This window comes from Erigeron canadensis, chromosome 4 (assembly GCF_010389155.1).
Source record: "Erigeron canadensis isolate Cc75 chromosome 4, C_canadensis_v1, whole genome shotgun sequence".
Taxonomy (NCBI): domain Eukaryota; kingdom Viridiplantae; phylum Streptophyta; class Magnoliopsida; order Asterales; family Asteraceae; genus Erigeron; species Erigeron canadensis.
This window is the reverse complement of record NC_057764.1, coordinates 8330585-8474763: the sequence shown is the minus strand read 5'-3', so window position 1 is coordinate 8474763 and position 144179 is coordinate 8330585. Positions and strand designations below refer to the sequence as shown.

At 35.2% G+C, this 144179-nt stretch overlaps 7 protein-coding genes and 1 pseudogene across 12 annotated transcripts; 6 read left to right on the top strand and 2 right to left on the bottom strand.

Annotated features, from left to right (window-relative positions):
- The first annotated feature begins 18936 nt into the window (after positions 1-18936).
- On the top strand, positions 18937-24247 carry LOC122596483 (glutamate receptor 3.2-like). 2 transcript variants are annotated; one of them, XM_043769064.1, is made up of 6 exons: positions 18937-19198; positions 19643-20985; positions 21405-21682; positions 22516-22547; positions 23038-23432; positions 23643-24247. In XM_043769064.1, exons 1-6 carry the CDS (start codon positions 18949-18951, stop codon positions 24093-24095), a joined length of 2751 nt encoding a protein of 916 aa, XP_043624999.1. In that variant the 5' UTR covers positions 18937-18948; the 3' UTR covers positions 24096-24247. The 2 variants fall into 2 exon arrangements, with proteins under 2 accessions (XP_043624999.1, XP_043625000.1); XM_043769065.1 differs by having other exon boundaries at positions 23038-23422; positions 23643-23820.
- A 9856-nt stretch (positions 24248-34103) lies between these two features.
- LOC122598010 (calcium-dependent protein kinase 26-like) lies at positions 34104-40138 on the top strand. The gene is made up of 9 exons (XM_043770615.1): positions 34104-34217; positions 35076-35894; positions 37532-37675; positions 37753-37905; positions 37985-38100; positions 38763-38930; positions 39352-39576; positions 39672-39801; positions 39883-40138. The coding sequence occupies exons 2-8, from the start codon at positions 35147-35149 to the stop codon at positions 39783-39785; spliced, it is 1668 nt and encodes a 555-aa protein (XP_043626550.1). The 5' UTR covers positions 34104-34217; positions 35076-35146; the 3' UTR covers positions 39786-39801; positions 39883-40138.
- A 2798-nt stretch (positions 40139-42936) lies between these two features.
- On the top strand, positions 42937-49961 carry LOC122596938. The gene is made up of 11 exons (XM_043769581.1): positions 42937-42957; positions 43068-43341; positions 43442-43511; positions 43848-43975; positions 44056-44140; positions 44241-44373; positions 44444-44661; positions 44756-45065; positions 45173-45250; positions 45349-45525; positions 49908-49961. Exons 1-11 carry the CDS (start codon positions 42937-42939, stop codon positions 49959-49961), a joined length of 1548 nt encoding a protein of 515 aa, XP_043625516.1.
- Positions 49962-50546: 585 nt separating this feature from the next.
- On the top strand, positions 50547-58437 carry LOC122596937. The gene is made up of 6 exons (XM_043769580.1): positions 50547-50917; positions 51005-51945; positions 52054-52624; positions 52717-53378; positions 57446-57748; positions 58310-58437. The coding sequence occupies exons 1-6, from the start codon at positions 50547-50549 to the stop codon at positions 58435-58437; spliced, it is 2976 nt and encodes a 991-aa protein (XP_043625515.1).
- An 8154-nt stretch (positions 58438-66591) lies between these two features.
- On the top strand, positions 66592-73422 carry LOC122598508 (pre-mRNA-splicing factor ATP-dependent RNA helicase DEAH10). Of its 2 annotated transcripts, none has more exons than XM_043771103.1 (13): positions 66592-66822; positions 66979-67025; positions 67822-67902; positions 67996-68212; positions 68787-69201; positions 69276-69479; positions 69619-69779; positions 69939-70124; positions 70437-70668; positions 71195-71337; positions 71927-72061; positions 72758-72955; positions 73041-73422. In XM_043771103.1, the coding sequence occupies exons 1-12, from the start codon at positions 66674-66676 to the stop codon at positions 72939-72941; spliced, it is 2154 nt and encodes a 717-aa protein (XP_043627038.1). In that variant the 5' UTR covers positions 66592-66673; the 3' UTR covers positions 72942-72955; positions 73041-73422. The 2 variants fall into 2 exon arrangements, with proteins under 2 accessions (XP_043627038.1, XP_043627037.1); XM_043771102.1 differs by having other exon boundaries at positions 71195-71394.
- Positions 73423-73526: 104 nt separating this feature from the next.
- Positions 73527-76398, bottom strand: LOC122596736. The gene is made up of 2 exons (XM_043769361.1): positions 75987-76398; positions 73527-74175 (listed from the first exon to the last, which is right to left on the bottom strand). The coding sequence occupies exons 1-2, from the start codon at positions 76164-76166 to the stop codon at positions 74002-74004; spliced, it is 354 nt and encodes a 117-aa protein (XP_043625296.1). The 5' UTR covers positions 76167-76398; the 3' UTR covers positions 73527-74001.
- Positions 76399-80184: 3786 nt separating this feature from the next.
- LOC122597900 (protein THYLAKOID ASSEMBLY 8-like, chloroplastic) lies at positions 80185-83568 on the bottom strand. Of its 4 annotated transcripts, none has more exons than XR_006323491.1 (4): positions 83369-83568; positions 82047-82447; positions 80979-81492; positions 80185-80577 (listed from the first exon to the last, which is right to left on the bottom strand). XR_006323491.1 is itself a non-coding variant. In XM_043770486.1 (4 exons), the coding sequence occupies exons 3-4, from the start codon at positions 82425-82427 to the stop codon at positions 81091-81093; spliced, it is 783 nt and encodes a 260-aa protein (XP_043626421.1). In that variant the 5' UTR covers positions 82428-82447; positions 82601-82647; positions 83369-83568; the 3' UTR covers positions 80185-81090. The 4 variants fall into 4 exon arrangements, 2 of the variants coding, with proteins under 2 accessions (XP_043626421.1, XP_043626420.1); XR_006323492.1 differs by having other exon boundaries at positions 80185-80573; XM_043770486.1 differs by adding an exon at positions 82601-82647 and having other exon boundaries at positions 80185-81492.
- Positions 83569-130803: 47235 nt separating this feature from the next.
- LOC122596936 lies at positions 130804-132779 on the top strand (annotated as a pseudogene).
- Positions 132780-144179: the final 11400 nt, after the last annotated feature.

Genomic DNA, 144179 nt, shown 5'->3' with positions numbered 1-144179 from the left:
TTAACTGCCAGTCGACCAGATATAATGTTTGCAACATGTCTATGTGCCAGATTTCAGGCTAATCCAAAAGAATCACATTTGCATGCTGTTAAACGCATTTTCAGGTACCTAAAAGGGTGCCTTAGCCTTGGTCTTTGGTATCCCAAAGGCTCAGGGTTAGATCTAATGGGTTATTCAAATTCAGATCATGCAGGTTGTAAGATTGATAGAAAGTCTACAACTGGTGGTTGTCACTTCCTGGGGGGAAAACTGGTGAGTTGGACCAGTAAGAAGCAGACTTCGGTCTCAATGTCAACTGCTGAGGCAGAATAAATTTCTGCGGCCAGTTGCTGTGCCCAGATTCTCTGGATCAAAAACCAGTTACTTGATTATGGTATGAAATACACAAGAACCCCAATCTTTTGTGACAACACCAGTACAATTGCTATATCTCACAACCCAGTGATGCACTCGAAGACAAAGCATATTGACATCATGTATCACTTCATTCGTTATCATGTTATGAAAGGAGACATTGAAATACATTTCATCCCCACTGATAAACAGTTAGCTGATATTTTTACAAAACCTCTTGATGAGAAAACTTTTAAACATCTCATCAGTGAACTGGGTATGTTAAATCCTCATTAAATTGGAGAGGCCCTCCAGTTGAGGATGGTCCAGGTGATCCTTGATTGGTTGGAGATTGAACGCCTTGATGTACTCAAAGACTAGTCATGGATCAAATGGATCACATTTTTAGGGGGAAAAGACTCAAAATATTTTTCCAATTAAAATTCGTTTTATTTTGAAAAATGCAACTGGTGAATCTATCAGTTGAAACTGGTATTGGGAAAATCTCTCCAGTATGCTAGTTTGGTCTTGTCTTAAACTGGTGGTCAACCAGATTTCATAACGTTATGTTTTACTTGGTGAATACTTGTGACACATGATGATACTCGAGTGTTTGTATCGCACTCACAAACGTCACCTGACATGTCTTATGTGTCAAGACTTTTTGCTGAAAATTATTGCACTTTTTATGGGAATTGTTGAAGTTAATGGGTGAGTGGGAATACCAGCCGTCATAGCATTAAATGCTTGATGGGAGGTATTAAATGTTTTTGAATTCTCAAAATTACTGAAATTTAATTTTTACAAACAATTTCAAAATTTGGGGATTAAAATATCTTTTCGTATATATTTTGGTAATATTTTATTACCTATATATACCCCCACTAAATACTTTTCTCATTTACTTCGCACAAAATTCCTTTCATTTACTCTTCCAATCATTCACAATTCGAGATCCCTTTCTCTCTTTCTTCTTTAAGTCCAAAACCCTAAATCCAAAATCTTAAATGGCTCCTAAATCATCATCTTCTTCATCTCGCTCTCGTGATGTGAATTTACTCACTGTCGAGTATACTCCATCCGAAAATGTTTCTCATGCTGTTGGTGCCCCCATAAGTTCAAAATTGATAAAATTAAATCCAAACAATCCAATGGCATCTCTTCAGGGGCATCAGGCCGCTGATTCTCTCATTGGGAAAATCCAATCCTTTTTTCGGATTTCTCCCCTCAGCGATGCCTTTTCTCTGAACCCAAACAAGTTGTTTCATGACTACTTGTGCGAGTTATGGTACACGGCTTCCAATTCTGATGACTGCTCATCCATCTCCTTCACTTTAAAGGATGGGTCAGTCCCGTGTACCATCACCACTGAGACATTGAGGGAGGCCCTTAACGTCAATTACTGGAGACAAGATGAGAGTCCAGTGGTGATTTCTCCTAATATCAACTTCCGTCAGGTCTTTCTTGACATGAGGAATAAAGAAGTTTTGGAGGGGGGTGTACTGAAGACCAAAGGATCAATCACTATGAGAGGGCTTTCACCATCCTGGAAGTACTTCATGGTCCATTTGGTCGAAAGTTTAGGTGGGAGTTCTGGTGGTTTGGACCAGATAAACTCTTTCCAGGCAGAGATGGCATACTGCCTATGGAATGGACTAAGAGTGGATTTCGCAAACATCCTGTTTAAAAGCCTAGTGTTTAAGTTAAAAGGCAACAGGGGTCCTTGTATCCCATTCTCGCGATTTCTATCCCTTTGTTTCATACTAATTCTGGGCAGAGAAGAATACAACAACATGCAATCTTTATACTCTGTGCCAGAATTATTAAGAAATCTGGACAACCTTGTATCGACATCTGATGAAGTTTAGATTTCTCCAAGAATGCTACTGGCATTCTCTAGAACTGATGCACCACCACCAGGTGAGTCAGAAAGACCACTGGGCGGGCCTCAAAATAATGAGGGACCCACTAGTTCGTCTGCAGATGCTGTGACTGTTGCAGAACCTGGAGATCTCCCCTCAGGTATCCAGGCAGTTCCAAAGGCAAGAAGATCTACCAAAAGTAGAAGAAGATCTAGATCAGGACTTGCTATATCTGACCAGTCACAGCCTGTGATCGTGGTCCCTGAATCACTAGCCCATGATACTGCAACTGAGGAAAGAACAGTTGTAGTTCAGGCTCCAGTTACCTCTTTTTAGGCAGAAGATGGTTCGGCAACGGATCCTATAACTGATGAAACCATTGAGGAAACTCAAACTGGTCATCAGGAGTCTGAACAACCTGTTCAGCCACCCCTAACATTTATGGATCTTGGCATAACTGAGGGTGAGTTTCAGCTTGAATCTTCAGATTCATCTGAAACTGAATCTGACCAGGAGATGGCTGATGCAACTGTACTTGATCAGCTCCCATCTCTCCTTGGTCAACCCCAAGAATCACAAGTTTCAGTTTCACCACTTGACTTCTCCTCCTTACAAGAAATCCCAACATTCGCCTCTTGACAACTACTTTCATCCAGGAATGTGCCTAGAAATAGACACATTCTTACACCACCGTCGCTGACGTTCACACCTGAGCATTCTCAGCATGAACGTCACATTGAATCTCTTCCCCTTCCTTCTTCAACAACTTCTATTCCTTCAGCTGGTGCAACAACAATTGGAGAACCTTCACTTTATGTACCTCCTCCAGTTGTATCTGTTGCATTGGACAGCCAGTTCGTGTCTTTCCAAACCGATTTCTCAAACCTTTTGACAAGGGTGGAGGATATTCAGAAGACACTAGACAAGAATACCAAGTCCCTCTCCAAATACCACAAGGATCACATCACTAATGTAAGGGTGGTTGATTTGGGGATTAACAAGTTCTCTGGCAATGAGGACTTGGTATTTAGGAAGCTCAACGAGTTGGTCATCAGCTGCAACTTCACTGGCTACTTCTTTAAAAGAAGCTTTTGACCTAACTCAATCAAAGGTGCACACATCCATCACCAACCTGCTGAATAACACTGTCAGATCATCAGAGGTTGAGTTGAATGAATTGGAAAGATAGGTCAAATTACTTGTTGAAAAACCTAGTCTGGATGTTGTTGAGCTTGGCAACCAGTTGGCCACCTCAGTTGGTCAGAAAATTGAAAATACCTTGGCTGAACGGGAGAATAATTTGATAGAAAGGGTGATATCTGAGATCACCAAGACTGCAGCGCCCCAGGTTGATCTCAACCCCATAACATCTGAGATCAATCAGTTGAGGTGCAGTCTGGATACATTAGCCAGCAAGGTATCTGATCACACTACTGCAATTGAAAAACTGACCACTGAAGCTGGCAAAGAAAAGGAAGAACATGGAAAGGAGGCATCATCAACTGGGCTCTCCCTAGATGATTTAAATATACTTCAAGCGATTCAAAAGAGTCAAGACACCACTTGTGGAAATGTCATGACTCAATCTCAAGAGATTAATCATCTATGGAGGACAGTTCGCATGTTATGTGGAGTCTTCAAAGAGTGCAAGAACATGCAATCATGGCAGCCTCTAGATCGCTTGCCCTCCAGTCATGCCGATTTTGAAGCTATTAGGCAAGGACTAGACGTTGTCAAGGGGGAAAGGTCTGTTCGTGCCCCTCGCACTCTTGTTGAAGCTTCAGGTTCAGGGAAGGAGATGGTTGTTGCTACCAGTACTGAGGCTGGTGAGCTGGTAATTGAATCTTTTGATGATGTGGTTAGGGGGAATGTGGATAAAGGAAAGGCCATTGCAACTAATGACTCTAAGGAACCTGTCGCCAATGCACCCATTTTGGAAACTGGCAATATTGATCAATTGCCTCCAGTTACTGAAAGCGAAAGTCAGAAATTAGCAAGGGTTGGGTACCTGGTCAAGGAGAGGAAGAAACAAATGAAGGCCAATCAGTTTGAATCAAGGAAAAATCTTCCAACCCCTCTTATTGATGTAACTGACGCACAACTCCTTGGCTTGACACTGTTGGAATACAAGAAAATAAAAGAAGATCCAAGGATTGTCAATGCCCTGAAGGAAATGCTTGAAGTTGAACTGGACAAACACTACCAAGATGATGAAGCTGGTCTTGATGCCAAATGTTTGAATGTATCGGTGGAAAAGGCCAAAGAGATAAGGTCAGAAGGGATTCTCAAAAGGATTGAACAAGTTAAGAAGGTGGTCATTACCTCCACCCAAGTCCAAAGGAAGAAAACAGAAAGCCTTATCAAGAGATGCAAATCTGAGGACTTGGGTAGAACCATCCGAACCCACAACTGATGATATTCGAGCTGCTACTCACAAACTGAGCACGAGTAAGATCAAACTGACCAATGAATCAGAGGCTCGCACTTACTTATCTGATGTACAGCGTTGAAGGTACAATAAAGGTAAGATCACTGATGTAAAAGTATCGATCAACCTGGTGCCAAACATTTTGTTGTAGAGGTTCAATACTTTGGTGGACCCAAAAGAACAACTGAGAACCCTGATGTCCATCAGTATGGTCATTCAGAGCATGTGGAAATGTTGAGCTTGCTGGAGGGTAGGCAGCGAAAGAACAAGGTTGAAAAAGGCTGGGAATATGTATTGCAAAATCTGATCAAGTTCAAGGAAAATATTGACAGAAAGATTAGGCCTTGATCTTGAAGACAAACAGCCAATTTCGTCAGTTGCCAAAAGAAGGAAAACTGGAGAAGGGCCATCTGTTTAAGTTTTCCTTCTATCTATCTGCTTGTAATTTTATTTACTTTCTTGTAACTTCATTGTAAAATAGTGTATATACAAGTTGCCAGATTGTAATTCACAAGTTAGATAACTGATAAGATCTACAAACAATTAAAACTAAACCCAAGGCATTTGATGATCTATAAAAATGTCTTGGAAACTTAATAGGTTTTATCAAATTCAAGTATTTCAAACTTACACTTGTATAGAAACAAGTTTGAAAATACTTGACAATATTTCAGGACAATTAGGGGGAATTTGTTAGGTCCAGTTTTAGCTATAAACTGGAGCTCTCCAGCTGCATCTGGAGAGAATGAAGAATTGTCCGAAATATTAGAAGTCCAGTTGCATTGTACAGTTTAAGCAACTGATGACTTCCTCCAGTTAAGATCTGAAGACACAAATCTGAAGACCTTCTAGTTGAAGTCGAAGACAACAAGTGGAAGAAAGGAAATGGCAATGGCAGCGAAGCCCAGTTGACATTTCACCAGATCAATCAACTGGAGATCCTTCAGTGTAAATGCCTTTACAAAGCTTTACACTGATTACGAGGAGGACCTTTTACACTACATCCTATTAACCGGACAATAATCTTGTCTGTGGATAAAAGTGCAAAGATGTAGAGTGGTTGAATAAAGTAACATTTTGTCTTACTTTATTTAGCACACACAAAGGATTATTTACTAATACTTTTGTGTGTTGTCAACCATATTTGTACTTCGAAGTTGAGATCCCAATGCTCATACTTCGACTATAAATAGAGGTCCTTGCCCAAGCATTTCAACAACTTTACAAACACATACATTCTGCAATATTGGTGAACTTGTGCAATATTCTCTCAATCGCAAAAAGGAACATTTCACAACTTTAAATGTTTCGATTGTTAGGAGAATTTCCAAGTATAGATCAATTGTATTTCATAGGTTGTTAGGATATTTACATCTTTGTGTTATCTTGGTTCCACAACAACCTTGTATTTTATTTAACAATCAATAAATAAAATACACTTGAAAAATACATATTGTCTCATCGATATAAATACTTGTCACTTATATCTATTGCATTGTATTTACTTATTTACATTGTCACCTTAATAAGTAAATCTCCAGATTACCTGGTACACAACCACTCTAAACTGGTCACGTCCAGATTAAGTGATTGTGTTGCAAAGTACACTCACCATTGACATAGAGGTGTCTTCAGCACCCATCTAGTAATAGTTGGGACTTACAAACACACACATAGCAAGCTCACTATAATTCTCTGAATCAATATCCTATCCCTGTGTTTCATTTATCTTTCATGCAAGTGTTTAAGTCCGGAAGTACTCTGTTTCGAGCTGGTGTACCCTAGGAATAGACGACGAATCTGTTTAAAGGAATTGTGTCAAACACAAGTCCAGTTCCTTTTACGGTTATTGTTTCTGTTTTGTTATCTTTCGCAGGATTCGAACCTGTTGTTGCTCATATTCGGTTTCACATCATATTCTTTTTATGGTTCATTTATTTTGCATATTTAATTTAATTGTATTGTAATTAGTAAAACAATGACAAGTGTTTTATTCAGAATTTCCAAGAGTATTAACCTGCTAAATAGCCCTTCATATTGGTTCATACTCGTCACTTGATGATGATGAAGATGATGAACTTGACATTAGTGGTTGTGTTTGTATGAAATGGGTTGAAAATGTATGAAAGTAAAAATGGTTGTGAGTTGAAAAAGTTGTGCTTAATATGCTTAATATGTTAGTACATGATCACGTAAAATGAACGTATGTCCGGAAATGATTTAAGCCTACGGAGTCACACGAAATGACACGGTAACTCTATATTATTAATTAATATATTAAAGTAATATACTAACTAGTTTAATCACGAAATGATTAATTTAAATAAGTTAAAGGGTTAATTGTATTTAGATTAATTAAAGATGAGGATTAAATGTGAAAATAGGAAATTAGTGTTGGACCCTAATTATCCTATGGGTTGGGCAGTTCTATCAAGGGCTTTTTAAGCCTTGATTTAACTTGTTTTCCAAGCTAATTAAACCCTAATTATTCCCTATATATAGAGAGCTTAATTCAAGGGTTTTAATTCAATACACACAAGTAAAAATCCTCCTCTCCTCTCTTCTTTGGTTTCGGCCGAACACCCTCAAAAGGGTTTCGGTTTTGAGCCGTTTGAAAATCATATGAAACACATATATATAATTAATGCTAATACTAGCATTTATTATGGGGTCTTGTTATTAGATAAGTCGACTACTATTGTTTTGGTTCATGGGTTTTTCGATTAAGGGGTTATATAAACAAAGGGTTGTTTGGTTCGTGATCGGGGTACTAGCATACGATATAAGAGGTGTCTAGTGTGCAATCGTAGAGAGATTTACTTCAAATCCTTTTAAAGTTCTTCACTTTATCATCTACATTACGAGGTAATCCTTAATCCTATTTCAAAGTTAATTATTTGATTACATGGTTTTATTTGCTTCCGTTGTGTACTCGTGAATAATGATATTTAGTTATACATTCCAACAGTGGTATCACGAGCCACCCATGTGATTTTTAATTACCTAAAATCAAAATTTGAAGGGGATTAGTGTTTCATATTTTTCGAGAATTTTATATAATTATCTTGGTTATTTTATTAGTTAATTGATTTAATTGTAATAAAATAATAATATAAAAAAATATAAAATTATTGTTTTAAAAACCCTAATTTCGATATCTGGAAATAAAAAAAATTGTTTTTTGGAAACCCTAATTGCAAGTTTTGATTTATTGCATGATTAATGCGTTAATTGCATGCATTTATGGATTACCTTTATTTTAATTGTTAAATAGAAGTAATAATCATGAGTTTTTACATGCAATTAGTTCATGATTATTACTTAGTTATAATGATAAAATTACTTGATTACAAGGTCTATTTAGGTGGTTAATTAAAATAATTAATTGTTTGACAAATGTGATAATTATTTGTTAACGTTGCTGCTTGACACCAGTCCACTAAAACAACCATAACTTTTAATACGTGAGGAATTAGAAGTCGTACTTTGAACTGTAGATACTAGGCTCATAGGGCTACAACTTTGTAGTTCTGAGCTAAGCCTAGTTCGGCCATCTTCTAGGGCTAAATGGGTCGTGAAGCTGCTGGAATTTTCCAATCAGCACATTATGTGTTTATGTGATAAATTTGTTATTAAATTTTGGCTTATGCAATCAAGTTTACTTGATGTATGTGGTCCTTTTCCTTAAGAAAGGGGAGCCAATCTTAAACCATAGTGGCCTAACCTAGGATGGATACCTAATTGTTACGTGTTTATATTTAGTAAGTTTAGTTTTGCCCTTTAAGAAAATTGTGTGCCAAATTGTTTTTGGAAAATTAAACTTGACTAAATTATATTGAAATAATGCTTTTGTTTATAAAATTGGTGCCCTAAAATCAAAAGATACAACGGCTCACCCATTTGAACAAACTCTAAGAGAGGTATAAGTCGGAGTGCGCTAGCCTTTTAAAAGGGCGGGTTTTTAATTGTGTCCATCGCAAACCTTTTCCCTTGCGCTTCTTTGTAAGTTCAAATGGAGCTACCGAGCTCTTTTGTATTTGAAGGCAATAAAAATGAGTTTTATAAACATATTATGTTTAGAAGATATGCATGAATCTTCAAACATAACTTTTTGATCACACATCAAATTGATTGACCCAATAAACTTAAGTCATTTGCCATCCAACTCATAAAGGACACTTATGGCTGTTGTTATACTCACTGGTACACAGTGGTGAAATGGAAGTTGCAAGGTGAATCCCACTCACTGGTACACAGTGGTGGACAAATTTGCGTGTTCTTGGTTGGGCAACTTAAAGCGAGTTAAGCGGTGACACCTTGACTCGTGGCAAAAGATGGGACAAAACATGACTACAAATCACTTGATGAATCAAGTTTCATTTGAAGGTCCCATACTTACTAGGAATTGCACATGTAATGCAATTACTGCTCGTCACTTACCTTTTGAGTGCAATCATTTCTAGCAGATCAACTGATGAAATGATTGTATGTCAATTGGATCCTAGCCTTAATGAAATTAATTGTTAATATATAAACATTGGGTAATTCATTTCTTAAGGATTAATTATCGAAAATACCGATAATTGAACTTGAATCTGTTTTATAAAAAGCAACAAATCCTTCACAAAACATACACCAATCGGCTTTTAGGTCGATGCTAGAAAGGGAAAACTTTCTAAAACCAATTTCAATGGCTGTTTTGTCAATAGAAAATTGTTCTAAAAGTTGATGTCATTGAAACTCAGATATCGTTATTCCTGATGCGAGTCCCACTGCTTTGCATTTGGAAGCATAACATACTTTGTACAATAGACATATTGAGGTTGCTTATTTGATGCTAGAAGCATGTCTCCTGAGCTTCAAAAAGCAATTGGATTTCAAAACCCGTGTGATATGATCAAATAACTCAAATCTATGTACGGAAAACAAGTTGGAGTTAAATTACTTGAGTTGACTGAGTCACTCCATAACTTGAACACGAGTTTGGGAAACCGGTAAATGCTCATGTACTCAAGATGAAGAGTCACTTTGAGCATTATGGAAAGGTTAAAACCATGAGTATCTTCTGCCGATTGTTATAAGCATAAGAGACAATTACAAATTTGCATAGCATAGTTTGACTTCATATCAAGTTGATTGAGTATGAAGAAAACCTTTCAAGAAATCTGAGATACCCCAAGTTCTTATGATCAAGGGGGGAATGGTTTAGAAAGCAAAAAAACCGTAAAGCTAAAGGCAAGAACTTTGGTAAGAGAAAACAAAGTGTTTAGTCTCAAAAACTTAAAAGACCCCTTGGAAAAAGGAGCATACGGCTAAAGACCAGTCTTGTCATCGTTATGCTAAAGTGAGACACTGAAAAAGGAATTGTCCTAAGTATCTAGCTGAGTTGAACAAGAAGAAGAAGCAAGTTGGTTTAACCAATTCTTCAACTATCTTCTTAACTGAATTATAAATGTTGATGAGATTCAAATGATAATTCAATAAAAGTCAAGTTAACTTGGACTCTATCTATCTTTGACATTGTCATCTTGTTTAATTTTCGTCAAGAAACGCATTTAAAGACTTCAATGTGAAAATGTCTTACAAATCGAATGATGAATCATTTGATAAATGTGTGTCTTTGGAATTGTCGTTAGCAAGAAAAGCATTGAAAGACTTCAACGTGAAGGGATCTTACAATCAAATGATGAATCATTTGACAAATGCATGATTGTGTTTTCGGCAAGATGACAAGAATACCTTTTCCGCATAAAATCGGAAAAGGCTAAGGAACTACTTCGACTGATACATTCAAATGTACGTAGCCGATTTAGACATAAGTCAAGGAAAGATGCTAACTACTTTATCATTTTTATGAATGATTTCAGTCGTTATGGTTATGTTTACTTGCTTAAACATAAACAAGAAGTGTTTGAAACATTCAAAGAGTTTAAAAATGAAGTAGAAAATCAACTCGGCAAAACCATCAAGATTCTTCGTTCGGATCAAGGTGGTGAATACTTAAGCCAAGAGTTTAAGGATTATCTAAAATCATGTGCAGTTGTCTAACAGCTTACTCCTCCATACACTCCTCAACATAATGGAGTGTTTGAAAGGAGAAATCGAACCTTGCTAGACATGGTGAGATCTATGATGACCCTTACGACTCTCCCATTTTCGTTTTGGGATTATGCTCTAGAGATTGCTGTATGCATTCTCAATATGGTTCCAACCAAGAAGGTTGACAAGACACCATATGAATTATGTCATTGGGATGTCCCTAATCTGTCTTACTTAAGAGTCTGGGATGTGAGGCACTTGTGAAGCGTGATATGCCTGACAAACTTGAACCTAGAACTACTAAGTGCATCTTTGTCGAATACCCTAAGGTTACGATAGGTTACGACTTCTATGATCCCGTCAAAAACACTATTTGCATTGCTCGATATGCCAAATTCAATGACAAGAAATTAGCTCAAAGAGAACAATGGGAGGGTTGTAGAGCTTGATGAGACTCAAGAGGAAGATGTGTCACCTTCTGAAGCTCCTAGCAATCATCAACTTAGGGGGGAAATGTTCAAAGTGATGAACCTCAAGTCGATGATAATGAAGTGATTCCACTTCGTAGGTCCGAAAGGACAAGATGTCCTACTGACATATTATGTCTGATGGTAGAAGAAAACGTTTTAGGAGATCTCGATGAGCCTCCGAATTTCAAAGCTGCATTATCAGATCCAGAATCTGACAAATGGCTTGATGCTACGAAGGTGGAAATGAAATCCATGAAAGATAATCAAGTATGGAGCTTGGTTGATCTTCCACAAAATGCTCAAACTGTTGGGTGTAAGTGAATCTTCAAGAAGAATACGAACATGGATGGAAATGTACACACCTATAAAGCTCGTCTCGTGGCAAAAGGTTATACTCAATGTTTCAGTGTTGATTATGATGAGACCTTTTCTCCAGTTGCGTACATTAAAGCTATTAGGATTCTTTTAGCCATAATTGCGTACTATGACTTTGAGATATGGCAAATGGATGTTAAGACTGCCTTCTTAAATGGTTACTTGGATGAAGAAGTCTATATGGATCAACCTGAAGGTTTTATTGATCCAAAAACATCCCAACAAAGTATGCAAGCTTCAAAGGTCCATTTATGGACTAAAGCAAACATCAAGAAGTTGGAACAAGCGATTTGATGAAGAAATCAAAAGGTTTGTTTTTGTTCAAAATCCCGATGAGCCATGTGTATATCGCAAAGCTAGTGGCAGTAATTAAGGGTGGCATAACAGGTCACACGAAACCTGTTAAGACACGAACCTGTTAAGGGTGTACACGAACACGACCTGTTTAGATTTCGTGTCATTTTTCTTAGACACAGACACGACACGAAACTTAACAGGTGCACCTGTTAAGGACCTGTTAAGAACCTATTAACACTAATCCTGCATAATTCACTAAAAAGTAAAAACAGGTAAAAGTTTCTGTTATAAAATTCATTATTTTGAGAGTCAATTTCAAAATCCATCTATAATATGTTCATTAAAAAATTAAAAATATGTAAACGATAAGTTTTTTAAGGGAGTCAACAATTAAATGATATATAAATGATTAATAACATATAAACTGAAACAAAAAAAAAATAAAGAATTCAATTGATGAATAAAGTAACAGAATTAATCTGAGTAGCGGAATTAATAATTAAAAAAAGGCAAGTAAAAAATCAAGAAGTTATCATTAGATCGAGATGAAGATGAGTTGATGATTGAGTTGAAGGTTGAAGGTTTTTTGTTTCAGTTCAAGATGAAGATTGATGATGGATTGATAAAGATCGGTTGTAGATTGATGATGGATTAATGATTGAATCAATTGTGGATCTGTGGATTGATGTGGAACTTTGATGAATTAAGAAAATGTAAAGGAGAGGGAGGGGTGGGAGCAGGGAGGCGTACTATATTATTATTATTAGGAAATAAAATGTATTTAGGGTTCCATAGTTTTAACATGGTGTATATATATGTATTGCTTAACATGTCTTTAACAGGTCTAACAGGTCTGGACCTGTTAAGACACGAAAACATTTCGTGTCTTAACAGTTCCGGATCTGTTAAGACACGAAACATGTTAAGCATAAACACAAAACCTGTTAAGAACAGGTCGTGTCGTGTCGTGTTAACAGGTTTCGTGTCAAAATTGCCAGCCTTAGCAGTAATGTTACTTTCCTTGTCTTATATGTTCAAAACACATTCCAATGTTGCAAGATGTTAAATCCCATCTTGGAAAGTGTTTTGCCATGAAAGATTTAGGAGAAGCGGCATTTATTTATGGAATCAAGATCTACCGAGATAGATCAAAGCGGTTGTTTAGATTAGATCAAAATTCTTATATTGATAAGGATCTTGAAGTGTTTCAAGATAGAGAATTCTAAGTGTGGGTTTACACTTATGCAAGAAAGACTTAACTTATCTAGCAAGAACAGTGCTTCTACACCTAATGAGGTGGAGCGTATGCGAAAAATCCCTTATGCTTCAGTTGTGGGATCTATTATGTATGTGGTAAGATGCACCAGACCTGGTATTGCGTTCGCGCAAAATATAGTTAGCCACTATCGGCAAAAACCTGGATAGGATCATTGAATTGCTGTAAAGAATATTCTTAAGTACATGTGTGCTACTAAAGAATTATTCTTGGTGTATGGAAGAAAACCTGATCCAGAATTCAAAGTGAATAGATACTGTGATGTTGGATTTCAGACTGATAAAGATGATTCAAAATATCAGTCGGGATACGTCTTCATTATTTAAATCAAGGCACGGTGGAATGCTATGAGCTAAAAGCAAACCACAGTTGCCATGTCTGCAACAGAGTCTAAGTACATTGCCGCCCCAGATGCCGCAATGGAAGCAGTCTGGATAAGGAAGTTCATTAGCGGGCTTGACGTGATCCACTCGAATGACTTACCCAATGATATGTACTGTGATAACACTAGTGCATTAATCATTGCCAACGAGCCCGGAGCTCAGAAAGGTGCCAGACATTATGCTAGAAGATATCACTATGTTCGTGAGCAGATTGAACTAGGAGAGATCAAATTACTCAAAGTTCACACAGATTTTAACTTAACTTATCCTTTCACAAAAGCTTTGGCTAGGCCCAAGCTTGAAAGGCATGCCGAGGACATAGGACTTAAATTAGTTATTTATTTCATGTAAATCTGTTGTTTCGGTATTTGGATAAGGGATGTTAAACAATTTATATTTTTCATAATGAAATAAAGTACTTGATACGTTTGATTTCATTTAATATTAATTGTGTCCTATATTTGCATGTTTAATCCTTGAATAGTTATTAAATATTCTAAATCGTCAATTGTCGATTAATTATATGGAATATAATTAAACTAAGACAAATCTGAGTGATTGGTTGTATTCTTTGAATACATAATGGCCGGCCCCACCAAACTCACATGGTATACATATGATGCATATCAGACTATCCCACTAACAAATTATCACTTTATGGATCGGCGTCATTAAGTGAAATTCGTAAATGGTTACTTTATTGATCATTTGACTTGAGATACAAGCAAGTCAGCATGTATGGATTGCACTTACTTGATATAGTTCTAACTCTCCTGAATAAGGGAGTACATAAAGGGCTATTTTCAGAAAGTGTAGTGAAGTATGATGACTGACACGTGTAGTCAATACAGGATTTCTTCCTCCAACTGATAGTTGTAGAATGATACCACTAGGCCCCTCTTTGGGACTATTTAAGATGTTTACAAGGCCATGTCCAAATGAATCCAGACGTGTCTCGATTATATTTGGTAATCTTTAGTGATAAAATGAGAAACAGAATCGTTAAATCATGAAATGACATTGATCCATATTCATGTTGTAACATCCCAAACTTTTTAATTAACGGTTGACTTGAGTCGTTAAGTCAACATTACGTGTCCGTTAAGTCTCTAGGAGATTTAATGCTTAGATGTGTTTAATGTGCTATAGGTGTGAGGCTTCAATGCCTTAATGATTGATGTACTAATGTGTTTAAGGTATATTTATATGCCTTTAGATTTGCTTAATGTGTTGTAAGTATTCCCTATAGGTGATTTTAGCCTAATTTGAGCCATAAGGAAGTCTAGGGACTAGTTTTGACTTATGGGAAAACTAAAAAACGGGATTAAGGGTTAATTAAGCCCTAATTACAATCAAAAACAGTTTCATCTTCATTCTTATCAAACCCTAACCGCCCCCTCCCTTCCTTGAGCAATTCTTGGGTGATTCTTCCGATTAAAGGTGATTCGATCAAGTTTATGGCTAGATATTTCATCCCCATAATCATCTACAGGTATATATATATAACATTTTCCTTTTGATTTAATATTCTTTTTATCTTATTATGTTAATCATTTCTAGTCAAAAGGTTTCGGCTTGGATTCAATTATGTTGTGAGTTGATTTTGGTTAAATTGGGTGTCATTTCCGTTGTAAAATGTGTTTAATGAATCCGTGAATCAATATATGATTTCTCGTGTCAATTGAATCATATTTTGGGGGTACATGAACTGTAGGTGTCATGGTTAATTTCCATGGATGTTTGATAGCCAAGATCTTTTGAAAATCAAAGAGTTTATAAGCTTGAATATTCAGTCATATTGCAAAAATCGTATCTCCTTTACAATAATGAGTTAGGAAATGAATCTTATATTTTTGAAAAGTCCTTTGAGTCTCCTACATTTGTTAAGAACTGAGTTTTCTATCATTTGGTCGTCTTGTATGCCAAAAGTAGTCTACAAAACTGAATTTATTGGTTTGGACTTTTAAACGTTTATTCCGCTTTCTTTGACACCGTAAGATGAAAATTTTTGGAAATCCTTGTTTTTAAATGATGCGTGTTACAAGTTAAAGCATACATCGCTGGCATACAAGGGGATCCTGGCTATAAATGACATCATTGGTCTTACACAACAGAACGCGTTTTGGGCGTATTGGCTGTGGATGAAAGAAAAACTTCACAGTTAAGCGTGCTCAGGTGGCAGTAATGCCTTATGGGTGACCCTACTGGGAATTTTACCCAAGCAAGCAGAAACAAAGCCGTGAGCCTGCGGGCAAAGCGGACAATATTATGTTGTGGTAAGGCGGGGTGTTACAAGTGGTATCAGAGCAACCCTTGAGATTGTCGGGAGTATATGGCGCGCTTGGATGACATGACTCAACGAGGACGTTGAGTTGTGTTGAAGGGGTGTGAAAGCATACATCGCTGGCATACAAGGGGGATCCTGGCTATAAATGACATCATTGGTCTTACATAACACAACGCGTTTTGGGCAAATTGACTGTGGATGAGAGAAGAACTCCACAGTTAAGCGTGCTCGGGCGATAGTAATGCCTTATGGGTGACCCTTCTAGGAAGTTTACCCGAGCAACCAGAAACAAAGCCGTGAGGCTACGGGCAAAGCGGACAATGTTGTGTTATGGTAAGGCGGGCTGTTACACATGTTTAACACGGTATCTGAACAAAGGGATAATAAATGCCTCAACCATTTAAAGATACTTTAAGAAACTATACTTAAATATTTCTGTAAGCATTGGCGTATTGCTAGACGCTAACCAATGTCATTACCTTCATTTGTTACGAGCTCAAGTGGGAGTTGTTAGTATATGATCACGTAAAATGAACGTATGTCCGGAAATGATTTAAGCCTACGGGGTCACACGAAATGACACGGTAACTCTATATTATTAATTAATATATTAAAGGAATATAGTAATTAGTTTAATCACAAAATGATTAATTTAAATAAGTTAAAGGGTTAATTGTATTTAAATTAATTAAAGATGGGGATTAAATGTGAAAATAGGAAATTAGTGTTGTACCCTAATTATCCTATGGGTTGGGCCGGATCTATCAAGGGCTTTTTAAGCCTTGTTTTAACTCATTTTCCAAGCTAATTAAACCCTAATTATTCCCTATATATAGATGGCTTAATTCAAGGGTTTTAATTCAATACACGCAAATAAAAATCCTCCTCTCCTCTCTTCTTTGGTTTCGGCCTAACACCCTCAAAAGGGTTTCGGTTTTGAGCCGTTTGAAAATCATACGAAACACATATATATAATTAATGCTAATACTAGCATTTATTATGGGGTCTTGTTATTAGATAAGTCGACTACTATTGTTTTGGTTCATGGGGTTTTCGATTGAGGGGTTATATAAACAAAGGGTTGTTTGGTTCGTGATCGGGGTACTAGCATACGATATAAGAGGTGTCTAGTGTGCAATCGTAGAGGGATTTACTTCAAATCCTTTTAAAGTTCTTCACTTTATCATCTACATTACGAGGTAATCCTTAATCCTATTTCAAAGTTAATTATTTGATTACATGGTTTTATTTGCTTCCGTTGTGTACTCGTGAATAATGATATTTAGTTATACATTCCAACACAATAGGAGTGGGAAAAAAAAAGAAAAACAAAAAACTAAAACTAGCTGTTGCCTTTTCAAATTGTGGAATAAAACTATGTTTTTTATTGTGATTAACGGTCAAGTTCGGGCCCCACTTACCTCCACTTCCCTCTAGACGTTGCGTCCATTCTTGATACAAACCAACTGACGCCAGCCTTGGACGCCGCTATGCTATTAACGTTGGACACACGGTCGGTGTTGGACGTGCGTTAGAAGTAATTATTAGGAGAGGCCTTACATGTAACAAATCAGATGTCGTAGAACAAGAAAACATGAGATGATTCGTTGATTCGACTTGGACAATTAATGCATATATCGGACATAGGCTATGATAGAGTTAGTTATTTTATTCCATTCTTCAAATAGACAACTTCAAGCTAGGTAGGCTAAGGTACAATACAACGTTCACTTTAATCGGCATTGCATTTACCCATTTGTTGTAGTTTAGTTGGATTAGTAAGTGCGGGTAAACTTTAATGTATTTGTCGATGTAAATTACCAACCGAAACAAAACATAAGTCTCCACTCCTGTTAACGACCACATCCATCCATCTTGTGCGCATTGGTAATGTAACAATTCTAACTCTATATTTCTTGATCACACTTAGCACGTACGTACCTCTCCCCTCGGTAAACCAAATTTAAGGTACCAGATTTCTGGTCGAGTTTTTATTTATTTATTTTTTGATAAGGATATCAACTTAATTATTTGTTTCGAAAGCATAGATATACTCTGGGGTATATTAATGACTCCAAATGGCTTTAATTTGATTTCATCTTTACACGCAAATGTATCCTATGTAAAAGTGTTTCATCCTAGATCTCTCCTATCCCCGTACATGAGCTCACCCCATTTATTATTATTATTATTATTGTTATTATTATTATTATTATTACTAATGTATTTCGTGTCCAAGCACGCTAAGTAATTAGTACCTTCAATCAACGCATCCACCCATATATACCCGTTCATCGTTAACTTGGAATGATATATAATTGAGATGCTTGAATCAAAATGTAAAAAAACCCAGTAATATTTCCTACATGCATGGTCCCTAAAGAGTTACGAGAAGCTTAGATTCGATCCTTAGACATAAGTATTTTTTAGAGTTGAAATTGTTTAGAAAATAGAGTAGAAAAACTATTTTTTAAAAATATTTTGAGGTCAGAAATCAAGTTTCTGAAAAATAAAATTATAATTTGATTAAAAAAAATAAAGCAAAAAAGATTCTTAATTTTTTCTTAGTGACAAAGAATAAGGAAAAAGTAATCTTAAATTGGGACATGATATGATGTTTATTGGCCATACATCACTTTTTAAGATGACATTTAGATTAAAATATTTCATTAAAGCGTTAACAAACATTCTCCTTTCAAAGTAAGAAAAAAAAAAGTAGAATTGAGCCTCTCCAACTCCTCCACTGTCATATTAATATAAGTAATATTTATATTTATTATTTATTAATAATATTTATATATGTAGTGGGAAACCATTCAACAACACTTGAAAGAATTCTTGAAAGTATCATCTTTACCCCCACTCATTTGTGTTTTTCTCCTTCATTTGAAGCTGCCTCTATTTTTTATTTTTATTTTTGTTTAATTCTCATGTTACCCACACACAACTATTTGCAATACCTTTACTTCCACTTCTTCTAGCATACACAGACCCTTGTCTCTGTATTCTTAACATGAACAGGTAAAGAAATGCAAAAGATGCTAACTTTCTTTCATGGGTTTCTCCTTTTCAGTTTCACCATCTCCTTATATTAATCTTGATCATGATGATGGTATTTTTCATTACTATTTACTATTTGATCTCATTTCATTTTCTATTAAGTTTTGTTTGAAAAAAAAATGGCACTAGATTAATACAATGAGGAGTCTAGTGATGTTGTTATATGTGTTGGTTGTTGGAACATTTACATTTGTGGATTCAAAAACCGATGTGATTGTGAATATTGGAGCTATTTTGACATCTAAAAGCATAAATGGAAGGGTGTCAACTATTGCCATGAAGGCTGCTGTTGATGATGTCAATTCTGATCCCAACATTTTGCCCGGAAAACGATTGAGTCTTTCGATTCATGATGCAAACTACAGTGGTTTTCTCAGCATTGTTGGTGGTAAAACACTTTCTCCTTTTTCAATTCTAAATTTGACATATTTTGAGACTAGTTGACATATTTTGACATATTTCAATTCAATTCTAAGATTTAGAAACTCGGTGTCTAGTGCTTGTCAAACATACTAGTTATTCACTATAAGTCCCCATGTCTCGTTAACTATGTGATTTACCTTCTCTCATGTTGGTCGTGAGACTAGTTGGCAGGGGACCTTTAATGGATTGGTTATTCAGAATAAACATAATTACCATTTACCATTTATAAATGTTTTTTCACGAAAGTAATTTCTAGGAGTCTGTGTTACAAAATAAGGCTAACATTGTCCTGTTGTACAATGCAAAAATTAACCCCCCCTCTTAAGCACCAAGAAGTAGGATCTTAGTTATCTTGAATAAGTATGATAACGTGTAGATCTTTATTTGTTTTGTAACTGATGTTTTTCAGCATTAAAGTATATGGAGGATGATATCGTGGCTGTTATCGGTCCACAAAGTTCTGTAATGGCTCATGTACTTTCAAATCTTGCAAATGAACTACACGTCCCGTTTTTGTCATTCACAGCCTTAGACCCGTCACTTTCCCCACTTCAATACCCATATTTCATCCAAACAGCCCCTAATGACCTGTATCAAATGACTGCCATTGCTGAAATGATAAGTTATTTTGGTTATAGAGAAGTATCTGCCATATTCACTGACGATGACCAATTTAGAAATAGTATATATACGTTAGGTGATGTACTTTCAGAAAGGCGTTGCAAGCTCTCTTATAAAGCACCATTACCACCCGACGCAAGTTTATCTCCACAAGATATTCATGATGCATTGGTGAATGTAAGGTCAATGGAATCTCGGGTCATTGTTGTACATACTTACTCTAATACAGGTCTATCTATTTTCAATACTGCCAAGACTCTTGGCATGATGAAAAAGGGATATATTTGGATTGCTACCACTTGGTTATCAACTGTTTTGGATTCTACTGGTATTCCTCCCAACAATGTATCATCTATACAAGGGGTTCTGTCCCTTCGGCCGCACACTAGAGATTCATATCAAAAGAATGATTTTTTAAACAGATGGAAGATTTTGAGTAATGGGTCAGTTGGGTTGAACCCATATGGTTTATATGCTTATGATACAGTTTGGATGATTGCACGTGCAATTGACAAGTTTTTCAATGAAGGGGGCAGTATCTCATTCTCAAATGATTCTCGTTTGGTTGATTTAAAAGGAACAAAAGGTTTAAATCTTGGAGCACTTAGCTTTTTTGATGGTGGAAAACAATTGCTTAGCAATTTATTGGAGACAAATATGACTGGTTTGACTGGAGATGTTTGGTTCAATCCTGACCAGTCCTTGGTGCACCCTGCTTTCGATATAATCAACATGGTTGGGAACCAGGGTTTGGTTCTTGGATACTGGTCGAACTACTCTGGGCTATCAGTTCAGTCTCCAGAGATTCTTTATGCAAAACCAGCCAATCGCTCTTCTTCTAATCAACGTTTGAGAGGTGTTATATGGCCCGGGAACACAAAAGAGAAGCCTCGTGGATGGGAATTTTCAAATAATGGGAGACCGTTACGGATTGGAGTCCCACTAAGAGTTAGCTTTAAAGAAACTGTTACACAAGTCAACGGTTCACATGAAATCCGAGGATTTAGTATAGATGTTTTTCGTGCTGCAGTAAAGTTAATTTTATATCCAGTTCCATATGAGTTTATCATGTTTGGAGACGGTCTCAAGAACCCAAGCTACACCGAGCTTGTGAATAAAGTTGCATACAATGTAAGTGTAATTAGCACCTGATCATCTTTAGAGGTGTTTGGATCTGCCTTATGGGATTGATCATCTAGCTTTTCATGTTTGGATAAATATATTTTGTGTCTAATTGTTTAGTGGTCAATAATCAGCTTCATACCAGCTGCAACCACCGATTGTATGATTGTTGATATAAAGTTTCGTGCTTTCTCTCTTAACCTACTTTAAGAAAACTTCTCATAATTTACAATTTTCAAGAGGAGAAGCACATATAAACACTAACTTCTATATCTTGTTGGCTACATTTGAGTATCTGATTCTGATGACCAAATCACATAATCACTTTCAAAACACACATCCAAACACCCCCTTATATTATGAAACTTAATTACATTTAGCATGCTATAAACCCTATAGTGATGGTAATATATAATGTTTTTTTCCAGGTGTTTGATGCTGCTGTTGGTGATATTGCGATTGTCACTAACCGTACAAAGGCCGTAGACTTCACACAGCCGTATATAGAGTCTGGTTTAGTTGTGGTCGTCCCCATCAAGAAAATAGACTCGAGTGCTTGGGCTTTCTTGCGTCCTTTTACTCCACTGATGTGGGTTGTCACCTTAGCTTTCTTCATTGTTGTTGGGGCTGTGGTGTGGATACTGGAACATAGATTGAATGATGAATTCAGAGGCCCACCCAAGAAACAGTTGGTCACAATCGTGTGGTGAGTAGTTTATATCATGGCATTGCTTTATTCGCTAGTTTTCTGCATGGATGGCAGAATGTTCAGGTTCAATAACGGATGAAAGTGCCAAAAATCTAAATGGGTCGGTTCTAGTGAATCTGCAGATACTGTTTCTAATTTCTTGAGTTTAATTAACACTTAATGTCTCAAATATGATTAAAAACTTACGCTGCTTTACTTACTTTTATAGTTTATACATTTTGCATACACTTTTGCGATTTTCAACCTGCTACACCCATTTTTATCTTAGATAACTAGCTAATATTTAACAATTTACCGATTTGTAACATTTGTGTCAATTGTCAAAGTAAAAATTGATCAGACCTGCTGGCCAAAATTGCCACCTCTACTTTCCGGTTTGAGTTATTATTCTTCCTGAAGTAAAGTCGCTTTAGCCACAAAGTTGATATAATTAGATATCTTTTTTTCGGGTATAAGAATGAGTCATTTTTTTAGACTTCTGCTGTTTATCTAGACTTCTGCAGTTTTTCTAGAATTTTGTTAATTTTCGCTGGTTAAGGCCATAGCTTAATTATGCTCCAAGTACAATAAACACCTATATAGTAGGTGATTGACTCAAACTTCGTATATCATAGTCAATGAAAATGAAAAGGGAAAAAAGATAAAAATGAAAAGCAGATACTTTGTTTGCAGACCCGTAATAGCATGCAGAATACCTTTTACACCTTTTTATTGTTGATTTATTTGTTCTATGTGCCTCTCGCATCCTATCCTAATGTTCAATATATGCATTCACAATTGTGTTATTTTCTCCACATCTTACCATAAGACTTGTTCTTCTTGTTTTGCAGGTTTACCTTGTCAACTATGTTTTTCTCACATAGTAAGTATCAGACCTCTGAACCTCTAATTATCTTTATATCCCATTCTACTTATAAATGTATCATTCTAACTATGTTATATTTATTATTAGTCGAAGAATAAAAGAAATAATAATAATTAATAATATAATAATAGATAAAATAAGCATAGTATTTTCGTTATGTGAAATTTCAAAGGTAGATAACTAAATAAAATAAGCATAGAATTTTCATTATGTGAATTGTCGAAGGTAGATGATAACTAAATTCTTATTATCCAAATCTACCTTGTTTGTTAAAATTCTTATATGTACGCAAAAAGTGTTATGAGTCCACACAACACGTACACAGATACCTTTTTTAACTCGTTGCATGTTTTACCTCGTCTAATATATTATAATAGCTTTTTATGTTGAATGGCAAAGACTCACACACCTATAAGACACACACAAATATCAACATCTATTGTAATATCTTATCATGTTTACTTGGTGATCAAACTGGAATTGTCAGGAGAAAACACGCTGAGCACACTTGGTAGGATGGTTCTCTTCATCTGGCTTTTTGTAGTTCTGATTATTAACTCAAGTTACACCGCTAGCCTTACATCAATTTTAACTGTGCAACAACTTTCATCACCCATTAGGGGAATCGAATCACTGATAACGACCAATGAACGTATTGGGTTTCAAGTAGGCTCATTTGCAGAAAATTATTTGATGGAAGAACTTAACATACCAAAGTCAAGACTTATTCCTCTTGGTTCCCCACAAGAATATGCTGAGAAACTTGAGCAAGGATTTGTGGCTGCCATTGTTGATGAAAGGCCCTACATTGATCTTTTCCTTGCAAACCATTGCAGTTTCCAAGTTGTTGGACAAGAGTTCACGAAAAGCGGGTGGGGCTTTGTAAGTATCTTGTTTTACATATTATTACTACTACTGATCATATAGCTGTTGCTTTTAGCATTATAAGTTGAATATAACTAGATAGAAGATTTTGATTATAACGATAGAATGTTAGTTTGTCTCAAAGATGTAGCAAGTTCAATCTGGGTTTGAATTGGAAATGAGACTAGTTAGACCTTTAAAGTCAAAGTTTTATGCTTTTTTTCTCAGGCATTTCAAAAGGACTCCCCATTAGCGGTTGACATGTCTACTGCTATACTAACATTATCTGAGAATGGCGAGCTTCAAAAGATACACGACTATTGGCTCAAGAGAAAAACATGCAGCCCGCAGAACGCAGACTCGGACCAACTTCAACTATCAAGCTTTTGGGGACTCTTTGTAATCTTTGGAGTCGCTTGTGGTGTTGCTCTTCTTATACACTTTTGTATGATGGTTCGGGAGTTTGGGAAACATCATTCGGAAGTCCCAGACCCACCTACAAAAAAGATGTCTCGTTCTGTGAGATTGCGAAGGTTTATATCATTTGTGGATGAGAAAGAAGAGGTGTCGAAGGACAGACTGAAGAGAAAAAGGGAGATGTCAACAGTCAATGGTAGAGAAGTTGACTCAAGAAACAGGTCAAACCGAATCCAAGCAGAGGTTGATAATGATCAAATGTGAATACTTGATTGAAACAAAAAAGACTAACTTGTATGTTGCAAAAGAAATATGTAGTAGTTAGCAATTTAGCATATTAGGCGAGTTAAAAATATGTAATATGATTTACATGTAACATAGACATTTGATAAATTGCATAAATGATAAGTTAACAACATCATGCCAACAACAATATATATACATACATATTAGTAGATCATGAAAGTATTTGTGTATTGCTGATGTGGTTGTTTTGAACATCTAATAATGTCTATAAACTCAATGTCAAACAATAGTTTTTTAATCAGTATTTGATTACCCTGAGAAGCCAACTAAAATATAACATTATTGGTTATGATATCCATACTCTTTTTTTTTTGAACGGCTATAATTATGGTTATAATATCCATAATTATAATATCCATAGTTAACAATATACATAATTACACACGGAGAGTGTACAAATTATCCAAAATGAAGCACGTTCGGTGAGTTAGAAGTCAAACTAATGTACAGTATTCTTAAAACTAAGAATTTACAATATTATTATTTACTCGATTTAATATTTCCATATATCCATACTATAGAAAAAAAAAAAAAAAAACAATGGCTGGTAAGGTCCATTGTAAGTACTTGCGCGTTGCGGTGGTGAGATGGTGAGATGATAGCCAGGTCATAAAGTGTGATATGTCATAGAGTGTAATATGTCATAGGAGTTGATATGTCATAGAGTATGATAGTCAAATGTCTTAGTCATACGGGCTCCATCAGATTTAAAAAAAATCGTCGAAAGTATATCAAATGACATCTCTAATGAAAAAGCATGAAGTTTTAAGAACACCCATATAATTTTTATAACTTATCGATGTACGGTTTTTGAAATAAAAGATTTTGAATGAATTGGAATAATAAATTATTTATGCAGGAGAGGAAAAAAATGATTGGTTGAGATTTGAGGAGAGAGAAAAAGTATTATAGTTATTTTAAGTATAAATATAGAATAGATAGGAGTAACATTTTAGAAAAGTACTTAAAATTTATATTGAAAATTTAAGTTTAATGTTGAAAATATAAAGACTTTGGCTTTATAATATAGTATAGATATAGATTTATGTGTGCAATGCAAATAGTTTAAGCACGAACAAGTGGAAACTTAAATTTAGACTCATAACATTGTTTTATATTAACCATTTCATTTTAGTTGTACACATTTAACATAAAAACATGTACTCGTACCTTTTTTTTCCGTTCAAAAAAATTACGTACCTTTAGTTTGGCTCTAATATCCACCTCATGCATAAAGTAATAGAACTTTTATATTTTATTTTCCGTCGACAACTTTAAACAAAACTCAAACCAATTCCTAATGAACTTCAACTAGTGTTATACTCGACCGTTGGTCGGAGATTACAAATGAATATAGACTAGAATACGAACCGCTACCATCAAACAAAAAAAAGCGCCATCTGTAAATCTTAAAACACAACTTTGACAACGGAATAAAATAATTACAAACTTCTATGGAAGATAAAAATAGAAAATTAAAAACTTTGATGCTAAAATTAAAAAGATTAAAACTATAGCACCATAAATCTTGAAACATAAAACTTAAATGAAAAAATAAAGTGAACTAAAACGTTGCCCCCTTAAAAAAAATGATATAATATAAATTATTAAAAAATAAAAAACCCGTGAAATAAGTTGACATCTACACAACACGCTAACTAAAAAACAAAAATGAAAAAGCCAAGTAACCAACAACTGTTATGCGAATTAGGATATTCCTGTTTTTTTTTTCTTAAGTGAATTAAAAGTTTAAAACTCATGTAATCCAAATTAACTATTTCATTCTTTCGAAGAGAAGTAACAGTAATAATTAGACCATTATACAGTCAAAATCCCGTTGTTTAGGGTACGTATAAGGCTTCACCATTATACGGTGAGGTTTCTCTGATGTCACATACCGACTGAATGTTCGGAAAAAAAAGTAATAATTAGAACATTTCTTCTTTAGTAGTCCAAATAATGAAATAATTTAAAATAGCCTAGATAAAAGTCCATAAAATCCCATGTTTTGAAACAAAAAAAATGTAAATACAAACAACCTCAAGCTGTGATTTACTATATTTAGTAATACCTCTTTTGATTATAAATACATGTTTTAAGAGCTAAAAAGGGACAATTAAACACAAGCCAGGTCAATAGTTACTGTTAACATGAATTTATTTTAAATAGTATAAAATTACTCATTTTATCAAGATTTATCCTTTAGGTCGGTCGTTATACTTACTTCTAGGGGGCGTTCGACGTTGTCCGACGCCTACATGGCGGAGGACGGTATTAGCACCACCAACGTCTATGGGGTGTCCGGTTTGTTTCTTCCAAGCTTAGACGCGGGTTTATGGTTGCTAGTGGGTTCTGTTCGTTTGAATTGTGCAACAATTAAAAAAAAAGCCTTTTTTTAACTAGCAATTGGCTACCATCGCTCTCCTTTTTGTTTTTTTTCTTTTATTTAAACCTCTACCATTTCTTCACATTTCACTACCCTTTTCCAAAATTTTACTCAAAAACCATATTTTTCTCAACAATTTATCCACCATGCCTAGAAGAATCAACAAAACCAAAACCATAACCATAACCAAAACCAAACCCAAAACCAAAACACAAACCAAAACCAATACCAAAACACTATCGATCAAGATTTTGACGCATTGCTTCTGGGGGGATATTGTAAGATCCTAAATATTTTATGTTGACCTTCCGTTAGTCAAACGTTAACCGTTTGTTGTGTCGTTAATTTCTTTAAGCGTTAAGTAGTATTTGTGTTGTTAGGGGATGATTAATGGGCCTATATGTGATTATGTTATTGAGTTATGAGATGTTGATATGGTGTGTCGGTTCACCATTATGTGCCTAAGACGTTAATTGGTCATCCATTAGTGTATATATTAGCTTCGGGCCTTAGTTTTTAGGCTAATATGACTTTTTGGGCTTGTTTGTGTGGACTTTAGCCAAGCCCAATCCTTATGGACGAAAATTAGACATTAAATCTGCTTCATTAGGTTTTCAAGTCTTGTAACCTCCATATTTAAGTTACCATAAACTCACAATTAACATATATCACAATTATAAAATCCCTTACGTGAGTTTTTGCTATTTCTTCCTTATCTCTTCACCTTTTTCCATCAAAATTCGTGGCTATATTCTAGATTAAGAGTAAGTATGTTTTTCTTTCAATACATGATTTATTACAATTATCTTTACTTGTGTCTAGAGATTTTCATACCGAAAATTAACGTTTTCGAGCATAATTTGAGATCTCAATGATGACTTTCATACAAGTAGAGATTAGTTCTGTAAAACAGTTTATTATTGATGTATATTAACGTTGTGTAATTATTTGGAAGTATCTTGATTCACACGCATCAATTTCGTTAGGATCCGTAAAGCTTTCAATACGTTTTTCATGAAATCTGGTGATAGCAGTGATTTGAACGAAATTTATTTTCTGTAGTATATTTGCTTCTGAAAATAATGAATTTTGCAAAAAGAATCACCTGATTTGGTTGAATAACGAATCCGGAATCTCATTTTAAAGATCTATACATGTATCTTAACGTTTCTGTCGTTTTATCATTATACAGAGAATTTAAATAAAATCTGTTCCGGAGTTATATTCTTTGTTGAAAAAAGAATATTTTTCAAAAAGAATCAGTTAAATCCGTTCATTAACGAAGTAGAAATCATGTTTCTAAATATCGTATGTATATAGCTTTTGATGAAAGAAAATTAAAAAAAAAAGAAACAGCAGCAGGTGAAGTTTTTTGCAAAGCCCCGTCAAGAACCAAAGTCCCATCAGCGCTGACATCATCTGATGTCATCGTGCTGATGTAAGCATAATTACACTTTTAGTCCCTGTAGTTTCAAAGTTAACGTTTTCAGTCCCTATTTTTTCAGAAAATACATTTTGGGTCCCTGATGTTTCGGTACTTGCCATTTCTGGTCCCCGAAGTTTTAAAAATAACATTTTTGGTCCCTGACGTTTCAAAACTTGTCGTTGTTGGTCCTTATAGTTTCGAATCTGACAGTTATGGTCCCTACAGTTTCAGATTTTACAGTTCTGGTCCTTATAGTTTAAAAATCAGAACTTTCATTTTGTTCCTTATAGTTTAATATATGATAAAACTATTATATTGTACTTTTATCTTCTAAAACTATTGTAGCATGAATTATAGTTGTACTTTGAAGTTATAAGATGTATTAATAAGGCATGATCTTGAGTTTTCATTAAGAGGGCAATGATTGTGAGTATTTGTTATTAGAAATTTAATTAAGCAGAAGTTAATTAGGTTCCTTTATATATCGTAGGTTTTGGAGGTATGAACATTCATTGTTGCGTGTTGACGAGAGTTTGTTTTGCGTGCTTATTGAGGTAAGATAACTATCTTTTGACATGAGGGACACAATGAAAACTTAGCTTTCATAATAAATGTTTGTTAAAGCCCTTTCATACGTATGTTGGGTATGAGAACTCACGGGAGGTTACTTGGGTGTTGTTAATGCATGCTAATGATCTTATATTTCTCGTTATATTTGATATGCATGCTTAGATGTTGGATATGATTGAGATTGATGTTTTGTTGGATACATGTTGGTTTGTACATCTAGTACACTAGAATTGGTAGGATTGCCATGTCACGAGCACGTTAAGGGCCCTAAAAGTTGTATTGTTGTTTTGTTGTTGTTGATGATGATACTCGAGTATAATTATTGTCGAAAGTGTTAAGCTTAACCCATGCTAGCCTTGGCTAGTATGCTATCGTCGCTGTCGATTGGGGTAATCATGATAACCCTCATTCGATTCAGTCTGTTGTTGGGGTTTGCCGGATGGCGTGGGCTGGCCATTGTTGTTGATGCCGGTTTTCCCGTGGATTGGTTATGCCATCTGTAACGACGCCGATGGACCACCGAATGGTCTACCCATCATGTCGGGTGTGAGGCTTCCTAAAGGTCAATTGACCGCCTTCACACATTTTATATTGTCGATAACAAGTGACATAAGTTACTTGGCTTTGTTGTGGCATAACCTGATGTTGATTTGTTGAGATGTTTATTGTCGATCGGTGAGGTTGTTAGGCACATTTAGGGATATGATATTCCTAATGCTTATTGTTGTTGTTGTTGTTGTTGTTGTTTATTACTTAACATGCGTATGATAGTTTTAAAAGATGTTTGAACTGGCAACCGTTTTATACAACCTGTGGTTATCTTACTCAGCTTTAAAAGCTGACACTTGTTTGTTGAAAATGTTGTGTTTCCTTAGGTTGGTCGTTGAAGATTGCTTAGAGTGAGGCATGGGTAGATGGCTGCTTTTATGAAGACTTTATGTTGCCATAGCTTTGCCTCATTTATTTAGACTTTTAATAATTATGTCGTTGGATATTTAGTTTGGTTGTTTGGTTGTTTGAATGTGGATTTCTTGGATTGTCGTTATGATGCAATAAGTAACACCAAAACCTTTATCGACATTTCCGTTAAGAAATGGTTAAGTTTTTAATGGGACGTTTCCGCATTTAACGGTTGTTTTATTTAAAAGAATTTTGAAATCCATATTTCTAAAAGTCGGGTGTTACAAGTTGGTATCAGAGCCAGGTTTAAGTGAACCATTTTTCGCATTTCTTGAATTCGCCCGTGTTTAATGAACAGTTTCAGCAGTCCATGTTAATGCAACAATTTCAGCAATTTCAAGCTGCGAATCAAACTTACCAGAGGCCAGTATGTGAGATTTCTTTTCAACCGACACGAACTAGTGTCGCCTCTGCAGAGTAAGAAGTGGAAGAAGTTCCTGCACCACCCAAACGGTTGACAAAAAAAAGGGTTGTTGTAGCGGATAAGGCGAAGTGGTCAATGTAGGAGGCGGTTTTGTTGGCTGAGCGTGAACACATGCTTTACAGGACTCGGTTGTGGGGATTAGCCAAGATGAGACAAAGTTTTGGGCTAAAGTGATCGAAGGGTTCAACAACAACTGCCCAGCGGGAGAGCGCAACAAGGGTCAACTACAAGGGAAATGGAACAAGATCAAGAAAACTGTCAAACAGTTTGGAGCAATCTTGAAGAGACATCAAGATCAAGGATGACAGAGTGGTGCATACGACAAATAAGTATATAATGCCGCTCATGAGCTCTATATAAAGGTTCATGGTCTGACCCGATTTCAGTATGAGGCGTGTTACGATGTGCTGAAAGATTGTCTCGCCTTTTGGCAAGACCATAGAATTGTCAAACAAAGCGTAGCTAATTTTGTTTAAATTGTATTTGTAGTTTAATGTGTTTTAATTCCTAGGTTTAATTTGTAAGTTAATGGGTTTTTAGGATGTAATGTTTTATTTCTATGTATTGTAATGTTTTTGTTTAATAATAAAATGTGTTTGTTTAATTTTGTGAAAAAGAAAAATGAAATAATAAAATAATGGAGGAATAGTGGAAGAAGTAGGGAAAAAGCGAGTAGTATAAGGAGTGGGTGTTCTAAGAGAGAGAAAAACTAATGAATAGTGGAAGAAGTGGGAAAGAACTTGGTAGTATAAGGAGAGACATTAGGCCTCTGCCAACCCTACAGCTCTTCCTGGCTCTTCCTCACTGTCACATCAGCTTTTCTCTCTCCTTAAATCACCTCTTCATGCTCACTACCAACCCTACCTCTTCCTCATCTTTTCCTCGACTTTTATATAAAATAAAACATTACACATTAATAAAATTTACATAAAATATTAAATTAGATAAACTTCATAAAATAAAATATAATAAACATAAAACATTAAAACTTAAATTAAAAAAATTAAATAAGAAAGCAAGTAAAACCCAAACACACACACAAATACACGGCCATCTAATAGAAAGAATAAAAAAAAAACACTTAAATTTTCATCTTCTTCTCCTCCACACAAATACACACACATATACATACTCTATATATATAATTGTATAAATCTGGAAAAAAACACTTTTATTTTGTTTACTTTACACTCGGCCCCACTTGGATCCCACTTGGACTCATCTTCACTCGGCGCTGGGAGGAAGGGGCGGAAAGAAAAAGGGTGCACGCCGAGCTAGTGCCAACCCATGAAGAGAAGAAGAGGGTTTACGCTGAGCTTTTTGGACGGGGTTGGCACCGGCCTTATAAGCATATCTTTGATAGCATGTTTAATGGTTCCTACTCAACACATTGTATATCATTTATCAACACTTACCAAAATACTTGGTTTTTCTATGCATGCATAATAATATTCTAGCGTCATTTACGTATTTTATGAAACTTAAAGATTATAAATGGATACTTAAACCATCATCGGTGTTTGTGAGTGATCTTGATGACCCAAAATCTCACCAAACCCCCCTGATTTTCAGAAAAATCAAATTGTGAAATTGGATGTCAAAAGAATATATAGTCTCAATTCTGTTTTTCAAAATATTTGAGAATGTGTTCATCTCAGATTAAGTTGTAAGCATTGGAGAAGGATAAGAAGATGGCTCGATATAGTGCAAGTCATCATTACTTAGGATTAAAATTCAGGTCCACTACAAAAAGTTTTTCAAAAAGGATTATTGGGTCAAAAATTATTACTGCAAGAAAATTAAAACAAAATAAAATAATGATTATTATGATCTAATCTAACTTAAGTTAATCATAATCTTTACTTGTTTATGAAAATTCCACCCCTCACATGCTAATTTTTTTAACCATAAAATACATGGAGGGCCAATTATTTATTAATTATATATTAAATAGTAAAAAAATTAGTATGTAAGGGGGATTTCACCCAAGTTGGGTGCATAACAGCACCACCTTCACTTTTTCTTATATATATTATGTGTATATATTGTTGTAGGTTTAGTTTTAAAAAGGAAATTGAAAAGAAGAAAGGTTGAAGATGAAGACGCATGAGTTTGTGTGGTTTTCAAGATTTATTATGGTTTTTTTATTTTTGTTTTTCTTTTACAATCTTTTACTTTTTGAAAACTTTAATAGTATAACTTTTTATTTTTAAGATTTCAATTATTACATGACACAAACAAAGTTATTTACGGTCAAAGTTGGTCAACATGACGACTGAAATGGGACGGAAGGAATATTTTCTTTTTTTAATTAGTGTTATAGTTTTGATATTAATATAAAGTTTTTATTTAATAAAAGGAAGTTTATTTTATTTTTGAATAAATATAAAATATAAATAAATAAGAGGTGAGAAAGGGGTAAGGTTGGTATTGAGTGAGGAAAAGGTGATTTAAGAGAAAAACTGATGTAACAGTGAGGAAGAGAAGGATGATGTCGACGGTTGGCAGAGACCTTATTGTCGTTTTGGAAAATGTTACAAGATAACTAGTTTAGATCTAACCTAATTGCTCTTAATGAACCCTTCTTATGCAAAGTTATTATGAATTACTCAATTTGTCCTTAATGAACTAATTTACATCTTAAACTCTTATATTACAAATAAACCTTCATCTCCTAAAACATTTTCACAATTTTATACTATCACTTTTAAATCAGTTACATTTACATCCGCTTGCACTATTGACAGCGACACCAACACTATTTGTTGCAACCATCATCATCCGTCATTGTCACCATCAGACCTCATCCTCCGGCATCGCATTTCGCGGGTACGTTAAGGTTTTTATGGAATATAATAAATAGTAAATTAATTTTAGAGAAATTTACATTTTCGTCCTTAAACTTGACACGTTTTGCATTTTTCGTTCTTAAAGTGAAAAAATAGCAAAAGAAACCCTAAACTTGACATTTTTTTTTTCACTTTTCGTCCCCGCGATAACGGTGTTAGTTTTTCTTCCTTAAGGTTGCCAACATTCGTTATTTTTTGTTCACTTTTCGTCCTTCCCATTTTTTTTTTTCACTTTTTCTCATATTGATAATTTCATAACTGCCCAATGGTGTATAAACCGTTATTAAAAGTAGAGTAAGAAACATATTACAATTTATGTTTATATTTATACTTATCAAATATATTTATTGAAATTTATAATACACAATATACTAAACAAAAGCATTATAGGATAACCGTGGATTGGTTTGACGATTTGTAAAGTTCAATAATCGAAAATGTTAAAAAGAATAATTTACCTATATATGTTTAATTTTAATAATACAAAAAGTATAAATATTTATTGTTTATTAATGCTATCTTAAAAGAATTTTTTTAAAAATTAAGTATAGCCTAAAAAAGACATGCGGCGCTTTAATATATGTTGAATCACCATTTAGCAGGGCTATTAGGGCTTGGGTCCCTTTCATGCGTCACTTAAAGAAAAACATCAGTCGCATTTTAGTACATTAGTAGAGATGACATATAATGTTTTTGATTTTATTTATTCATGGTGTTAATTATATCTGTATGTATTTGTCTCGTTCAATAAATTGTCATATGTTCATAGATATTAGTGTTTTCTTTGTATTATTTGAGACTGACTCTACTCATTCAATAGTATCTTTTATGATTCATTGCTTACTGCTTTACGGTTTTTACATCATTAGGCAGTTTTGACATTTTTAAAAATAAAAAAAAGTGAAAAAATGAAAGACTAAAAGTGAACAAAAAAACTAACGAATGTTGGCAACCTTAATGAAGAAAAACTAACAACGTGATCGCGGGGACGAAAAGTGATAAAAGTGGCAAATTTAAGTGTTTTTTTTTTTTTCATTTTAGAGACGAAAAATGCAAAACGTGCTAAATTAAAAGACGAAAAATGTAACTTTCTCTTAATTTTAATGGAAAGTGTTATTCGTACTACGGGTTGTGATAAATCTACCACACATACATATTTATAACTTATATAGAGTGTTTAGAAAGTTGTACTGTATCAAAATTTGTGGTATAAATACATTACCCAATTTTAATTGATATTTATGCCCCATTCCGAAATCTTTATTGGCAATAAACACGGGGGAAAGATCCGAAATTTTCATAGAATATAGACATCAAATCAAAATACAAATAAAAAAAAAGCCCAATTGCTGGTTTAAATCAAAATATACAGGCCCCCCCACCAGGTATCCCATCATCCCATAACTTAAAAATCATCATCATTCTATGACGTGATCGCGGTTTTCATATTCAATCAACCTTCCTGGTACTTTTACTTATCTTTAATTTTTACATATGATCTTCTTCAAGAAATGCTTTATTATTATTATTATTATTATTATTATTATTCAAATGGGTTTTATAATAATTTACAAATATTGTTATTATGTTAAGATTGTTGACCATTGACCAAGAATAAAATTTCTCAAATGTGTAAATCATCACTCTCCTATGATTTTTGGGTAAGGAATGAGTTTGTTAACTTTATCTTTGTATATATAGGTTTTGTTATAATGATATCACCCCCATCTTAGTTTCTAGATAATTTTTCTTCTTGTTAATTTGTTATTATTAGTCAAGAATCATTTTCTTTTTCATTCCTATATGGGTTTCTATCTCAGTTTAAGCAATCTTATGCTTAATGTGCTTGATGACTACCGTAATAAATTGACATATGATGACTACCTTAAAGAAACTAACTACCGACAACTAACATTTTCCGTTAAAAAAACCCCACCATGTGGTTTTAAGTTAACTCCAATGGAGTTATATATGCATACGAGTAATTAATGATACCCGCCTGCCATATGGATAATTTCAAGATTATTAGTAATGAAACACTATTTCATATCAAGTTTGTCTAAATAATATTAATTTGATTCCTGTTGAAATGGTTTTGCTTGCTTAGTTAAGATATTATGTAAGAGATGATATTTTCGTTTGGCTACAAATATATAATATGGTATGTTACATGTATTTTATGCTTTTAACAGAGAGTGTTTGTCTTCATTATGCCTATGATATATGTTCTTAAGATGATAAAAATAGGGAAAAGCATGTCTTTTAATTTTTTGTCGTTAACATGGTTCTTTATGCTAATCGGTAGGAAGTTATGTTGTTGCAGTTAGTTTGATGAAAATAGCATGGGCTCAACAAAAGGCTGAAACTTTTGTCAAGGATTCTTGATTGTTTTTTATGGGCAATACGTGTCGTGGATCTTTTGCAGTAAAAATCAGTCAAGGCTCTAATCCGCCCCAACACAAATCAAGTTCCAAACGATATAACAACTCCTCAAGCTTTTCATCTACGCCTGTGAACCCTCAAAAACGTGTGTCTGAAAAAATTCCCCCAAAAAATACAAATTCCCATTCAAATCCCAGCCCGAAAACCCCACCTAAAGAAGTGGCCATGAACGGACACAATGCAAATCAGGCTTATTATGTTCTCGGCCACAAGACCGCTAACATTCGTGATCTTTACACGTTGGGTCAAAAACTTGGTCAAGGTCAATTTGGTACAACCTATCTATGTACCGATAATGCAACAGGTATAAACTATGCATGCAAGTCTATTTCAAAGAGGAAGTTGATTTCAAAAGAAGATGTTGAGGATGTAAGGAGGGAGATACAGATAATGCATCATTTGGCCGGACACAAGAATATCGTAACGATCAAGGGTGCATATGAAGATCTTTTGTATGTTCATATCGTTATGGAGCTTTGTAATGGTGGGGAATTGTTTGATAGGATCATTGAAAGAGGGCAGTATAGTGAGAGGAAAGCAGCTGAGTTGACAAAGATCATTGTGGGTGTTGTTGAGGCATGTCATTCTCTTGGAGTTATGCATAGAGATTTGAAGCCGGAGAATTTTTTGTTGATAAACAAGGATGATGATTTCTCACTCAAGGCCATTGATTTTGGACTCTCAGTTTTCTTCAAGCCAGGTGAACTTAAAAGCAATGATTGATTTCAGTAGTTAATTATAACTTTACTAATTGAGGAGCCCACATGTGTACCTTAGAGGGCAAGACTTTATAAAATCTAGTTTTACTTTGAGTGCCATTAAGTATACTATAGGTGAATGCGCTCAAGGCTCTAGTACAACAAATTCATAAATTGATTATTCAACCCCTCATCTAAGTAGTTAAGGACCAAAATTTCGGTGTTTCGGTCAAGCAATGGTATTTGAAATATCGGTTATTTCAGTGGTATTTCAGTGGTATTTCGGTGATCTTAATATTATGAAAAATATTATACATAATTATATATATACCAAAAAGATTGCAATTATACACACAAATAGGAATTATATTAAGTAAATACTCGATCTAAGTATCAAGTTCAAGCTTAAAAGTGTCAATCTTCGATAGATTAGTGTTAATACTTCAAAATTTTACTATTTCTTATGTTGTTTTTTAGTTTGGAAAAAAATAGTCTAATAAAAAAAAAAAAAAAAAAAAAAATGAAAAACTAGTATACCACCGAAATACCACCGAAATTTGGACCGAAATTTGACCGATTTCGGTAAATTTCACCGAAAATCTCGGTACCGAAATTTTGGACAAATCTATACCGGTATACCAGTGGAGGACTGAAAACTGATATACCACCGAAATTGACTACATAGCCCCTCATACTAGTATTGTTAAATCAGATTTAGTTATTGTCTTGATTATTGATGACAATGAGTTGTAGATTTTGTCCAAAAGTAGCACTTGTGAGATTAATACTTTTTAATTTAGTGGTTATTATTGATCTTGAGCATTTTGAGGGTGGATTGACTTTTACTTAATTAAATGCACCTGTTTACGTAATGTGAAGTGGTATACTGGTATCAAGTCACAATATTCCGTTTTAAATGTTTGACAATATTGATTATGATTATTTAGGTTCAAATCGATCACATAAGTAACCATAGTTGATTATTGAGATAAAAGAACAGTGTGAAATTACCTAATTATCTTCACTTTTTTTAAGACATATTTAAGTTTTATCAAGAATTAGTTTTCACTTTGAAAATGTGTATCTGATTCCTACTATTAATAAACACTTTATCTTTAACAAAGTTGTAAATAACGTTTCGCGTTCACTCGGCGGGCGACTACCTTTAAGGTTAAATCTCATTTCGCGGAGTTATAACGGCGTTATAACGGAGACTATACAATATAAAGGATCTTATATAAAAAATATACATATTAGCAATTTTCTAACAAAATTAGTCAAAAAGGATGTCTTTTGACCGTTATTTGACCATTAAGCTCCATTAAACTCCGTTATATCCGTTATTTGACCATTAAATCCCGTTATAACGGCCGTTAAGGCCATTAAATCCATTATTTGACCTTTATTCACTCATCTCAGACCTTGAAATTTACCCTCCAACCCCCTTAACGTAACGGTGGACCTCCGTTACCGTTATAACGGCACCGCTATTTACAACACTGATCTTTAAATGATTATTCAAGTCACAGTATTCAGTTTGAAAATGCACATTTAAGCATCCTGTTTTGCTGTCCAACTATGTAACATCTAGCTTGTCACATCATCTGGAATATTAATGTGTAGCGGGATTGTGCTACAGGTCAAGTTTTCACTGATGTTGTTGGAAGCCCGTATTATGTTGCCCCAGAGGTGCTTTTGAAGCATTATGGTCCTGAAGCAGATGTCTGGACTGCAGGGGTGATACTTTATATACTTCTAAGTGGTGTTCCTCCATTTTGGGCTGGTATGTAGCAACACTCTTATGTTTTATGGCTATGGTGTTGATGTTCCTGAATGCTTGTTTGACTTCTCTTTTTGTAGAAACACAACAAGGGATATTTGATGCAGTTTTGAAGGCCAATATAGACTTTGAGTCGGACCCATGGCCTCTTATATCTGATAGTGGGAAGGATCTTATCGAGAAGATGTTATGCTCTCAACCTTCAAGTCGTTTAACTGCTCATCAAGTTCTCTGTATGTACTGGTATTATTGTACTCCGTAAATCTTACTTGCGATATTGTATGTATATATGTGTTAACGAATTTATTACAGGTCATCCATGGATATGTGAAAACGGTGTTGCTCCTGATAGGGCACTTGATCCCGCTGTTCTTTCTCGTTTGAAGCAATTCTCTGCAATGAACAAATTAAAGAAAATGGCTTTGCGGGTATGTGGATTTTATTTACATCATTTCATGTCACTCTACTCTTTTTATACAAATGCACCATTATATCTTATCCATTATTCTTGTTTAGGTTATTAGATGCGAGATAGGGTTCATCACAAGTGTACTTCCTTTATCTTTAAATGCAACCCTACTTGCTGATTGCAATTTTATTGTCATTTTTTTATTATTATTATTAGAAGCAGCTAGACATGTTGCCAGGAAACTTTGATATGTACAGCTTCATAAACATTATAATCTTTGGTGTTACACGTCCTCCATCCATAAATAATAATGGTCTTTTACTTTAGTTTGTATGAACGGTGTTATTAATCAGTTGTAATTGTTTAGTGAATCAGTTTCTTTTTTTCTGCTGAGCTAAATTATCACATTATAAGAAGTTATATGTTGTTGGAAGTTAGAACAAATATTTTTCCGGGCACATCTAAATTACTTAATTAACTCCCATTCTGTTTTTTTAACATCTCATTAATCATCATTAACTCGCATCCAAAGACATACCTGTATGTGCTTTTCTCATCAAGTTTTTGCAAGAGGCCAATATAAAGTTGAAATTAAAAAGGAATACAAAGTATGTCGGTGAGACCATTGCTACGTTAATAGTGCAATGGCAGATAATCGTTTTCAATCTTATTTGGCAACAGGTAATAGCTGAAAGCTTGTCTGAAGAAGAGATCGCCGGTCTGAAAGAAATGTTCAAATCAATGGATACAGATAACAGTGGTGCAATTACGTTTGATGAACTCAAAGCTGGTTTAAAAAGGTTCGGTTCGACGTTAAAAGATACAGAGATTCGTGATCTTATGGATGCGGTAGGACAGTTTTTACTAGATGGTTTCCTCCTGTTAAATTGAACACTTGAAGAGGCACTATGAATTGGTTGCTTTGGGTTTATGTTTCATCTCTACATAAAACGGGTAAAATAAATTAGGGAAGATAGCTAAAAACCTTCTCTAAAGCGGCAAGAAATATGATAAAAACCTTCTATTATAGAAGGTTATTAATTGAATAATATATTTTTTGGTAATCATATTTTACCCACTATGATAATTAATATGATTTGTCAAAAAATGTTTCAGAGCAACATTTCGTTGGCTGCTGTCCTTGGATTATTTGGCCACCTCTACTAATGATGTTGGCTGCTGTCCTTGGATTGTTTGGCCATTTGTACTAAATTTTATAGGTTTGTGAAGATTTTTTTCTGTCAACTAATCTAATATGTAATCAATTTAGGCAGATGTGGATAACAGTGGCACAATCGACTATGGAGAATTTGTAGCTGCTACCATGCACCTGAACAAGCTGGACCGTGAGGAGCATCTTGTTTCTGCTTTCCGGTATTTTGATAAGGACGGAAGTGGTTATATTACAGTTGATGAGCTTCAACAAGCATGTACAGATCACAATATGACTGATTTTTATGTGGAGGATATCATTAAGGAAGTCGATCAAGATAATGTAAGTCATTCAATATCAAATTATCAAGAAAAGTCATTGTAATTTATTTATTTTAATAATGCAGTAGTATACCCGTTTTCTTATGTTTCTCTCAGGACGGGAGAATCGATTATGGGGAATTTGTAGCTATGATGACTAAAGGAAATGCAGGTATTGGAAGGCGAACAATGAGAAAAAGTCTTAACATCAGCAAGCGTGAGGAATGCTAGCATCTCAATAATACAGGTTTCTAAATGTAATTATTTATAGTGAGGTTTGAGAATTGTATACAAAATTACTGATTACAAATGTTATGCTGGATGACAGCGGCATGTCACAGTTATACGATTGAGATTGAAAAGAAACCGGCTTCATTCACTACTTTAGTTATAGTCTGGCAAGACTTTGGATGTTTAGAAATTCTTTATCTAACCTTTGTAATATGGGACTTGTACATTTTATAAGTTTTGTTCATAGTACGTGATACTAAAGTTGTTCTGTTTAAGAACAACTTTGAAACTTGTATAATTTCAATGTAATTTTAATCTATTATGGGTTCGATCTTTCGGGAATTTTGTGATAACCCCCTATAGAGTATTGTTTTTAGATTCAAACTCGAGTAGCGTTCCAACTTTCATTAACATTGAGTGGTATTGCTATTTGCTAGTCATTCTCTTAAATTACTTGACATGTCTTATTTGATTTTGTAACAGAACCAAAACTAACAAAATGAAAACACAGACTCGTACTAAAGATCTCTATCTCTATATACAGGGTTAGGTAATGTAAAATAAGTATTAAAGTAAAACAAATAAAATAAGAACTTAACCTTTAAATCATGCTAAAATTGATGGACAAAGATTCACGAAGCAATTGATCGACGATCACGGTGATTTCAGTTAAGAAATATATATGTTGTTTTATTTGTTTTACATTAATACTTATTTTATTTTACCTAAAATATATATATATATATATAACGGGGTGGGTTATTTTAGGATCAATTAGGACATGTATTTTTTGCAACTTACACACCATTATCATCTACTACGATAAACAAGACTTTTTTGTAAAAACACTAAGACTTTCCGGTAACGCGGTGGCCGGAAAATCATGGTGGTGGTAGGAGATGATCATGGTGGTGCGTAAGTTACAAAAACTCATGTCCTATAATTGGTCCTAAAATAACTTGCATCTATAACTATAATATATATATATATATATATATATATATATATATATATATATATATATATATATATATATATATATGTAGGGGATGAGAATATAAGGTTGTCGGGTATCTAAGCTTAGGTGTGAAACACTCATATATTGTTTTTATAATCCATAAAAATCATGGAGGCCCATACATTTATACATTAAATAAGAAATAATAAAATACGAGTATGTGAAGGGTTCCACACCTAAGCTTAGGTGTCGGAGAACCTTATATTCCCTTTTTCCCATATATATATATATATATATAAGGGAAGAGAATATGAGGCTGTTAGGTATCTAAGTTGGATGAAAAACCCCTCACATACCTTTTTTTAAACTATAAAAATCACGGGGGCCCAAACATTGATTCAAAATATTAAAATATTGGTATGTGATGGGTTTTTCATCCAAGTTTGGTGCATAACAGCCCCATACTCACTTTTCTCTCTCTCTCTCTACTCTCTCTCTATATATATATATACTCTCTCCGTTCCATTTTAATTGTCCAGATTTGACTTGTCAAGTCTTCTGCCTTCAATTTTAACCGTAAATATTTTTGTTTGTATTTTATAACACTTGATAAAAACTATATAGATGAATTGAGTTTTAAACATATCTTTCATTGATATAAATTGCATCAACTACTGTAATATATATCACAAGCAAAGATATTTACGGTCAAAGTTTGAGGAAAAAGACTTGAAAAGTCAAATTATGACATTTAAAATGGGACGTAGGGAGTACTATTTATTCCAAATGATTATGTTATTAAAGATTGTTAAACATTTCGATATCCTATTAGTACGGTACCCGCGCAATGCGACGGTAGTCATGGTGGCGAGGTTGTCGTGAGTGAGGCGACTGCTGGTGGTGGAGGCGATTGTTGGGGGTGGAGGCGACGATGAGTGTTGTAGACAATTGACGTAAAAGTAATTGATGTAAAGGGTTAATAGAGATAACTTAAGCATTAAGGATATTTTAGACAACTTCCCATATGTAACTATAAACATGGGGGCTATTTCTTTTATAATATAGTACGAGCATGGTACCCACGCAATGCGGCGGCAGTAGTAGGGAAGGCGGTCTGTTTTATTAGGGATTTTGGGTAGTTACGTAAAGAAAAACAAAAAAGTTCAAGGGCAAATAAGATATTTCAAAGACAGAAATATTTAATAGGAGAGATTTGCTTTATTAGGGAGTAGAGATAGAAATATAAATATAGATATATGAATTCAATTTTTCCTTTTTCATTATAATTATTTTCTTTAATTGTACAAATGGATTAATTTATTTTTATCCCTCTTTACATACTAAAGGAGGGTTGCTCCAGTTTTACCCCAAGCTTACTTGTCATGCAGAGAGCTTCGCATCATTGGATATATGACGCAATGGGTGATATTTTTTGTGTTTTTAACGGTGTATAATTGTGTGTATATGTATATATGTATTGAACGGTGTATAAACAAATCATACATGTGTATATATATTAGTTAATTAGTTATGGTACGCTTTTATTTGAAATTGTGTTTTTGGGCGGGATTGTAGTTGCAGGGGTTGCAGGAGGTGGCTACTTGCAGGCATCGAAACTCATCTACTAATGTAGGCGCCAATTTTTGAATTTGGTGTGAGTGTGTAAGGTGTTTGTGTTTGAATTTAGGATGGATAATACAATGGGCGGGAAGGTGTTTGTGTTTGTTTTGATTAATTAATTAAAGGAGCATAATTAGTTAATAATTAAAAAGAAATAGGATGGAGGTACGGTTTGGTGATTATGGTGGTTGTCTCTGAAGCATTAAATGTTATGTATGTTTTCCCATATTTTAGCCGCCTCCTATCTTCATAATCTATATACCTACATACACATATACACATATATATGTATACGAAAAGTACACCAAAGAGTTGTTAATCTGAATAGGGATTTGACACCACTATTCATAATCTTGAGATCTACAATTGACCTAATCAAGAAAGAGAAAACCATAAACATAATCCACAAAGCAATTTCCATACACAAAAACATAATCCATATTGTTCTGAATATCACTTCTGATGGCCACCAACAAAATAACTCTTGTGGAGCAACTAGATGCATCAAAGGATTTCATAAACATGAAAGTTAAGATAATCCGTTGATGGATTAATCAAATTCAAAGGCTTGAGATGGTGTTGGTTGATGAAAAGGTAAGTTATATTTATGTGTTGTCTTTATATAAGAAGTATAATCTACCATATCATCTTATTGGGTTGCATACATCTATATCTAAGTCGTATTTTTTGTGTTTTTTTGTTAGGGTGCAAAGATTCAATGTACTGTCAAGAAGGAGTTGGTTCCTATGTTTGATGAACTGATCAAGGAGGATACTTCTGTGATTATCAAGAGATTTGGTGTTGGTAAAAACGATGACCCCTTCCCTATCGTCCAACATAAGCTAAAGTGTAACTTTTACAAAACTACTGAAGTACAACATGGTGTGCCTTTTACATACAGTGGGTATGGGTTCTCATTCTTGCCTTTCAATGAGATCACTGTCACTAAGGCTAGAGATAAAGATACCCTCAACATTGGTTAGTAACCATAATTTTGTAATATATATTTATAACTGAAAGCATACAAATATAGTAGTGTGAACAATTTACTGAAAGTTTTTTTATTCGATTTCCATAGATGTTATTGGTTGTGTAAGCTGGTGTGGAAATCTTGAGGTGTTCAAGTCTGCAACTCAAACACGCAAGAGGTTCAACATGGAGTTGAAAGATTTGGATTAAGTTTAGTTCAATCTGGAGGGATTCTCTACCTTATAGTAGAATTCTTTTTATGGAACTGTTTATGTTAGATTTGGAATTCTTTTTATGGAACTGTTTATGTTAGAATTTCTTTTTATGGAACTGTGTTTTAGGTGCATATACATCTGTTATTCAATGTGTAAGTTGTTATAAATGATGAAAAAATCATAACTTTATTATAATGCAACATAGGATGTTAGTGAATGTCCCTGTACCTGTCATATACATTTATATACTATCATTGATAATATTTAATGAATTAGTTAATTTAGTTAATATTTTTACAGTGGTAGAACCCCGCGTTGCACTTTGTGGAATGATTATGCAGTTCAGTTTAATGCCTTTCTGGAGCAGAACAAATCTGAAGAGCATGTCATTGCCATCATGCAACATGCTCTCATTAATGAATGGAAGGGTAAGCTGAAATTATCTAAGTATACTATTTCTATTTACATGAATAGAAAGTCATTAATTTTGATGGTGTTGGTCATTCAGAAAACTTGATAGTTCAAACTGATAAATTTGGTACAAGAATTTTTATAAATGAAGATATCCAAGAGGCTAATGACTTTAGGAGGAGGTATGACAATGTTCCTACATATATATTCGTATAGATGTTTAAGGAAGGAATTAAAATACATTTGATAATTTTGTTATTTTTTTTCTTCAAACATGCATAGGTTGATACTTAAGGAAGGAGTTAATGAAGTTTCCCATACAACTTTAGCTTCACAGACTGTTTACCCAATTCGCTTAGAGTTTATCCTAAATACCGATAAGAAACAGTTGGATGAAGTGAGAGATTCTGAAGAGGTAAGAAACAGTTGGTAATAACATATAACCATATTCCATATTATTGTATAGATAATACTTTACTTCACAGACTGGAGACTTTGTGGTGGTGGCCACAATCGCTATGCTTGAGCAAGAGTTTGGATGGTTTTTTATTGGTTGCCGCAAAGATGGTAAGAAAGTGATTACCAAGATGGAGTACTTGGAAGTTGCAAATGAAAATGAACTCACTGATGAGCTGATTAGTGCTCCAGCTGACAGTCTATGGTGTCGAAAAGAAAAAGCAATTGCAACAGAAGTTGTACCCAAGTAATACTGCTCAAACACTGAGATTGTCATAATTTTATCAAATATTTATTAACAATCTGACATGGAGTTTATATGTGAATTATACCAACTTTAGGTTCAGAGTTACCATGAGAGTCCAAGACAGCACCGGCAGTGCATCCTTTGTTATGTGGGATAGAGATGTCCAAAAGTTGCTTGGGTTAAGTGCAAATGATATTCATCAAAGGCAATTGAACAACAATGATGATGAGTCTTACCCTCATGAACTTGAAGGCCTCTTAAATGTGAAAGTGGCATGTAAGATCAAGATTGACAAATACAATCTGAAACACAAGGGCAGTGCTTATACTGTTATCAAGATGTGTGATGATCATGATATCATTGCTGAATTAGAAGAACCAGCAGAACCAGAAAACAACAGTGAGGTACTCAATATATAATATCGTAATACAAGTCACATATATAGACCTAAATTTCATTAGCATCATCTTATTAGTATCAGTATATACTAACATGCCTTTTTCATGTTTAGGTCCAGGGAGAGCCTTCAATGCCTCAACTAGCAACTGTTAAACTTGGTGAGGAGTCGCAAGGTGCACCGGATTCAAAGGTAATTTGATGTATAGTTCATTTGGTTGGGTGGTTTGTTTCCATATTTTGAATATAATAGGCTAATATGTGGATAGTTCTTATGTGGTGTGTTTGCAGGATGCATTCTCAGTTACTGGCGATTCTTTGGCCACCGAGATTGAGAAAGATAGTGAGACCACTCCGTTGCAGAAAAGAGATAATGAAACTCCCGGTGTTGAATCAACAAACAAGGTTGGGAAAAGGATGCGCAGACCCAAAATTTACTATGAACAAAGAAGAATGATTTGGATGCAGGTAATTGTCTTTTGAACAAACAAGGTTGAAAGTCTTTTGAAAGTGTGAATGCAGTTAATTGTTTTTTGAAAGAAGAATCTACTACTATATCAATTTGTTGTTTTTTTATTCCAAATGTCGGATTGTGAAGTTGTGTTGGTTAAATTATGTAATGTGTTAAACTTATGTCATGTGTTAAACTTATGTTATGTTAAGTCATGATTTGTCTCATGTTGTTTTGGACTTAACTTCAAACATGTATTTGTTTAACCTTTAACAGAAAGGTTAAGTGTCAAATCTAAAAGAACATAAACATTTGTGTTTGGTTGTTGTTTGGCAGTGTTAAATCCAAATTAAAATTTAGTTTTTTCTTCTCTATATTTGTGTTCACCAAAACATGTATATGTTAAAAGTTTATCAAAAAGATATACTTATAAAATACCTCATCCAAATGATTTTCTGGACCACCATTTGAATTACTTATTAACTGAGAAGAAAAAAACTAAATTCTAATTTGGATGTTGGATCATTATCTACACATACCAAGTACTACATATACAAGGATTTAACTTAGTCGATTCATCACATACCATTCATTACATCCACATACAACCTAATTAAACTATTCCAGACTATGAAATACCACTCCCTGGTGTACACATGCTATATATATATATATATATATATATATATTATACAGTACCAAAATCAGCATGGATTCATATGAAGTTTAGTAGTAACCAAAAGAAAGTCCCCCCTAGGACACTAATGACTTGGATGATACATAAACTCCCTTATCGACGGCTTGAACACACATGGAATTCCACACTGGGCCCATCAGGTTCATGCACCACATTTAATTCAAATCGGAGTTCATTACCCCCCACTTCTTGGAAACCTTCGACCAGTCTGTGATTAGAACAACATGACTTTGATCTCCATCCTTGCGACAATCATACATGATATCCAACCTAGCTTTGAACTTCAAGTTTCCCACATAAATAGTTGTCTTTGTATAGCTATCCAGTTGATGTTGACGAACAAAATGATTAGGCACCGTCTACAAACCACATTGTATATCTTAATGAGACACACATATATATACCAACAAAGTTTGGGACATATATATAATATCAATAAATGAAAATATTATATTTTACCAGCAGTTTAGTAGTAAAAGAGTGCTCAGTCAGATTCTTGAAGAAGCATGGCCTGTCCTCCCTGTGTTGGTGCCCAACAATCTGGCAGTGGTGACGTTTACTTTCGACATCTTCGCCGTCGCTCTCAGTCATATAATCTGCTGACAAAATTGGTTGAACACTCTGTGGTGCGACCTTGGCTGTATTAATCAAATTCTCTAAACATGTAAACCTTAAACTTTGATAAGTACCAAAAGACAATAAGTAAAGTACACTTCAAATTACTTACATACTGTAGTAGCTGCAGCTGATCCAATGCCAAGCTCATTAAAGTAATCAAACAAATATCTCCCTGAACCTAGATTGGTTAACATGATGTGACCATCCATGCTAACGTCATGCTCATAGCAAAGATTCATCCACTTCGAACCAGTAAATCCTACCGTACGCCAAGTTCTTTGCTCTACTACATCTTCTTCAAGCTTCACATTAGGATCAATATCAACAGGATACCATTGATGGTATGAATAATTTCATCTTCATATATGACCTCCACGTCTTCAATTTGGTTTGATCCAAAGATTGTAGCAGTCTTGTCAGTATCCCGATGAAAGCGGACATTCAGGTCATCAAGAAAAAACAATGGTAGATACTGGACAGATCACAATTTGCAAGTCATAAACATATAAATAAATCCTATTGATACAAAATCACAAATGAGTTAAAGAATTTCAAACGAGACGCACTATGTATGATTGAAATAAATCCTATCATAAACATATAAATAAATCCTATGGATACAGGTATGATTGAAATCACGCCAAGCACCACCAGTCAGCATTATTTTGGTATTTGAAAACACAACGAGACACACTATGTATGAACGGTTGTTGCAATCCACCAGTCTAACTGACTTGCATCTAGGTGGCAGTTTGTTCTTAACAACTTTTGGGAGGACCTAAGTTAACAATTAACGCTTTTATACATGTACTCATATATAACTGATGATCAAAATTGAATGTCAAAAAAAAGTATTGTTTAATATGTAAAAAGTGCACTATATTTTTTAATAAAACTTACCAACAATTTTGACAAGGTATCCTTATTGGAAACATCAACTAGAACTTGGAAAATTATCTATAGACAAAGAGTTTGGTTGGGTTCCCACATTCAATAAACCAAAAATATGTTAGTTCAGAATTTCTTCAAGTCTCACTTTCAATAAACAAAAAACAGATTAGTTCATATATTTTATTCCAACCCCACTTGTGGCACTAAACCTAAAAATTATGTAGCTATCAACACATAACAAACAATATACTCATCTGGAAACTGAAATCTGTAAGGTGCCCTATCGTTGCGTGGATCGTAATAAGATATGATTCGTTATGTCAAGAGTGCGGAATCCTCTTGAGATAACTAGATTGCTATTGCCTTTTGTTAATTATAAGTAATTAATCAACCCAAGGAGATGCACAAGGCTTGTGGTTCGTGTAGAAGAACACACGAAGGAACAAATAACCTTAGCTCGTAAATTCGTGAATAACTATCAAGAATTCGTAAATCATTAACCTAATTTCGTAGATTAGGTCTTGTATTTATACTAGTTAAGTATTGGATCGTGTGGGCTTAGGCCTTAATCGCAGATTAGGCCCGAAACAATAAGTCAATCGACTTACCTCGTGCTGACGTCAGCACGAGGTTGTTCCTACATGCTGATGACGTCAGCACGAGGGACGACCCTTGACTCTTTGTTTTGCTTCGTTTAGCTCGTACATAACATCCAATCATCGTTCAAGTGTTCTACGACACTTATAAAACCTTGATTCTATGTTCTTGTACCTGCAAAACAATATATAACACACAAACACAATACAAAACATAAACAGATATAATATTGAAGTTCAACTGTAATCATTAAATATCAACACAAGTTCTTATTTTAAATGATTACAAATATAGTTCCTAAAACATAAACGATAATCAAATCTATGTTGCGATTGTCACAACGAATCTGCATCTACAAAATCAATAAAAACTACCCTACAAGAAAGTTAAATTTAACTTAATGCATGTGTAGTATATATACATATAAAAAACCTAACCAAAGAGCTCACCGGATCTAATTTAATATAAACAAAATCACAAACCCTAACTGATTAACTAATTTATAGTATACATATATATATACCTATATATATATCTATATATATACATCTTCTGTAACATGCATAAACAGAAATCTTCTCTAAAAACAAATCAAGACAAAGATGTAACATATAGTGTAGTCTATATTACCCACAAAAATAAATGTACACAAACTGAATGAAAGTAAAATAAATCTTTGATTGAATATATGTATTAGATCTTGCTTGATTCGCCATTTTTGACAGTTGTAGAAGACGTTACAAATTAGATAAGAAAATGAGAGGTGAATGTTTGTATAAGTGGTTGTGGTAAATAACTTAGTGAGTGTCGATATTTTTACATTAACTGATTTATATATAATTTAATTTTTTTAATTCCTCTAACTAAATAGTAACCATACTTATACATGCAGGAACTAAATAGTGATTCAGTTTCTTCATAGGGACATGCAATTAACTTGACATCCACTTGCATCTTTAGTCAACAATTAAAACAAAAGAAGTACATAACTACACAAATAGAAAACACACCTACTCACAAACCATATTAAATCTGGCGGCAATTTTAAAAATTCTCAAAATTTCAAACACTTTTTATATAACTAAATTTCCCAAACTAAAGCTTTTACATATGAAAGTATGAAAATAATACCCTCATTTAACAATATACTTTCCTAAAATAACAACACCAACAATTTCGAAAATTGGAAATTAGAGATGTATGAATCTCAAGCTTCAATAAATCGGAAGAAACGGAAGAATTTATTGGATGATCGTAAAAACAATGTTGTTAATCGTCCTTCTCCTACACAAAACCACCCACTTACAACAACTCCTTTATCCAATATAACCAATGGTATGTTTTAATTCTACACAGTCTGTTAAAATGTGTTACACCTTCTAGCATTTGAATTTTTTGAATGTCTTTTTAACCCCACTTTCTTTTGGGAATCCAACCAGTTCAAAGTAGGTGTATTGCATCTACCAGGAATAAGTACTTAATCTTCGAAAATACAATGAAAGCTCTCGACAATGGTAAGCTATTTTGTTGCAAATTAAATGTCCATTGAAAATGTCATGCATCAGTATTTGAATTTTAATTGTAACTATTTTATAGGTTCAGGAATCACTTCAACTTTTGACATTGGTAGTTCCAGCAATAGCAACGTAACAAGTCGTTCCGTAAAACCCATATCATTAAGTAAAAATGGATTATCAATGTGTTATTCCAGAAGTAATTTGCAATCCACAATTGATCCTCTAGGTAAAGTTGATATAGGAACATTACCTCATTATGTGTACACATGAATTGCTATTTGTGATTTACTTGACATTTTTTATTATATATTTGACATGAAAGGAACTTCAACATCAAAAAGAACAAAATCTGTTGTACCTAAATCATGTAATAACAATGGAAAGCAGAATTGTCACGAATCATATAAACGACCCCAGAGAGTTGTAAGAAAAGTAGACAACAATCACAAAACAAAAAGCTCAAATTTTGAATAATATTCAGATTCCAAGAATAGATTTGGAGATTAATGATGATATGGTGGATGATTCATATGTCAAAAGGAAAGGTCTTTCATTAGGCAAGTATCATTGTAGTATATCAATCAAATTAATATTTTCATTCCAATTAATTCCCTCTAAATAATATCGGAATTTGTCAATATTTATTTCAGCTTACAAAGATCATGGAGATCAAATATATGAATGCTCAAAGTGTCATGCACCGCTATGGAAAGCATAAATGTTAAGGGGTAATCCGAAGGGCAAGAACACTGTGTATACTTTCTGTTGCAAAGGTGGTGATGTGGAGCTACCACCAGTTGTCAAACCTCCTCCTGTGTTGTACAATTTGTTTACGAGCAAAAATCCTATTGCCAATAATTTCATGAAACATATACGAGCATATAACATGATGTTTTCATTCACATCTATGGGAGGTAAAGTAAATCAAGGTTCTTTAAACGGAAGAGGACCTTATGTCTTTAGATTACAAGGTCAAAATTTTCACCGAATGGGTAGTCTGCTACCTGTACAAGGTGATCAACCCAAGTTCTCACAACTTTATATATTTGACTCTGAAAATGAAGAGGCTAATAGAGAAAGAGCTGTCAGGTAAAAACACGTTTACCATTCTTATGCCTTTAACTTATAAATTATTGCACATTAAGTTTGTTAAAATAAATATTCATTTATTTACAGTTCTGGTACTAAAAGTTCAAGACCTGGCAAAAATGAACTGAAACGTGATACAATCAACATACTAAAGATAATGTTAGATGGTTGCAACCCTCTTGTGAAATCCTTCAGGATGGTAAAAGATTGTGTTAAAGACAATGAATGGCAAGATGTAAGTCTAAAACTTATTGCCAACAGAAATAAAGATGGTCGAATTTACAACTTGCCAACAACTTCTAAAGTAGCTGGATTAATAATTGGAGACATAGATTCAGTACTTGATTCACGGGACATTATATTGAGAAAGCAGTCTGGTTGTCTTCAAAGGATAAGTGAATTACATCCTTCTTATCTGGCTCTTCAATATCCACTCATCTTTCCATTTGGAGAAGATGGTTATCCGCTAGGAATCAAGCACAGAGGTATTGCACAAGATTCAAAGAAACCAAGAACAAAACTTACTATGAGGGAATTCTTTTGTTACACAATACAAGACAGGCCTGTGGAGTATTCACTTTTACTTCATGCACATAAACTTTTTCAGCAGTTTGTTGTTGACGGTTACACAATGGTAGAGGCTGATCGATTGTCATACGTTAAAGGTAACCAGAAAAAGCTCAGAACTAATACTTTCCAGAATTCGACGACAGATGTCGAGAATGGAACCACAGATGCCTCATCAACTGGTAAACATATATTACTTCCTTCATCTTTTACCGGTGGGAGCAGGTACATGATGCAAAAGTACTTGGATGCAATGGCTATATGCAAGTCAGTGGGCTATCCAGATTTGTTCATTACTGTTACTTGTAATCCCAATTGGCCAGAGATTTACCGTTGTTTGGTTGATAAAAATCTCACTCCCGAAGACAGGCCGGATATAATTTCTAGAATGTTCAAGATAAAATTGGATGAAATCATAAACGATTTTGTGAAGGAGAAATTCTTTGGCGAAGTACAAGCAGGTATTAATATAGATATATAATTGTTTGGTATTCTAAATTTAAAGTTAATTTTTTCCAATTACCAATATAAAAGTTTATATTTAATAATGGATTTATCAAAATTTGCAGTTATTTACACGGTGGAATTTCAAAAAAAGGGTCTTCCTCATGCTCATCTTTGTTTGTTCTTAGCTGCCGCAAACAAGTTTCCACGTGCAACCAATGTAGATAAATACATTAGTGCTGAAATACCAAACGAAAAAGAAGACCCAGAATTGTATGCACTTGTCAAACAATTCATGATGCATGGACCTTGTGGAGATGATAATCCCAACTGTCCATGTATGGTTAGAGGAAAATGTACAAAGAATTTCCCAAAGAAATGGAAGGATGAAACTGCTGTGGATTCAGAAGGGTATCCTGTATATAGACGTCGACATACTGGGAATACCATTGAAAAAAATGGGGTCCTTCTTGATAATGGCATGGTTGTCCCCTATAATGCTACACTTCTGCGAAGATACCAGTGCCACATTAATGTCGAATGGTGCAACCAATCAGGATCAATTAAGTATTTGTTCAAATATATAAACAAAGGTCCTGATCGAGTTACAGCAAATGTGTATCAAACCAATACAGATGGAACAACAACTGATAACAACAAACCCAAAGATGAGGTTAAGAATTACTTGGATTGCAGGTAATTCTCATCATTTTTATTATGTTTGCCTAACCAAATTGCCTAACCAAATTCTACATAACTGACATTAGTTTCACATAATGTAAATTAAGGTACGTTTCTGCTTCCGAAGCATGTTGGCGAATATTCGCCTTTGATATTCATTATAGACATCCTCCAGTGGAAATCTTGCCATTTCACAAAGAAAATGAACAAAGCATAGTTTATGATGATCAAGCACAATTATGTGATGTGGTTTCGAATCCAACAGTGAAACATTCAATGTTCCTGGAATGGATGAAATTAAATGCGGAGGATAGCTTTGCCAGAACATTGAAATATGTGCAAATACCTGAGTTTTATGTTTGGATACGTAAGACTAGGAAATGGCAACGAAGAACTGTGGAAGGACATGGTTCTATAGGGAGGATATCATATGTCCCTCCGTCCCTTGGTGATGTATATTATTTGAGAATCTTGCTGAATCATGCTGTTGGCCCCAAATCTTTTGAGCAACTACTTACAGTGAATGGACGTAAATGTAAAAGTTACAAAGAAGCATGTTTCAAGATGGGCCTTTTAGATGATGATAAAGAATATGTTGATGCAATTTTGGAAGCATCTCATTGGGCAACTGCATCGTATCTTAGAACTTTCTTTGTCCAATTACTACTTTCAACCTCTGTAGCCCGGCCCGATGATTTATGGAACAAAACATGCAAAGTTCTAAGTGAAGATATTTTACACATGCAAAGGAGAATCTTAAACTACCCAGGTAATTACATTAACTCTTTACATACGTGTTTCAATATATGCATTTCCATTTAATTAAGCATAAATAAATGTGTAACAACCGTACTTTTAATATTATATATGTGCTAGTTAGGTTGTTTACGTTCCCGCAAGCCCTAGTTATACTTGAAGCTAGTAGGTAATGCCCCAAGTTAGTAATCTAAAGCTAATGATATGTAAAAGAATTTCCTAATGAAAGTACCTCGGAACAAAAATTTTTAGAGGTGATCAATCGGTGCGATAATAATAACTTAAGGCTCGCAAATTGAGATACCAATCAAAATTCCTATGGATTGCCCAACAAATCAAAAATAAAACCAAATCAAGAGGATATGATCATGATAAATAAAATTTTCAACTAAAAATATAATTGGACGTATTATGTACGTAAAAGCGTCGAAAACTTAATAAGTAAGCATATAAGCTTAAAAATTAATACAAATTTACAACCAATGACCTATGTAACCAACTAAAAATACAAAAAATACATCCACACACATAAACATACATGACTTATACACACATATACATATTCCTAACTAAAACAACCAATTACTTATATTTTACTAACAAAACACTTACAAATTAAATCCACACTTAACATATACCTACACTTATACTTATACAACAAAATTTTATATAAAAAAAAAAGAGTAAAACCCCTCCAAATCCCCCCCGTGAGGCCGCCCCCCCCCCCCCCCCCCTTCACACACATACATCCCTCCATTTCAAATTTTGCATGCCTTAAGTCTTGGAACTCACCACTCCAACACACACTACACTCCCATTTCACACACACTAATCAATTCTCTCTCAAAAACACTCTTCTTCTCTCCCTTTTCTCTCTCTTTTTCGGTAGCCAAGAAACAAGAAGAAAACCAACAACAATCAACCTTAATACTTGATAATAATAAGGGTTGTAGGTTAGATAAACAAAGGGTTGATTCAAGAATAGTTTAAGGGTTGTTTCAAGTGTTGAATAAGGGTATTCTTGGAGATATAGGCCACGAAAATCTGCCATTTTTCATCATCTAGAAGTGATCTTCAAGGGTATATATCTTCATCTCTTTATTAGATTAATCTTGTTCTTGTTTATATTAAAAAGGTTTTATCAAAAGATTGTGTTTTCTTCATGTTTTCTTTTGAAAATACACTTGATGAGGGCAAAGTTGATAGGATCTTTCTTTCCATGCTCATGCATGTTGAATCCATGAAGAAAGATCCAAGGATTCAACTAGTTTAAGACCCAAAAGTGTGGATATAAGTTTAATAGTCATTGATGTGATTTTTCCTTTGAAAGATGGCTATATTCATACATATTATGAAAGTAATATTTCTGGAAATATTTATAAAAATATAGATTTTATTGATAAAGTGTTGGATCTATAAAAGCTAGCATCAAAAGGGTGGATATGTGTTGATAGATTGTAAAGTAACTTTTTATATAAAAAGATGAACATGACGTATAAATATTTGTATATATATTTCTGGAATATTTCATGAAAAATATATTTTTTTATGATGATGGATTTTTGATAGTTAAAGCTTTATGTTAAAAAGTATTGATTTAAGTGCATATATGCTAGATTTAAGAAGGTTGGATTATTGTTTGGATTATGAGATGAAGCTAGGCTTGTCATAAGTGAAAAATGTGTTAAAATCAAAGTTAATATTCTGGAAAAATTATAGTAATAACAAAAATATGATTATGGAACCAAACAAGGCAAAATAGGCTTGAAATCGAAAACCGAAAACTTGTTAAAATGCATTTTGAGCACACACATGCACCATAACTATATGACCATGAAAATGTGATGAACATACTGGAAATATGACATATTAAAAGTATAAAACTCAAGTCATTTGATGCATGGCAAAAATAAGCTCAAAAATAGTCTTTTCGGGTCAGATAATCACCAACCGAAAGCACAAAATTGCACATAGCACACCACCACCACAATCACGACTTAGGTCATCAAAATATGATGGACATTCTGGACGAAATGAAATAAGAACAAAAATCCCTTTTGAAGCATTTAAATTGGTTGAGAAATGAGGCAAAAATCACTATTTCGGTAAACGATTTTATGTTTAAAAGTCCTCAAATTATAAGAACACAAGAGATATTGAATGGTTACAAATTTTATTTGATAAAAGTTGCCTAAAAAGGGGCTGGGATTTTAGACAAAAGCTCTTGTGATGATTTCTAAGTGTTTTTATAATTTAGTGAATTTAAAAGAGATTTTAAGGAATAAATAAATCAATAATAGATTATATAAATCATGAACTTGGACAAAATCACATAAATAGGATTAAAATAACTTAAACCTACTGGAGAAAAGTAATTTCAAGGAAAGAACCAAGTTTTACATAATTTAAGAATAACTAACTAAGTTAAAAATCACTAATTAATCACTATTATTAAATAAATAAGTAATAAAGCTTAAATAAATAAATAAATAAATAATGTTACAAGTTTAAAAGCATAATACTCAGTAGATAATCAAAATATAATTATCTATAAATTTTAAAGGTAATTTAAGAACCTAAGAATAATTATAAGGAATTATTTAATTGATTAATGAATAAATGGAATAAATAATTAATTAAAATAATAATAAATCAAGGAAATTAATATAGATCAGAAAATATATTTAAAATCCAAAATACTACTGTACCAATATCAAATAATAGTACAAAGCAAAGTGTGCAAAAGAAATCTCGCGAATCAAAGCCGAATTACCGAAATTCCAACAAACGCGCAAAAACGCTTAACGCAAAAACTACTCTTACCATCAATTCCAATTTAACCAAACATCTTGAACATCATAATACACTTTGATTCCATAATGAAGTAACAACCAAAGATAGGCAAGCCTACTAGCATAAATCTCATGATCTAGTTCACTAGTTCATGTAACACGCACTTACGTTGTGTATATTTGAATACCATGGTTTAGGCTTGCTTGGGGAACGACATCACTAGGCACACATCTCGTATTTGATCAGCCCCCATTACTCTCAAATCAAGTGAGTCATAGCCCCCTTTCAAACTCTTTTATGTCTTTTACTTTCGGGGTGAAAAGCATGATAAATGAAACTACTTTCTATATATGCAATGTTTCTTGAAAGAGAGTTTGTTATATGAAATGATTCTTGATATATGAGTATGAAATGATAATAAAGGATTTATGTGATGAGCTTGAGTTCTATCAAACCGCGGCGTTCGGTACACTACTATTTACTTCGAAAGTGGAGGCCTGTAGTTAGTTAGTTGCGCAACTAGGTTTCGTCCGCCCACCCAAAGCGTATCGTTGGAAGGTTGGTTGCCTTCGTGACAACCTCCACTTCTAGTCTGGCCCCCGGGTGTTCTAACTACCTTAAGATAATCGGGCGTCTCCATGGCACGACCCATTATCATCATTGTTATTAATGTTACGGCACTTGATTGACAGCTTGTGCTATGAATTGAATTATTGAATTGTAATCGGACTTGAATAAAATGGTAGTAGTGGCTCAAGTATATACTCATCTAAGATAATGGAATTAGACCCTTGTGGTCATATGACAATGATTTATTTACATGGGTTAAAAGTGAGTTGAACAAACGTTTATCAAAGGATGAATTGGAAATGTTCATGGAAATTGGTGATTCCTAATTTATTTCGTGATGATGTGTATATATGCTTATTGTATTAGTTAAAAACCTATGAACTCACTCAACTCTCGTAGTTGACACTTTTTCTTCATGCTTTTCAGGTTTAGAGCAGTAGGTTTGCCTATGGACCGCTTTTGGACATTGTGTTTGCATGGTGAACGAAGACTTGTAATGCAAACAAGTTTATCTTTTATTTCGGATTTGGACTTATGTTATGATTTTTAATAATTTACTTTGAACTATGTAATCGTTTAATTTGGAATGGTTTTAAGACTTTAATTGAGACGTTTTCCATTTAATCTTTTGTACCATGTCGTTCTGTGGCATCTCGTGTTTCCGCCGTAGTCGGGGTGTTACAAAATGTATTTCTAATACGCATTTCAAAATGAAAGGTTTGGAGCTTCCAGAAGAAGTTATTCTAAATTTGTGCCTTTCACGTATAGAACAATTGTTAACTAACAATGGCAGTTCACTCAGAAACTTCCCAGATATGCCTTTCCCGAATACTAATTATATTTCATCACTCAATAACCGTTTAATTGCCAATGAGATACTATATGATAAAAGGGCTCTGACTATTGAACATCAGCAGTTATTATCATGCTTAACTGTTGAACAAAAAACCCTTTATGATACGGTTATTAATGCAGTTAGTAAAAACGAAGGAGGAGTTTACTTTGTTTATGGATATGGAGGTACGGGCAAAACTTATCTTTGGAAGACTTTGACAGCTTCCTTACGGTCAAAAGGTCAAATTGTGTTCAATCTCCTATCATATAGCAACTCGTAACTAACAAAACAACTCCTTAACTAAATTTAGGCTGACATATTCTATTCGGGTACTTACATCTTTTAAACCAATGCTCTGATACCACCTATAACACCCTGCCCTTTTTTTTCCTTTGAAAACAATTATTATGTCTAATTTAAAATCTCATTTCATTTTATTTTAAATCTTTCCAAAAACATTTATTGCTTCCTTAAACAATAATTTGCGTATCTCAAAATATTCTCATTTTAATAATTTGTAATGACTTCCATTTAATAACCTCAACAAAATATTTTTCACGGGCACCCAGAGCTTGATTTAAAAGAAATATTACCACGGGTTGGTCTCGTGCAAAATACTTCTTTTTCTGCTTTCCATAACTTCGCTTCATTTCCCTTAGGCCTTTCCATTGCTTGTTTTTTTTTCCGTCTTACAAAATATTAATCACTAAAAAGTAAGCTAACGCTTAATGAGTTTTAATCTACAGGCATAACCGTTCACGTGCTCCTAGCACTTCATGTGTCCCCGACACTTTATGTGGCCCTGCTACTTCATGTACCCCGGTACTTTTATGTGCTCCCAGCACTTCTTGTGCCCCGCCACTTCATGTACTAGTACTTTTATGTTATGTGAGCCCGCCACTTATCACACTCTTGTACCCCCGGCACTTATCATTTTATTCTTGTACCCCCGGCACTTATCATTTTATTATTGTACCCCGACACTTTACAATTATACTTGTAAAATAGAACTCACCTGACAACGAGTTATCCAGTCTAGCGATTATAATTTCCTTGCGCCACATTACCTACCATCAAATTTATAATCACATTTTGATCAATAATCAATCCTCCATCTTTGAGATTTGCTAAGCTTAATTCCAATGCTTTATTGTCACTAACCCTTTCAAATTTTATCTTTAATATATATCATTATTTAACTTTTAACTAATACAAGTTAACTCAATTTGCTAACAATATTTAACAACTCAAGATTGTACCGTCATCATATATCATTATTTATAACAAATTCCATTTCAATCATTATATAAATTTATCATTTTGTTAATGACAACAACATTAACATATATAACCTTACGAAATTTAGGCTAAGTCGTTAAACTTATCTTATTTAATTAACTAGTAATTATCTCAAATAAATTCTAGTTAGTCTTTTCATTCTATGTGTGAACTTTTAACCAAAACTAGATACCATAACTAATAATTTCTTGACTAAAACCTTATTTATTGTTATTATACTATCACCAATAAAGGCTTATTTCACAATCCAAATGATCAACTTACTCATCACTTTTCTTTCAATAATTTTACAATAATTGACTAGTCAAGTATAATCCTTCTCAAATATCATCATCATCGTCATCACTAACAAAACTAACCCATTTTAAAATAATATCAATGTTATCACATACTACATTTAGTTTATTTTCTTAAAATTCTCTAGTAAAAATAATAAAACAAACTAAAATACACAATGATTTATAGTTACAAATTAAACTTATATTGCAACTTACATACTTTTATTTCCTCAATTGAAATCTATGTACTCAAGAATTTGGCAATTGCTTTTTCTTCCTTCTTCTGCATTTTCGCAGCATGTACGCACGCCGACAACTTCTTACTAAATTCTTTAAATTATGCCTACTTTCTTAGCTAAATAACACTCAACTCATTATTTAATATTACTATGTATGGTTACTAGTTGTGTTCAGGGAGCTGAAACTAATATTTTTAAATGTGAGTTTTGACATGATAAATACATTAAGTCGGTCTTTCTTCGGTTAAATACATAAAGTCGGTTTCTCTTTATCTTTGTAATTAAGCAATTATTCTTCCATTGCCACGTATCCTATTGATTATCATTTACATTACACAATTTATTTACTACTAGGTTTTGGACTCGTAACGTAAATTTTTAACGAATAATTCAATAACATATGAATATAATTCATTGAAAGACAAAGATATATCATTGTGAAATTCAAGTAAATGTCATCAAAGTACAAAGTAATAAACACCATTCCTCACTCTTTCCTATTTTTTCATCCCCCTTCATCCCCTCCCCGCAAGTAAGGAATGTTTCACCATTCTCTCCCCATCTCTCTACATTTAAAAGAAAACAAAAAAATCAAGAAAAAAATTAAACAAATTATAAGGTGAGAGTGTGAAGAAGAAATCAGACACTACTATCACCACTTTGCTCCTCATCCCATAAGTACCTATAGAGCAGGGAGTTGTTTCACCTGGTCACCACCTTACTCTCATACGTACGTACTCCTTCCACCCTCAGATAACTAAATATAAAGTATATAAAAACATATATCAACTTAAATTAAGACAACATTTTTCGTGATGACTTGTTATGTAACAAAAATAAACAACTGATAGTCATAGTGATTAAAAATTTACAAGCCAAAAGAGAGATACATTACAAATTACATGTTTTGTATACATTTAGAAACGATTTTAACCATCCCACTCTTTTATATAGTAAAGTTGTTTGGGAGAACCACTCGTTTAATGGCGCAGTGGCCACCTGCCTCCTCACAAAAACCCCATGTGGGCGCATATCCTGGGTTCGATCCCAACACAAGGAGTTTGGAGATTTCACCGCCAAGTTTGCTTTGCTAGGGTAGCGGCTTGAGAGAATTATTCTCTATGCGATTAAGTGGTGCCCAGGCAAATACCAATTTTTTTAAAGTTGTTTGGGAGGTTACACAACTTTATGTATCTATTCCTATAACTTTCTATTTTAGATAATCAATTTTTTTTATATAACGTGTAATAACTTGAATCAGATGGTAATGAAGACGATAACCACAGAAAAAACAATAAAAAGAGCAACAACTATCATCTTGATTATCTACACATAATAACATGTTTTACTAAAAAATGTTGGAATGAAAGAGGCAATATGTAATTGAGGATTATGAGTGGATTCTCTAAACGGAGTCTGTTAAAACAACGTATTTATCGAATTTGGTCACTCATTATTGAAAGTTTTATACCTTCCCTTTTCTCTTTTTTATCTTCCAAGTTATCTAAAGTTTATCTTTTTGCAATAAATTTATATTAAAAAGTAAAAGTTAAATATAAATATGAAATTTTATATCTCAAAACATTTAAAAAAGATATTAAGAGCCATGATTATTTTTTAGTGAGAATTAGATAAAATCCTTTTAAGTACAAAAATTTAATGATTTTGGAATATATAATTATTATTAATCGATTTACATAGTATATATTAACATTATATTTTTTTATACATATCTTTTTTATATATTGGAAAAGTGAATATGAGGTTATTACACATCCAACTTTTGTGAACACTTTTCACATATCAATTTTTTAATATTTTGAATAATTAATTGGGCCCATATGTTTTTTTATGTATTATAAATTGATATGTCGGAGTTTTTTCCACAAAACTTGGGTGCCTAACCGTCCCATATTCATTTCTAATATTGATAAAATTGTATGTTCCGTGTATTGGACACGACCTAAAATCTATTATATACATAATAAAATAATATAATATAATGTATAGTCATTCTTAATTTATTGATATAATTTTTTTTTCTATAACAATAATACTTGTATCTTAATTGATTGTGTATCTTAAAATAATTTGTTTAAAGTTCTCGTATATTGCACTTTCAAAAAGAGTACTCATAATTATATATCACTTGGGATGGGAATGTTTATTTATTGTATGTTTATTTGTACTCTATTTATGGTATATTTCAAATAAGACATTTAATAAGATTTTAACGATTTACAAATCTCTTCACAAAATTGTTACATGATATATTTGAAGTTGGTATATACTGGTTTGTTTGTAACAATATCTATTTAATTTTTTAAAAAGTAAACAAATATCAATTTGGATGAAGTGGTTTGTGCCTCACATTAAAAGCGAATGTCTATGTGGACGATGATTTGTCAAGTTCTCGTAGAGAATCAACGTATGAGTGCCACGTAGGAAAAAGATGACGTGGCGAGTAAAGAGGTACGCCTAGAGAATTATATATATATATAGAGAGAGAGAGAGATTTTTTAATTTAAGTGTGTAAAGACCTTTTATAAGCTTTCACATTGATATAAATTTTGACTTCAAATTATATTATCGTCATTATAAGCTCGTATGTTTCTTTTTTTATTATTATTTTTTTTTCATAGATCGTTTTATTAAAATATTATATTAAGATTTTTGAGATATTACAATGAAGTTACCATGTTTCATGTTCACGTCACTTTTTTTAATGGGATGCGGCATTTAACGGGTGATTAACAACAAAAACTAACGACATTACCTTTATTGAGAATTTTTTAGAAATGAAATCCTTTTAATAGTTAGAAACCTAAATATATATATATATATACTCACAAAAATTATAAAATCAAATTGATTTATAACCGAAAAGATCGTCATTAAAAAAAACTTCTAGAAATATAAATCATACGTAAAATAAAAATATATAATTACCAAAGTCTTTTTGTTTTTTTTTTTTTATATATATACTCCGTATTAATTTACGCCAATGTATAAGTGTTACATTCTATATGTTGATGGTATATATAGAAATTGTCCATTTTTCTAATGGGTGTTCGATTATATAGTATTTGTGTTAAATTGATATTGTTTATCGGTTGTTCAATCTAGCAAAAAGATAAGTTTTTGTTTGGTTTACGTTCTTATTTCTGCCTTATAATTTTAACTAAATTTGTTGTTCTTTTAGTCGTTTTTGATTTTTACATTTTATTATACAAATTTAATATGGTATCCACATTCATTTGTCTTTTATTTTCTACAACGATTTGTATGGTATTTTTCATTTCTTTTTGTGTTTCAAATATATTAGTATAATTTACTCAAGTTGGTTCCTTTTTTTCCCGTTTTGTTACAATTTCATTTGTTTTTTAATTTTTGCAATTAATCATATATAGTTGTTACAGGATTAACATTCGGTTTTTTATTCCTTCAACTATTCATGCACTTGATCATGTAAATGATTGTTATATGTTATTGTTGGGTCGACAATCGACCAAGTATAATTTGTTCAGAAATAGTTGAGGTTTAGTGAAGAATATTTGTACAGGATTCTGATCCATTTTAGAATCACTTCACTGAAGCTTCACTTCAGCTTTAATCAGCCCAAAACTGAATTCATTCTGAAGTCGAAGATTGAAGAAAGAGATTATCTTAGAAGCAGAGCCCAGAGAAGATTCTACCTGATCGAAGACTGAAGCATCCAAGTGTAAAAGTACTTACAACACTTTTACACTATTTTTGAGAAAGCCTTTTTGACTTTATCTATCTTTACCCGGTTAATTACATTGTACCTGGTAAAGTAATAGATTAAGTAAAGGGTTGAGAATAAAGTGTGAAATGTCACATTAAATGACTTTCACACTTAACCTTAAAATACACATTTTAAGGAATCAATTTGAATCCCTTAAATGTTTCCCAAGATTATTTATGTACGGACATTGTCCACATCATCATGGACTTTGCCTATAAATACAATGCATCTCATAACTTGCAAAATGCTTGAAATTTTGACATTGCAACTTGTGAGATATACTCTAAGTAATTCTTATGAGTATTTCCAAGTTAATTAGATAACTTGTATTTCAAGGTTGTTTAGATATTTTCACCTTGGTGATTATTTTTGTTCCTCAATAACCTTTGTATTTTGTTTATATTAATGAATAAAATTAATTGAAAAATACATCGTGTCTTAATGTCGCATACTTGACATATATATATTATTTATATAGTTTCAACACTTTTGTTTCTTGCAATTTACTTTCAGTACTTTACTATATTGTCATTCCAGATCAGAATGGCTTGCCAGTCGGGTTTAACCATCTTATTTGGGACTTACACTTATGTTTGTACACGACAATACATTTTCAAACACGTTAAATAAGAAACAAACAAATGTGTCTCCCGCTTGTAAAAGATTCCTGAAAGCAACATTATGTCTATCAGGACAATGCCCTGGTGACATAACTAGTTATAACCTATATAAAAAGATTTCATGTGAATACTGAAGCTAGCTAGCTGGAAGCTGGCTTAGCAGTATGCCTGTTTGCTTTTTTTTTTCTTTGTTGATTATCATGTTGTGTAGTTGCCATCCTACCTTCTTATAATTTTAATGCTTTACATTTAAACCGTTAAATCTTTAAGGTATTTTTTTACGACGAAAGTTTTTATGTTTGTGGGATTATTTTTTTCATGATTTGTAATTCCATAGTTTTTTTTCACCATCAAAGTTTTTAACTTCTTATTTTTATCTTTTAAAAAAGTTTACAATTTGATATATCGTCACCAAAAACTTGTATTTAAGATTTACGGTGTGTTTTTTAACTCGACTTTTTTCCTTAATCTGATAATAACAATTAACATGTTAAAAATTAATGGTTTAACATTAAATTTTTTATTCATTCACAACGATAACTACATCAAACAATTGTACTATGTAAGTGTTTAATGCAAATTTTGTTGAGATTGGATAAAATAAATTATGAGTTTATTGATTATCTCCCACTTTTTTACATGTACAAATAAAAAATAAGGTTTAACTATACATGTTTTAATTTATTTTCCTATGTGTCATTAGGGTGATAGCCTAGTAGTTAAAGAGTTTTCTACTTTATGGTTTTTTCTTAGGGGTCATGGGTTCAAATCTTGTCAAATGCAAATATGGTGAGGGACCTTAGCAATGTTATACTCTACACATGGGAGAGCAAACCCTTTAGGGTATTGCCATGATTCGAACCCGACATAGGCACATCAAAGTTGGGGGCTGCTCTGCCTTTCATTTTTTTTTTACTTTCCTATCTAATACGAGTATATGACATAACTAGACAGATGCTCGAGCAATGTCGCGGTGATGGTGGTAGCAATGGAGGTGTGACGACGACGACAATGGTGACAGCGGTGACGGTGGTGGTGACGTGGTGGTGAATTGCGCGATGCCACGGTGACGGTGGTAGCAATGGAGGTGTGACGACGACGAAAATGGTGACAGCGGTGACGATGGTGGTGAATGTAAATTAATTGATGTAAGAGAGGTTAATATGATTCTTTAATGATATTATAGGTAAATATGTGAGGATATTTAAATTAGTGAATAAAGAAGAAGGGTAATATGATCATTTCAAAATCTTAATGTTTTAAAGGGGTGTGGATAATCTCTATATATAACTAAGAGATGATAATTTTTTGATTAGGTGACAATTATGAAATAATGCCATATAGGATTTTTTCTAATGTATCATACCTACATTAATTTCCTACTTTTAAGCATTCTTTTAAAAATTATTCTTCATCCTAATCATCGTTAATTAATAATAAAAAAATTAAAAACCAAAAAAAATAAAATTACAAGTCGCCTAACAAAATAACATGTCGGCTAACAAGTCTTATTTATATGAAATTAAATAATTCAAATCTAGAGTTTCAATGAAAATATCATGCGTAATACAAATATAGTGTTATCGTAAAAGTTGTATTTTTTAAATAAAAATTGTGATTTGACATTCATATAAACTTAAATCTAAATATTTGAATATATCCATATACTTCTTTTTAAAAATCAAAAATTTCAATCTTATTAAACATTCATACAAATCATTAGCATTATATATATATATATATACATATATACACGTTGATGTTTAATTTGACTTTATAATAATATAATGATTTTAAATTATCATTTATCATTTTTATTTTTTTAAAGTTACACTAGAATTAAGGTAATCTCATGTTTTTTCCATTTCTCATAAACAACTTAAAATCAAGGGGTTAGTTATTGTAAAACAATTATTAAAGTAAAACAAATAAGATAAGATCTTGACCCTTAGATCATGATAAAATTGATGCACGGAGATTCACATATATATTAATACACGATGATTTGAATGATGCACAATGATTGTTAATGAAGAAAAATCTATTGTTTTATTTATTTTACTTTAATACTTGTTTTATTTTACCTAAAACCTAAAATCAAAGCTTCTCTTTTGCATAAGTTAATAAATACATGTTGTATTAATCATGTTTTAACATATTTGACATTTCTCGATATAACTAATAGATGATATTTTTAAACTTAGTCGACATTATTAGTTGATTGTCGCATAAGATATTAGTTTAGTTGTTCAATTTATCCTAAATTTTAGTTGTTCATTCATATTATTATTATAATTATTATTATTTGATCACGATAATAATTCATTGATTTTTACCATATCCTTCTAAGTTGTTAAATACACGGTAGTCTAACAAAACATTGCATTTACATATGATAGATATATGATAGTTTAAATTAATTCTAATGGTTACTATTGGATACATAAAAAATAATAACCAATTTGTTTAAGCTTGATGCATTTAAATTAGTTCTGTTTATTTTTATCTATTAATAACTACATTTTATATAAAATGATTACTATTTTAATACGTAATTATACATATGTATTTATCGTCTTTGATGATATAATATATTGTTATGTCATTCTTTAAATTTGATGGATATTTTTTTTTTTTTTTATATAATGTGAATTATAACTAATTGTTATGAATGAGTTTAACCTAATTTCTTTTATAAAGTACTATAGATATAAATAGATAGATTGCGAAATTAACTAGGGCAGCTGATATCCTGACAACTTTTTTAGTGTAGTGATTATCGCAAATAGTAGTGTAGTGGTACTTAAAAAACTTGGTATGAATCTCTTTAACAAGGCATAAAACCCTCTTTCTTTGTGGTCCTAATAAACAAAAACCCTTTCCTTTTGTTGTTGGTTGGGGTTCTTCAATGGCTAACAATAACCACAGAGGAGGAAGAAGATCAAACTTCAACAACAACAACAGAAGAAATCACTCCAACTTCAATCCCAGCAACAGAAGAAATCACCAACCTAAACTCCCTCTTCATTCCAATCAAAATTCAGACTTACTCACCGGGTAGTTTCCATATTCATTCGCATACCCAATCATTCTTTCTTTCTTTTTTTTTTTTAAATATAAAACTATTTAGTATTACTAATTTACCTCTTTCATTATTATAACTAACCCTATAATTTATACATATTTAAATTTGATATTACTTCAAAATCTCAGGAAACACAAACTTGACTTACAAAGAAGATCCTTACCTATTGCTTCAGGTACAACCACCACAACAACTAATGTATCTTTATTTTATTTTTTGTGACGGATCGAAAATAACCCGTAGCATAAGTTTTTTAGTATTAATTTCGTATTCGTGCAAAGTATTGATAAGGACAAATTTGTATGGTTTCTAGCAGTTTATAAGGGTTTTTTTTGCCCATTTTATAACGGTTTTAGAGACTGTTTTGCACTTTGGCAGTTTTCATTTTCGATTGAGCTGCATAAATATGAGATTATAGTTTTCTTTGCTAGGAAAATCTTTCTAAATTTTAGAGTTAGCTACATTGACAACCCAGGCTTTTTATATAGTTCCGCCCTTGGTGTTTTATATATTACGAGAGTAAGTACCCGTGCGTTGCGGCGGTGAGATGGTGGGGGTGATAGGTCATAAAGTGTGATAGCCAAATGCCTTAACCGTACGGGTTCCAACATCGGATTTAAAAATTCGTCAAAAGTATATCAAATGACATCTCTAATGAAAGAGCATAAAATTTTAAGAACACCCATATAATTTTTATAATTTATCGATGTATGGTTTTTGAGATAAAAGATTTTGAATGAATTGGAGGAATAAATGATTTATGGAAGAGAGAAAAAAAAATGATTGGTTAAGATTTGAGGAGAAAGAAAGAATAATATAGTTATTTTAGATAAATATATAATTGATAGGGGGCATTTTGGAAAAGTAAATGTTGAAACTTAAAATTTAGACAGAGACCTTTTTGCTTTATAATATAGTATAGATTATAAATAAATGTTATACTTTTTAACAATTTGCATGTAATTGTCTAGTTGAGACAAGGCTTGTCGAAGAAGTCCGAAAAAATGATACCTTGATTATTGTTGGTGAAACCGGTAGTGGCAAGACCACACGTAAGTTTCTTGCTTTCACTATGTTTTTACTACACTACGCTACTCTAAAAGTTGTATTCTTAACATATGTAATCACTTTATATATTGATACAGAGTTACCCCAGTATTTGTACAAAGGAGGATTTTGTAACAATGGGGGAATAATTGGAATAACTCAACCAAGACGTGTTGCTGCAGTAACCGTTGCAAAACGTGTTGCTGAAGAATTTGGTGATAAGTTGGGCCAAAAAGTTGGTTACTCCATTAGGTTTGAAGATGTCACATCCATCTCCACACGGATTAAGTACATGACTGATGGACTCCTATTAAGGTCGATTAATAACATTAACATTTACATATCTATATATGATCTGCATATTTTGGTACTTTTTCAGATAAGAAAGCAAAAATTATCTTATATAGGGGTGCACCAAAAGGTGTCAACTTGTCACGTTTTGTTATTGTGTATGCAACTTCCAATTTTTCGATTACGTGGTGACGCTTTTGATTACGTGGCAACATCCATGGTTGTGACGTCAGCTAAGAAAACTAGTTATCTAATGGGTACAATAGCAATGACTTAAAAGTTCGATGGATACATTAGAGGGTTTTGAATTTGCATACCACAATAAGAAAGCATGACTAGTTGGATACATTTTGGTGCATACAATACTTCTATGTTATATATTTAAAGTTTGAAGCGGATACAGTATAACCATTTAGGATAGATATACTATATGATAATTCGATGAACTTATCTTTAGATGAATGCTTAATGACAAACAGCCACTTGTTGTAGTCTTGTGTTTGTATATGATGTAACACGCATATAATTTTCAGAACCGCATAGGTTGTTACTGCATGATTGTTAACATTCAATTGATAAATGCTGCACATGCCCACAGGGAAGCACTTTTGGACCCGTATCTCTCAAGGTACTCGGTAATAGTCGTTGATGAAGCTCATGAAAGGACGGTGCAGACTGATGTGTTGCTAGGTTTGCTGAAAGATGTACAAAAGAAGAGATCTCAAAGTTTTAATGGATCTAATAGTGATATTGTGAAGGCCGACGATGGTACACCACTAAAGGAAGAAAATAATGGTCAAACTAGCAGTGTTATTAAGCCACGTCAAGTTGGAAAGTTAAATCCGTTGAAGTTAGTAATCATGTCTGCTAGTTTAGATGCTCGGGGGTTTTCCGAGTATTTTGGGGGCGCAAAAGCTGTTCATGTTCAAGGGCGACAGTTTCCTGTGGATATTCTGTACACAGCCCAACCTGAGACAGACTGTTTGGATGCAGCATTAGTTACCATATTTCAGGTTTTTCCTTGACCTATTTTCAGTTGCTGTTGGCAATTCTTTTGTCAGCTTTTGACAACTTTTTGTCTTGTTAGATACATTTGGAAGAAGGACCTGGTGATATACTTGTATTTCTGTCTGGTCAAGAAGAGATTGAATCTATCGAGGGTCTTGTGCGTGAAAATCTTAAGAAGTTACCTGAAGCCAGTCAAAAACTTGTAATCTTACCGTTGTTCTCTTCTCTTCCATCAGAGAAGCAAATGAAAGTTTTTGCACCAGCTGCGGTTGGATTCAGAAAGGTAGAGCTCTTATTAGAATTGTAATGAGCGACATATTGCATTTTGTTATTACAAGGCTATATGTGGCACATGTGCTTCTTGTTTTATCAAATCTATCGGTCTTGTTTCAGAAAGTTGATTTACTGTGTTTTACTGTTAGGTAGTACTTGCAACTAACATTGCTGAAACATCAGTGACGATACCCGGAATCAAGTATGTTATTGATCCTGGATTGGTGAAAGTGCGTAGTTACTCTCCTGACAGTGGCATCGAGTCTCTGATTGTTGTTAAAACTTCAAAAGCTCAGGCTCTTCAGAGGAGGTAAGCACATTGATTCCCATACTTCTGGCATCTAAAATATTTGAAATTAGACAATATCTGGTTAAACTATGTGATGACGTTAAAGGTTGCACTTTATTTGGGACAGAAGGATTATATGGAGTTGGGATTGTGATTGAAGTTTGATTTCTAATCTTGCAGTGGACGTGCAGGGCGTGAAGGACCTGGGAAATGCTTTCGTCTTTATCCAGAGAGCCGATTTGAAAAACTTGACGATTCCACAGTCCCAGAGATCAAACGATGCAACCTTTCAAATGTTATTTTGCAGCTTAGTGCTCTTGGTATTGATGATATACTTGGGTTTGACTTCATGGATAAGCCTGATCGGTAATTGTCATTCTATCATTACGCAAGACTGTAGGCAAAATCTTAAACATTGTATAAATAGTCATGATAAGTGGTGAAAGACTATAATGCGGCACTTAAAATACTTAAGGGGGTATTTGTGATTGTATCTTGGTGAGATGATCTGATTATCTACGTTTTACTAGATAGAAAGCACAGTTTTGAGAAATAAGGCTAAGACATGTTTTTTAAAATGCTTTTTAAAAATGCAAAGTCCGTTTGAATACGCAATCTTAAACACCCCTTAGATATGGGCCATTGATTTGTAACAGACTTAATGTTTTGTGGATGCAGGATGGCTGTCATTAGATCACTGGAATCGTTGTACTTACTAGGGGCTTTGACGGACGAAAAAAAGCTATCAGATCCAATTGGACACCAAATGGCGCGTCTTCCATTAGAGCCAAATGATTCGAAGGCCCTTATTTTAGCTAGCCAGTTCGATTGCTTGGAAGAAATGTTAATCATTGTAGCAATGCTATCAGTGGAATCAATATTTTATGCTCCTCGTGAGAAGTTAGAAGAGGTATTAACTAACTTTCCACTTTCTAATGTGTTGTTTTATGGTAGTGATGTAATCTTTGAAGATGGCAAGCATCTTTGTCGACCTAAGTTGGCAAAGTGGGCGAATGGTAAAATTTTAGCCAGGTTGAAACTTGGTGGGTCAGGTTAGGTTAGTCAACAATACCGTTCTGTAATCGTTAATTTTTGTGTCAAAGTTTAACTAAAGCAGTTTTGCATTAAAAGTATACTTAAGTAGAATTTTGACCCATTTTAGCTGTGTCATGCTTAGCTTAATTTTTCCCATTACCTGTTCGAGACAAAATGTAACCTAATTGACCCATCAAGAAGTAAATGCCGAAATTGACATGTTTATTTACCTGATCAATACGCAACATTGTTGGAATAAGTTCAACTGTAACATAGGCTAAATGTTTGTAGAATGTAGCATGGATGTATTAATTATCAGTTCAGTTTACATGGTGGTGCATCATTTTGTTAGATTATCAATAAGTTGGAAGGTTTAATCAACTTTTTTTGTTCTTTGCCAGTCAAAAACTGTTATGAAATCTTTCTCAAGCCCAGAGGGAGACCATCTCACATTGCTTAATGTCTATCGTGCCTCTCTTGAGTTTTTGGAGAAGAACAAGACCGAGAATGGTGATGACAATGCTGAAAAGAATTTAAAGAAATGGTGCAAGGATAACTTTATTAACAGTCGTTCCTTAAAGCATGCTCGCAACATTTACAAGTTCGTTAATTCTGATCTCTACGCTGATATTGAAAATTTAAAATGGAAGGGATCCACTGGATACGGCAATGCGACTCATTTTACTAATAAATGGATCTGTGGATATGATGGGTTAAACGGTTTAAAAGTCATCCAAAGTGTACTTAAATTCATTACTTCTATATAAAGTTCAAGAAAATGGATTAAGATGTTTTTGACAGTTGACTGAACAGTTACTCTAATTTACCAATATTATTTCTTTATATAGTTCAAGAAAATGGATAAAAAATAAGTTTGCGAGCTGACAGACCCTATAACCGATTTGATCATTTATGAGGCGTCCCACTCGCTTTCTCACCTCTAGGAATCAGATGTGCACTCTCTTTTGGCATTTGGAACTATTTACTTGAAAAAATGTTATGATATGACATTATTTTTGACACATATGTACATTGAAATTTTGTTTTTGTGTTGTTTTTTTTACTGTTTTTCACATTTGTGCTGTTTTTTTACGAGTTTGTCAACATTCATGATTACTTTTTGCTTTCTGCAGTCAAATCCGGGAGAATGTTGAACGAATGGATCTTAAGATTTGTTCATGTGGAGATGATATGCTTCAGCTTCGCAGGTGTCTTGCTGCTTCCTATTTCCTGAATGCCGCCCTGAAGCAACCTGATGGTACATACAGGTGACGAGTCTAAACCATTTTGGCAACTGTCCTAGCAGTGGGTGCTCTCCCATTTAACGTTAAAATGCTGAAACCAACTCGAGAATAGTCTAACTAAAGTATTTTTGCAAGTAGTCAAAGCACAACAATGTGCTTCTATGAACCAAAATCAGGGTGTTAATATGAACCAAAATTAACTAAACGGTTTAGAAGAAATCAGTTTTGAGTTTTGGTCTAGGCTTGTTAGTTCTTCGTTTTGGAAAAAGCAGACAAATTTATCGTTAACATTACTGATTTGTACATACAACTAGTGACACCATACCTTATTACCCTAACAATAGTGTTAATCAGTTGAAAAGAAATCAGTCCTTCCCCCTACATATAAATCCTTTTCATCTAGATCTTTAACTGCAGAAAATGAGAATTTTTGAACTGCAGAAAATAAGATTTATAAGTTTTATGTTATCAATATATGTACTAAAATGTACGCACTCTTTCAACATGTTGATTTGTATTTTGTTTTGGAACAAACCATAAAGAGAAGTGGTGAAGTTCATAAAATTTCCTGAAAATGTAAGAAAAAAGGTGTTTTTGAATTTGGATTGGATTGGAGCATTTATAATTATGCAGTTTGCTAAACGTAGCATAGCCCTTAGGGAGAATTATATAATGCTGAGGTTAGTTCTAAGATATTTAATCTGCCTTTATCATTGACAGGGTTATGGCAAATGGTCAGATTGCTGAGATTCACCCAACTTCTGTTCTAAGACGTACAAAATCGGAGTGCATAATATTCTACAATTTAGTTCAAACTACACGTAATTATGTGCGCAATGTTACTAGAGTTGATTATTTGTGGCTAGCAGAGCTGGCCCCACAATATTATACCTTGAAGGATTAGTCACATGGGAGGAGGTAAAACCATCTCACTTTTATAAAAGGAGAGGTTAACTTGGGTCATATGTACCTGGCTCACTAATCTGTGATTTTTATAATGTAGGCTTATTTCTGGCTGAAATTCAATTAAAGCTCGGTAAAGGGTCTTCGTGGGTATACTTCTAAACGGAAAATAGATGCTGTTGGTGAATTCACATGACAGATTGCTTCCATATGTTGGATCCCAATGGCTCATGTTGGCTTCCTTTGTGATTTTTGCTTTTGTTCATTATGATGAAAAAGATGGCGGTGCATTTTTGACGACATGAGTAGATGTAGTTAGAGCTGGGATTAGAGATCATTTGAGTATCACAGTCATTCAATTCATTAAAGCAAATGACTTGAATTCTACATTGCGTTTTGTAATTATTGTCTGCTCAAACTGTGAAGAACATAACTGTGGTTACAATTATTGTTTTGAATGTTAAGAAATATGCATGTCTAAAGGTGTTTCAATCGAAATTTGATAGTGGGATTTGAAACTTAAATGAACAGAAGCAGCTAATGGTATTAAACCATGTAAATAAAATAAAGTAGTTTAGAAATGAAATTTATATTGCTTTGTAATTGAGGGTTGTGGGGATTTGCATTGTGTTGCAGCAGTTCCTCGTAAACTACATAGTAGAATCAAGATCTATAATGACAATAACAGTGAAACCGAATGTTTGATGAAATAACAAAAAGATGATACCTAAGAACCCCAGCAAATAAAATTAATCAGCTCTTTACAATGTACCCTATCGACAACGAAAAAAATGCAATGACCAACAATACGAATCAAGATGCATACATATGAAACCCTGCAAATATAGAACCCCAATCCATTATCATATGCAAAACAATATATGAAGAATCCTTGGATTACTTCCCCCATGTTTTGGACTTTCACATGTTCCAACGAGAACCCCATTAGCATATTAAATGTGAATAAAGAATCTTTCACGTCAGTGATGAGTTGGTTCAACCAATCAAATTTCTACATACAAATGACCAATGAGCCAACATACATTAAATTTTCCCTATGGTCATTTTTTGGCCTTTGAGAACCTGAGACATCGGTACTTCTCACCGCTTACGGTAATTTCAAGGGCCCCGTCTTGATTATCTTGGTTGGACGCAGTTCCCATGAGCACACTCTTCTCTTTCTCAAGGTTTTCTCTTTCCATTTTCAGTCTTGCTTCTTGTCTAGCAATTTCTGCCTGAAACAGCATGTTAATTTTGTGTTCATTAGTAGATTATAATACAACCTAACTTGCTCTTACAGCAGCATATCCATCGAACAAAAAAACCATATAAAAGAAAACTGCATACAACAGTACACTGTTGGTGGAAAAACATGTTATAGTGCAAATTCCAACAGTATAAAATTTCTAGGTAGAGCGTCCAAAAACCTAAATTTGGCATTAGTTAAAGGTAGAGGGTTGGTACTTGGTAGTGCATCATAGATGAACTGCATACAATAATCACTCATCGCATCTATAGTTCTTTCACCATATACATTTGCCTCGTCTAGGACGCTTGTTAGAGTTTAACATAAGGCAAAATTGCATAATAAGGGTAATGTGCCACAGGGCAAGGTTTATTTGGTGGCATATACTTCACTTTTCCCAACTAAGGGAGGCTACCTCACCTCTAAACATGGTAGAAAAAATGGTTAATTTGACCCAAAAAAGGTAATGTACCTTTAAAAGGGTAACATACTTGTGCCAAAATAACCTTAGTCTAACATTCATAAAGTTTGTTATCATTTAACGGACCAAATAGTAGCACACGAATCCAAGTAGACATTGAGTTACGATCTGTGATGTGAGTTCCAAGTGTTGGTGACCTCAAAATCAAAACAAAAGAGATACCCATAATTAACAATTCTTAATCTTAATAGCCCTACTAGTATCTATCTCATGTTCTCATATCAATTTAAATAACGCCCAAGGCCATATGGTCATAGAAGCAGTCAGTTCCGTCGTGTTATAATTGCATATAGGTCCTGCTTTGTCACACCAACAGTCACATGACACGTTATGCATCTTGTTGATTGGAGACTAGTGTGTCCATACCAAGTACAGTATGGATGTAAATATTAACAGTTACATACACGTTGAAGCAGACAGAAACAAAACAATTGCACTTCGTGCAACAAACATTCCCTATCTCCTTCCATGAAATCGAGCTCTGAACGCATAGGTTAGTAATGAGAGTTACAGTACTTTTTGGCACTAGACAGGTTCGAGGCAGGAAGAGGTGAGCTAGTTCCCCGCTTTTCAATTTCTATAGCTAACAGAGCTAAGGAATACATCTCAAATGCTATTTTGTCAATTTTCCCATAAAAAGGTAGTAACATTAGTGTTATGTTGTGGTCGAACAGGTAGATTTAATTTGGACAAGGCCTAGTCCACGGGCAGGAACCAAGATCTGTTACCATGTAAGTGTGTTCACAAGTAGTACAAAATACATTTAAATCAAGGAAACCTAGCTACAAATAATTATTTATACAATAAGGCCAGACCCTAAAATTGGAAGAAAAAAAAAACCCCTGAAAAGTATGCCAAGCCAAAGGGGATAAAGTGGTTAAGGTGGTATGGCTTTCTCCTTAGTTCGGGTGCCGGTTTAAAGATCCATCGCAATGGAAGGAATGAAGGTTAAGGAAATGAAGTCAGATTGATTTGAGAAAACCATTTTTGGGTGTGTGATTCCGATTCTCTGGGACAGGTATGATTTTCAAAACATTTCTCATTTTCCGTCTTGCATTCCCTTATGGCCAGAGGTCCCTATGGAAGCAGTCTCTCTACCTTTGTGTAGAGGTAAGACTGTCTACAGCTTACCTCCGCCATACCCCGCGTAGGGATTGGGTCCTATTGTTGTTGTTGATTTTTGGGTGTGTCTGAGAGAGAGAGAGAGAGAGACTGACTTATAAGTTACAACTACTATCCCCTATATCATCATCTATATTTCAAGCACAACAATAACTACAAGATGTTATTATATGAATAAAATAAGAAGAGAAGGAGACCTCGCGACGAGAGAGTTCGGCTTTCCAGGCGGCCTCGCGTTCAGCGACTTCACGTTCGCGTTCTTCGATATAACTCTGCATCTCTCTTTCTTTCATAATTCTGTCTTGTATATCTGCATCCAACGCCTCTTTCAATTCCTCTACAAATTTATCCACCACCGCCTTTATCCTCATCGACATCCTCTTCTCTTCTCTCCTCTCCTCTTCTGCTACTTCAATTCCTTTCTTTTCGTCTCTCTCTCTTCGCTTTTAATTTGATTGATTATTTAATTAATTAATTAATGGCAGGGGCGGATGTCTACAAGGTTGGCATATACTGCAAGTTAGCAATTTGGAGGACTCGAGAACTGCCAAAAAGAACAAGGGTAGGGTAGGGAGGGGGTTTCATCTTTTACACTTTACCACCCTCAACATTACATCATTCTTCCTGTTTCTCTTCACAAAAAAACTAGGTCCAGCCGAGTCGGAGCTCCATTTTGAGCTCGGTAAAAGATCGACCCCTTTTTCAGTTAGTGTTTCATTTATTGCAAGAGTTACAATTAAATATACAAACAGAAGCTCATTTAAACTCGTGAGCTTGACCGATTTATATATTCAAAGTTTTAGCTTGGGATTGATTAGTAACCGAGTCAAAAGTTAAGTTGACTTTGGACTGGTTTAAGCTTGGTTCGTAATTATATTTTTACCAAATCGATTTCAAATAGTTCGTGAGTAACTTGACCTCTAATAAAAATCAATAAAGTTTTACATGGTACGTCTAAAGATTTATAGAATCATTTTCAAACGTACTGCTGGGTGGAGCCCTTGTCTTTGGAGATAGAAGCCAAAGGTTCGATCTTTATGCCAGCAAAGTTGGAGGTACTGTTTTACCTTTGCTAGGGCCCGGAAACAGATTCTCTACTTAGTTAATGGTAAGATTGTCTACATCTCAACCTCCTTCACATACTATCGAAGACGGTAACCAAAACCCGTGAAAGACGACATTGCTGTTACTTTAGTTTCAAACATACTAGTAATGTTCAACTTGTGACGAGAAGTATTGGAAATTCTAAGAGTTCGGTTTTTGATAGCTATTGCGTAGCAGCTAAGCTCACTAATGCCGCCATTCACAATGATGCAACTACCGCAATGGCGAAGTGGATAGCTTCATTATTTATGGTATTTGTTATTTAGGTCTTTGGTTTTTATAGGACTTTTAAGGTATTCTTCTTCAAATTGATGATAACCTTCGTATTATAGCATGTAATATTATTCTAATATTCATATAATTTCATAAGTTAACCAAAGGAATTCTTCTTCTGCTAAAGAAAACATCGCATAAACTTGATCTATATGAAAACCATCCTCCAAAATGTATCATTAGTATGGTACATGCGGTTCAGCTAATTGTATAATATAAAGCTCAACTACTCTTCATATATTCTAAGGTTTTAACCACCAATAGACAAAAACAAAGATAGGGCTCCTCTTAATCGTGACGAGATCATTTGCTCGGCATGTTTTGCCACAGTGGCGGATCTAGGATTTTTGTATATTGGGGGCACGATTACAAACGTGATAACACGAATGTGATTACTTATGGACAAGACTGGTCTTTTGATTTTTTCTGTTTAGGATGAAACGCTTTGATAATACCCCTATGAAATTTTTGTAACGTAACAACACACTTAATTTTAGAGGTTTAGAACCATGTTAAGCTATAAATAAAGGTCATCTTTATGTTGATTTCTAATTACAATATAAATATATTTTTGAGACTTCAACAGATAACTTCGATGATAAGTAAGTAAGTAAGTAAGTAAGTAACTCCCAATGCCGTCTTTCACGGGTTTTGGGTCCTAATACCGTCTTAGACGGTGTATGGGGTAGGTTGAGATGTAGACAGCCTTACCCCTACTTAAGATAGAGAGGCTGCTTCCATGTTCTACCATAGGTAGAAAAGGCCCTCCAGTCTTGTTGGGCATGAGGATCGAACCCTTGACCTCTGTCTCCAGAGGCAAGGGCTCTAACCACTGATCCAACCCAGCTGGTTTTAGATAACTTCGATGATAAGATCAATATAAATTATATATATATATACTTAATATAATAATATAATAAAGAATTAACTTTTGACAAATTTATAAACAAAAGTTATATGTTTGGTAATGAGTTTAAAGTAAAAGAGAAGTCATTTTATAGTGTTTAGATATAATTTAGGAGGTTATTAAATTCAACTTTAAACATTTTTGTTTAGAGTTTTTTTAATGCATAAACGAAACCTAGTCTAGAAATTAATTATTTAATTAATTTTTGTTACTCGTATCATATATAATATGTTTATCTAAATAAGAGTGGTAAATGTAAGTTACTTTGTGTGTAACACGGTAACAAATCTTTGATTATCGTATGAAGAAAATGTGAGGAAAGAATAATGCTAGGCTTTAATTTTCCCACATAGTCTGATCTAAGTTTTTTCATATCTTATGATCTTATCTACTATAAATCCCACATCGAATTTCATTGACATGATAGACTACAGAAGTTAATACTAAACAATCAGACTAACTTTCCTATTTTTTGTTTATGACACAGAGGGTAAACCGAGGGCATGTTTGATATATTGTATATAAAAATATTTTTAGCAAGTATTTATTGGATAAGTCAATGAATACATCCACCCCTGTTTTGCCACATCAACGCGACGCCAGTACTTCTAAACTGACATATCCCTACCAACAACACCTCATAACTTACTTTTCTATTATAAACTGACCATAAGAAGACCAAAAAATATGGATTAAAGGGGGGAACCGGCACAGAAAACCTACATGATGGTGCCAATGGTGCCTGACTTTAGCAAGACCAGGACCAGGACAAACCAGGACAGGAAGAGGGAAAGGGAAAATAAGTTGAAAATGAGGATAGACAAGGAACATATTAGCCTGACTTTAGCAGGGCCCAAATGACATATAGATCAAAAAACATATGTTTTACTTTCAAGGCCTGACTTTAGTAAGGGCCCAAATGACATATTAGCCTCTCAATTTTCTTGCTAACTATTGCACTTTTTCCTTTTCTTTCTTCCATCATTTTAGTAAAGAGAAAATAGCATCAGTACCCAAATATGGATACAACTATATCAATTTACCCAACAATTTTTGAATTTTCACAAAATACCCATAAGAATCGCAATAAGATTCAGAAGATCGCAACGAGATTCATAAGATCACAACGAGATTTACTATAATCGCAATGAGAGAATGATAATCGCAAGATCTTTATGTGATTATATAATCTTTATGCGATTATATGTTCTTTATGAGATTTTAGGTTCTTTACGAGATCATAGGTTCTTTATGAGATCTTAGGTTCTTTACGAGATCATAGGTTCTTTATGAGATCACAGGTTCTTTATGTGATCATAGGTTCTTTATGCGATCCTTGGTTCTTTATGCGATTCTTAGTTCTCATTGCGATTCTTCTTTCTTATTATGATTATTTATCTTTATTGCGATCTTATCCAATTAGACAACCTCTAAGATGCCCCATAAACCATGTCCATGAATCAGATGTTTCTAATTTTCCAACCCTGTTTCACAATTGAAGAGGTTGGATATGAGTTGTATGTGTTTGAAAATGTGGTGGAACGAAGAATTGTTGGTGATTTAATTGTGAAGGAATCATGAAATTTTGATGCATTTAATAGGTATCTTGTTGTACATTGTGATCTCCATAAACGGGGGTGATGAACTGACTTGATTACTTCCGATTCCTAATTGGATAAGATCGCAATAAAGACAAATAATCGCAATAAGAAAGAAGAATCGCAATGAGAACGGAGAATCGCAATGAGAACCAAGGATCGCATAAAGAACCTATGATCGCATAAAGAACTTGTGATCTCATAAAGAACCTATGATCTCGTAAAGAACCTAAGATCTCGTAAAGAACATATAATCGCATAAAGATCTTGCGATTATGATAATCTCATTGCGATTATCATTCTCTCATTGCGATTATAGCAAATCTCGTTGTGATCTTATGAATCTTATTGCGATCTTCTGAATCTTATTGCGATTATCTCAGATTATTGCGATTCTTATGGGTATTTTGTGAAAATTCAAAAATTGTTGGGTAAATTGATATAATGTTATCCATATTTGGGTATTGAGGCTAGTTTCTCTTTAGTAAATCATATATCAAGAACACACAAAAATAAAGCTGAAACTACATTTTATTTTGTACACACAGATATTGAACAATACCAAATGTTTATACATACAAAAGGAACGATGAAAAACATCAAATACAAAACGCAAAATAACTGAAAACCTCATTTTGTTTCAAGCCATTTTAATTTGAATATGCCAATGTAGAATCAGGTTTGCAACCAATGTCATAGTGGTTTGCTAGTGCAAGCAACACAAGATGAACTACCTGCAAAAGGTTGGTTCGACAGGCAATCTTTGCCCAGAGTTCCACATTGGGACCAATGTGACCCTTTCCAAAACCACACCTAGGCAATGAGTAACTGCTGACTTTGTTGACTAGCAAGGAGTGAAGATGAATTCGAAGCCGTGACCTATTTTGCAAAATCCTCCACCCCTGGCTTCACAAGGCATTTGCGTTGGGGTATAATAACACCAAGATAAATTATTACTGAGATCAATCAATTTTAGACCAATTTAAATGTTTAATAATTAGTACAACGATTTAATCGAGGTTTTATTTTATCATTAACATGTCAAGGGGTAATGATACATTCTTGCATCACCATAGGAAAAATGCAAGTGTAATTTACTGATTTATGCCGTTTACTAATATGACGAATTGGTTAATGGTCAAGTCCCTTAAGTGCACAGGAAAGAAGATTAGTTAGCATCAGGTGACCAACACATAAGAAGAAAGAGTGTTTGGAAATATGAGAAATCATCTACTTAGCTAATTGAGAACGGATTGCTGAATGCGATAGTTATGTAATTTATAATTATCTCAATAATAACTCTTTACCTGTTCTTCCCAATGTGATTCTTCTCTATCCTATATAATCAGAATCAGAGGTGGATTTAGGTACGACAGATTAGTAAGATCCAGAGAATGAGCTAGGTTGACATTATGGAGATTAGCTCTTTGCCATCTCTTCTTGCTCATCTACAAACTCGATAGAATCACCATAATATCTATGAGCTTCTTGCCTCATACTTTCTGAAAGGATGACTTCTCCTTTTGATTCTAAATTGTGGACTAATAACTTGAATGTTGACCTATCTGGATCACATCCCACCTCCTTCATCAACTCATAGCAATTAATGGCAAGCCTAATCTTGTTGTAACTCATCAACGTTTCCAACAACACATTAAACTCCTCCGCCTTAGCTCCTAATCTACCCTTTTCATTTTTCAAGTCAACAAAAATGATATTGACATCATCATGTAAGCCATTCCTTGCCAAGACCATGATTATTTCAGCATATAATGATACCTGAGGTTTATACCAATGTTCCTTTTGTATCTCCTCAAACACCTACAAGAAATAGTTAATTTAGATTCAGGTACCATGAGTGTTAACTAAAGTTAAACATAAAACCTTGTGATGATATGCTTATAAGATACAGTTTCTAATCAGAAAGGTAAACCAAATAAACTGTGGTTTGGCATGACTATTTTTCTCTTAAGGGAAATTACAATCAATCGCAACATACGTCCACATGATATGTAATTCCGACATTTAAACATAATACGTTGATTTGGGTTATGCATTATCTCTACGTGGGTCAAATGGGCCAAGGCTATCAACAGATTAAAAATCATCTTAAGTCTACTGAAATGCATAAATCTTTTTGTAATCACTTAAATTACATAAAAATAAAAAAACTACTATTGTAACAAACATATAGCTTTTTGGTCTTTAATGATCATAATAAACACATTAACTATCTGGATAATAAATAAATATTTGTGGGTTAGCCCAACCCTGCCTGTCCCTTTTTAACAGCACTTAAAACTTTAAAAGCTACCCATCTTGTCCAGAATTGTAATGAACAATCATTACCCAATCCACTTAGTTTGCAACCTTACCATAAGAGCCAGCAGGGAATGGTCTTGGCGTAGTAGTTCACGGAGGATGGCCATCATATCAAACTTCAATAATCTACTAAACTTGGAATGAATTACTTCTTGTTGTTTGTCTGAAGATTTGGATGCGCGTTTGAGGGCTTGAACTGTTTGAATGGCCTCGATGCTTAGATTTCGACCTTTCTGCAAGGGTTTCCTGTTCTTGCTTCTGTCCCTCATTGTTACTCTCATCCGAGCCCCATTAAAGGAGCTTCCTTGGCCCTTCTTCTCAAATTCAAGCGATGAGCAGTTTAAAAGTTCCAAATTTTGTGTGAAAGTAGAAGACATTCTTGTTTGTATGGAAACAGTGGCATACCCACCAAAATTCATACTCCTGATTGCCATGGGATGTCTTCAAATTTTGACTGAAATTCATATTACTTTTTTTCAGATGCAGTGCACACTAAGAAATAAATAAATATATTTATGTCCAAATTTAGTGGTGGAAAACGGATGGGTCGGTTGGACTACATGTCAAAATGGGGTATTGGCTTAAGGCTTAAGCGGATGAGGCTCACCTGCTAATACCCTTTTAGTCCAATTTGGAATCCCTTTCATTAATTACCTATAGAATGAAGTTAAGAGCAGTATTATATACTACAATCTAGTTATATATAAAAAGAGAGCCCAAAACAACATATTACACAAATACTTATGCATAAAGAGGGGGTTTAAACAAAAGAGTTAATATCATTAGTCTAACACGAAAGTAATGTTGGATAATGATGTCAACAAAAAACACATATCCATGTTAATAAAACTAACTATTAACAACTAACATTTGTCGTTCAAAAGTGTCAAATGAATTATTGGTCAAGTGGTACAAGGTGGAGTGGGAGGCTTTGCCTCTTTGAAAATTCTGGGCTTACATCCGGGCATTGGAGTTCAATTACTATAACTTGAGTAAAACTAACTTCTAACAACTAAAAATGTAGACATGCATACATACATAAACGATTAAACATGATACAACATTTGATAGTCTCAGAGGCATAACAACAAACAGTTGGTGTGCTTCTAAGTAAATACTACTATGATTTTTCATGAGTAACAGTTTGAACACGAGGGTTTTACGTTATAACATTAAAAAGCTTCAAATCCATAATATTTATTTTCGTCTACAAAAACAAAGTATCAAAAATGTAGAATGACAACTTGTTATCCATGCAAACAAAATACTGGAAGCCGGAGAGATATATGAGAAAACTAGAATAAAACAAAACCAATGAATACATACATAAATATTCAACGAGTATTACATGGTATATATTAAAGCTGTTGCTTACCTGATTCAAGAGTTATCAATTCTTTATTTGAAAGTCAACTTCGTCCAGTTATCGACATAGGCAGATTTACTGTTTCGACTTTCGAGCTCGAGTTAAGCTCATTAGCTCAAGCCGAGTTAGACTACACTGTATTGAGGATATTTTTTTAAAGAATAAGAAAAGGGAAGATTGTATAGAGAAAAAAAGAAAAAAGTTGTATATTAAAAAAAGGTATTTTCGAGTTACTTGGAAAACTAATGAAAAGAAGAGAAAATATAAAGTTAATAGCATTTTTGAGTTAGAAAGAAAAGAAAAGAAAAGGAAAAAAGTTATAACTTTACAATTATGTCATTTCATCCTTAAGGTTGTCTTTAGGTAATAAGGATAAATTGGTAATTATACACTTAGGTTAAAAGTTTTCCATCCAAATCCTTCCAAAAATGGGAGGAAAGTTTTTACATCCAAAACACCTTTGTTTTATTTTCTTCCCCTTTATTTTCTCTTAGAAAAAAACTGATCAAGAATGCAAAATGAGGGAATTTTCTAATCTTTTCTTTTCCTATCCTTTATAAAAAAACTCAAGAATGAAGTGTAAGAGAAGTGAGGTCTTAAAGGGGAACCTCTCCTTGGGGCATTCGATGACTAAGCAACGGGTATTATTATATTTAAATTAAATTAGCACGGTGCCCGCGCGATGCGGCGGCCGTAACGGCGACGGTGTGATGGTTAGGCGACTTTTGGTGGTGGAGCGGCGTTGAGTTGTGTATATAATTGATGTAAAAGGTTAATGGACATATTTTAAGTGATAAAAGGATTGATAGTGTAATTTAATCATTAATGTTAAGGGGATTGTATATGTGAAAACATTTTAAAGGGTGCTAAGTGAAAATATTACATATTTTCAACATTACCAAAAGTAAAGAGGGCTATCTTAATCTTAATCTTAATATATACTATAAGACAGTTGAACTAATGACTTATTAACCAATCAAATCGTTTAATTTCATCAAATTGACTTTCGCTTATGTCATCAATTAGATTATTATAAATTAAAAATCCTAATAATCATTATCCAAATCTATTATTATATTAGTATTTGTATTAATTTGTAGAAAAAGTTCCATTAATTTACACTTTTTTGTTTTCCATCAATAATTTACGTTTTTTAGCCCTAAATACTTAATTTGTATTTATTTTTAGCCATCAACTTGAGATGATTCTTTTAAAAATTTTATAAAAATTTACAAATATTATTTATATTTAATTTTTTAAAGTTCAATTGTCACTCAAATCAAAAGTTTTAATTGTAATCAAAAAAATATGAAAACATTCTTAATTGTTATTTAATTATCATATGACAAGTGATTGAAAATAAACCTAATCATGTTATGGACCTGCATCATGATCAAATACATATACTTGAATGTTAAGTACAAGATCACAAATATGTTTATATTTTAATTCTTAATTATCTTTCACAATAATATCACATTATGAGTATAACTGGTTAAAAAAGTTTTATAATAGAGAAATTATTATAGCATATGCCTTTTAGAATGATTACAGCAAACAATTTCATTAATATGTCTTAGCTAATAATGACAGTGACGAACTTGTGATTATTGTACTACAACTTGCAAATTATAACACTTAGAACCGTATATTTTCAAAATTGTAAGCTTTTATGAATTAAATGTATGAAGATCTAATATTAATAATATCGTAAACCCGTGTCCAATGTTGGACACGGGTCTAAAATCTAGTTCATTTTATAATATAGTATAGATAGTAATAAACTAAATAAAACATAATGTCATTACTTTTTTAATCGTATTACATGAAAATAACACTAAAAACCACATCCATATATATATATATATATACCTACTTATAAAAAGAATAATCCTTCTAAAAATGTTCTTGAAAGCCTACCGACGTATTATTTTTCGTTTTTTGCGGTTCCGAGTACAGTCATTGAGGGTCTTGAAGCGATTATTAGAAGGTTTTTGTGGGGAGGTTCAAATGATTATCGTAAAATACATTGGGTAGCATGGGACACGGTGGCTACTCCTATCAAGGTGGGTGGTTTAGGCATTTCCAAATTGAAGGATTCGAATGTGGCTCTCCTAGCCAAATGGATTTGGCGTTACAGAACAGAACCTGGGGATCTTTGGCGTAGGGTTATTGATGCGTTTCATGGCTCCTGTAGAGGATGGAAATCGGTACCTGTCAACCTTCCCTTTCTAAGAAGTGTAAAGAGGAGAAAGATATGTGGGTATGGCTAGGCGATTCTCAAAGTATATTTTCGGTTAAGAGTGTTAAGAAGTTTATTAGAAGTGGCGTAGACTATGGTGGAAGATACAACTTCAAATGGGTTTCGAGTGTTCCTAAGAAGTGTAATATTTTTATGTGGCGGGCCGCTCTCGATCGACTTCCTACTTATATGGCGCTTCAGGTACAAAATTGTAACTTTGGCTCAACTCTATGCGGATTATGTGACTGTTGGGATGTAGTGGCGGTTTTAGGTTTTAAGTTCACGGGGGTCCTTGAAACCATGTAACTTGGTTGACACACAAAAAAAAATCTGATCGGGTCAGGTTGGGTCAGGTCCTATATATATATATACATATACTCGATTGTCCAGTTAAAGAGTAAAAAAATGTTTCAACTATTATTATTTGATGAGATTTAAAGTTGTTTCTAAACTCTTTACATTTTCTACTATTTCTTCTGGCCATAGGTCCTTATGGAAACAACCTCTTTACTTTTGGGTAGAGGTAAGATTGTCTACAACCCACCTTCCCCATACCCTGCTTAAGGATTGGGTCATGTTATTATTGTTGTATTTCATTGAAGTTGTTTATAAATTACTAATATCACATAATCACCGTTCGGAATTATATGTGAGTAGTTATTTAGATTATAGGTTAATATATGATTTTTGTTCTTCAATTAATAACTTTTTAAAGTCAATGGGTAGAAACTGAACTTATAACAATCATGAGGGACACATGTAAAAGGGCTGTCAATGGGTTCAGGTTCGGGTTCGGATTGGCGGGATGGAAGACTCTGACCCTAACCCAACCCACTAAAAATTTTAGGTCAGAAATTTCAACCCTGACCCATGACCTGTCAACCCGAACCCAACCCACCAACCTGAAAAAAATCGGGTTGGCGGGTCGAGTTTCGGGTTGGCGGGACAAATGGGTTGATGGGTTGGCGGGTTGATTTTAGGTCAATCAGGTCATATAGGTCATGGGTTGGTGGGTAAATTTCAGGTCAAATAGGTCATAGGTTGGCGGGTCAAATGGGTTGGTGGGTCGACCTATTAAAAAAATTATATCAATTTAAGTTCTTATCAGGTTGGCGGGTCGACCTGTTAATCTAATGGGTCAACCCGAACCCAACCTAAAAAAAATCAGGTTAGTGGGTTAGCGGGTTGACGGGTCGAGATTTCACAACCCTAACCTGCTTTGTTTTTGGTTGGGTTTGGATTGAGTTTCGGGTTGGGTCGAGATTGAACAACACTAACCTACATGTAATTATATAGTGGTTTTTCTTCTCCAATAAAGGACGACCTGCAAGTCACGTAACTCAAAAGGGGATTCTCTATTTCCCATTTTACTGAGTATACTATAATTTTATAACAACTGTTCTCTGCAATTAAACCATCAAATCGTAAATTTAAAACTTAAATAGGTTCGTATTATTTGTTAAAAGTTTAAAGGGGTTCCAAGCTCAAATTCAAGGAGGTTCATATAGAATCTTTAATGGTCTCTTTAAGATATATTAGTTTCTAAGGGTGGTCCATTGAACCCCCTTAACACACTATAGAACCGCCACTGTTGGGATGAATCTATCGATCACTTATTGTGCTATTGCTCATTCTCTATGGGATCGAATCGGAGGAGGGTGCAAAGTTGGTAGTCTAATGTTTTCTTCTCTAAGGGAGATAATAGAGTGTCATGGCAAGCTGGGATTGGGGAAGAATGAAAGAAACGTGTTCAAGTGTATCGTTTTTGTCGCTTGTTGGTGCATTTGGAAGGATAGGAATGACAAGATTTTTCAACAAGTCTCTCTTTGTAATGATAAGGTGTTTTCAGATATTAGATGTACAGGTTTTTGGTGGTATAGAAGTAGACTAAAAAAAGGTACTCTAAGTTGGGAAGATTGAATTAGCTTCAATGTAACCAATCTTTCTTTGTAATTTTTGCTATCCCGTAATTGCGGGATAGTGTATATTAATGTAAATGATACTTACTTTTCAAAAAAAAAAAAAAAAATATAAATATTCTATTTTTCTAAATCATCATCTTCTTTATTCACTATTTTAAGTATCTCCAGTACTATACCTAAAATACCTTTAATGAAATAAATTACACCATCGGTCCCTCAACTCTTAAAATAACTACACTAACCGTTATATTGATTACATTTACATTAATAGTCTACACTACTCGTGAGACCACCATTAGTTGCCGCCGCCACCACCGCCGCATTGAGCGGGCACCATGCTAGTCTTATAAAATATAAAAAAAGTACATCATACTTATAAATAAAAATAAAAACCAAACTAGTCTTCATTCTCACTAACGTAATCCCTGAATTCTCAAACGGATCGTCCACGGGCTCAAAGTCATGTGGTGTGAACGACCATAAATGGTCAACGAAGTCCGCCATTAGCATGTTGTGGCCTGTGGGTTTCTCGACTTTTGACTGCATGAAGATTTTAAAGCCGTTGTTCTATTGGAGTTTGTTGATCCCAATAAGTTAAGTCTAGAGTAAGATCTTCCAGGTTGAAGTCTTGACAAATAGCCTTTCTCACTGTCCCAATATTGTGTCAAATATTTGATAACTTTTCATCGCCTTTTTAGAACACTGAATTCCCTCTCGATACTTTCGTGTTGACTCCTTCTTTTTCTTAAAATGCTTTCTTGGTCGGTAAAAGTCTTTACGAAAGTACTAGCATATTCCGGGTATATGTCGTTGCCCAAATAGTATCCCTTTCAATAAAAGTTCCCATTTGCATAAAAATAGGCTACAAGTAAAAAATAAACATATAAGTAGAAGAGTAACAAATAAATAGAAAATAAACATATAAGTAAAAATTAAACATATAAAGTAATATTATACCTATGTGTGTCAAACCCAAGATAATTTTTTCAAAAATAGGCGATGATTCGAACACGTTTATGTCGTTATGCAACCCTTGTTGTCCAAAATACGCATTCCAAATCCATAAATCATACGACGCAACCGTCTGAAGTACCTCGCCACGCCGTGGGGTACATGTCCCATGCCAATGCATGTAATCCATGCTACCACCTATGCTGGGAAAACCAAGAACTTGTTCATGCACATCGTATATACATTGATGATCACTCCAAGTTGGTCTATATAGGTAGATAGATTATACAATTCACATATACCTAAAAATAAGAACTCTAACTTATATGTGTACATTAAAAGGGAAAAGAATCTGCGTGTGTATGTAACTTGTGTTCAGCTACTATTGTAGGAAATAAACTTTGTTTTGGTTCATTGTATGTAAGTTTGTCTCAAAACTGAACAAATTGTGTAAGAAATCGGCTGGATACTAACGTGGTACCATCGTTCAGTTTAACAGGTTACTTACATACAATATATGAACCAAAACAAAGTTTATATCCTACAATAGTAGTTAAAGACAAGTTACATACACACAAATTATTTTCCCACATTAAAATTAACGTATACCTAAAAATAACAAATGTAACAATTGTATCTATATATATGTACATTAAAAAATATGTGTAACTTATTAGATAACAATTAACGTAGATACATTAATATAAATAATTAATATATATATATATACACATTAAAAATAGGTATTTTTAAGGTTCTTAAAGAAATATCTTTACAAAAATGTTGAAGTACCTCCCTTGAAGTCCTTTCCGCCATATGTAAGTACTCTTCAAGCAAGTCATTGTTCACATCGTACGCTAGTTGTCGAATTGCGACCGTACACTTATGAAACGTGGTAATACCTAGATTCCTGACACCGTCATATATTTGTTGAAAATACATACACTCCGTCTCCAAGTCACTACATATCTTTAAAAACAAATACTTATGCATACGAAAACGGTGTCTAAATTGACTCGGGTTGTAAGTTGGTTCGTACGCAAAGTAGTAACGCTTTAATCCCTTTTGTGCCTCTACACGACAACGTACAAGTACTACCCTGCTTCTAAATCCCTTCCTTAGTCGTGACCCGCATTGCTAGATAACGGCCATAGAAACAACACACTCAACGACATCATCATACTCGTTCGAGCCCAAAGAATTGATAGAGGATGATGATGATGACGATGAATCGGAAATATCCATATAGTGTATGTGGTTGAATGTTGATGTGCAAAATCGAGCTTTAAATTTATAAAACTAAAACTACCTAAAAACTCACTACTACGCACTCACGGGCAGTGGACCCAATTGTTTGTAATATAGTTAAGAGATAAGTCTGAGTTCGTTCTCAGGGATTGGAAATGATTAGTTGCTTATGAAATGGTTTGGAAAACGGGTGTTGCTTCGAAAATCCTCTTGACACTGAAAATAAATTGGTTTGCAAAATAATTGCATAAATTGAAAAGACTTCAGACAATATAATTAAAAGTCATCCACCTTGACTTCCCTCAACTTCAAATGTGATTGCATTTAATGAAGAACAAATTCTCTAGAGTTTAAAGATAATCGTGACAAGATTAAGATACTCACGTGGTACCACCAACCGTGAACAAAATATCGAATCACCTAACTGCCAGTTAAATTACCCAAGCCGGTACCACCAAAACTAAGGCAATTCTCCTAACAATGAGTTTTATTGACTATCAAATTATCAATTGAACCTATGTGACAATAGCGTGGTACCACCAACCGATATCAATCACGTTGACAAAATTAATCTTTTCTTAAAATGATATTCACTATCATACCGTGAACTAGTGATAATTACTTATAGACAAGTAATCGTTTTAAAATCACATACACATTCAACTGGTACCACCAATGAAGAATCATATGCAACCAATATCAAAATTAATTAATGAAAAGAATTAACATCATCAAGATCACAGAACAACGATAATTAAATAACCCTTTTTGAATTAAAAATATTGCAATCACATTTTTTCCGTCTCGTTTCATCAAGGTGGATGATTAAACGCTTAGCCACTCATGATCAATCCACAGTAATAAATAAAATAGAAGAGAAACATGATGTACCAATCGTTTGATGAAAAGTAAATTGTAAGACAATAAGTAGATACGATCTAGATGGGTGCCCGTGAATCTTCAACGAGTCCGCCTAAGAAATAATCTTGATTGGAGGAAGAAGAACCCTTGTAGAACAGCTCCTAGAAAGATTTTTGATACCTGATTTTCGACCTAGGGTTTGCTATATATACTCCTCCAAAATCTGATGCAAAAACAAGGCAAGTCTGGTTCTCCCGTGCACCCACTGCGGTGCAGTGGGGTTGAGCCTTCCCTCACTGCGGCGCAGTGAGGTGTTGTTGACTTTGACTTCAGGGGGGCTGCGGCGCAGTACGAATCCACGGCTTCGTTCCTTCCTTCCCTGACTGCGGCGCAGTCATACTAGAGCGACCCTACTGCCGCGCAGTGGGGTGTTTTCCATTTTTTTTTTCCGTGGATTAGGACTGCGGCGCAGTGGGCTAATGCAACCCCACTGCGGCGCAGTCAATGCTTGTACATAACCAATCTTCCTTCGATCTTGATTACTTGCCAAACTCTGCCGTCTCTTCCACTCAAATCAACTCTCATCATCATAACGCACTTCTGGGCCAATAATCATCCGAAAATGTACCAAATAAACGCGTATCCTGTTTAGAGCCTGTAAACACTAACAAACACCATAAACGCGCCAAATGCATACAAAAACGACTTAAAAAATATAGTAATATGGCCAATAACGATGCGGGTAATGGGTATAAATTAGTCACATCAAATCCCTCTACACTTGAGCATTGCTTGTCCTCAAGCAAATCCGGAATTTAAGAAAAAGTAATCCTTGACAACGAAACTATCAAACAAATGACAAGTATGAAAAAGAAACCACACCAAGCATGTAAAATGACAAAGAGCGGGTGAAGCAGTTATAATCTTAAATGAAAACTCGAAATGTTTGACAATACCTAAACAATCCGCAAGCCACGATAATCAACTAAGCATAAATGAAAACAAACGATCCTATCAACATCATTCTACTCCAACAAACTTACTTTCAGGGTTGAATATATGAAGAATCACTCATAGCTCAGTCGTGATGTATACTCTTTTACCATAAGCTTGAACCAGGATCGTCACTCCACCATTAAGGCGCAAGGATCAAGTACATCGTCAAAATAGGCATTAAGGGTGGTTGTTTAGTTAAACTTAGGCTATGTATAATGAAATGTACAATAGGATAAGGGAAATTTATCGGTTAAAAGTGAAAGGTAAGAATTTATAGTATAAGTTATATTGAATATGAACAAAATTGTCTAATCAACCCATACCATTGATTGCCAACAAACCACTAACCCATAAGATGTTATCCCGAGAACACCTCCAAAGTACCAAGCAAGCCCAACACCATTGTGGTGTATCAACTTCAAACAACTTATAATCAACCAAATCTTCCAAAATTAATGATACAGCAACTTTCTAGACATTTTAAACAAGAGAAATACCTACTAGTAGCCCAAGTTCGTTCTTTTCTGTCTTTTTCTTATTTTTCTGTTTTTCAATTCTTTTTATTCTTTTTGAACCATTTTTACTCTACTAGTAGATACCCTCTTACAATGATAAACATGCCTATAACACTTCACTTCCTTTATTTGAACAATCCAAGACAATCTTCAATAACTTAACCCATTTACATATTCTCACAGACAAGAATATCTCACAAATCAACCCATTGAAACTCTCCCAAACCATCCAAACAAGCCAATGACAATCAAAGGCCCCCCAGATTAGACTAGCGGTATAATTAGGTGAAGTTTACAAGAATAGGTGGATTTATACAATGGAAAGGTAAGTTATAGTGATGTATATGTGTATATATTGATAAGGTATAAAAGAAAAGACAATTATGTGAATATAGACAAGTATATGTATAAGGTTGTATACTAGGGATATGGATATACAAAAGAAAAATGAAAAGAAGGAAATAAAAAGTATGGTCAAGCCTAAATGCCAATTCGTCATCCAATGTACTCGTCACGATCACCAGGCCAAGTTCTAGAATCAACACATCACCGGTATACTCTTATCAAGAAAAGAACCCGGAAATGGCTTAGAAGTACCTCAAACACGCACATCTTAGTGCAGGGCATCAAATGAAAACCCTTACTCCTGAATAAATCCAAGAGCCTAAGAGAGAGACGTATTTATGAGGCAAACAAACCAAAACCGTCACCTGACACACTATATATGAAATGATGAAATCTCACAATTTGGTGTTTTGGATATATATGAGTATGCAAGTAATGTTATCAATCCCGAAGGACTAGCCAAATAACCGTTCAGGACACACTTCGCCAATTAAAATTTTTTGTCAAGGAAACATTTTGTAGTAAAATTGCTTAATAAGTAATCAATTAAGTGTCAAAAGCAATTTACCACAAGGACAAGTTCAACTCAAGTTTTAAAAATCATATCAACTTCTGCTATTCCGCCAAATTAATATCACCAGTTTTAAACATGCACATCACAGTTAAGAGTTCAAAATAGAAACTCATACCCCTAGATAGAATCCAAAGGCCTACGAGAGGGACACATCAACAAAACTGATAAAAATCTCAATGGGAAAACAACAAAAATGATAAACCCGGTACTTAAACCTATTTGCCAGCCCCCACACTTAAGATGGACAATGCCCTCAATGTCCATATTCGGTCAAACAAAAGTAAATAGGGGTAAGCGACATAGAAAAATAAAAGCGCATACCGGAATAAGGACACATTCCGTTTTGAAACAAGTTATCGACCCCGTGTCACAAATGGCACTTCCGAAATAGGAAGGACACTTTGGTTGGCGGGATAAACAACGTGTGCAAAAATAGAAGGTGTGAGCGTTGTGTGTGCATCAAACATAGCAATACAAATATGGCGCTGAACTTACTGCCAGCATACGCACACCATCACACAATCAACACACTGATGCCATAGAATAGATGAGAAGAGAATCCAAGGGGTTCCCCCCACACTTGAGTTGTGCTACAACCATCAAATGTAATAACCTGCTCAAATTTCATCAAAGCAACCCAAAATAGATCAAAGGAATACGTATACCTACTGTTCATGCAACAATTAAAAGAAAAAGAAAAAGAAAAAGAAACAAATACAATGTTTCATCACCCCGAAGGGCAGATACCAACACAAATAAAGAAAAAGGATAAGAAACAATGTATCAAATACAGTAATCCATCAATCAGCATGAATGAATATCAATCAACATATGACCCCATCCCACGGTACCGGATGGAGGTCATCTTTATCATCACTGCTGCTGCCCATGATAGCCATATGGAGCACTGGGTGGGCCAAAGAGATCATCAACCCAGCTGGTCGCCTGCTCTGGTGTGCCTCCTGAACCTGAACCGCCATAGCTGCCACCCGGCTGATCATCTGCCTGTCCAGAACCACCAGCGGCAAATCCTCCCGAGCCTTCAGCAAAATCAGCAAATCCAGAGCTGGCACCTGCAAAGAAACTAGGCATGGAGGAGGAAATCCCAGCATCACCACCTGTGTATCGACCAAACTGAACTAGCCCTCGGGGAGATCCTCCCAAGTCATGGGGCCGTGGGGACATCTGGGATGGCGTGAAGAAGTAAGAATCGCCATCTTGTTGATACGGTGGAGCACGGATAGGTGGAGGGCTGAAGGGTGGAATCGGGTCAGGCCTCACGAACTCAGTCCCCGTATACTGGGACTGTCACATCGGCTGGTAATAGTCAAGAGTGTAGTTAGTATGGGCCTGCTGTGACCCTAACCATGTCACCTCCTGATCCATACGCCGCTGATAGTCATCAAAAGCCTGGCGGCTGGCCTGCTGCCCCTCGTAGATCTGCTGGAGCTGGGTGCTCAAAGGGGTCAAATCTATACCAGTAGGAGCCCGCCTCCTAGGCTACTCCTGTGGAGCATCCCTCATCTCCACATCCTCAGCTTCCTCCACAATAGGAGGCGGTGCAATAAACCCAATGTCATCCAGCAGTCTAGAGTTCTCCGTTTGTGTCATCTTCTTCACAATCTTGGCCCTAACCAACTCGGCCTTAGTCAGTGTCTCCTGAAAAATAGGGGGAGAAAGATCGGTCTGGCACTCGTCTGTATCAAAGATGCCCATACGCCGATAAATCATCGTAACAAAATGCCCCAATACCAACTCCGAGTCGGAGTGGTTCCGCATCCTATCCAAAACAACAATGGGGGCCAAAGCAAACCTCCTAGGCGCCCCCTCAGCAAACAACTTCATCAACCAAAGATCAGCCTGGTACGCTTTGTCCCAGTGAGTGGACCGCTGTACCAGAAACGTGACAATCATACGATGGAGCATCCTCAACTGCACACTCCTGATCTTGGAAACACTACCCGACCCCCCAGACGGCCAAGCCTCACCACCAGTAATACGAGTCCAATACTGCGGAATGGACTCACCATCAAAAGCTTGCTTCACATACAGTCCCTGCCTCAACAAACTCCTAAACTCGCTACTCTTCAACTGGTCCAAAGTGTACATACCAGTATAATAGCTGAACTGGGCTATAGAAATCTTTCTCACAACACCCCCACAGTAGAAGGTTACACATCGCTCCTCAAAAATATCCTTCACTTTATTCAACTCTTTTGTGACCTTCAGAGTTGAATAGAACTCCAAACACAGCTCCATATACACTGGCTCCCGGTTATTGAACACATTATGCCACATGTCGCTAACAACCAACCTATCACCAACTGGAGCTTCTATCATGAACCATCCATTAATATCGGCTTGAATGCCGAAATGCTGAGCAGCAGTAGGGGCAAGATACCTGGGTGGGGAAACCACCTCCTTGTGGATGGAGTACAACTCATTAAGGATGTTGTTCTTGTGGGGTTGTTTCACCCTGCTGAACTCCAACCACGTGTGTTTCTCGTTTAATTGCCCTGGCCAGAACTTTAGTGTAGGCGCTTTAACCGCCTCCAGTGTTGCTTTGGCTTGCTTTTGGGCCGACCCGCTTCCTTGGCCCTCTTCAACCTGCTTCCTCTTGTCAGTTCCTGAGGCATCCTACAATCACAAATCATTAGACAAACAAACATGTTAAACGCGGAATACAAACCAGGAACCGTATTGAAAACGAAAAAAATCTAGGCATGAAAGTGCCCCACTGCGGCGCAGTGGGCATCAACACCCCTCATTGTGGCGCAGTGAGGCAAAGTTAATGTGGGTCGAGGTTTACCACTGCGGCGCAGTGGTCTGAAGCAACCCTCACTGCGGCACAGTGGGGTTCTAAACATGTGCAGGTCACGAGCCCTTGGACTGCGGCGGAGTTGATCAAACCCACCACCACTGCGACGCAGTTTCTTGAAGTTTTGGGCAAGTTTTTGTTGTTCATCAAGAATTTCCAGATAAAGGGGGTGCATTAAACCAAGTAAATAGCAATCTTTCAACAATTTAACACTACAAATTCTTCCATAACTTCCCCCACACTTGTTCATCAAAAAGCCCCAATTTTTTTCAAAACCCTAGGTTTGATTTAGACTCAAATCCGGATGAACAAGTGTTAGATTCGTGAAATTGAACACTACATTATTATCTATACCCCTTAATTGACAAAACCCACCAACAAATTTAACAATTACACCCTAAAAATCAAAAAAATCAAAATTAGAACATTAAAAGGAAAATAAACAAGAAAACTTACATTCTTTCCCATGGTAGTTAAGGATAATTGATAATCTAAGAAGAGAAAGAATAAGAATGCAAGAATTTGGTGGATAAGGGGGTGATTTTCGGAGTCAAAGGTGTTCTTGGGGGTGATTTTTGTTTTTTGCCTTTTAGAGAAAAAGATAAGAAGTTTGAGATTTGAGTATGTGGTAAAAACAACCTCTTCTTTCCTTTTTTACTTAAAACACCCGATCCCCTTTGACCAGTCAACACGCCCACTGCGGCGCAGTGGGCTAAGGCCTTCCTCACTGCGGCGCAGTGGGGCTTAGAGCAACTGGTGCCGAGCTTTTGGACTGCGGCGCAGTGGGGTGATGGTCAATATAGGCCGTGGGATTAGACTGCGGCGCAGTCAAGGTGTCCACCTCCACTGCGGCGCAGTGGGGGACTTTTCCAGAAAAACTTTTCGGTTTTTAAGCACAACTTACCTCCATCCGCTTCACACCACATTTGAACCTGCACATTCTTGACAAAACAAATTACAACTATCTAACAAAATGAAAATCAAACTTGACAAAACAAATTAAACACGGGTTGCCTCCCGAAAAGTGCTTAATTTATTTACGAGTCGTGAGCTAGACTCGATCATCATATTCAAGTTTGTGAATCAAAAATGGGGATTTCTTCAACCATCCCCTCCTCCTGCTCTTTTTCCAAATACAACTTTAATCTATGACCATTGACAATGAAAGACCCATTTCCATCCCTTTTAAAAAGTTTAACATAACTCGACGGATACACATGTTTAATCACAAAAGGACCTATCCACCTAGAAGTTAACTTTGGTTGTTTAATTTTAAATTTCGATTAAAATAGCAAAACTTTTGCTCCAACCTTAAACTCCTTCCTACGGATCCTTTTGTCATGGTAAACTTTGGTTTTCTCTTTATAAAGTCTTGAGTTTTCATATGCACCTAACCCAAGCTCATCAAGCTCATGAAGTTGCAATAACCTAAGTTCACCGGCCTCCATCATGTCTAGGTTCAAATTTCTCAACGCCCAATACGCCTTATGCTCTAATTCAATCGGTAAATGACAAGTCTTACCATAGAGCAACTTGTATGGCGTAGTGCCAATAGGCGTCTTAAAGGCGGTCCTAAACGCCCACAAGGCATCATCCAACTTATATGGCTTAGCCTCAGGTGTCATGGCCGGTTTCGGTGGAGTAACCGGAGTCTTCACAGTTGGTTGATCTTCCATCACAATCTCCTCATCAACATCTTCAGCTTCTTCATTTCCTGTATCCTGCACATCTGAAACAAAATCATTAGGATTAGGAGGAGGGGCATAGGATCTACCTGTACGAGTAGTAATGGCCTTCGCTTGCTCCTGACGAACAGGCGGTGGAGTGTACTTCTGACCATTGTTAGACCATTGATTCTGCTTTAGATTCTGCTGAGTGTTACTAGGCAAAACACCCTGGGGCCTAGTGATAGCAGCCATCCTACTTTCAAGATCCTTAAAATTAATATCCTGATTTTTGGCTTTCATCTCCACCTTACCATTAATCCTATCTAGCCTCTCACTCAACTCCCTAGTATCCTCCCTTATATTCTGGATACTTGTGTTTGTCTCCATCTGATTGCTCATCATCTGCTTCATCATTTCCCTCAACTCGGCATTAGGATCGGTAGTAGAAGAAGTTGAGCCCGATCCTTGGCTTTGTTGAGTTTCCTGCTGCTGTGGCTGGCTTTGATAATTGCTCCTTTGCCACCTGTTACCAGAAAAAAGAGAAGTATTAGTAGGAAAATAAGAGTTATAAGAATTGTTACCTGATGACCGGTTCTGAAAACTGGTGTTTCTCTGAAAACCTCCTTGCTGATTTTGCACAAAACTAACATCTTCAGGTCCCTGGTTGGGACACTCTTCGGAATAGTGTGTCTCTCCACAGTGATCACACGCATCAGCAAGCACCTTCATATCACGTTCAAGATATCCAAACCGTGATTCTTGATTAGCAAAACCTTTATCCATTCTTGCCGACAAAGCTTGTATCTCATCAATGACACTAGAACTGTTGCTTCCATCTGCTCTTGCAACCTTACTTTGCTTAAATCGGCTCTCATTCTTCAAAAATCTTTTATCATCCATGGCCGCATTATCTTTCACCATACTCTCCAAAATGTCATAACCTTCATTTGGAGTGATCTTGCTAAAACTTCCACCGAAAGCATACCCCATCTCTCTTTTGGAACCCTTATTCAAACCAACAAAGAATAGCTCAACATACTTCTCCTTAGTCAACTCATGTCACGGACAATTTCTTAACATCTCCTTGAATCGGATCCATGCATCAACAACATCTTCCCCGTCTTCTTGCACAAAGGACCTTATGTTAGGTCCAGATTTACTGGACTCGCTCCAGACGTAACTACTGGAGCCCTCTGAAGATTTGTCCAAAAATTATGTGAAGATCAGTGAACAACTTACTTGTATAGGAATCTGGATTCCACCAGATTTGTTCACTGGACTTCACTCCAGTCAAGATCTCTCCACTGAAGAACATTCTCACTAAAGTCGAAGACTGAAGTCTGAAGAAAGAAGTCTGACAAATAGCGGAGCTCACTGGAAGACTTACCAGATCTCTTGACTGGAGTCCTTGTCAGTGTTCTAGACCTTACAAGTCTGAACACTGATTACGAGGAATTGACTTTATGCCTTTACATGCCTTTATCTGGACAATCCATTTGTCTTTTGTTAAAAGCCTTACACGCATGTAAAGGTGGTTGGTTAATTAGAAGACAAGTCACTGTCATGTGACTTTATTCTTGTACTTTAATCAATGCTTTTAAGGAATTAATGTAATTTCCTTAAATGCATGTAACCATATTTGTAAGGCAAAAAGAATATTATATTTATTCTTTTTGCCTATAAATACCAAGTCACTTCCTCGTCCAAACAACATACTTTTGCAATTTGGTGCCTTTGCTCAAATACTCTCGATCTAAACAGTCATACTTCACAACTTTAAGTATCTCGATCAAAGAGTTTATTTAGCAAAGATTAGATCACTTGTAATTCATAGGTTGTTTAGATACTTATTTTGTAATATCTTGTTCCGCAACAACCTTGTATTTTATTTAACATCAATAAATAAAATACATTTGAAAATTACATTGTGTCTCACCATTTACTTATTTGTTTATCTTTATATTGCTTAAGTACGTATTACGTTATATATATTCTTGCATTTATATTAACCGTAATACTAGTCCAATCTAGTGCTTACTTGACATTTAATACTAGTCATCTCTAGTGATTACTTGACTTGTTATTCTACACTTGTGGGTTAAACCATCGAGTGAGGGACTTCACACCTTATCAAGTTCTCCAATTGTCTTTGAGTTCTAACCGAATAAAACTCTCCAATAAAAGCTTCTTTGAGTTGATCCCAAGTAGTGATTGAATTCTCGGGAAGATCATTGAACCAATCTTTGGCATCTCCGGTGAGAGTGATAGGAAAGGTTTCAAGTTTAACGACACTCATTTGGTTTTGGCCATAATGATAAAGCCTTGCTAACTTCTTAAACCTCTCCAAGTGCTTATAAGGATCCCATTTCTTCTTACCATCAAATTTTTGCTCTTCAATGCTTTTGAGATGGTTGGGCTTCAAGTTGAAATTTTGATCAATACCCGGTGGTCTAATAGCGGAACCACGAGTCGTAGGAATGGTTCGGGTTCGGTCACCATACTGGATGTCGTTTGGGTCTCTTGGTGGATTGTCACCCATTTCTTCCTTCACAAGTGCAAGCTCAAAGAATTCCTCTAGATAGAAGCCTTCTTCGTCCGAATCTGGTGGTGCTGTGAAGTTGATCCTTCCTCATGCGTGATGTGCAAAATTGAGCTTTAAATTTATAAAACTAAAACTACCTAAAAACTCACTACTACGCACTCACGGGCAGTGGACCCGATCGTTTGTAATATAGTTAAGAGATAAGTTTGAGTTCGTTCTCAGGGATTGGAAATGATTAGTTGCTTATGACATGGTTTGGAAAACGGGTGTTGCTTCGAAAATCCTCTTGACACTTAAAGTAAATTGGTTTGCAAAATAATTGCATAAATTGAAAAGACTTCAGACAATATAATTAAAAGTCATCCACCTGGACTTCCCTCAACTTCAAATGTGATTGCATTTAATGAAGAACAAATTCTCCAGGGTTTAAAGATAATCGTGACAAGATTAAGATACTTATGGGGTACCACCAACCGTGAAAAAAATATCGAATCACCTAACTGCCAGTTAAATTACCCAAGCCGGTACCACCAAAACTAAGACAATTCTCCTAACAATGAGTTTTATTGACTATCAAGTTATCAATTGAACCTATGTGACAATAGCATGGTACCACCAACCGATATCAATCACGTTGACAAAATTAAGCTTTTCTTAAAATTATATTCACTATCATACCATGAACTAGTGATAATTACTTATAGATAAGTAACCGTTTTAAAATCACATACACATTCAACTGGTACCACCAACGAAGAATCATATGCAACCAATATCAAAATTAATTAATGAAAAGAATTAACATCATCAAGATCACAGAACAACGATAATTAAATGACCTTTTTGAATTAAAAATACTGCAATCACATTATCCGTCTCGTTTCATCAAGGTAGATGATTAAACGCTTAGCTACTCATGATCAATCCACAATAATAAATAAAATAGAAGAGAAACATGATGTATCAATCGTTTGATGAAAGGTAAATTGCAAGACAATAAGTAGATACGATCTAGATGGGTGCCCGTGAATCTTCAACGAGTCCACCTAAGAAATAATCTTGATTGGAGGAAGAAGAACCCTTGTAGAACAGCTCCTAGAAAGATTTTTGATACCCGATTTTCGACCTAGGGTTTGCTATATATACTCCTCCAAAATCTGATGCAAAAATAAGGCAAGTCTGGTTCTCCCGTGCACCCACTGCGGTGCAGTGGGGTTGAGCCTTCCCTCACTGCGGCGCAGTGAGGTGTTGTTGACTTTGACTTCAGGGGGGCTGCGGCGCAGTGGATTGTGTGATCACCACTGCGGCGCAGTACGAATCCACGGCTTTGTTCCTTCCTTCCCTGACTGCGGCGCAGTCATACTAGAGCAACCCCACTGCGGCTTAGTGGGGTGTTTTCCATTTTTTTCCGTGGACCAGAACTGCGGCGCAGTGGGCTAATGCAACCCCACTGAGGCGCAGTCAATTCTTGTACATAACCAATCTTCTTTCGATCTCGATTACTTGCCAAACTCTGCTGTCTCATCCACTCAAATTAACTCTCATCATCATAACGCACTTCCGGGCCAATAATCATCCGAAAATGTACCAAATGAACGCGTATCCTGTTTAGAGCATGTAAACACTAACAAACACCATAAACGCGCCAAATACATATAAAAACGACTTAAAACATATAGTAAAATGGCCAATAACCATGTGGGTAATGGGTATAAATTAGTCACATCAAATGTGTTTGTATGTATTTGATATATGTATCAGATTTGTATGTGTTTGATGTAAATATGTATGGTGTTATATAGTAAAAGGAAAAATAGACAAAGGAAAAGAAAAGGGGTGATAGCCGTTGCTAAAGACTAGTTGGCATGGGAAAGAGGAACGAGAAGGGCGTGCCAATTCTGATGACGACGAATCAAAAATATCCCTATAGTGTGTGTGTTTGAATGTGTTTGATATATGTATTAGATTTGTATGTGTTGGCTGTAAATATGTATGGTGTTATATAGTAAAAGGAATAATAGAAAAAAAATAAAAGATAAAAAAAAATAGTCGTGGATCAAGAATAGATGGCATGGGAAAGAGGTATAAGAAGGACGTGCCAATTATGACGAAGATGAAAATTTTTGAGCAGCACGCCCCTATGGGCGGTGTGGAGGTTGTGTAATGCTTAATCTCCCCATTATTAATATTACCTTTGTAACACCCCAACTAAGGCGGAACAATGAGATGTACAGAAAGTCGAGTATTCAAAACAAAGGATGATAGATAAACATTCACCGTAGCTTTATTTGATAAAAGAGTTTAGAAATGCACAAGCATGTTAACCCATCCCCAAGTACCATGCGTCCACCGTACTTGGTTATTAAGTCCACGAAACATATAACAAATATATGAAATGATATACTACAATGGTCAAGGCGGATTCCATTGCCCATCACAAGGTTTAGTCTTTGACTCCAAAGTCCAATGCAAACAATCATGATGTATATAATTCCTCATAGCTTATGCTAAATCCTGAAAAGCATGAAGAAAAAGTGTTGTTTGATCAAATAATCGCACTATGGCTCAACCGGAGGTGTGGGTGGGGTTATTGGTGTTTATCGGCGATCCCCTTACGGTCAGAAGGTCCGAGAGACTGCTTTACACTGGATGGTTTTGCTGTGTCTAAGTTGATTCTTCCGACTTAGGGTTTAAGGGTTTTGTTTAGGGTTTATTTGGAGGTCGAATAAACTTGGTGTGTGGATTTATGATTATTGCGTATTGCGTATGTCATGATGTGCCATGAGGCTTTCTCCTCTATTTATATAGAGGGTAAATAACTTGGAGAGTAGGGTAAGAGAATTAGGGTAAATCTTTTCCTGTTTTGTGAATATCTTGTTTCCTTCTTGAGGAGATTTGTGGTAATCTTGTTACCTAATTATGTCCGAGTATATCGGAGCTTAGGTATGTTTAATAAAATAATTATGGGAAAGATCTTTAGACGGAGGTTAAGCTCCATTATGGGTTTACCTGTACGAAGATGACTTCGTTTTCTGCTTCGAATACGGAGCTAGAGCTCCGTATGGGTATATCATCAAGCCCCCCAGTTTGATGGGAAATTTTATCTGTAAAATATCGCATTATACTTAACAAATCGAATAACAAAATAAATGTCATACCTTCGAGGTTAAAATGAACGTTCTTCGCTGCTCCGACGCTTCGCTAATCCATAAGCCATAATGACTTTTTATCCTTTAGTAGCAACTTGTTGGCACATCTCTCAGGGTTATTTATCACCGGGTAGTTACCAATTATTATGACCCGTTTAAATACTAGTTTATTACCACGAAATAAGGATTTTTTTGTATTTCTTTCTTTGACTCTGCTCTTCGTTTTTTCTTCCCTGTCTTGCGATTCACCAGGCGCTAACCAGGTATATTATCTTCCTCCTTCTTCCTCCCTTTACTTTAATCATCATGTCGAAACGAGGAATAGAAAATATTACCAATGCTTTGAGCCGCTCTGCCTATCAGAGTTTCGTTAATACTTATTTTTCTCAAAACCCTAATCTAGTTCGTTACCCAGAAAGGGGACAATCCATATGTGTGGGTTTTGTGGGTGTGTACGTGAAAGCGTTTTCTCTTGGCAATCTTAGGATCCCCTTTTCAGACTTCTTTCTTGCGGTCATAGACTACTACCACTGCCATACATCTACTATGCATCCGACTGGTATTGCAAAAATCATTGCTTTCCTAGTTATTTGCTATGCGAACCATATATTACCATCTGTTGCCTTGTTTAATTTCTTTTATAAATTGAAAGAATCTGGCGATTGGGTCACTGTGTCAAAAAATGGTGATCATGAGCTTATTATTGTTGGTGGTGTTGAGGTTAGGGATTGGAAAAATTTGTTTGTTTTTGTTGATCGGTCGTTGATTCCTCCTGCTCATAGTGGTTTGTTAGATAGGGATAGGTTGAAGTATGAGTCGATAGGTGTTCCGAGTGTATCTGGTGTAAGGCAAGTGGATGTAGATTGCCTGTCTTCTTATAGGTTAAAGTTGTGTGTGTATCCAGAGGCTGTGTTGTTTAAGTCTCGGGTTGCAAATTGTTGGGAGTATGGTACTTTGGATGTTGCAATTGAGTTTGATGGTCAGGGTAGGTTGATTCTTCAGCATTTCTTCTTCTTTTTCATTCTACTACAAAATAGGATAGATACTGATCCAAATTACTCTTGCAGAGATGTCTTTTAAGCAACTCATTGATAGGCAACCTGTGTTGTCTGGTGTTGTCTTTAGTCCAATGGCTCTGGCTCCTCCACCTGTCGAGCCAACTGTACCTTTGGACCCCGAACATGTTCATCCGACTGTAGCTCAGGAGAGGCCTGTGCCTGATGAATTTCCTGAGGCATCTACCCCTACAGTCCGTGAGCCAGTGGAGGCCATTATTGATGTTTCAGATGACAATGGCGAGGATGTGGCCGGGGAAGCGGAAACTCAAGGGAACACTGTTGGTAGTCGTGTAAGGAAGAGGAAGAGTATGTCGAAGATACCTGGTAGTCATCGACTGTAGAATATTAGGGCGAAGGTCAATAGGGTTCCTCCTCAGTCATCATGTAAGTCTTTGTCATTTGCTTTCCTCCATTTAATTGTGCTTAATTGACACTTGATTTTATTTGTGCAGCCTTCGACCCCCTTGAAGAGGTTCTGGATGCTTCCACCTGTCACCGTGATTTGCAAAGCATTGCTCCTTCAGGATGGATAAATGGTTTGATGAATATGGAGGTCTCGGATTTGTCTGCTTTCTTCAACCGCTCTATCTTTTGTAGTGCTGTTATTGGCAGTGCTATGGATTCAAGATTGCGGGAGAGTGAAGAAGAAGCTGGGCCATCGAAGGAGCAATATGAGATGCTGATGACGGAGAAGCTTTCCCTGGAAGCTAAAGTGGCTGATTTTGAGTTGGACTGTGGAGCTTTGCAATCCGAGTTGAGTACTGCAAGGACTGATGCACAGAGAACTATTGAAGAGGAGGAGAAGGAGGTGGAGTCCCTTGGCAGTCAAGTGCGGGAAAAGGATAGCTTGATGAAGGAGGTGCAGGACATGCTTGCGGAGAAATCGGGGAGGTATGGAAGGTTGATTGTTGAAGTCGTGCCCCATGTGTGCAACTCCTTTCTTAATGGTCCTGAAGTCGGCGAGCTGTTGTCTAAGGTCTGTAATTTGAACAAAACTGATGCGGAAGCTGGATTAATGCGTGCCCTAGTTGCGGATGGTGTGGTAAATCTGGAGGGCCGTAATATCCCAGAAGACACAGCTGCTCGCCTTGATTCCGCACTTGACGACCTTGCCAATGTTGATTCTGCATACCTTCGCAAGCTTGCCTCCGATCCCGAAGCCTCTCCGTCTGATCTTCTGCAGGTTGTTCCTTAACTCCTCTGGCTTTCATGATTGAATGATTTCATGTGCCCTTTAAACAGTCTCTTTCTTGGAGGCCTGCTTGCCGTTGAACAATTACCCTTTTGATGGCCTGTGTGCCTTTGGATGATTTAAACAATAACTCTGTATGGCCTTCTTTTGTGTCGGGGGAGTCTGTTTGTACATATATTTTTAGTACCTGCAATACAACTTAACCTACCCTTAACTTTGTCATTCGTGATGAGTCCATCTTTGAGTGGTTTTTTGGTCGTTCCCTTTGTATTCGGGAGGCTCTTTATGCTTCGTGAATGTCTTAATGAGCATCCCCTTAAACATTTACACGAAGTCTTTCCATTTTATTACGCGCGTTTTTATTATTTGATCGATCTTAAAAACTTTTCGTTAAAAGCTTTATTTTATTGACAAAATAATTGGCAGGAGGACATTACATAGTAAGGTTCCTAGCTGCTAGCTTTCTTCTTCGGGACTTATCCGGGTAGCTAATCCGGGCTTATCCCTTTTGTCTTTTTAGGGAGTTTACCTTCTGATGGAGGTCTCTATGGGCCTCCGTTTTTCTCCCTGAGCCTCTGAATTTGCTCTTCTTGGCTCCTTTGCTCTGTTTGCGTACCCTTCGCTCAAGCGATGGTGCTCTTGGGGACCGTTTTTCCAATGAGTAGGAGGAGGGTTCTCTCCCTTCGTTGTCTAAAGGGCTCCATTTGTTCCCTTGCACCTTTCATTTGTTTAGTAGGTTTGATGATAATGTTGTTATCCCTTGCACCTGCCGCATTGCTTCCCTTCCAAGGATTGCATTATTTCCAGACTTCGTTGTGATGACTAGGAACGCAATTTTTTCTGTTTTCCAGTTTGGGTATTCTCCGATAGTGACTTCTGTCCAGAGTTCTCCGATGGGCCATGTCCGCTCTCCTGCGAATCTTATCAGTGGCTTATCCACCTTGCACAGCTTTTCTCTGACGCTTCTTGGTAATTCGGAGAAGTGTTTTTCATAGAGAATATCACATTCATTACCACCATCAATTTGGACTTTCCTCATTGCCAGTCCCCCGATGTTGGCTTCAATCACAATTGGCTTACTAGAAGGGATAATATCCTTTAGTGGCGGGAACTGGTAAAGCTGCTCCTACGGGGGATCTCTGTATACCTCGGACCGTATGGTGAGGATTTGCATCGGTGTTGTTTTTTCGGACTTGTCAGGTTCGCTCTTAATTCTGGTTGCTTGGCGGATTCCTTTGACGAGGTGATCCAGCTTTCCGGATTCCACAGCTTCTTCTGTTGCCCGTCTTAAGTTCCTGCAACTGTTTGTATCATGTCCATGATCCTTGTGGTATTCACAGTGCTTCTCCATGTTTTTCTTCTTTGTGATGAGTTTTGTTGGGGTTGGGAACTTTGAAGCGATTCGCTCCGTGAGGAGGATTTGTTTCGGGGTTTTGTTGAGGTTAAATAAGATATCGATCCCGGTATCTTTCTCTCTTCCTCCCCATTGGTTGTCTTCTCGCCCGTAGCGAGAAAATCTTCCATTCCCTCTGTATTCCTTCCGCTTCCTTCCTAAAGAGAAGTCACCACTTGTTGTCTCCCTGGCATCTAGCCAGATGTGGGCTTTGCTTGTTAACCCGTCATAAGTTTCGGGTAGGTCGGTGCTCAGATGTTCAATGACCTCTACTACGCGCAGCCCATGTATGAGTCCTGAGATCCTTTGGCTTTCCGCGAGTCCCCGTACTTGCCGTGTCTCATTTGTGTATCTTACAATGAAGTCTCTTGTTTTTTCACTTTCTTTTTGTTTGATGTTGTGCACGATGATGTGGGTCTTTCTGTGCTTTTTCTGCATACTGAACTGCGACTTGAATTTATTTTTGAGTATTTCGAACCTATCTATACTAGTTCTTGGTAACCCATCAATCCATTCTCGTGCGTCATCTGTTAACGAGTATGAGAACGCGGGCATGTAGTTGGCATGCCCCACTTCTGTATCAGGGATGCTCCGATGGACTTTGTAAGAAAGTCATCTGGATCGCTCTTCCCATCATAGTACCCTAAGTGTTGTAGGTATTTCATCTTCACTGGCAGGGGATGGCTTTGTATGGCAAGAAAGAACGGGCTTTCCGGGTTGACCAGGTGAGAGAGGTCAACTGGCTCCGTGTCTTCCTGTTCATAGGGGTCATAATCCTGTCGGATCATGTTCTTCCTAGCTTGGGGGAATCCTGGTTGGTTTCCACTCGGCCTTTCCTCATTCTGCTGTGATTCTGGAGATATCTCCCGACCCCTGTTGGCTGTGGGTGAGTGTCTGCGGGGTTGTTCCTGGAATGTTCTTTCTCTTTGAATTGTTGAGGCCGGTCTTTCTTCCGCTTGTGCCCCTGTCCTTCTGGGCGGTGTCGTGTTCGTCTGAGGCCACCGTTCTTGTTGGAGGGTTATCCCTCCGGTGGCCCTTCTCGGAGGAAGCTCTGCTTCGATGTACTGGTCTACCGAATCGGAGTCATATTCGTTCTCTAAATTCCTGGTGACGCCGCGGATTTGACGTGTCGTCCTCAACCGGTTCATATTTGTGCTTAGTACGTCATAATTTTCCCGTACGTATGCGTCATTTATTTCATGTGCTCCTGATGTTGATGCCCCGTTGTTTCCTGCCGGGGGGACCTGCATCCTTTGGCTTATGTGTACAAAGCCTGGCCTGCTCTGTTCCGGATCGCGCCTTTGGAGGGGGTTACCATGAACCCACCGTCTCGGGGAGGAGTTACCGCTAGGCCTCTCGAGCTTTGGCCCTGCGGGGATATTGGGGCTCTGGACGATGGAACTGTGGATCCACTTGGTCCAGGTGGAGGTTCCTCCGATGTCGTTCTTCTCTAGCAGGATGTTCTAAGGCGCGTTCGGGGACTATGGTCCTATCGATTGCGTGCTCCTCTGCAGCAGAGCGTCCTGCTATGCGGTCTTGCGATGGGGATCTATCCTGGCGCCTCTCCGAGAACACCCTCACAGGTCTGTCTCGACCTGGGCTCTTGTTAGAAATCCAAAAATAATGATAAATTGTAATTTAAGTTAGTGGACTTACTTGTTGTTAAGTCATAGTTAAATGATTTCTAAGGATGAGGGACTAGATGTGATAATTAGCATAAATGTATAGTTAGACTATAAATACTTCCTCTCACCTTAGAAATCATAAGCTTTTCACCCATTTCCTTCATTCCTGTAACAATTACACACACTTAATACCAATCTTTCCTCTCTCTTTCTAAAAGCACACACTAAAACACCAAGAACATACACACATCCAAATCCATCATTGAATCTGTGAATCCGGTGCTGAAATCGAGTTATTTACATGTGGTATCAGAGCGAAACATCATTTTTGATATCGATCCCTCACTAAATTTGATCTCAGATTCATCCAAAATCAAAATCAAAACCGTTTTTTATACCGTCGACTTTTTCTTCATTTTCCACCGATGAAATCGCATAAAATCATAGATTTTTGTTCATCAATCGCCAAACAAATACAATTCAAGAAACAATGAATGTTTGGTTTGATGAGATGTCGGGCATGATCTTTGAACAAGAAAGTTTGCTACCAACAAGTAATGGTGCAAGTGCTTCAAGTACTTCTACAAGGACTTCTACTTTAGCATCTAGATTCAAGAAGTTTCCATCTCCAACAAGTGATGAATTAGATATTCTTTTTGAAGAATTCTACAATTCCAAACCGATTCATGATAAAGAACCTCGACTCATCGTTGAACCAATTCAGATAAATAATCCAGTTCCTGACAACAATCATGAATCATCATCAAGTTCTTCTGAGCAAGGTGCTACTTCTTCAAGTAGTAGTTCTTCATCTTCTTCTAATGATTCTTCTTCACCACCCTCTCCTAATAATTCTTCTCAAGTGAATGTTCAAGAACAGCCTACCCAATTTTCTCAGACAACAAATCCGATGAACACTCCAAATGTGTATGTGCCACTTGATTTTGATCATCCATCTTATGAGGAAGTAGTTCTACCAAGCTATGATTCCATCTCTCAACTAAACTCAGGGTTTAACGATAATGATGTTGATATTCATCAACAAGATCCTCTTCCTCATGATCGCAAATGGTCACGTATGCTGAAAGATCATCCTACTGATCAAATTATTGGAGATCTACAAGCCGGAGTAACTACTCGTACTTCAGTTAACGAGTGTCTTGTTGCACTTTCTCTCAGCAACAATGAACCCAAAACTGTCTCTGAAGCTCTTTGTGATCCAGAGTGGGTTAAAGCAATGCAAGAAGAACTTGCACAGTTTGAAAGACTGAAAGTATGGAGATTAGTTCCAAATCCGAGAAAAGATGATCCAATAGGCACTAAGTGGATGTAATAACACGATTTTCATCACCGAATTCACATCAACAATGGTGTTTGGTTAGTGTGTGTGTTCTTGGTGTTTGTGTGTGTGTTGAGAGAGAATTGGTATTAAGTGTGTGTGATTCAGGTGTAAAAGTATGAAATGTTATGTGTGTGTTATGAAAGGTTATGATTTCTAAGTTGATGAGGGCTATTTATAGGCTAATCTAAACAACTATGCTAATTATCACAATTAGCCCATCAACCTTAGAAATCACAATCTCATGACTTAACAACAAGTAAGTCCTATAACTTAAATTACAATGTATCACTATTTTGGATTGCTAACATTCTCTCCCTTAGTGGTATATTGTAAAGAATGAAGTACGTGTTATTTTGTCTTGTAGGAATGAATTTGATGAGCCCGGTGGTGAAGACAATTGGTGTGTTGAAACAAATCTTCAAAGATTTCTCATCGTCTTTGGAAAACTTGATTTAGTCTTGGTCTTGGACTTCTTGATGTTAAATCATTTGTTGATTCTCAATGTTCTTTTTGAACAGAGAATGATAAGTGTGTGTGTGTGTATTAAATCTTTGAGAATTGTTGAATCAGGAATCAGAGTTGTCTATTGAAATGCGGAAGGTATGAATTGGTTTTGGATTCTTCAATCTTTGATTCTTGAATTTTTGATGTCTTGGAATAAATCTTCAGAAATATGTACTCTCCCCCTTGATTTATGCATTGTAGCTTTTGGTAAAGTGTTGTTGTATGACTTTGAAGATCTTGTATAAATTGAATTGATGAAGACTCTTTTGAAGCTTTTCTTCTTTGTCTTGAATCTTCAATCTTTTGTCCTTTGAAGCTTTGATCTTTGTCAGATCATCTTAAGCACTTTTGAGAGTAAACATTTGAATGAGGTTTTGAAAAGTCTCTTATGAAGTAATCATGCTCCCCCTCAATTCATGAGTAATCACAGTCTCTTCGATTTTTGAAAAGTCTCTTGTTACATCTTGAATGTATATCCTTTTCTTTCGAGATGAATAATCTTCAAGTTGAATTTGGAACCCTTGCAGTTTGGAATGAAATTAACAAACAAACTTTGAAGAAGAATGATGAGTTGATGTCACAAATGAAATTTGAGATAAAAGAACTCCAAATAAACTTGAAAACTTCCAACAAGAAGCTGAATGATAGTATCTCTGAAAGCAAATCAAGAAAACTTGAAACAACCAAACACAAACTTTTCTCCTTGTCCTTATCAATCATTCTAATTTCTTCTCCTAATCAATAATCAATCATACTATTTTCTCCCCCTCATAATGACAAAGTTGGGAACCAATGTCATTATGCAAACATTGATTGATTCGAATGTTAAAAATAATCATGACTAAAATCTAGACATTATGCACATGGAGAATTATCGACCATCAAAACATCAATCTAACCAAATAAACCAACCCAATTGTTCCTATGGGTGACTAAAATGTAAGATTGAAGTTGTTGGGATAAACATTTTAGCATGGTGTTGGTGTTTTCGATGTTGGGGTGATGAGAAATGAAAACCGGATAAGCATGATCCGTTTACATTTGCAAAAATCGAAAGGATTAATGAAATGACCGAAAGAAATGTATACCATTTATCGGATTTCCTATGTATCATTGAGAAATGCACAAAGCACAACTCTAACATAGTTCGGTCTTTTGGCTTTTCAACCACAAAAATGCTTCAAAGAATGTAAACCATGGTCAGTGTCACCTAAGCGTTCGATAACCATGTTCTACTATCCTTAAAGACTTTTTCTGAAAAATCCAAGGTCACAATAGACTTCTTGGTAATTCAATAATCACACAAAGGTAATTATGAAACCTACTTTCAAAGCTGGAAGTGATGTTAGAAATGGTAGGATTTCCATTTGATCATCGTGAAATATCAATTAAGATATCACTACAAATGTTCCGGCTATATCACAAAGATAGGCATTTATATCACAAAGATATGACGCAAATGTGTCCTAAAGAATGAAAAATGATCAAATCAATGATCAATCAAGATAGCTCTAGACACGAAGTGGTCAAATGAAGTCGGGGACTGGAGCAGAGTGTCACCCTTTTTCAATATCAACATCTTCCAAATGAAGAGTCAATAGAAATGAGAAAATCTCCGTGAGAAATAAAACAAGCATTTGTTAAGAAACACTTGAGTGGTTAGGTAAAGATGTGCATCGCTTCACTGGGTCCATGAAGGCTTCTTCAATATCAAGATATCAACAAATAACATCCGATAGAAATGTGTTTTACCCAGCGATTTGAGAATTTTAGAGAAGGGTATCAATTCTTGTAACCCTTTTCTCACAACATATCACCATAACCTCTCACTTTTCGACTTTACTCCCTCCATCCTAGTTGCACGAAATCATCATCACTCAAAATACCCTCACTATCTAATGAAAGAAGTGAATACTCCGAGGTTAGAACTCATCGGCGATGATGAAGTCCATTGAGTAAATTTTGAGAAAAACTAGTCGCTCATGTGCAAACTAAACACCGAACTTCCTTTGGAGAAAATCTTTTGAAAATCATCAAAGGTGAAAAAAAATGATTTAAAAACACTTTTGAAGTTTGACAGAGGATTGAAATCACAAACTCCCCCTTAATCTATGCAGAGATATATCAAAATGTTTTCATAGAAAGGTGGAGCAAAAATGAATTTCACAAAAACCATAATGATTTGACTCAATCAATTGTTCAAGATGAGACAACTCGGGAGTACACAAAGGCGTTCAATCCTTTGCTTCTCATATCAACAATTGAGAGTTTTTGAAACATGAAATTTATTTGAAAAATTTGAAGATGTTTGCAACAAAATCAAGACTCTTGAAGAGAATTGTTTGCAGTTTTAATCAAATGAAAAATTGCCATTACACATACATATTCATATAAGACCACTTGGAAGTACACAAAGGCGTTCAATTTCGCGTTATCTTATATCAATCTATATGTATAACAACACATTTTATACCAACTTTGAAATATAAATAATTTCAAATAAGAACGGGCTATGCACAGAGTATGAATAAGCCATTTTGAAATAAATAGCTCAATGAAGAACGGGTTGCATACAGAATATATGCAAGCCATAAAAAAAACTTTTTGTTTCTTTTTGAAAAAATTTTTTTACTTTTGTATTTGATTTTATCTTTTCAATTTTTAATTTTCTGAAAAATGTATCAAGAATTCCTTCAATGGTTAAGTGATTCAAGGATCAAAATTCAACATACCAAGTTTAGAGATTAGAAAGTTAAACCTCTTTTCATCCAGTGGTTTAGTGAACAAATCAGCGAGTTGGTAGTCAGTTCCCACGAAGTAGAGCTCAATGTCACCTTTCTCAATGTGATCTTTGAGAAAATGATATCTAACATCAATGTGCTTTGAACGAGACTGGTTTACTGAGTTGATAGCAATTGCAATGGCACTTTGCGAATCATAATAGATAGGGACGCGATCATAATTTAGACCACATATTAAGCTTCAGCAGTTGACAGTGACACACATTTTTGCTTCTTGGATGATCAACTTACAATCTTATCACCTAGGAATTGTAAAGTACCAGATGTGCTCTTGCGATCAAGCTTACAACCTGCATGATCTGCATCTGAATAGGCAGTTAAATTGAGTCCAGTATCCCTTGGATACCAGAGACCAAGATTGGGTGTACCCTTCAGATAACGAAAAATTCGTTTCACCGCTTGGTAATGTAAATCAGTCGGAGCAGCTTGATACCTAGCACACATACATGTTGCAAACATTATATCTGGACGAGATGCTGTAAGGTACAACAATGAACCAATCATACTTCTATATCTCTTCTGGTCAAATAGTTTCCCATTTTTATCAGCATTAATGTTTGTACGAGCAGCCATTGGGGTTGAAATTGAAGAACATGAAGTCATATCAAACTTTTTCAACATATTTTTAATGTACTTACCTTGTGATATAAAAATACCAGTTGGTAATTGTTTGATTTGTAGACCCAAAAAGTAGTTCATTTCCCCAATCATGCTCATTTCAAAATGATTGACCATTAGAGATGAAAAGTTTCGGCAAAAAGTTTGACTGGTTGACCCAAAAATAATGTCATCAACATATATTTGGACAAGTAAAACATGCTTACCTTGCTTACGAATAAACAAGGTAGGGCCAATAGTGCCATTGGTAAAGCCTCCTTTAAGTAAGAAAGTAGTTAAGGATTCATACCATGCTCGGGGTGCTTGCTTCAAACCATAGAGAGCCTTGTCTAACCTGTAGAGATGATTTGGTCTCTGAGAATCAACAAAACCTTCAGGTTGCTCCACGTAAACCTCTTCTTTGAGCTCACCATTCAAGAACGCTGTCTTTACATCCATTTGAAGCACTGTGAAATTTCTGAATGCAGCATAAGCTAAGAATATGCGAATGGCCTCCATTCTTTCAACAGGAGCGAAAGTTTCGTCGAAGTCTACACCAGGTTGTTGGCAATAACCCTTCCCAACTAATCGAGCTTTGTTCCTTAGTACAACTCCATTTTCATCCTTCTTATTCTTGAAAATCCACTTTGTGCCAATTGGTTCTTGTTTCCTCGGATTTGGAACCAACCTCCATACCTTCAGCCTTTCAAACTGAGCTAGGTCATCTTGCATCGCTTTAACCCACTCTGGATCACTAAGAGCTTCAAAGATTGTTTTGGGTTCAATGTTACTCAGTGAAAGTGCAACAAGACACTCATTGACTGAAGTACGGGTAGTAACACCAGCTTGTGGATCTCCAATTATCTGCTCTGTAGGATGATCTCTGCGCATACGTGTCCATTTGTTGTCATGAGGAAGAAGATCTTGCTGATGAATATCAACATCATCATCATTAAAGCCTGATTTCTGTTGAGAAATGGAATCATAACTCGGAAGAACCCTTTCCTCAAAATCTGGATGATCAAAATCCAGTGGCACATATACAGTTAGAGTATTTGATGGGTTTGTTGTCTGGGTGATCTGAGAAGGTTGTTCTTGAACATTCTTTTGTGAATAAATATCACTTGAAGATGATTCTTCTTGCTCTGAAGAATTTGAAGATGGTTCATGATTGTTGTCAGGAACTGGTTCATTTGTTTGAAAGTAATCATTGTTCGGAATTGGTTCATTGATGGCTTGAGGTTCCTTTGCTTGAATCGGTTTTGAATTGTAGAAGTCTTCGAAAAGAATATCTAGTTCTTCACTTGTTGGAGTAGGATACTTCTTGAACTTGGAAGCTAAGGTAGACGTCCTTGAGGAAGCACTTGAAGTACTTGGATCACTAATTGTTGGTAGCAAACTTTCTTGCTCAAAAATCATGCCAGACATCTCATCAAACCAAAAATTCATGGTTTCTTGATTTGTGTTTGTTCGGCGATTGAAGATGCGATAGGCAATCGATGTCTTTGAGTAACCAACAAAGTAACCTTCGTCACCTTTCTTTTCAAACTTTCCAACATTTTCCCGATCATTCAAGGTATAACAGACACACCCAAAAATATGGAAGTAATTGATGTTGGGTTTGCGTTTGTTAATAACCTCATAAGGAGTCTTCTCATGACGCTGATTGATAATGCACCGATTCTGAGTGTGACAGGCAGTGTCAACAGCTTCAACCCACATGTTCGATGGTAACTTGGAATAAGCAAGCATTTTCCTTGCTGCTTCCACCAGCGTTCGGTTTCTCCTTTCAACGTCACCATTTTGTTGTGGGGTACGGGCAACAGAGAATTGGTGAGTAATGCCTTTTGATTTGCAAAATTCATCGAAGATGACATTTTTGAACTCAGTACCATTATCCGAACGGATGTAACGGACTGGAAGTTGAAGATTTACTTGGGTGGAGGTGATGAAATCGATCAAAATTTGAGTGGTTTCATCTTTTGATGCAAGAAACTTTACCCAAGTATATCTTGAAAAATCATCAACGATAACCAGACTGTATCTCTTCCCGTTTCGACTTTGTACTTTCATAGGTCCACAAAGATCCATGTGAAGCAAATGAAGAGGTGCCAAAGTGTGTGAAATTTTCTTTGGTTTATGAGAAGTTCTTTTGATCTTCCCAACTGCACAAGAAGGACAGACATGCTTACTTTCATACTTGTAGTCAGGCAAGCCTTCAACAAGCTGCTTGTTGACTAAAGCATTGATGGTTTGATAATTCAAGTGAGAAAGCCTTTTATGCCACAACCAAGAATTCTTTGAAGTAGCTTTTGAAACAAGACAGATGTTATCAGTTGGTCGGTTATCATCAAGATTAACCATAAAAAGGTTATTACCACGATCTCCGCAGAGGATATCAACTCCATCTAGAGTTTGGACTTTGCAAAGGGACTGTCGAAAAAGAACTTGAAGATTGTTGTCACAGAATTGTCCAACACTGAACAGATTATGACTCAAACCTTCAACATAATGAACTTTCTTAATGACAATTCCGTTTCTTTCAATATCTCCATAACCTAGAATAGAAGCGAAGTTGTTGTTTCCGAAACGAACAGTTCCCATGAACCTTTCAACAAAGTTCTTGAGCAATGATTTATTGCCAGTCATGTGCTTTGAACACCCGGAATCGAGTATCAATATACAGATGGTTATTTCCTGCAATCAAAGATTTTAAACGACTTTAGGTACCCACTTAATAAAGACGGGTCCTTTGTGGTTAGTTAATACAGGCAGGAGGTCTTTTGGAAGTTTCACTTTGTGATACCTTGGTCTTGGTGAGGTCTCAGCTTGTTTCTTCTTGACATGTTTGACAGAATTTGGAGGGGTAGGGGTCTTTTGTTCAATTTTGACGAGTTTGGGTTTAACTCGTTCCTTGAAGTAATATGTCGTTGGAGCTTTGGACAATGATTTTGGTTTTTGAGATTCCTCTTTTATTTCAGTTTTGATTTTGATAGATTCAATCTTTTTCTCAGTTTCTGAGTCAAAAACATATTCTCCCTCCATGAATTTATCAAAATCATCTTTGGTGAATTCTTTTGAAAATTTAGAAAAATCAGTAATCTTGTTGTCCAACATCACATCACAGTTAGTCTCAGGAATAATGTCAACTTGAACTGATGCATCTTTGGTTTCACAAGATAATTGAGTAGAAGTCTCAACACCTATACTAGCACTAGGCTTAGGGTGAACAACTAGCTCATCAACATTTTCGCATGTGAAAAACCGATAAAAGTACCATATCAAAACTAAGTTATGCGCAAGATCTTCATCAGATAAATCAGATTGCACATAATTTGCAGCTATGGAAGTAGCAGTAGTTTGACAACTACATGCAAAACAATTAGTCACGGCCTGGGTGGATGAATTTGTAGATGAATCATAGATAGTTTGAGTGAAATGGTCTACTAAGGGATTTAGTTCAGTTTGAGTAGAAACATTCACACAAACTTTCTTGATATCCACAACAACTTATTCATTCTTCGAATTCGGACTTTGAGACTGTAGATTATTGATAAGGTTTTGTTGAGATTCCACCTTTTCTTGTAAACCTTCTATTTGTTTTTCCAAAATTGTGGATGGAACATACAATTTAGTTGGTTTAGGTGGGGAAACGACAGATTCTTGGTTTTGAAAATTAGACGCAATCTCTTCTAATTCAAAAATTGATGACTTTTTCGTTTCGTAAGAAGTATTGATGGCATCATAATTAACCAAAAATTTATTGTTTTGAATTTTCTCAACTTCATCAGTCTCAAATTCGTCATCCAATGGACGAATGAATTGTTAAAATACCAAGTCTCAAAAACTTTTCATCATACAAGGGTTCAATGTTGTCTTTGGCTTTTTGCAATGGAGTGATATTCTCAAATCCCAACCCAAGAAGAAGTTCCGATCAATCAATTTTTGATTTATTGAAATAGGCAGTGAAATCCAAGAGAGGATTTTGTTCAACTTTGTACAACTTTTCTTGATAGAAAAGTATATTCTTTTTAAGTTCCTCAACTTGCTTTTCAAGGTTTTCAATCTCAATGCCTTTTAGGAAACAATTGTAATTTAAATCAGAAACTTTTCTTTCGAGTCAATTGTTTTTGGTGTTGCTTCTTGAAGCTTCTTATTCAGAATATCAACATCCATTTGTCTCGCATTCGCACAAAGTCACTCATTGGTCTTTTGAATTTCAAGATCTTGATTGGCTTTTTCAAGATCAAGAATGTTCTTTTCTAAATTATGACATTTTTCTAATAACTTAAAATCTGGAGAGGCATTCATCTCACATTCTTTCACCAACATTTGCTCTTTATAATTTTGAAATTCTTGTTTCATAGCATCATATTCAAAAAGTAGTTTTGAATTTTGTTCAAGAAGTTTTGTGTACTCACTTTTAGAAAATAAAATGCTATTTTTCAATTTCTTGTTTTTGTTGGCTAGAGAAGTGAATTGATTTGTCAAGTTGGATAAGGCAATTCTACAAGACTCTTTATCCTTAATTAATGAAAAAGTAGAGTCGAGATTTACCTCTTCATCAGGATATTCCTCGTCAATGCTTTCAGCCTCCAATGCTTTGTCTTTGCTCAACCTTGCCATGAAACATATATTCGCAGACAGATCTTCATCTTCATCATCCGACAGCAAAAGCCACTTGTCTTCCTCAGCAATCAAGGCTTGACCGGCTTCCACTTGCTTTGCCAGTAGCATCTTCTACTTGTAGTAATCATAGTTTTTCTTGCGAGGCAGCTTGCAATCCACAGCAAAATGACTAGGAACACCGCAGTTGTAACACTTTTTTTCAAATGCTTTTCCTTTCTACACCATTTGTTTCTCACTTCCTTCCTTCTTACCTTCCTTCTTATCCACATTCTTTGATCCACTCGATTCTCCTTGTTCAAAATTCTTGTGATGATATTGCTCTTTCTTTGGAAATGCACTTGTTGATGAAGTACGGAGATTGTTATTAGTTAACCTCGCTTTGTAGTACTTTCTTTTGAAATGCTTAGTCACAGCGGCAAGAGCTTGGTAAAATTCATCATGAACACCATCTCTTGGAGGCAAAAAATCATCTCCCTCCTCATCAGACGACGAGACAACAGTCATTTGTTTCTTGAGTGCCTCAGAAATCTTTCTTTCAACAATAAATGCCAAAGGATCAGCAGATATAACTTCTGGCAGTTTGTTGGATGAGTACTTGCTAAGAACTTGATGCTCATTCAACTTGAAAGATTCATAAAGGGTATGAATGGTAAACTTGGTTAAATTCTGATGTTGCTTGATTTGAGTTCCAAAATCTTCCCACTCGGGACCAAGAGCTTTGATGAATTTGATATTCAACTCAATTTCAGTTTTCTTGACCTTGTTCTTTCTCAGTTCATTGATTACATTGCAAAACCTGTAGTACACGGACTCGAGAGATTCATTTGGTGCTTTCTGAAAGTTGTCAAACTCAGTTAAGACATTTGTCAGTCGGATTGTTGAGGTTACATCAGCTCCTTCCATTTGCCTAGCAACTTCATCCCAAATCTCCTTTGTTGTGTCATAGGAATCAACTGAGCCATAGATCTCATCCAGAAGTGCTTGATATAAGCATGACCTAGCTCTGTTATCAGCAGCAGTTCGATCTTTTTGTTCGGCATTTAAAAGATCAGGAGTCAAGATAGCACCAGTAGTAGGATGACGATGCACTGCAAGTCCATTCATGATTGAATCCTTAATCATGTGACCATTAGTCTGACGTTCCACATAATCCATGAACCTTTTCTTCCAAAGTCCATAGTTACCACGATAAAGAACTGGAGGTCTTGTGTCAGTACCCAAAGCCAATGCTTCACGAGTAGCCATTAGAAAATGATTTGAATTGAGAATTGAATTGATTTTTGAAGAAGGAATGAAACGATCTAAATTGGAATGAAATGAAACGATCTAAATTGAAATCGTTTTAAGAAAGTGAAATGAAACGATTTAGAAGAAGTGAAAACTAAACGATCTAAATGGGCAGGAATGAAACGATCTAAATTGAACCAGGAATGAAACGATCTAAAATGAAACGATCTTGAGAATTTTGAAGAAAAAAAAAATTCTAAGTATTCTGAAATGATTTGGGCAGAGTTTTGGTATGAATTGGAATGAAATGAATTGAGCAAAACCAATCACGAAGATCAGTTACCCAAGAATATTATGATTCCCAAACACAACTCTTCACGAATTACTCAAACCAGAGAATGTTTAAGTAAAACATGAAACGATCTAAAAGAGATCGTTCTGGTTTCACAAAAACTGAAACGATCTAAAATAGATCGTTTTGGTTTTCAAAGGCTGAAACGATCTAAAAAGAGATCGTTTTTGTTTCTTATCAGGATTTCTCAACAACTTGATTAATTTTCAAGAAATTGAATTGACCAAACCAATCCAAAGGATCAATTAGCCACAATCAACTCTTCACAACACAACCACACTTGTCAAAACGATCTAAAAGAGATCTTCTTACAAGCCACAAACACTGAAATGATGTATAAAAACTAAAACGATCTAAAAGAGATCGTTTTAACTTCAGTCGTCTTCAACCTCAGAACGTGAAAAACTCCATTGATGAACCTTAAAACTTCAATAACTTTTGATTTTCTGGGAATTAGAACATGAAACCACTTGCAAACTGTTTGAAATCACCTCAGCAACGATCTGATTAACACAATTCAACTCAAAACATCAGAATCAAACCAAAATCCTAAAAATCTGAAATCGTGATCCAGATTGAATTAGAACGTGAAACTTGAGAGGATTATGTTATCAACTATCAGGAATCGATTGGTGAACAAACATTTGTGATTTTATGTGATTTGAGAGGTTAATTTTTGAATTTTCAGTGAATAAAATGACGAACTAAAAAACAGAATTAAAACAGAATTAATTTTGATTTTCTGATGATTTGTGATTGAATTCAGTTATGGAACGAGATCAAAATCATATTTTTCTCTGATACCACATGTAATAACACGATTTTCATCACCGAATTCACATCAACAATGGTGTTTGGTTAGTGTGTATGTTCTTGGTGTTTGTGTGTGTGTTGAGAGAGAATTGGGATTAAGTGTGTGTGATTAAGGTGTAAAAGTATGAAATGTTATGTGTGTGTTATGAAAGGTTATGATTTCTAAGTTGATGAGGGCTATTTATAGGCTAATCTAAACAACTATACTAATTATCACAATTAGCCCCTCAACCTTAGAAATCACAATCTCATGACTTAACAACAAGTAAGTCCTATAACTTAAATTACAATGTATCACTATTTTGGATTTCTAACAATTTTCAAGAACAAAAAGGATGAGAATGGAGTGGTAGTAAGGAACAAAGCTCGACTTGTTGCAAAGGGTTATTGCCAACAACCTGGTATTGACTTCGACGAAACCTTTGCTCCAGTTGCAAGAATGGAGGCCATTCGGATTTTCTTAGCTTATGCCGTATTCCAAAACTTCACGGTGTTTCAAATGGATGTGAAGACAGCTTTCTTGAATGGTGACCTCAAAGATGAAGTTTACGTTGAACAACCAGAAGGTTTTGTTGATCCTATAAGGCCAAACCATGTCTATAGGTTAGACAAGGCTCTCTACGGTCTTAAGCAAGCACCCCGTGCATGGTATGATTCCTTAACTACTTTCTTACTAAGAGGTGGCTTTACCAAAGGCACAATTGACCCTACCTTGTTCATTCGCAAACAAGGTAAGCATGTTCTTCTTGTCCAAATATATGTTGATGACATTATTTTTGAGTCAACCAGTCAAACATTTTGCCAAAACTTTTCATCTCTTATGGTTAATCATTTTGAAATGAGCATGATTGGGGAAATGAACTACTTTTTGGGTCTTTAAATCAAACAATTACTAACTGGTATTTTTATATCACAAGGTAAATACATAAATGACATGTTGAAGAAGTTTGATATGACTTCATGTTCTTCAATTTCTACCCCAATGGCTGCTCAAACAAATATAAATGCTGATAAAAATGGGAAACCATTTGACCAAAAGAGATATAGAAGTATGATTGGTTCGTTATTGTATCTTACAACATCTCGCCCAGATATAATGTTTGCAACATGTATGTGTGCTAGATATCAAGCTGCTCCAACTGATTTACATTTTCAAGCTGTGAAACGAATATTTCGTTATCTGAAGGGTACACCCAATTTAGGTCTCTGGTATCCAAGGGACACTGGATTCAATCTAACTGCTTATTCAGATGCAGATCATGCAGGTTGTAAGCTTGATCGCAAAAGCACTTCCGATACTTTACCATTTTTAGGTGATAAATTGTGAGTTGGTCTTCCAAGAAACAGAATTGTTTGTCACTATCAACAGCTGAAGCTGAATATGTGGCTGCGGCTAGTTGTTGTGCTCAAGTGTTATGGATGAAGACCCAACTAACTGATTATGGTCTAAAATATGATCATATCCCTATCTATTGTGATTCTCAGAGTGCCATTGCTATTGCTGTCAACTCAGTAAACCACTCTCGATCAAAGCATATTGATGTTAGATATCATTTTCTCAGAGATCATATTGAGAAAGGTGACATCGAACTCTACTTTGTGAGAACTGACTATCAACTTGCAGATTTGTTTACCAAACCATTGGATGAAAAGAGGTTTAACTTTCTTATCTCCAAACTTGGCATGCTAAATCTTGAACCTTAAATTATTTTGTTCTTGATACATTCTAGAAAACAAAATACGAAACTTGAAAAGATAAAAGAAAATACAAAAATAGAAAATCTTGAAAAACAAACAAAAGTTTTAATTATTTCAAAGTGGTTTACATATACTATGTATGTAACCCGGACTTCATAGTTTTATTTATTTGAAAGTGGTTTACATATACTATGTATGTAACCCGGACTTCATAGTTTTATTTATTTCAAAGAGGCTTACATATACTCTGTATGTAACCCGTTCTTAAATGTTATATTTATGGTAAAATGTTTATACATTTTCAAATAAAGTTTTTTTTCAAAAAACTATCAATTGTTGATATGAGAAGCGAAGGATTGAACGCCTTTGTGTACTCCCTAGTTATCTCATCTTGAACAATTGATTGAGTTAAAGATTGCTTAAATGTTTTATTGCATCCAACTTGTTGATGTAAGATGCGAAGGATTGAACGCTTTTGTGTACTCCCTAGCAATCTTATTATGAACATTATTGTTGAAACAAAACTTTATGTTTCTTAAAATTTTGTTCACTTTAGACTCTCAAATTTTTCTTTATATATCACAACAAAGATTTTATTTTTTGATTTCACAAAAACCAATTTTTGCTCTACCTTTCTATGAAAAACATTATTGATCTACTCTTGCATAGATTAAGGGGGAGTTTGTGATTTCAAAACTTTCAAAACTTCAAATGTGTTTTAAATCTTTTTCATACACACATTTGATGATTTTCAATCAATTGAAGTTCGGTGATTAGTTTGCACATGAGCAATCCCTTCACTCCATGAACTTTATCATCACCGATGAGTTCTAACCCCGGAGTATTCAATTCTTTCATTAGATTGTAAGGGTATTTTTGAGTGATGGTGGTTTCGTGCAAATAGGATGGACGGAGTAAAGTCGAAAAGTGAGAGGTTAAGGTGATATGTTGTGAGAAAATGGTTAAAAGAAATAATACCCTTCCCTAAATTCTCAAATCGCCGGGTTAAACAGGTTTCTATAGGATGTCATTTGTTGATGTCTTGATAAAAGACTTCATGGACCCAGTGAAGCGATGCACATCTTTACCTAACCACTCAAGTGTTTATTAACAAATACTTGTTTCAATTCTCACGGAGATTTTCACATTTCTATTGACTCTTCACTTGGAAGATGTTGATATTGAATAAGGGCGACAGTCTGCTCCAGTCCCTGACTTCATTTGATCACGTTGTGTCTAGATCTATCTTGATTGGTCATTCATTTGATCATTATTCATTTCTTTAGGACACATTCGAGTCATATCTTTGTGATATTATTGCTTATCTTTGTGATATAGCCGGAACATTTGTAATGATATCTTTTGATATTCCACGATGATCAAATGGAAATCCTACCAATGCTAACATTTTTTTCCAACGTTGAACGTAGGTTTCATATTTACATTTATGTGATTATTGAGTGAACGAGAAGTCTAACAAGTGACCTCGAATTTTACCTAAAAGTCTTTGGCTGTACTAACCATGATTTATATTCTTTGAAGCAATCTCGTGGTTGAAAAGCCACAGACCGAACTATGTTAGAACATTGCTTTGTGCATATCTCAATGATACATAGGAAATCCGAAAAAATGTTATACATTTCTATCGGTCATTTCAATAATCCTTTTGATTTTTGAACATGTTAACGGATCATTCTTATTTGGTTCCATTTCTCATCTCACAAACAAAAAAAAAACACAAACACCATACTATAATGTTTATACCAACAACTTCAACCTTACATTTTAGTCACCTTTAGGATTCTTTAGGGTGGGCTAATGGTTTGGGTTGCTGTTTTAATGGTCGACAGTTCTCCATGTTCAATATATCTAGTTTCGGATTGTGTTATTTCTTTTAGCATTTTATCAATCAATGTTTGCATAATGACATTGGTTCCGACTTTGTTATTATGAGGGGGAGAAAAAGATTATGATTGATTAGGAAAGAAATAAGAATAATTTGATGGAGAAGAGTTTATGCTTGGTTTGTGCAAATATGGAGTTAGTATGTGAAAAGGTGTTTTGTTTGTGTATAAAAATTCGAAAATTAGTTGAAAATTACACAAAATCGAGCTATGGATCGTTCAGGTTAATGTGTCAAAGATTTTCAAAACATTTCAGTCGATTGAGCTCAAATGTTCACTAGATTTTAGTTGATTGAGATCTTGACTTGAAAAGGAAGAATTGAGATGAATACAAAGATAAGAATGAAACCAAAGATGAAAGGATATTCTCTCAAGATGGAACAAATGTTCAAAGATGCTCCAACAAGGTTATTCTCATGAATTGAGGGGGAGCATGATTACTTCATAAGAGACTTATTCAAAATCCATTCAGATGTTTACTCTCCAAAGTGTTCAAATCAATGTGACTAAGATCAAAGCTACAAAAAGTTGTAAGATTGGTTAGAAGATTCAAGACAAAGAAGTAATGCTTCAAAAGAGTCTTCATCAACATATTTCATTGAAGATCTTCAAAGTCATACAATAACACTTTTTCAAGAAGCTCCAATGCATATATCAAGGGGAAGAGTACAAGTTCATGATACTTCATTTCAAGAAGCTGAATTTCACTCAAGAATTGAAGATTGAAGAATCAAAGACAAGTTCATATCTTCCGCACCTCAAAAGACAACTCTAATTCATGATTCAACAATCTTCAAAAGTTTCAAGACACACACACACACACATTTTATTCTCTGTTCAAAAAGGAACATTGAGAATCTCTTCATGATTTCACTTCAAGAAGTCCAAAACCAAGACTGAATCAAGTTCACCAAAGACTTGTGTCTACATACCAATTGTCTTCACCATCGGGCTCATCAAATTCATTCCTACAAGACAAAGATAACACGTACTTCATTCATTACAATATATCACTAAGGGGGAGAATGTTAGAAATCCAAAAATAGTGATAAATTGTAATTTAAGTTATTGGACTTACTTGTTGTTAAGTCATAGTTAAATGATTTCTAAGGATGAGGGACTAGATGTGATAATTAGCATAAATGTATAGTTAGACTATAAATACTCCCTCTCACCTTAGAAGTCATAAGCTTTTCACCCATTTCTTTCATTCCTGTAACAATTACACACACTTAATACCAATCTTTCCCTCTCTCTCTCTCTCTCTCTAAAAATACACACTAAAACACCAAGAACACAGACACATCCAAATCAATCATTGAATCTGTGAATCCGGTGCTGAAATCATGTTATTTACAGCTCTGAAAGCCTGATCTTCCTGTGGTGCCTTGATCGTTCGATGTTTCGCCCAGGCTCGCGCTGTAACCACCTGCTGTAGTGGTGGGGGAACGATAACTTGGCCCGGGTGTGTCGAAGGAGAATCCATCTTGGGGGTCTGATCCTCCGTGTGTTGTTCTCGGTATTCCTGAATTGGGTGTCCTTGGGGAGTGTTCTCCGTCAGCCATCCTGCTTTGATTATTATGATCATGGCCAGGGTCTTATTTTCGTATTTTCTTCCCTCTATTTTTTTTTGAGGTCCCACGGATGGCGCCAATTTGTTTGATCAAATAATCGCACTATGTCTCAACCGGAGGTATGAGTGGGGTTATTGGTGTTTATCGGCGATTCCCTTACGGTTAGAGGGTCCGAGAGACCGCTTTACGCCGGATGGTTTTGCTGTGTCTAAGTCAATTCGTTCAACTTAGGGTTTAAGGGTTTTGTTTAGGGTTTATTCGGAGGTCGAATAAACTTGGTGTGTGGATTTATGATTATTGCGTATTGCGTATGTCATGATGTGCCGTGAGGCTTCCTCCTCTATTTGTATAGAGGGTAAATAACTTGGAGATGAGGGTAAGAGAATTAGGGTAAATCTCTTCCTCTTTTGTGAATATATTGTTTCCTTCTTGAGGAGATTTGTGGTAATCTTGTTACCTAATTATGTCCGAGTATATCGGAGCTTAGGTATGTTTAATAGAATAATTATGGGAAAGATCTTTATCCGATCTTTATCGTATATCTCCTCGGAGCTCGGTATCTGTTACCTTTAGGGCTCCAGGGTGATCATGTTTAGACGGAGGTTAAGCTCCGTTATGGGTTTACCTGTAGAAAGATGACTTCATTTTCTGCTTCCAATACGGAGCTAGAGCTCCGTATGGTTATATCATCAAGTGTCAACTAAGAAAACGTAGTTGGTGAGTGCATAGGTTTTCATGTAAATCTCGTTACATATCCATTTTAAACACTTACAAAACATGTTAGTAGAGGTCAGCATACCTAAACCACATGACCGACAAAATTTCCATATTATATTATCAAGTTTTCCAAATACCACAATGTTATTTCAAAGCGATGAAAATCCATGGTACTTATAGAGTTCTCATTTGTCAAATCATCTTGAGAGAAAAGTATATCAAATGATCAATCATATATCACATCAAAACCATTCGGTCATCAAGATTTCAATATTGCCAATTTCAACAACTTTCAAGATTCCATATAAGGTCCAATACCCAAACCGTATGTTCATTCCATAATAACATGTCCCAAAATAATCATTTTAAAACTTTTATATTCAACATATCCGATGAGTTTAACTTGATCCACTACTAAGACCCTTTCACGTCAAAACCACCATAATTTCCTGTTGTATAACAACAATAGCACATGTTGTCAATCACGTGCGTTAACCATAATTGGGTCGTGCCATGGAGACGACCAATAAAATATAAAGTAGACTAAAGCACCCTTAGGTCGACAACCGTTGAGGGCGGCCACAGAGGCAGCCAATCAACCTGTCACCATCTTCGTGAGTGAGGGGACGAATCCTAGTTACGCAAATCTCTAACTACATGCCTCAATGAGTTAATAGTAGTATAGCGGAGACTAGACTTTGACAGTATTCAAGCTCATCATATAATATATATCACATTGAAAATACAACATAAATCCCATATCATAAACATTCTTTCAAAGTATCATTTCATAAAAGAAAACAATTTTATTTATCATGTTTTTCACCCCGAAGGTAAAACACATTAAAGAGTTTGAAAGGGGGCTATGACTCACCTTGATATGCAGAGCATCATATATACTTATCCAAAATGGGTACTTCCTATCTATTGCTTCCTTGATCATATATTTCATCATGATCCTCATCCACATTTCAAAGCCAAGACTATCCCTACGAGACGACTAATATACATAAGTTCCTATCTTAAGCCATTACTTATAAATGCCACTTTCATTAAGTTGTCACCAATTATGGAATCCAAGTGTATTGCTAATATTCGCATCTTTTTAGTTGTAAAGATTGATGGTGTTAAAGGTTACTTCCATTATATACGCAATTATAAGTTGTCAGAACTGCGGTAACTTGGCTTCATTTGTGGTTTCGTTTAGCATCTTAGGTTATCATATGCTAATGCCATATTAGGTTATATTAACCTTATTCATCATTTGATGTGTAACAAATTTTTGCATGAATTAGCATTTGTGATATCAATTTATAGTTTGGTTAACGTAATTACTTATGTCCATCTCACTTAGTTATCTTTTGTTTTATTTTGATTACACTTATCTTCAACTCGCATATTTCTCGTTATGGCTTATGATTACTCGGTTTATGAAATTCGTTTAAGTGTTACGGACCATTATCATTTGGGCCTAAGTGTTATGGAATTTTAAGTGATTTGGGCTTAATTTAGTTATTGGGCTTAGCCGTGTTTGGGTTATGTGCTTAATGCGTTATATTAGTTATTGGGCTATATGGTTTATTGGGACAAGTGGGCCTAGTGAATTATGGCTCAATGGGTTCATTATTTGGGCTGGTTTAGCCCATCATGATCTTTAGTCCATTCCTTAGCCCATTACACAAATTATTAGTTTACTTTAGAATTTTCTGTTTTTACTTCACATTTATATGAAATGTTGGCTACCATTTTGGGTTCAATCCGAATTATTTGGACCTTCATGATTTTTACAAAAAGACTTATGTGTATCTAGTACTTTTGTGAATTTTTGGTGAATTTTTAGATATGGTTTACTATGCATAAAAATTATGTAAACTAATGTGGTCAAAAAGGCTATTGTTTGGCGACTTGAAATGTTTTATAAAAGTTTTTAGTGATATGACTTTCAGAAAAATCCCACAAATTTATTTTAAGTTATGGACACATTGAACTCACCTTTCACCAAGTTTGACCTTCTGGAACCTTATGGATTAGGAGATAAAAATTGTTAAAGTTGATAAAATATTCAGACAAAAATGAAGCCTTGACCAGTTTTAGTAGAAAAATCATATCTTATGTTTGGTTCAGTATTTTTGAGTAATTCCAGTTGGAAGTTAAACTTAACTCTCTTATCTACAACTTTTAGTTTAAAAGTTTTGCTTGAAACGGCTCTCACATGCCAAATTTACCCGTTCCAAGACAGAAAATGGATTCTGTCAGATTTGTTCTTGATCATATAAACTCACCAATGACCTTTCTTGCTTAATTAACACTTTAATTTATCACTTATAAGATCAACACTCATTTTGAATCATTTTAACATAATATTTACTGATTTCAAATATATTCAAGATCATTCATCAAAAATCCATCTCAAAACCAAACTTTTAACAAGCTAATCTAACACAAAATATGTACATGCATGTCAAGATCTAACCTTTTTGAGCATAATCAAGCTATGAACTTTAATCCACTTTTTGAAAACATCATTTTTATGAAAAATTCCAGAAGTATAAACATATTTTCTTTGATAGAAAATCATTTTAGTGAGACCCATTTAACCATTTTATAGCAAATCATTCAACTACTAACTCTTGGGTCTTGTTCTTGTTGAATCATTGAATCCTTTCTCTAGATCTTTACATGCATGAACATGTGAGATAAGGATTTATCAACCTTGCCCTCATTGAGTTTAAATCAAGAAGAAAATCAAAGAAAAACATGATTTTTGAAAATGATCTTTTAGTATCTACAAAAACAAGATAGATTAAACAAAGAGATGATGAGTTATACCCTTGATTAACTTGGATTTGATGAAGAAAAGGTGAAGATTTTCGTGGCTTTCTAGACTCCATATAACCCTTAATCCAAGCTTGAAATAACCCTTAAACCTTATTTGAATTAACCCTTTAATAATCTAGCCTAAAACCCTTATTATTATAGTTGATAAGTTAAAGATTCAATTTTCCGGAAAATTGCCGGAAAATCAATAGTAACAATAAGCTAAGAATCAATATTTTTAATTCATTATCGGCTTCTATTACTAATGATTGTTATGCTATTGATGCTATTGATGAACAGGTCCAAAAGCATGCAACTCGTATGCTTAAGGACGATGTTTTTGAGTGTTTTTATGCAGATGATGAAGATTTGCTAGAGGTAGAGGAGGTGAATGCTATTGAAAAAGCAGTTTCTAGCACAGTGGATTCTCAAATGCCACCATGGTCATACAAATTCGAGCCATTACCTCATAGCATCGACACAGCCACCAAGCCATCATTGGAGACACCTCCTATTCTTGAGCTTAAACCTTTACTTTCTCATTTGAAATATGTTTTTCTTGGTCCTAATAAAAGCTTACCAGTTATTATTGCTTTTGATCTTTCACGACCACAGGAGGAGGCATTAATGGAGGTGCTTGGTAAGTACAAAGCTGCGGTTGGATGGACCATTGCTGACTTAAAAGGGATAAGCCCATCGTTGTGTATGCACAGGATTGTAACTGACCCGGATGTTAAACCATCCCGCGATGCTCAAAGACGGTTGAATCCCAATATGCGAGATGTGGTAAAAAAGGAAGTGCTAAAATGGCTGGATTCAGGTATTATCTTTCCCATTTCGGACAGTCAATGGGTCAGCCCAACTCAGACTGTTCCGAAGAAATCTGGCATCACCATTGTTGAAATGGAAGATGGAGAGCAGATTACTACCCGCCCTGTCACGGGATGGAGGGGTTGTATAGATTATAGGAAGTTGAATCTTGTTACTTCTAAGGACCATTTTCCATTACCATTTATTGACCAAATTGTAGAGAAACTAGCTGGCCAAAAGTTTTACTGTTTTTTAGATGGGTATTCAGGTTAAAATCAAATACCCATTCATCCTAATGACGAGGCCAAAACCACATTTACTTGTCCATATGGCACCTACTCCTTTCGAAGGATGCCATTTGGTTTATGCAATACACCCGCTACTTTTCAACGTTGTAAGATGAGTATTTTTTCTGACAAGGTGGGTGATTCTTTAGAAATTTTTATGGATGATTTTTCTATTTTTGGTCAATCTTTTGAAGCATGTCTAGGTCAATTAGAAAAGGTTTTAAAAAGATGTACCAAGACAAATCTTGTTTTGAGTTGGGAGAAAAGTCATTTTATGGTAAGGGAAGGAGTTGTGTTAGGGCATGTTGTTTCTGAACGTGGTTTTGAGGTAGACCGGACCAAAGTACAACTCATTTCCACTCTCCCACCACCGACCAATGTTAAGGGTGTCCGTTCATTTTTAGGACATGCAGGTTTTTATAGGCGATTCATTAAGGACTTTAGTGCTATTTCTAAACCGTTGTGTAATTTGTTGTTAAAAGATGCACCATTTACTTTTGATGAATCTTGTCTTAAGGCCTATAACTTGTTGAAGCAAAAGCTAACCGAGGCCCCAATTTTGCAATCACAGGATTGGACAAAACCTTTTGAAATTATGTGTGATGCAAGTGATTATGCAGCGGGGCGGTTTTGGGACAACGGGTTGACAAAAAGCCCGTTGTGATTTATTATGCAAGTAAAACTTTTTCTGAAGCTCAATTGAATTATACAACAACTGAAAAAGAATTACTTGTTGTTGTCTTTTCTTTAGATAAATTTCGTTCTTATATTTGGGGGTCTAAAGTTATTGTCTTTTCTGATCATAGTGCTTTAAAACATTTATTGGAAAAGAAAGATGCAAAACCTAGACTGATTCGGTGGATTCTTTTGTTACAGGAATTTAACCTAGAGATCCGTGATAAAAAAGGTTGTGAAAATGTTGTTGCAGATCATCTGTCTAGGATTCCTCCAGCGCCGTTTGACCCCACTGAATTGATTCAAGAAAACTTTCCAGATGAAAGTTTATTTAATGTTTCTAATCTACCTTGGTATGCTCACATTGTTAATTATTTGGCTACGCAGAGATTACCAGAGCATTGGACCAAGCAGAAAAAGGATTACTTTTTCTCTCAGCTGAAGTACTATATTTGGGAGGATCCGCAGCTTTACAAGATGTGTCCGGACCAGGTAATTCGTAGATGTGTGCCCGATCATGAGCACAATGATATTCTTGCACATTGTCATTCTTTTGCATGTGGTGGTCATTTTAGTGAAAGAAAAACAGGGCATAAGGTACTTCAATCTGGTTTCTTTTGGCCAACTATTTTTAGAGATGCACATTTATTTGTTAAAGCATGTGTTAGGTGTCAAAAGGTTGGTGGGATATCTAGATGGGACATGATGCCCTTGAACCCTATACTTGTTTGTGATATTTTTGATGTGTGGGGCATTGACTTTATGGGTCCCTTTCCTACTTCTTTTGGGTTTGAATTTATTTTAGTGGCAGTTGACTATGTTTCTAAATGGGTAGAGGCTGAAGCTACTAGGACTAATGATCATAGTGTAGTGCTTAAATTTGTTAAGAAAAACATATTTGCTAGACATGGAATTCCCAAAGCTATTATTAGTGATGGTGGATCTCATTTTAAGAACTTTAAATTTGGCAAATTACTTAAGCACTATGGTGTGAATCACATAATTGCTACACCCTATCATCCACAAATAAGTGGACAAGTTGAAGTGTCAAATAGGGAAATTAAAAGGATTTTAGAAAAAACCGTTCGACCCGACTGCAGGGATTGGTCACAACGGTTAGATGATGCTTTATGGGCATATCGAACGGCATTTAAAACCCCTATTGGCATGTCACCTTATCGACTTGTTTATGGTAAAGCTTGTCATCTACCTGATGAACTTGAGCATCGTGCAGAGTCGGCTATTAAGCAGGTAAACATGGACTTGGATGAAGCTGGAGTGGCAAGAAAACTTCAATTGTTAGAGTTAGAGGAGATGAGACGAGAAGCTTACGAAAGTTCCAATATCTACAAGGATAAAACCAAAGCTTTCCATGATCGACACATAGTGAGGAAGTCATTTCAGGTTGGTCAAAAGGTATGGTTATTTAATCGTATAAAGTTGTTTGCAGGTAAGCTGAAGAGTAAATGGACTGGGCCGTTTATTGTCACCAAAGTTACACCTCATGGAGCAGTAGAGATTAAGAATTTGGATGGGGGCGAGCCATTAATGGTCAATGGTCAAAGGTTGAAGTAATGTTTTGAATTGGAGAAAGGTGCAGCCATGACTATGGATGTGGTACATTTTGTGCCATGTCAATCTAACGATTAAGCTCCAACCAGGTATCGTCAGGCTGATGACGTTAAACTAAGCGCTGAATGGGAGGCAACCCATTATTTTCGTTAATTTTTAGTCTTTTTATTTTAATTTTTTTTTTTTAGTTATGTGACCAATAATACAATTGTCCATCATGTGTGATCAACTTTTACAAAGTTGGGGAGTGGTTTGTATTACTTTGTTTTATTTGTGTCAACCCCGGGAGAGAGAAAGATGTGAATTTTTGGACTAATGGACTGATCTCTAATTTTGAGCATTGAGGGAAATGCTCAGCTCAAAGTTGGGGAGGGGAGTCAAACTTGTTGTTTTGTTTTTAGTTCACTTTTTTGTTAGTTCAAGTATGAGCAGGTTCAAGAAGAGAGAAGGATGGTGCAATAGAAGAAACGCAATGACGATTGATATGCATTTTGAAGATTTTCATGTCAACCATGCATTAAAACGCATCATCTAAACCAGGGAAGTTTCATTTTTCTTATACTTCTTTGATATGAGTGTGCCAGTGATCGCATTGACTCTAGAACTCGTCCTTGTTGATCATTTCGAGACCGCAGTGAGATCACTTCGGTGATATAGGTATGACTAGAAGACGAAGAGGCAAATTAGGATTAAACCCTCGTTCTTTGTTTGTTCACCCCTTTTTATGTTTCATTGTTATTTGTTCATTGTTATGTGCTTGTTTTTAGTAGCTAACTACACTGGTTAGTGAACCACCTTTGTGAAACCCTTGTTACACTCATTTTCAGTGTAAGAAACAATAGTAAACATGTTGTCATTAGCCTGTTCATTTGTTTTTAGATCCACCCCAAATATTTCACCTATTCTAGCCATACCGATAGTCAAAATCCATGGTGGGTCATTGGTTGCCTATGCTAGAGGGAGGTTTGGGTTTGTCAAGTTGGGTTTGATATACTCTCGGTTTTGAGAATAGGTTGAATTGTCATGAATTTTGGTTAAGTCTAGATTAATCAAACTAGTAGAAGTATGATTTGTTAATGCATTTTAAAGTTCAAATGAAATACCAATTAGGCAGGGTAAAAATAGTTCACAAAAAAAAAGGAGTAAAAACAGAAAAAGAAAAAAAAATGAAAAAATGAGAAAAAATGAACTTGGACTATCAATTGATATTTCTTACATTTAAGTCAAATTATTATAAGTTGGTATGTTAGTTAAAGCCAACAATGGTATGTTATAGTTGTTTAAGTCGTCTTGAATGTAGTACACCACAATGGTGTCGGTTTCTATTGGTCTATTAAGATGTATTGTCAGGATAACGTCTTATTGGGTTAGTTGGGAAGATGGCAACTAATGACACGGGTTGTGTTGGACTAGACTATGTTTTTGAATTTTTAATTTCTATTTTATTTTATATTTTACAACAATTTTCCCAAATATTCCATACCCTTATTTTTAATGACCCTTTTCACAATATTAAAACCCTTTAAAAGTTCTCTTCTGATGGTTGTACCTAGTTCTTACACCACGTCGGTGGAGATTTGATTCTAGAACAAGCTTATGGTAAAATAGTATGCATCACGACTAGGCGTTGAGTGATTATACAAATTACAACCCAATAGTCTGTTAGTTGGAGTGTGATAGTGAGATATGTTTCCTTTCATTTGAGTGGTGCTTAGTCGTGTTCTATCAAGGCTTGAGAATCATTTGAGTATTGACAAACATTTCAGTTTTCATTTAAGATTAAAACTGTCTAACCATCTCAATTATTTTTCAACTTAATGGTTTAGCTTCTTTTTGTTAATTGTCATGTTTTTCATATTTGTGTACCAAAGGAATAATTTGATTTTGAAAGATGGATTTTCTTGAGGGCAAACAAAGCTTAAGTTGGGGAGGTTTGATAAGTCATAATTAGATATATATTAAATGGTCTAAAAATGATTATATAGATTAATTTTCTATTAGAATAGACCTACTTTGATATATATTTTACTTATTTCAGGTTTGAGTTAAGATGGATAAATTATAATTTAAAATGGTGATCAAATGAAGCGATTTTGTTCGAGTACGATTTGGGATAAAAATACATGGCGTGAAGCTAGTCTTGGTTGTTTACACCATCCATCTGCATAAAATTGTAATAGGAGGATTTAATTGTATTTGTTTGCTTTGCCGTGTACATGGAGGAGACAGGAGATATGCACTTCAATATATTAGTTGTGGACTGTTAGTTTTCTTATTTGGGCCGTGGATCACTAACCAGCCCAATATCTCATGTGAAGTCCGAATGAGCAAGTCACAAAAGAAAAGGCCCATGTGCAATTTTGTTTTGGCTATGTCGGCTAAAAATTCTTTACGTGGTCATCATGAAAAAAGGAAACAAGAAGGTTATATATATATATATTCCATTCGAGGAGCCGTGACAGAACATAAGATATCCGCAGGAATTATTTCGTAGGAGTTTTTGAAGTTGGACAAACAATAAATATTCGACAAGATATATCTTTTGGCTTGCGGGCGAATTGAAGGAAAGAACAGAATTGGAGTTTATTCGACATCACCATGGAGCAAAGCTTTTCTTTATCAATTGTTGGTGATTTGAAGATGACGATGTCTGGCTAAGGTTTTTGCAAGCTCTCCCGATGAATAATTGTTAGTTAGTTTTATTTAATAAACTTTACTTTCAGTCGCTTAAACATTGTTCTTTTTAGATTATAATTCATATGACTGTGTAATAACACGATTTCTGCAATTGATTCGATCTCAACAATGGCGGTTCAAGTGTGTGTGTTCTTGGTGTGTTTAGTGTGTGTGATTTTCTAGAGAGAGAGAGAAAGAGACGATCTGTATATGTTGTATGTGTAAAATGGATAAAAAGCTTATGATTTCTAAGGAGTTGAGGGTATTTATAGTCTAAATCTACAATTAAGCTAATTGACACTCCTAGTCCCTCAACCTTAGAAATCATTTCACCATGTCTTAACAACAACAACGTCCACTAACTTAAATTACAATTTATCACTATTTTTGGATTTCTAACATTCTCCCCCTTAGTGATATATTGTAATGAATGAAGTACGTGTTATTTTGTCTTGTAGGAATTACGTTGATGAGCCCGATGGTGAAGACAATTGGTGTGATGAAACAAGTCTTCAAAGTTTTCTCATTGTCTCTGGAGAACTTGAATCATTCTTGGTCTTGGACTTCTTATAGTTAAAACATGATGAAATTCTCAATGTTCTATTTAACAGAGAATAAAATGAATGAGTCTAGAATCTTTGAAAATTGTAGAACCGTGAATCAGAGTTGTCTTTTGAAGTGCGAAAGGTATAAATTTGGCTTTGGTTCTTCAATCTTTGATTCTTGAATGAAAATTTGTTTCCTTGGAATGAAGTATCAAAAACTTAAACTCTCCCCCTTGATATATGCCTTGAATCTTCTTGATCAAGTATTATTATATGACTTTGAAGATCTTGAATGAAATGTGTTGATGAAGACTCTTTCGAAGTTTTACTTCTTTGTCTTGAATCTTCCAATCAATCTTTTCAACTTTTGTAGCTTTGATCTTTGTCATTTTGACTTAAACACTTTGGAGAGTAAACTTTTGAACAAAACTTTGAATTAATCATGCTCCCCCTCAATTCATGAGTGTAAGCATTTTGAAGCATCTTTGAAGAATATCCTTATTTTCGATCTCATCCTTAAAAAAACTTTCAAGAGAACATATTTCGGCGGCAAAATTCACTTCTTTTTCAATCAATCATAATATTTTTCTCCCCCTCATAATGACAAAGTTGGAAACCAATGTCATTATGCAAACATTGATTGATAAAATGCGAAAAGAAACTGTGAGATAAGAAATGAAAGACCGGATAAGGATGATCCGTTAACATGTTCAAAAATCAAAAGGATTAATGAAATGACCGAAAGAAATGTATGACATTTTTCGAATTTTCTATGTATCATTGAATTATGCACAAAGCAGAATTTTAACATAGTTCGGTCTTTTGGCTTTTCAACCTCAAGAATGCTTCAAAGAATGTAAACCATGGTCAGTGTCACCTAAGCGTTTGATAACCATATTTTACTATCCTTAAAGATTTTTTCTGAAAATTCCAAGGTCACAATAGACTTCTTGTTAATTCAATAATCACACAGAGGTAATTATGAAACCTACTTTCAAAGCTGGAAGTGATGTTAGCAATGGTAGGATTTCCATTTGATCATCGTGAAATATCAATTAAGATATCACTACAAATGTTCCGGCTATATCACAAAGATAAGCATTTATATCACAAAGATATGACGCAAATGTGTCCTAAGAAAATGAATAAGGATCAAATTAATGATCAAGCAAGATAGCTCTAGCCACAACGTGATTTAAATGAAGTCGGGGACCGGAGCAGAGTGTCGCCCTTATTCAATATCAACATCTTCCAAATGAAGAGTCAATAGAAATGTGAAAATCTCCGTGAGAAATAAAACAAGTATTTGTTAAGAAACACTTGAGTGGTTAGGTAAAGATGTGCATCGCTTCATTGGGTCTATGAAGTCTTAATCAAGATATTAACAAATGACATCCGATATAAATGTGTTTTACCCGGCGATTTGAGAGTTTTAGGGAAGAGTATCATTCCTTTTAACCCTTTTCACACAACATATCACCATAACCTCTCACTTTTCAACTTTACTCCCTCCATCCTATTTGCACAAAACCATCATCACTCAAAATACCCTTATAATCTAAAGAGAGAATTGAATACTCCAGGGTTAGAACTTATCGGTGATGATGAAGTTCATGGAGTGAACGAATCGCTCAAGTACAAACTAAACACCGAACTTCAATTGATGAAAATCATTTGAAAATCATCAAATGTGTGTAAGAAAATGATTTGAAAACACATTTGAAGTTTTGAAATTTTTGAAATCACAAACTCCCCCTTAATCTATGCAAAGGTATATCTTAAAAGTTTTCATAGAAAGGTAGAGCAAAAATTGGTTTTTGTGAAGTCAAAAAGAGTCTAAAAGTGAACAAGATTTTAATGAACACAAATTTTTGCGTCAATAACAATGTTCATAGTAAGACTACTCGGGAGTACACAAAGGCGTTCAATCCTTTGCATCTTACATTAACAAGTTGGATGCAAATAAAACATTTAAGCACAAATTTAACTCAATCAATTGTTCAAGATGAGACAACTCGGGAGTACACAAAGGCGTTCAATCCTTTGCTTCTCATATCAACAATTGAGAGTTTTTTGAAACATGAAATTCATTTGAAAAATTTGAAGTTGTTTGCAACAAAATCAAGATTATTGAAGAGAATTGTTTGCAATTTTAAACAAATGAAAAATTGTCATTACACATACATATTCATATAAGACCACTTGGAAGTACACATAGGTGTTCAATTCCGCGTTATCTTATATCAATCTATATGTATAACAACACATTTTATACCAACTTTGAAATATAAATAATTTCAAATAAGAACGGATTATGCACAGAGTATGCAGAAGCCATTTTGAAATAACTAGCTCAATGAAGAACGGGTTGCATACAGAATATATGCAAGCTATTTTGAAATAGAAAAAAAATTAAGAAAATCTTTTTGTTATTTTTCAAAATTTTATATTTTTGTATTTGAGTTTTGTCTTTTCAAATTTTGTATTTTGTTTTTCAAGAATGTATCAAGAACAAAATAAGTTAAGGTTCAAGATTTAACATGCCAAGCTTAGAGATTAGAAAGTTAAACCTTTTCTCATCCAGTGGTTTAGTGAACAAATCTGCAAGCTGATAGTCAGTTCCCACAAAGTAGAGCTCGATATCACCTTTCTCAATATGATCTTTGAGAAAATGATATCTCACATCAATATGCTTTGATCGAGAGTGGTTTACTGAGTTGACTGCAATAGCAATGGCACTTTGAGAGTCACAATAGATGGGAATATGATCATATTTCAGACCATAATCAGTAAGTTGAGTCTTCATCCATAACACTTGAGCACAACAACTAGCCGCAGCCACATATTCAGCTTCAGCTGTGGATAGTGACACACAATTTTGTTTCTTGGAAGACCAACTTACAATTTTATCACCTAAAAATTGTAAAGTACCAGAAGTGCTCTTGCGATCAAGCTTACAACCTGCATGATCTGCATCTGAATAGGCAGTTAAATTGAATCCAGTATCCCTTGGATACCAGAGACCTAAATTGGGTATACCCTTTAGATAACGAAATATTTGTTTAACAGCTTGAAAATGTAAATCAGTTGGAGCAGCTTGATACCTAGCACACATACATGTTGCAAACATTATATCTGGGCGAGATGCTGTAAGATACAACAATGAACCAATCATACTTCTATATCTTATTTGGTCAAATGGTTTCCCATTTTTATCAACATTAATACTTGTACGAGCAGCCATTGGAGTTGAAATTGAAGAACAAGTAGTCATATCAAACTTTTTCAACATGTCATGAATATACTTACCTTGTGATATGAAAATACCATTTGGTAGTTGTTTGATTTGAAGACCCAAAGAGTAGTTCATTTCCCCAATCATGCTCATTTCAAAATGATTAACCATTAGAGATGAAAAGTTTTGACAAAATGTTTGACTGGTTGACCCAAAGATAATGTCATCAACATATATTTGGACAAGAAGAACATGCTTACCTTGTATGCGAATGAATAGGGTAGGGTCAATTGTGCCTTTGGTAAAGCCACCTCTAATCAAGAAAGTAGATAAGGAATCATACCATGCTCGAGGTGCTTGCTTAAGACCGTAGAGAGCCTTGTCTAACCTGTAAACATGGTTTGGTCTTTTGGGATCAACAAAACCTTCTGGTTGTTCAACGTAAACTTCTTCTTTGAGATCACCATTCAAGAAAGCTGTCTTCACATCCATTTGAAACACATGAAGTTTCTGAATGCAGCATAAGCTAAGAAGATCCGAATGGCTTCCATTCTTGCAACTGGAGCAAAAGTTTCGTTGAAATCAACACCAGGTTGTTGGCAATAACCCTTTGCGACTAATCTTGCTTTGTTCCTTACTACCACTCCATTCTCATCCTTCTTGTTCTTGAAAATCCACTTTGTACCAATAGGTTCATTTTTCCTTAGGTTAGGAACTAATCTCCATACTTTCAGTCTCTCAAACTGAGCGAGTTTGTCTTGCATAGCTTTGACCCATTCTGGATCTCGAAGAGCTTCAGAAACAGTTTTGGGTTCAATGTTGCTAAGAGAAAGTGCAACAAGACACTCATTCACTGAAGTACGAGTAGTTACTCCGGCTTGTGGATCTCCAATAATGTTATCAACAGGATGATCTTTTCGCATACGTGACCATTTGTGATCATGAGGAAGAGGATCTTGTTGATTGACATCAACATCATCATCATTAAAACCAGAGTTTTGCTGAGAGACGGCATCATAGCTTGGTAGAACAGCTTCCTCGTAAGATGGATGATCGAAGTCAAGAGGCACATATACATTTGGAGTGTTTATCGGATTGGTAGTCTGGGTAAATTGGGTAGGTTGTTCTTGAACATTCACTGGAGAAGAATTATCAGGAGAGGATTGAGAAGAAGAATCATTAGAAGAGGATGAAGAACTACTACTTGAATAAGTAGCAACTTGCTCAGCAGAACTTGATGATGATTCATGAAGGTTGTCAGGAACTGGATCATTGTTTGGAATTGTTCAATGATGACTTGAGGTTCCTCATCATGAATCGGTTTTGAATTGTAGAATTCTTCAAAAAGAATGTCTAACTCATCACTCGTTGGAGCTGGAAACTTCTTGAATTTGGATGCTAAAGTAGAAGTCCTTGATGAAGTACTTGAATCACTTGGACCATTATTTGTTGGTAGCAAACTTTCTTCTCGAAAATCATGCCCGACATCTCATCAAACCAAACATTCATTGTTTCTTGAATCGTATTTGTTCGGCGATTGTAGATTCGATAGGCAATTGATGTCTTGGAATAACCAACAAAGTAACCTTCATCACCTTTCTTCTCGAACTTTCCAAGATTCTCCCGATCATTCAGAGTATAACAAACACACCAAAGATATGAAAATAGTTGATGTGGGTTTTCGTTTGTTAACAACCTCATAAGGAGTCTTCTCAAAACGCTGATTAACAATGGACCGATTCTGAGTGTGACAAGCAGTGTCAACAGATTCAACCCACATATTGGAAGGTAACTTAGAATAAGCTAGCATGGTTCTTGCAGCTTCCACAAGCGTTCGATTTCTCCTTTCAACGACACCATTTTGTTGTGGGGTACGAACCGCAGAGAATTGGTGAGTAATGCCTTTAGATTTACAAAATTCATCAAACATGGCATTTTTGAACTCAGTTCTGTTATCCGAACGGATGTAACGGACTGGAAGTTGAAGATTTACTTGAGTAGAAGTGATGAAATCGATCAAAGTTTGAGTTGTTTCATCCTTGGAGGCAAGAAACTTGACCCAAGTATATCTTGAATAATCATCAACAATAACCAAAATGTATCTCTTCCTATTTCGGCTTTGAACTTTCATTGGTCCACAAAGATCCATGTGAAGCAAATGAAGAGGTGCTAAAGAATTTGGAGATTTCTTCGGTTTATGAGAAGCTCGTTTTATCTTCCCAACGGCACAAGAAGGACAGACATGCTCACTTTCATACTTATAGTCTGGCAAGCCTTCAACAAGATGCTTATTGACTAAAGTATTGATGGTAGGAAAATTTAGGTGAGAAAGTCTTCTATGCCACAACCAAGAATTCTTTGAAGTAGCCTTTGAAATGAGACAAATATTATCGGTTGGTTGGTTATCATCAAGATTGACGGTAAAGAGGTTATCATCGCGGTCGCCACACAAAATGTCAACTCCATCTAGAGTTTGAACCTTGCAGAGAGATTGTCGAAAAAGAACTTGAAGATTGTTGTCACAGAATTGTCCAACACTGAACAAGTTATGACTTAATCCTTCAACATAGTGAACTTTCTTAATGACAATTCCATTGCGTTCAATGTCGCCATAGCCTAAGATAGGAGCGAAATTGTTGTTACCAAACCGAACAGTTCCCATGAATCGTTCGATAAAGTTCTTGAGCAATGCTTTATTGCCAGTCATGTGTTTTGAACACCCGGAGTCGAGTATCCAAACACAGATGGTTATTTCCTGCAATCAATAGAATTAACCGACTTTAGGTACCCACTTGAAGACGGGTCCTTTGTGGTTAGTTAGCACAGGCAGGGTATATAACTTAGGAGATGCATACAAACATGCTTTCGAATCAACATACTTATTAACAAGCACATTATCAACAAGCACATTTGGATCAAACAAACGAATATTAACACACGAATCAAAAGTAACATGTCTACCACCATTCAAACCATACAAATAAAAGCGAGAATTAACATTGTTTACAACATCACAAGGCATTCCTTGGCATCATTAACATTGTTTTCAAAGATGACTTAAAGATAAATTGTTCGAAACATCAGAAACAAACTTCTTCTTACTACCGTTTTCTCCTTTGCCTTTTCTTCTTTTTCTCAACTTTAGTGATCTTAGGTACTAATGACTTAGCTACCCATTTAGACTCACTAATCAAGCTCTTTCCACCTGTGGGATTGACACTAAGAAGATTAGAACGAGAATTTTGAAGAACTTTTATCTTTTTAGTCTCTTTTGAGGGTGCGGAAACTTCTTGTTTCTTAGGTTTATCATGAGAAAACCAGCCATATCTATCCTATATCTAGTTGCACCATTTGTAGCATCCCTAGTTAGCAAAACTGAGCTAGACCTAGACACTTTAGAATTGAACTAGAATGAGAGCTAGACGAACAAACATTTGAATTGATTTCCAGAAGTTTCACTTTGTTGTATTTGATTTTGGGAATGGTCTCAACTTGTTTGGTTTTAACATGCTTTTCCGGGGTAGGACACTTTGTTTTTAACTTATTGATTCTGGTTTGGTGACAGTCTTGGTTCAGTCTTGACGAGTTTGGAAATAACCCGTTTCTTTGAATAATATGAAGTTGGAGCTTTGGAAAACGATTTTGGAGATTCCTCTTTTGATTCAACTTTGATTTTGGTAGATTCAATCTTTTCTCAGTTTCAGAATCAAAAACATATTCTCCCTCCATGAATTTATCAAAATCATTTTTGGTGAATGGTGAAACCGAAGAGATTTTTGAAAAATCAGGAATCTTGTTTTCCAACTTCACACTATGGGTAATCTCAGGAATGAAATCAACTTGAACTGACACTTCTTTGGTTTCACAAGAAATTAAAGTAGAAGTATCAACACCTATACTAGCACTAAGCTTAGGTGAACAACTAACTCTTCAGGAGACTCACAAGTGAAAAACCTAAAGTAGTACCATATCAAAACTAAACTATGCGCAAGTTCGTCATAAGATAAATCAGATTGCACATAATCATCAGATATAACAGTAGCAGCATTTTGACATGAACACTCAAGAGAATCAGTCAAGGTTTGGGTGGAGGAAACAGTAGATGAAACACACGTAGTCAAGGTTTAGGTCAGTTCGAGTAGAAGCATCCATACAAACTTTCTTAGTATCCACAACAACTAATTTATCCTCGAATTCAAACTTTGAGACTTAAGTTTTTCAATTTCATTTTGTTGAGATTTCACCGTTTGTTGCAAACCTTCTATTTGTTTTTCAAAATGGTAGATGGAACATACATTTTAGTAGGTTTAGGTGAATTACCAACTGACTCTTGGTTTTAAAATTTGATGCTATTTCTTCCAATTTGAAAATTGAAGATTCTTTGAGTTATTTGAAGCATTAATAACATCATAGTTAACCAAAAAATCATTTTGTGGTAATTTCTCAACTTCATTAGTCTCAAAATCGTCATCCAGTGGACGAATAAACTGTTGTACCATACCAAGGCGAAGAAATCTTTCATCATACAAGGGTTCGATTTGTTCTTTGGCTTTTTGTAATGGAGAGATATTCTCAAATCCCAACCCATGAAGAAGTTCCGATCTGTCAATCTTGGACTTGTTGAAATAGGCGGTAAAATCCAAAAGAGGGTTTGTTCGACTTTATATAATCTCTTGATAGAAAAGTATATTCTTTTTAAATTCCTCTTTTGGTTTTGAAGAGTTTCAATCTCAACGCCTTTCAAAAAACAAGTATGATTTAAATCAGAAATCTTTCGTTCAAGTTCAATATTGTTAGGTTTGGATTCTAAAAGTTTCTTGTTAAGAATATCAACATCCATTTGTCTTGCATTGGCCCGAAGCCACTCATTGGTCTTTTGAATTTCAAGATCTTGATTGGATTTTCAAGATCATGAATGGTTTTTTCAAGTTTATAACACTTATGCAA

Bases quoted from the DNA above. Each gene is read 5' to 3' on its own strand.
- LOC122596483 (XM_043769064.1), top strand. From the start codon at position 18,949: ATGAGGAGTCTAGTGATGTTGTTATATGTGTTGGTTGTTGGAACATTT. The intron at 22,548-23,037 runs GTAAGTATCAGA...TGGAATTGTCAG, and splicing joins AACTATGTTTTTCTCACATA to GAGAAAACACGCTGAGCACA. The intron at 23,433-23,642 runs GTAAGTATCTTG...TTTTTTTCTCAG, and splicing joins CGAAAAGCGGGTGGGGCTTT to GCATTTCAAAAGGACTCCCC.
- LOC122598010 (XM_043770615.1), top strand. From the start codon at position 35,147: ATGGGCAATACGTGTCGTGGATCTTTTGCAGTAAAAATCAGTCAAGGC. The intron at 37,676-37,752 runs GTATGTAGCAAC...CTCTTTTTGTAG, and splicing joins TGTTCCTCCATTTTGGGCTG to AAACACAACAAGGGATATTT. The intron at 39,577-39,671 runs GTAAGTCATTCA...TGTTTCTCTCAG, and splicing joins AGGAAGTCGATCAAGATAAT to GACGGGAGAATCGATTATGG.
- LOC122596938 (XM_043769581.1), top strand. From the start codon at position 42,937: ATGGTGTTGGTTGATGAAAAG. The intron at 42,958-43,067 runs GTAAGTTATATT...TTTTTTTGTTAG, and splicing joins TGGTGTTGGTTGATGAAAAG to GGTGCAAAGATTCAATGTAC. The intron at 43,342-43,441 runs GTTAGTAACCAT...CGATTTCCATAG, and splicing joins TAAAGATACCCTCAACATTG to ATGTTATTGGTTGTGTAAGC.
- LOC122596937 (XM_043769580.1), top strand. From the start codon at position 50,547: ATGTTAAGGGGTAATCCGAAGGGCAAGAACACTGTGTATACTTTCTGT. The intron at 50,918-51,004 runs GTAAAAACACGT...ATTTATTTACAG, and splicing joins AATAGAGAAAGAGCTGTCAG to TTCTGGTACTAAAAGTTCAA. The intron at 52,625-52,716 runs GTAATTCTCATC...ATGTAAATTAAG, and splicing joins AAGAATTACTTGGATTGCAG to GTACGTTTCTGCTTCCGAAG.
- LOC122598508 (XM_043771102.1), top strand. From the start codon at position 66,674: ATGGCTAACAATAACCACAGAGGAGGAAGAAGATCAAACTTCAACAAC. The intron at 70,669-71,194 runs GTATTAACTAAC...GTTCTTTGCCAG, and splicing joins CTCGTGAGAAGTTAGAAGAG to TCAAAAACTGTTATGAAATC. The intron at 71,395-71,926 runs GTTCGTTAATTC...TGCTTTCTGCAG, and splicing joins CATGCTCGCAACATTTACAA to TCAAATCCGGGAGAATGTTG.
- LOC122596736 (XM_043769361.1), bottom strand. From the start codon at position 76,166: ATGTCGATGAGGATAAAGGCGGTGGTGGATAAATTTGTAGAGGAATTG. The intron at 74,176-75,986 runs GTCTCCTTCTCT...ATGCTGTTTCAG, and splicing joins CCGAACTCTCTCGTCGCGAG to GCAGAAATTGCTAGACAAGA.
- LOC122597900 (XM_043770486.1), bottom strand. From the start codon at position 82,427: ATGGCAATCAGGAGTATGAATTTTGGTGGGTATGCCACTGTTTCCATA. The intron at 81,493-82,046 runs GTAAGGTTGCAA...TATTTCTTGTAG, and splicing joins ATTCCCTGCTGGCTCTTATG to GTGTTTGAGGAGATACAAAA.